Raw genomic sequence first — 121,896 nt, 5'->3', positions numbered from 1 at the left:
AGATTGCTAACAAATCATAACAAGAGTACAGTTTGATGTTCGGTACCCACCAACCAACAATTTGATGCTAGTATGCAATTTACCCATCGGACACCCAGTATATAAATTACCGTGTATGCGATTTATACTAACTCTTCCTCATCACCCGCTCATAATGCATCGAAAGTCTGAAGCGTATCCATAGATACGTACAAAACTTCTCACTCCTCTCCAGTGGTTGAAGAGTGAAGACTTATCTCTCAGCTCCTCCGAGGTTTTTTCAACTTTATTATGAGAGGCGGATCGTATCTGTAAGAAATTGGAGTCCTGTCAAGTGGTAGTGGCATTTTTGTTTTATGAATTTTAGTTCTCCGCTTGCTAGTTTTATTTTGCAAATAGTCCATTACGCGTGTATTTTAATTATTAAAAAGTTACTTGCATAGTCTACACGGTAGATTTCGTGAAAATACTCGGAGCAGATTCTGTGAGAGCCCAGCATACGGTGAGTGCCATCAGAACTTTTTGCAAGGATCTTTTGAGGTTAAAAGATACCAATTTTTCTTCTTTTTTTCGGAATATAAAATCACATGAGTGTAACGCATATGACTTAACGCATAACTATGTTGTAGCATACCGCACAATTGTTGACACTTTATCGGCACTATGAACACTTATTTTTCTGTTTAAATTTAACTTTTTTGAAAACCGATTATATATAGTTAGATGACTTACTTTCTTATTATTGTGCGTAAAGAATGATAAGAAAGTAAGTCATCTAACTATATAATCTGTTTCTAAAAGAGTTTAATTTAAACAGAAATAAGAGTTAACGCATAACGCCCCAAGCGCTAAGCGATTTAGGGTTTTGAACTGCGAAGAGTTTATGGGGCTCCTTATCGTTCGTAAAAAATTGAACTGTTAGAGTCGATTTTGCAACCATGTAACGGAGTTACGTTCCTTCGCCTCAAAGACGACCGAATGACACTGCTGCTTTTTTTCTTAGGTACCAATTTTCCCACGCTAAAATGGGCTCTAACACTGACATACTAAGGATTAACGTCGTATGCGCGTTCGGACGTTGCCAAATTTACTTTAGTAAAATATGAATTCGTAGGAGTATCTTTGAATATTTTTCTCCAAATTTTATGGAGTTTTTTTTCGCGATCAGATCTAAATTACGTGACAAATTCAAGAGAATATATTCATTGCTCTTTTTAAGAATAAGCGTGTAATCGGAGGAAATTAGGCAACTATCGAATGTTCTTACGGCGTTCTTCCTCAATAAGGCAGAAATGATGTGTTAAAGCGAATGATTCGTATGACCTAAAGAAATTTGTAAACTAATGGTGAAAATATCTGAGAATTTCAGCCTCCAAAGCATATACCATATTCAATAAGTCACATCACAATACACGTCCTGTCATCTGCAGTTGGCAGTACTATTTTTCCTCCATGTACTTACTTCCACTACAAAATATCGATTCCTAGGTATCAATACTTTTACATAGATTTAAATTAGAGAAAAACAGTGTGTTCAACGGACACTCATTAGCTTGTCCTTCTGGAATTGAATAGGAAGATATATGATGAAAATGTTTCGTGTACTCACTCACGGTAAAAGTAATTATGGGGACGCTTTTCGGAGTCAAGAGCTCCATCTTCAACCGGCAGGGAGAGGGAACGTAGAGCCGCGAGTACACTGTCGGCTGAGAATGAAGCTCTAGACTCCAAAACGCGTCTCCATAATTCATTCCCCCGGTAAAAATTGGCAATAGAATCTGAATTCTAAAATACCATAGACCTACAGCCGGCTGTAAGATTTCCAATAGCTTCTATAGCCGGCAACACAATTTCTTACAGCCGAAAGCGACTAAGCAACAGCCTGGCGATAATGTGTATGCTAAACGTTACTAATTACGGATGCTAGGACTTAGTGAGTTTTTGGACTACCGCTCTCTTTTTGGGCAGTAGTATCTTGATTTATTTTGCGAGGAAAGCTCCGTACTTTTGAGGGATGCCTGCCATTCCTAACATGTTGGAGCGCCTGCAATTTCGTATGATATTGTGCAATACCTCTGTTGTGAAATAGTTGCTTCAAGCGCCGTGGTACGCTGCGCCGCCGCGCGGCGGGCGGGCAGCCAGCGCGAAACGCGCATTGGCGCCTTCAAACCTAACAGGGATACTTCACGCATTGCGCAATGCGGGAAGTATCCCTGTTAGGTTTGTAGGCGCCAGTGCGTCGTCGTGCAATGCGTGAAGTATCCCTGTTAGGTTTGTAGGCGCCAGTGTGCCGCCGCTCCGCTTTGTGTTAGGCTCTAATATATGTATTTAACCTCGTGGAGTCAGCGTTTTTCAACTCATGACTTTGAAATGTTTGCACACTCTGTATGGATTATTCTCATTTTAATTGATGAAAAAAAATATGTAGTAAAGGAAAATATAATGTGCGCTTTGTAAATATTAAGGTGATTCCGTACAAACTTAAGGATTTACAAAGCACACGAATTTCTACACAATTTCCAATAGCCTTTTATAGCCGATGGCGAAAAAGCAACAGCCAGGCGATAAAGTGTGAAGCCCAGCGATAGGAACTATAGCCCGGCTGTATAATTTTTTATCGCTTCGTGTAGCCCGGCCGTATGATTTTTTCCACTTTCTACAGCCAGCTATATGATTTTCAATTATTTTCTATCGCCTTCTTCAGTCGGCTATAAGAGCTCCTATGGTATTTTGAAACGCAGCTCCTATCGCCAATTTTTACCAGGGTCTACCGTAAGTAAACACACGAACAATTTTTATCATATTTGACTCGTGATCCCCCACAGAGGTTCTAGGAGGATGCGAGTGTATCGACGGCGTAAGTCCACAACCATACGTTTATCGTTTGTGGTATTTAAAAACCTCCGCCTCTTCATTATTTCTTTAAAAGAGAACAAATTGGCATCATTCCTTGAAGTTTTTGCAGTGATTTTTTCAATCAGAGAAGAAAAATCACGGCAGTTTTACAAAAATTGCCGTTGAGTTGTTTTCCGTTTAAACAATAAAGAACGACAGGGAGTCTGCGACGTCGCAAACCGAGATATGTGGTTGCTTACACCGTCGATATGTACATGCAAATTAAAACTCGAGGGTCTTGCGAGGGTGCTACAGGTGCATTGCAGTGATATGGAAAGTTTCTGCTAATCTTTGAGTAGAGTCATTTGCATGGAGTCAAAAGTAAAGTACAATATGTCTATTTCACCACTCATCAGTGGTGTTATCTGACTGAATGCATTAAACTATTGAGAGGTGCTGATTCAGAGCTAGATTGATATTTGTCTCAATAAACGAAGACTCTGTTCTTCTAAAAGTCTGTTTTTTCAGTATGGATTAGAATTTTTTCTTATAAGAAACCGCCTTTATTTAATTTGAACGTATTTATGCTAAAAGGAACTATGTTTCACGCATATCCTATGCACATATTTCCTTTTAGCATAAATACGTCCATTTAACTTGTGATCATCCCCCGGAAAAGGGACCTAGGTACACAGCGAGAGAGAATTGTTTTGTCTGCTCGGGTTAAAAAAACGGAATTCGTGTTCTTGACGGTCAATTTTCTTCCGTGTCCCTAAAAATAAGCTACGAGTGGTTTAGATGATGTTCACATTAATGGAGGCGGAAGTTGTATTCCATCCGAAAATTTTCAGCCCCGATTGAAACAGATCAAATTATAAAAGGAGCTTTTTCTAGAATCTACTTTTCTTGAAATTTAAATTTTAGACCGTCATAAATCACAATGTCGGCGTTATAAGAGCAACAGTTCCTGTAATTTTTCAATGCAGTGATTTAAATGTCCAATTATTATTTTGAATTTTTGGACATCAAAAATAAATAAGTAACAAAAAAACGACAATATGTACGCGCAAACTATATCAACGTGATATTGGCCTTGAGACATTTGCCACTGACGTGTCTTTTTTAACATTGTTGCCAGATGATGTTGTACAATCAACAGCATTTTTCCGCAATTTAACCACGTATAAAATATCCACATTTTATCGCAAAATCCGGCAACCTTGTTCAAGTTTTCCAAGCTCTTTTGACTGGATTCAGTGCCTCCTAGCTTTCGTGCTGAACTATATCGTGTGAACGTAAAAAGTGATGACTTCGGATCGAACAGCGTAGTATACAGTGGAGCGAGCCATCAGTGAGACTTGAGAAGTAGTTGGACATGGTGTAGACATTTCAGAAGCTTACATCTTCAATACCGCGAATCATTTAAAATTTAAAAACTGCGAATTGATCTCCTCGTGAGACTACTGTGACGTAGGTTTCTTTCCTTCAACATGTAAATATAAAAAGACTTAAAGCTTTTCTTGACCTTACGGGCCGTCCCCTTGAGCGTCGCGTATTTTTTGAAAGGAGCATTAGCACCAACATTCGCAGTAATGTTGCTGTAGCTCGAAGGGCGATGACTTCAGCGCATTATATCTACAGAGGACAGATTTGGAGTGATTGCGTGCAATTGAACACTTGTGCAAGTGTTCGTGGAGTTCGGAATCAAATTCAGTGAGGCTAGAGAACATGCGACTCCTCAAAAAGTTCAACTGAAAATTCGTCTCCGTATTTTGCTATTCTTTCTATTTTTGTCCTCATGCTGAGGAAAAACGTCGCCTGCGCAATTGTAATTAAAAAATTATTTTAATATAAAAAAGAAAAAATCGGGGTTAATGGTGTACATTTGACTTACTTTTAAAAAGAGAAAGCTGAGCAAGTTTTCCTGAAAATTGTGATGAAAATTATTGATAACGTTTCTCAATAATAAACACTTTGTCAAAGTAAATTTGGCAACCTTCGGTGACTCATACGACCTTTTCCTGTAGCCTACGGTAGCATGCGTCAGAAATCATGTTACGTTGAGAAGTCCCCATCCATCAGCGACAATATTCCAGTCCTAGGCCCAGTTCTATTATACCGTTTTTCACGGAGTTAATCGCAGGATAAACTTAGACCACCACTGCGGGCTCCTGTTTTACAGCCGTAGGCTAAAATATCTAGTTCCAAATTGTGCACCGAAACTGAAAATGTCATCCGGATCTTAAATTTAATCTTACGAGCGCTGAAAGCTCCAAACGAAGCGTTTGACGTTTAGTTTTGACAAAATGATTAATTTGACTAGGGGCAATCAAATTGGCTGTTTTTAATGCATAAGTGGACTACATTTTGATGCAATGAGGTGCTGCAATTTCTGGCTTATCCGCGAAAACACCTTTGTGCATAGAAAAATCAATAGAACATACGTTGTATCTAAACTTAGCCGGAAATATCAGCTCGTAATTGGAAAATGTAATTCAAATATGAAATGCATGCGACTGAAGTTGACAGGTCCACCCTTCACCTCCAGATCTGTGCTCATAGGTCATGGCATACGCAGAACTTGTGAATGGTTGACACACGCTCACAAATCCAACCTGAAATGCATCGTTTTGCGTAGGAAACGAATGTGCATAAACATTCAACACAGTAACGTTATCAAGAACTCCGTAAAAACCTACATAAAAATTATCCGACCACCATCGTCCCGTCTTTTAAGTGTATATTTTTACGTTCCCTCGTAATGATGCCGATATTCTTCAAGACTGCAATAATCAGACGGTCATCCACCTCGAAGGATATTCCCACATGCAAGATCAGGCGCGCTGTGTAAATCAACAAAACGAGCTCAGTCAATAGGCAAATTTTCGCGAACGAATGTCATACGAAAAACGAATTGGTGACAGTTGACCGATGGCGGTGTTTGGTGATCGTAAGAGCCAATCAGACCCCCGAACTGATCGAATATCATGAAAATAAAATGCACAACCGTCGAATATGATACGAAAAACTATGACATTCGTTCGCGAAAATTTGCCAAATGAAAGCTCTCAGAAATAATGTTTGAAGATTTTGTGACTTCCCCGTAAGATAAAACTCAAGATATCGACGCGACGCGACGGTGAAATCCGAACCACGTGTCTCGGTTTGCTACGTTGCAGTCTTCTTGTCATAATTTATTTTTTACGGAGAAACTACCCGAGATCAATTTTTTGAAACGTTCGTGATTTTTCTTCTCTGGGCGAGGAAAATTTTGTAATATTTAAAGTGATGCTTTTACATGTTCTCCATGAAAATAATCTAATGATGGCTTAGATTTTAAAACACTTCGAACATGATACGTGGTTTGGCAGTTTCGCTGCCGAAATAAAGCATACTACGAGCCGACGATGAAAGTTAGCAACCACGTATCTCGGAAAACCCGATTTTTGAAAAAAAAAAAAAAAAAAAAAAAAAAAAAAAAAAAAAAAAAACTGTCAAACAAAACATGGAATTTTTCCCCCTTATTTTTTACTTGTTGTAGCGATGTATCGTAGTAATCCCTCGGAAGGTTCTATTTCCAAAATCATATTGGAGACACCTGACAAGAGATTTTCAATTTTTTTTTTTTTTTTTTTTTTTTTTTTTTTTTTTTTTTGCATAGTGCTTTATGAAAGAAAGCATACATATAGACTATATTGAAACAAAAAAATGACATTTTTCGTCATCCGAAAATTTAAAGCAGATTTTAAAGTGTTCATATTCGTTTATCCGCTCAAAGTAAGAAGTGAATAACTTGCAATGTCGCAAATTGAGGTACAAATGTTGCTTTTAACTCACCGTCAGCGATGGGAAAATGTGTAACTGTGCACGCGCTAGAGTGTAATATCAGCGTCAATCGTGTTATCCTACCATCAAGTCGAAACGACAATCTTGAAGGCGCTTCGAGCAACTATTCCACCACGGAGGTATTGCACAGTATCAGACGAAAATGAAGGCGCACCAACGCACTTGCATTGCAAGGTATCGTTTACCACTGTGTACAGCTCTAGTGATCGTGTGATAAAGTAATCGCTTCTGTTTGATTGGTTCTTGTGAAACTTGATAAAGATGACATTTCTTAACAAGGAACTTAAATTTCCACATAAATTCCCAAAATTTGAGAGTACGAAATGGTGGATGTGGCGTGAAATACTGTCCTGGCGCCTTCAAAATTATCCAACTTCATAGTCAAGACATCCACTCTTGTTGTGTTCAGTTTCGAAATCTATGTACTCTCAGCCGATTTGGCATTGGTGCGTTCCTCACTTTTTTGTATTGAAACTGCTTGAATTTTATTCGCAATTTACATTCCTTTTTTATTTTTAGAGCATTTCATGATCTTTATATTTTAGACGTAAAAACGAGCTGAAAATAAAATTGATTATCAGTTACATGTTTCGGCGCTTTGTCAACTCCTTCGGGTCCGTTTATTGCAATGACTTCATGATTTCTGATCCGTTTTTGTTCGTTCAAAAGATCCTACTCATATTTCTTTTCCCCTTTTTAAAGAGCATTAACCTTCCTTAACCAGGATGTAAGGCAAAATCAAGCCTCATGATTACGGCGCTAAGAGCCTCATAAAACCTAAAATGACTGAGTCAATCGTGAGTCGATCCTTCAGAGGCCAGACTTCATCTATGAAGGTACTTCAACTTTAACAATACAGTGGGTGGCACAATTTCATGAAAAATAAAATCTTGAAATTTCATGTAAAATATTTCGCGAAATTTCAGAAATTGATGAAAGATATCGAAAAATACCGGTTCCTCTTCATGTTTTGCAAAGTGTAAAAATCGTGATTTTCTTCTATTTTTGTGTGTTTGAGTGTGGGTTGCGTACCGACGATGAAACTAGCAGACAACGTATCTCGGTTTGCGACGTTGTAAACTTCCTGTCGTACTTTATTTTTCAAACGGAATACTTCTCAACGTCAATTCTTAAAAACCCCCGCGTCTTATTCTCTCTACGGGAAGAAAACTCTGTGACAATGTCAAGAAAAAGATTCGTTTTCCTTCGAAAAAGAGAATGGGAGCGAAGATTTTCAAACGCCGCAAACGAGAGACGTGGTCTGGTACTGGTAGTTTCAGTGTCGATATCCCCTGAAAAAGATGCAATTTTTCACCGCCCTCTGAAAAATATAAAATATTTCTCAGACTCGTGAAAAATATGAAATACTTCACAGCCTCGTGAAAAATATGAAATATTACACAGCCTCGTGAAAAATATGAAATATTTCGCAACCTCGTGAAAAATATGAAATGTTTCAGAGCCTCGTAAAATTTCATTAAATATTTCACTGAGATTTCCAATCTTTCATTCCTTTCTTACGTTCCATGGCATGGCACTCAGACAACACATCTTTCCAGTTTTCCTACATTTAATTTTACGTAGACCGAGGACGCAAACTTATCGCTCGGAATTTCTGGAGATGTTTTCCTCGTCGATCGGTATCGGTGTCTGGCGATATTTGCTGATACTACTTTTCTCCGCGCTCCAAAATGGAGATCGATCGCTGCACATGCACGGGTATGATGCGTAGGTAGCATCGGGTGAGAGATTAGTCCACTTCGGTACACGGTGCAGAGGACGTCTGTTGACGACCCACGTCTGTTTTAGCAAACTCCTCGATACACCTCGAGATCTCCTAACTACTACTTTCTTTCGGCCATCTCAATTTTGGTGAGTCTAGTAAACGTTAGTATGAATTCATATCTACGTTTCATACCCGTTCACTGTTCATTTCAGAAAATTCTTTAGTTTTTTGCCATACTCCACGATACACCTCGAGATCCCCTAACTATTACTTTCATTCAGCATTCTCAATTTTGATGAGTCAATTTAACGCTACTATGAATCCAGGCCTACGTTCCATCCCCTTTCACTGTTCAGTTCGGAAAACCCTGTTCATAAGAATATGAATCTTTAGTATTTTAGCATAATCCACGAGCCACCTCGAGATCTTATTATCCTGACTACTACTTTCATTCGGCAATCTCAAAGGAGGAGTAACGTTTTGGGCCTTTTCCGGCCCCACCTGGATTTTGCTAAATGTTTCATATTTTCAAAGTACTAGTCTTAGGTAGACTCTGCGCCAAATATTAGACCGAACGGAGCCCATGCAAGGGCGCAGCAGCGCCTCAAACCCAAAATCCTCGAATCGAAAAACAATTATTTTCGTCGACTTTTTCCACTGTTATCACTCTTCCAGCACATGATTCCTATGTATTTTTTTGCGTACTTTTCGTTTCTGGCCTTTTTAAAGGCCTCCGATAAATTTTAAGGGCCTTATGGCCCATTGTTGCCATTTTTGGCCCATTTTTAGGGGTTTTTTCCATTTAACACATTCAAAACTCAATTTAATCCAAAAACTGTGTACATTTTTGAAAAGTACGTAAAAAAATGAATAAAAAACGTTCAGTAAAATTTTTTCCTATGTTGCCAAATTTCCGAGAAAATTGGTCCCAAAGTGTCAAAAACGGCAAAAAATCGATAAATCGCCGCGTCTAAGGTTCAAGAAAGTGGAGTACATTTTTCATACTGTACCAGATAACAGCTCTTATCCATCCATACAACATACTAAAATATCATGGTTGTACCTGGATTCCCACGATGTGAAAATTGACCGAGATGTCGATTTTAGCGGCCTTTTTATACTTGAAGGCAGCTCTTTTGAATGTTTCTCGACCTTAGTCACCCTCTATGGGTGTGTACTATATGTATTTTTCTACGTACTTTTCATATCTGGCCATAAAAATGGCTTCCTGTGAATTTTAGAAGGCCTAACGGTCCACTGTTGCCAATTTTCACCAATTTTTAGGGGTTTTTTCAAGTTTACGTGTGTGAAACTTAATTTAATCTAGAAACCGTGTACAATTTCGGAAAGAACGTAAAAAAATACATAAAAATGTGATGTGTACCTTTTCCCTACGTTGCCAAATTTTCGAGAAAAATCGTCCTGAAGCGCCAAAAATGCCAAAAATTGGATTAATCATCACGTCGGAGGTTCCAGGAAGTGAATTTCAAGTTTGCTTTCACTATACAAATAACTTATCGAAAATGAAAAATTGCAATGCATCTCGAGGAACATGTAATGGCGCAGATGAACGTGACAAAACGAGCCCTCAAGGTGCTTTTAGTTTATCCTTCACTCCAAGTCACCTCTTTATTCCTGTAACTTCGAGATAATCCTTGGTTCTCAAGATGCTTGCTACGGGCCAAATATATCTAACAACAGAAAATGCGTGGAGAAAGTGTCCCATGAATGTCATAATTCACTTCCTGGAACCTCCGACGTGATGATTAATCCAATTTTTGGCATTTTTGGCGCTTCAGGACGATTTTTCTCGAAAATTTGGCAACGTAGGGAAAAGGTACACATCACATTTTTATGTATTTTTTTACGTTCTTTCCGAAATTGTACACGGTTTCTAGATTAAATTAAGTTTCACACACGTAAACTTGAAAAAACCCCTAAAAATTGGTGAAAATTGGCAACAATGGACCGTTAGGCCTTCTAAAATTCACAATTATTTGGCACAGAGTCTACCTAAGACTAGTACTTTGAAAATATGAAACATTTAGCAGGTGGGGCCGGAAAAGGCCCAAAACGTTACTCCTCCTTTGACGAGTCAAGTAAACGTTACTATGAATCCAGGTTTCTCTTTTATACCCGTTCATTGCTCGCAGTTCAGAAAATCCTCTTCATAAGAGTTTAAAACTGTAGTTAAGGGCCAGAGAACCACGGTTACATTTTCAAAATTTTGAGAAACCAGGAGAAAACCCCCATGCGACAGTTTATTGCCAGTGAGTTTTGAAGAAACCCCTGTATCTTGGGCTACGTGGTAGAAATTGTAAGAAATTGTTAACGCATATGGGCCCATTGCAAAGTGTGTTGAGTATGAAAATGACTCGATTGTTTTCAAAATTGATAATTCCATTTTTCTGGTTCCTAACTAGAGGTATATGTATAGTTTTCTATGTTGTTGAAGTCATGATTGGATGCTTGAGAGATTCAATCGAATCTACACAATTTTCCGCATCCTTTCCATATTGTTTTGCATGCTGGTATTTTTAACTATTGTTATTCAAGTTCTCAATTGAATTTTACATTATATTATCTCTCTAATGATATCCCAAATTCGATCGCATTTAGCAAAAATGAGCCAGCGCAAATACGGTGTTTTCAAAATTGTGCAACTTCTCATTTTCTTTTAAAAAATACTCAATATAGGTATGTACATTATTAAAATTCATACAATAATTTTCCTTTAAAATTAACATTTTTTGGTGGAAAGAAAAAACTGTTAGCCATTTTGGGAGATTTTTTAGATAATTATGAAGAGGCACCATATCTACAACACTGTAATAGCGCTGGTTCCGTTTTGCTAAATGGGATCCAATTATTTTGCGCGATTTTCACTAGAAGAACTAACCCCCTCCCCCCACCATCACCACCACCCATTCCCCGAAATTGACTTGACCCCACCCAAAAAATGCGAAGGATTTCTCCAAGTAAGTCCTTGACATATTTTTCATCTTTGAAATTTTGAATTGATCGATTTTTCGTCGAGGAAAGGTCAAAATAGCTCTTATGACGACTTGTATCTTTAATGGTCGGAGGGGTTTGTAAGTGTTTGATAAGAGGCCTTCAATTTTGACCGTTTTAAATGTAAAAATTGATGGAACTACGCATAGCTCTGCCCGTTTCTCATCTCATCCATCGATGCATAAACCATCCTCAATCATTCAATCGTAAGTTGTCGTGAGGAAACGTCTCACATTCGTAAGGAGTCCCAGTGGCAAAAAATTGACCAAGGTCGTTCAGAAAATGAAGGCTTTTCAGAGGGAATTGCTCAATTAAGGATGCGCGAAGCGTCAATAAAGTCGTATGTATTCCTTCACAGTTAAAAAGAAGTTGCATAATCTTACCTTCTTCCCTCCCCTATGGAGTTTGTATGAAATAATGTAAAATTTTTAGGTGAATATTCGCATCCAAGCGTTAGAAATCTTTGAAATATCCATCAAATGACATAAAACTTTACAAATACTTCTCGAATACGCATTCTAAGCAACTTTTTGTAAAAATCATCCGAATATCCCGAATTTCAATCTGATATAAAGTAATTTACCACTTGATTAAGTCTTCAATGAAACGTCAGATTTGAGTACCTTCAAAATGTAGGCATATTCCTTCGAAGGAGATTAAACGAATCAAAAGTAGAGATTTTTTTGGATGCGGACAAAAAACTACGTGGCTTTCACAAATGGGAATGTTGAGTAGATGAGAGATCAATTTTGTTGATCCCAGCACTGCCGTGCCGAGGAAGAACGCCGTATGAACATTCGAGAGTTGCCGAATTCCTCCAATAACAATTTTATTTTTGAGGAGAATTATATGAATATTTTTCCTTGATATTTTCAAATCATATAAGAACGAAAAAAATTCTCTGTAAAATTGAACGGAAAATATTCACAAATATTCCTGAAAATCCGTATTTAATCAAGAGAACTTTGACAACTGATGGAGTACATACGCCGTTCTCCCTTAACACAGCAGTGTAGGCTTACGTTTCCATACCGAGTAGGAGGTTTAGATAAATTGAACGGAAAACGCTGATTCTTCTCTATTTTAGTAAGACCATCGTGCTGCACATGTAATTTTGATAAGGAAAAAGGTGGTGCAGTACTTGATTACTGACCTTGTCTCATGGTTCATTTATATGATGTAGGAAAACGCTTGTTCAAAACAAAAACAAACAAAAACACAAGCAGCCGGTTTCCGATAGATTCATATTGAACGAATCGACTCTGTTTTTTTTTTAATTGATTGTCGATGAAATCGAGTCGATTGGTCCACGTTTTTACATTTCAATCGATTCAAGGCGATTAAATCAACACCGCTTTTTAAAAAAATTGTTGATCGACGCATATTTTCACGTCTTGATCGATTCATGTCGATCGAATCCATAGTTTCCATTGCGAGAAAACAACCTTAATGAAATCTCTCTAGAGCTTGATTCTTTTTTTCTTTTTTTTTTAGATATTCGAAAAATGAAACACCTTCTGTCTTTGACGTTCGCCGCAATGCTGTTGAGCACAGCCACGGCTGGGCCCATCGGGGCAGGAATATGTTACGCGGGTTGCGCCGGTGTGGTGGTCGCCTGTTTCAGTGCGGCAGGATTCACATTCGGCACCGTCCCTGGATCCCAAATCGCAGCCGTCCCTGCCTTGGCGGCTTGTAACAGCGCCTTCGGATCATGTATGGCAGCATGTAGTGCTGCTCTTGCGCTCCCAATACCCTAATTTCAAAGTAAGTTTCTTCATTTTACTAGAGTCCCTTTACACTGAGAGTTCAGAAAACCCCCCTCATGGAGTTACAAACAGGAATAAAGATTACACAAATTGAAAGTTTTTCGTAATCTTTGATCTCTTGATTCTCAAATTCCTTTCTCTGTTCCTTCTCTCATTTCGTTTGTTCCTTAACGAACCCGTGATTCCCCGGTCCATTCCAGAGAATAATATTTGCAATTGGTGAAAATGTAATCTTTATTCCCATTTGTGACACTGTGGAGGCCTAAAGTATGGGAACCAATCAGAAATTGATTCACATTGTCTTAACCCTCAGTATAAAGGGACTCTGCATTTTACAAGCAAATTTTCTCATTTTCTTCCCCAAAAAGCTGGTCTGTTTTCCGTAAAGTATGAGGATAGTAACATAATGCTGGGACCACACTATTTTACGGGGAGAGCAACGCCATAAAATTCCAAAAATTTCAATTTGAGTTAAACATTCGGACTCCAATGAGTATCAGTGCAGGGATGTCAGAGGAGAGTGCCCTGCGGGTCGATATTTGAATATTTCTTGAATGATCCTGATCGATAAATCCTATCCTAGCAATGTTTTTTTATCGATCATGGTCATTCAATATCGATAAATCCCTATCTTAGCAATGTTTTTTATCGATGAACAATCCATTGAACAATCGACCCGCAAGAGGTGGCGTGTGCACCAAGGCCTGAGCACCCCCGGTCTGGTACCGATACTCATTTGTTCTTAAATTGCATACTCTGCAGGGTCGGACTGGCTCGCATCTGAGGGCGTGGACCCTTAGCTGTTTAAAGGGGTGTAATGTAATATTTCCTGGTAGGGCATCTACCCCACGTGGAGAGGGGTTCAGAAAATTTTGGCAAAGCAGCACAAGTTTACGCTATTTTCAGACTCAAAGTTTTTTAATCGTACAGAGTAAAAATTGCAAAATTGAACGTATTGAAGTAACCGGCAGACTTATGAAATTAAGAAAACATGAAAAGTTAAAGCCACTAGACACATCCAAGCACCGTTATTTCTAAAAGAACCGAGCCAGTACTGCTGTGGTTTACACGAGCTTAAGACGTGGGTCTGCAAATCTATCCTAAAAAAGAATCAGACAAGAAACTGAAAAAAGATAACGAGTATCAACACAGCCGAAGACAGAACAGATGTATTCGGGCCTCTTTTTTAACTTTTCTTCCGAAACAGCTCATTGACAGTATATAGCAGAGCATTGAGAACTCATGCTTTGCGTCATCGTGCCTTCAATTTTTCAGGTGCAGCATGGACGTCCATCAAGTACGAATAGTTGTATCTCTGCGCCGTCGTAAACGCGCATCCTTTCCCTCCCTCTATTCACATATTGTGTTTGTTTCCGTTTGTCTTATTCATAATGGTGCTTCAAGTACTACTAAAGTAACACAGCCGAAGGTAGAAGAGATGTGTTCAGGCCTCTTTTTAAACTTTTCTCCCGAATCTGAGCGACACCTCATCAACAGCATATAGCTGAGTATTTAGAGCTTACTCTTCGCGTCATCGCGCCTTCAATTTTTCAGATGCAGCACGGACGTCCATCAAGTACGAATAGTTGTATCTCTGCGCCGTCGTTAACGTGCATCTTTTCTCTCGCTTTATTTCCACATTGTGTTTGTTTGCGTTTATCATATTCGTAATGATTCTTCAAACTAGAGCAGAGCATTGCGAGTTCACGACTCACGCCATCGCGTCTTACATTTTTCATATGAAATGAAGACATCCATCTTGCGTGAATAGTTGTATCGCGTTTACACTTTAGATGTCTCTTATTTTTTAATTTCGAGATAGAGTAAGGTTGAGTTTGCTCGAGATACGCTATGTATGATACGGTATGTCCATATCAATAGTCATTTTGAAAAGGAAGAAATAAGTATAAAGGTCTCTCATGAGGTCTATAAAGGATGCGTACGTCTGAAAATCGAACCGACCAACGCTTCTAAGGGAGTTACACATAGCGAGTGAAGGAGGGGCATAATAAAGCACCTGTATGTCAACAAAAAGGTAACCATTTCACAGACAGTAATATTTGCGCTTCAGAAATTAGTTCTTGGACCTCTGTTCACCACTATCATACGTAAAAGCACCTTTCTTTACTCCTTACTCTCTCTTTTTCCGTTCATTTTAGACATTTTCCGCATATATTCTCGGTCGTAATTTTGTTTTTCTCTTCTTATTTTGCTATCTGTCAGAGGGGCGCGTTTTCGGCGCATCAAGGGGGCGTATCTGCCAATGGCAAATTGGCCTTATGGTCAGTACGAGCCTGATACTCTGATTGAAATTGTTGGCCTTGCTTCCTACGAAAACTAGTGTTGACCCAGCACTATTTTTCTAGCACTATGTTGTTAGGCCTAACAGGATTTGTTTCTAAATTGAAGTCCAGTTAAGGTATGAATACACAGCGGGTATAATACACAACAAGGTATGAATACACAGGTATGGGACACAACGATACATGTTTTCCCCTCAAAAGTTCACGTGGAAAACGAATCAGACAACGAGAAGTTTGAAAATAAACTCTTGAAAAAGGTATAAGTGTTTTCAATTGACATAAGTTTAATGACAAACGCACGAACGACGGTACTTGTGTAATCCAATTTCTATTTGATCTGTGTCAAAAATATATGTTAATATCTCGTTCAAGAGATGACTTCCGAACTTCCCGTTGTAAGATTTTGAAGAGGAAACATGATGTTTACTTCGAGTTCAGACCTTGTCTGGTGTTCCATTGACTGTAGGTATACTTAATGTGACTAAAGTTAACGCACCGAGGGAAGAGTATGGTAAGCTCTACAGCAAGTATGGTGAATGGACCTCTTTAGGAATTTGCGATTTATTTTTAAGTATTTTTTCTAATGCATTTTGCGAGAAACAGGATGGTGCCACTGACTTTCTCCGAAAAGAACTCGTTAGCTCAAAAAAAGATCTCATGGTGCTCTTTTTTAAAATCGGAAGTGAAATATGCTTGCTTAGGCCTAGATAACAAGGGGATACAGAGCTCCCTCTCCCACTCAAAATGTGTTGCACACGAAAAAAAAATGGATAGCTGATTTAACAGTTGAATTGTGGAAAAATATGTCCGACATTTTTCAAATGTACATTTTACAGTGGTGGGAAGCTAATTTAACTCCTAGGGTGGATTAAATTATCATTGTTTTATTCTAAAATTTACATTGAAACACCTCGGACACTATTTTTAACTACAAAATTGTTAAATTTAGCAACCTCATTTTTTTCCGTGCACCTTGAAGAAGGTTTCCAGCCCAATAAACCAGGGATCCAGATATCAATCGCTGTGCGGGTGAGAGTCAGATCTCACGTCCAGAGTTTAGGCTCGGAGCCCTGACGATCGTCGAGCATGATTCATGGATCTCTGAGAAATGCAAAAAATGGCTAACGCTGCAGACGTTAACGCCGATGTTGCAAAAATGAGGTTTCACCCGCGTGCGTCACCGCCAGCTGTGCTCGCATTCGGCGACGAGTTTTTTTTTTTCGATTCCGCGACTAACTTTTTGCCATACGTCGGGAACAATCTTCTCAACCTATGCCTATTCTATGACGCTAGGCAACAGAAAGTGCAGCAACTTTTAAGCTCCCAGAGTTATCAGAATTTGTTCTGTTTCTGTTGATCTTTACGTTACTCAGTGTTGATATTTTCTTTAAACATATTTTATTTCTAGGACTTCAGTTAAAAATTTTGCATAAAAATAACTAATTTTGCGCCAGTGATTGAGAGAAAAATTTCTCTCTCGGTCATTCCCTGTTCTCTCAAAGAAATAGTAATCACGAAAAAATTTGAGCCCTTTGCATATTTTAAAGCTGTATTGTCTACCCCTGAAAAATTTTAGAGTTTGTTGTCAAACGGGTCTCGTTTTATAAAATTCTGAGCTTAATTCAACCTGATCAGTGGCGTGGCGTGCTTTGCGATATATTGATTGATCTGTCATATAAACCTGTGGAAAAAGATCGATTAACATGGTATTTGCAGCGAACACTGTAATAATCGATTCTTTACCATAGCTACAAATGGGGGAAATATCGATAATCGATCATTTACGCCACGCCACTGAACTTGATCGCAAGTAAGCATATTCCATGTACTAGGATCGTGCAAGTTTACGATAATAATGTTGCAATCTTATTATTTTCTCTCAAATTATTTTATTTCCATTGCATTCCGAGAATATTGGGGAGGAAATGTGTTAGAGAAAACGTTTGAATTGCTACAATATTGAAGTGAAGTGGCACAAGCCTACCAGCATATTGTATGCCAGAGGTCCTCGTATTGAATTTTTCTAGAATTCGTGTCCCGGCCATTTTCTTCCTTTTCCCATTTTGGAACTGACACACTTATAATAATCAATACCGGAATTTTTGTGTTCACAGGTTTTGGAGTTTGAATCAGTGACGACGACCTTGATTGCTGGGTCAGGACTTACATTTTGTAAAGGATATACTATTTAATGAAGGCGTCATCAGCTCTTCTACATTCTGGAATATTTCTTATAAAAGCTAGAGCTGTAAGCCAGTCTAATCCAATATTTTATTTAAAATAATTTAAAGTCATTTCCGTAAAATGAGGAACGATTCTCTCAGATCTAAAATGTTTTAACTCACTTCCGGTTGGTGATTACCTATTCACCATTTTTTGTGATATTATATGTATATGTGCAAATCCAATTTTGCAAGTAAATGTTTTCTGGTTAGTTTTTTTAAAAAAAAATTGTGTCCTCAAAAGTAATTAAATCTGTGTCTCTAAAGTTTTAGAAGCATTTATTCTACCTTAATTCCTGATACTATTGTGTTGAAGTAGCAGTGTTATTACTGAAAACACATAATATTTTCTCTTTTAAAGAAAACCTAGTACTCGAAGAAGCAATGCAATCCGGGTCATTTTCACAAGATTTAAATCGTAAAACTGGCAGCATCATTAGAAACTGTCAAACTAAGTATTTACCTGTCAAAAACTCTCAGATTGATCATTTATTTAAAACTGCAGGAGCTTCCACCCAATCGATACCAAGACCTTATCACCGAATCCGCTATTATGCAGCTCGCAATTTAAGAAATGCTGCCACACCACATGGTCAAAAAATTTTTACAGGTTTAAAATTTCCTGAAATTTTCACTGAATACCAGGGATGGACATACTAAAAATTTAGATTAGTCAAGGCAAGAACGAAGGAAGAGTGAGTTAAATTGATCATCCATAAACCGACATTTTTATATGTTACCCTTGAAAAACAACATAAACGCTTTTATTTTTCGAGGGACTCCAATATCCGATTTTAAAATTTGTCAAAAACCCGCCAAGGAGCATGGTACTACAATCTCAAACTTGCGTTAATGATGTGCAACCAAACTTCAGTGAAAGTTACTCCAGGCACACTGAGCAGAGGTATAGTAGTTGAGTTAACCGGCATTTCTGGCTAACCCAACCATATTTCTTGATGGTGCAACCTCCCTTCTGAATGACACCAAAATCAGTCAAGTATATGGTTGCATTATCAACGCAATTTTTTATACGCCATCAGCAAGCAGTAAGTTCTGTCGCACACAATTGATGAGCACGGATTTTATCTCTAGGGTGAACGATTTTTGAGTGTTCCGTTGAAAACAGGAGCAGATCATTAAATCTCATTCCAACGTAAAGGCGTACCTTAATTTCCACCTGAGCTCTGTCCTCTGTATAACTCTATTGTATATCGACGGTGAAACTTCCAAACCACGTATCGCGTTTGCGGTGTTTAAACATCTACGCTCGCATTTTCTTTTTTTGAAGAAGACCAAATCAATATCATTCCTTGAAATTTTCCCAGAATTTTCTCCGCACGAAGAGGAAAAATCACAGAAATTTTCAAGACTGGACGTTGAGTAGTTTTTCATGTAAAAAATAAAGTATGACAGGAAGTCTGCGACGTCGCAAACCGAGATACGTGGTTTGGTAGTTTCACCGTCGATATGGGGCTCTTAAGAAAATAGAGATAAACCCTAACGTCACACAGTAGATCGAGTCAATCAGAGAGGTCGGACATGGAATTTTCAACTAAAACTGCAAATTTTTATGTTTAATTCGTCACATTTTAAATTTTAAGGGGTGTTTCTTAGAGAAAATTCCACGAGGAAACCGATGTAGCCACTTTTAAAACCTTATAAAGTTTTGTATGAACGGAGTAATGAGCTTTCAAAGTTTCCAATTTTTATCCGACCTCTCCCATTGCCTCGATCCATTGTTCGTTGGAGTAGCGACGATTTGTTATGCGCTTTTTCCCGTGATACTAATGGAGAGATGATCTGATCATTCACCCAATGTTTCAATCAACAATGTACCAGTAGAAGATTAAGCATTCTGATATTTTTTTCCCAAGCGAAATTTCACGCAAAAAACGATTCGCAAAACGAAAATGACTGAAATCAACTCTTAACCAAGGGGTTAACGTCTCAGGTCTTAATTGGTCACATGACATTCAAATTCCCTGCTCAGAAGAAAATACATAGTCTACTTTAATCAAATCGCGCATTACAACGATTTTGGAGGGTTTCTTAACCAAACAATACTCTGCGTTCCCACCTTATATTGTTCATAGTGTTAACAACGAGCATCCATTGAGCCGAAGCACCGAGATTGAGGTTGTCATATTTTCATGCTGCAGAAACTATCATGGTGACGCTAAGTGCGCTGTTTGACTTTTGCAGATCATTGTTTTTTAATGAGCGGCTAGTTCGAAACTGTGCATCCAAAAATATGAAACAGTATCGTCAGGTGTTAGTTTCAGTATACTTTTCGTTTCGTAAATCGTATTTTGCGTGTAATTTTGGTCTGGGACATGTATCAGAATGCTTGAATTCGTAGCTTGTCTACTCTGACGTGATAGCGAAAAGAGCAGTAGGTGCAAAAATAAAGTTTTGAGAAAACGGATTCAGAGGCGCCTGACCGGAAAATTTTATTGAAAGGAACTCCCATTTTTTGTAAAACTGCCCCTAAACATCCGAACGACTCTTACAAATAGTTTGGAATATTATTAATCGACCAACTTATTACATTTCAATTACATGAAAGGGGTATTACTCATTTTCATGTTAGGCTAGTGCAAGGCAATACAGCCGTATGTGCTATCTTCAGCATGCTTTCGTTGTTGCGTTTCGGACACACCACAAACACATTTTCAAGTTAGAAATCGGCAGAAGAGGGCGGCACTTTACTCGAAAGCACTGATATCATTGGCTCTCTGGAGGATTAATGTCACTTACTGCTGTTTTGCCTGAAATCACGTAATTTTTTGCGCACTTGCGGCTTTATTCTGATATGTCTCGTTTTGATAAAATTAAGAAGAATTTTGCTGTTTTAGCTATTTCAGTGATTTCATCCAAAAGAGATTAGACACATTTCGAAGGAACCCCGATTTCGAAAATTTTACACTTACTGCTCTCTTCGCTATCACACGCAGCACTGGTCCATTACATGTTTTCATGTTTGATGAGAGCATCGGCGAATCCAACGTGGGGTACAAGGCGTGTTCGAAATGTTTACATTTATTATACGTTCGAGCAAAGGGACGTTGTGGACCGTCCCCATTAATAGTAGTTGTTGTGCGTGACGACCGGAGGGGGCGGGGGGGGAGTCGTCGTCGGAAAGAGTTGGCGCGTAGTCTCCGTGATTTCTAAAATTACCCATCCCTACAGAGTCACAACATCGACGAGTATTGAAAATGCTCCCACGGAACATCCGTGGAAATATTGTTTTTTGCTCCATGAGTTTGTAACGCAGGGCTGCATCATTAGCAGGGGCAGCGGTCGATCTCCGAAGAATCTCACCTCAGTAAACATAGTTGCATCGGAGTGCCGTGGTTTTGTTTTACCCAAGACGGGCGAGATACGAGTACCATCCTCGCTGGTTGTTTACAATCCTTGAGCTTAAGTTTATCTCCTGATTCTGTTTCAAGTGCTTTTGTGTTACGAGCCCAGCTTCAAGGACGCTATCAGCGAACGGTAAGTTCTGTTCCTTCCAATCGATGAACTGGGATTTTATCTCGAGGATGAATGATGTTTCGAGCAATTCTGTTGAAAGCGAAGCTGGACATTACGTCCTTTCGTCGAGCCTGAGATGGGATTTAATGTTTCTTATTCTTCTCTCTAAGTTAAAAGGGAATTTAACTATATATCAATGCGCCGGGATGAAATTATTTGAAAATATGTTTTTGTTTGACAAAATGCTTCCTCCTTGTAGCTTGTAACTTTCCTCACATATGATATGTTGGAACTAGACTTGATGTGAAGACAAAGAATCGACATGATTTCTAGGTTGCCACATTTTGCTCAATTTTTTCCAAATTTTAGTTTAATACAATGCCATTCTTACTTTTTATTTTAATTTCTTATTTTAAGATACATGACTTGATAATTTTTTCTCTTAAATATTTGCAGTATGTTTTATTATTAACTATTTCATATAAAAATTAAAAAATCAAAAAAATAAATAGTTGCAGTATATTCAATTTATTCAGACCTTTTGGCTATAAGGCACCTGAATTGAAGTAGAACATACAAATTTGGGAGGTCAAGAAAAAAAGGATGCAAAAATAAATTGAAATAAATAAATAGCAGTAGAAAATATAATTTATTCAGCTCCAAAGCATCTAATAAATACATAAATAAAACGATGGAGAGGCGAAGGGCACCGAAAAACCAATCTGAAGTTGTTCAAAATCATAGAGTAATACAAAAATAAAAAATAGAAGTATTGAAAACGCCAGGACATCAGAGGTCAGGATGAAAATCGGAATAAGTTGACTTTACCATCGATATCCGCACTTCAGGTCTGAAATCCATACTTACTTTGGCTTTTGCGGTTCAGAGGCCGTAGGTTGTGTATCTAAGAGCTGCGACCGCACAGTGAGCTGGTAACGGCACTGACGACTCCGGTTGCCAAAACCGTAACTTCCGACTTCGACCCCTGGAAACGGCAGTTAGTATCGTAAAAGGGCAGAGCCGACCAAAGGCTTTTTCTTTGGATTGCACCGAGTTCAAAAACCACCTCAGATTAAATTAAATACGTTACACCGAAAAAAGTGAAGTTGATTTAACATTCTGGATGTATAAAAAGTGTGCGAGAACTTATGAGATGCTGAATTACTCGCTACATCAGTTAATTTTACATCTATTGCCAAAGTATAACAGCTGTCGCGAGAGGTTCAACATTTTATAAGTTCTCGCGCATCTTTTTTACATCCAGAATGTTAAATCAACTTCACTTTTTTCGGTGTAAAAAGGTGAGGCAAGTGAAGCAAAGATCTTATGTTTGAAATTTCAAAGTAAAAGTGATTAGGACCATACGATTTGAGTCATAAAATCAAAGAAAGAGTTAATTTCGAAAAATAACCTACAGATTAACAATTTTAAAGGTTTAACACTAATACGACACGACTTCTCTTGAGGATGAAAAATTTCCAGAATTTTTCTATTGTTTAAAATTTTTACTTTAGGAGTAAGCAAAAAATTCTCTGGGAACAATATTTAAAGAAGTTTGAAAGGATCTGGATTTAGATATCTGGCATATTTAAAAGCCTGCCAGGAAGGGAATAAGAAAATTGGATTAATACTGTAAAGTTAGCAGCAGCTGGATTGCATTGTTGAGTTTTTATCAATATTATTCAAATAGAGCACATTTCAATGGAAACCTCAAACGCTTTGTTATTATTATACATTTAAAGAAGTCTAAGAACTACATGCAATCTGAACGTCATATTTGGGAGAGGAATCTTGCATTATCTTTTTGCCTTCATTAAAAAAAAATGCTAATATTTATGCATATTTCTGTATCTAACTAAAACGCAACCATAGTGCCCGATAAATTTCTCATACTATTAGTTCTCTGTCTCTGAAAATAGCGAAGGCACAAGAGGAATCAAGGTTGAACTCACATCAATTTAACTTTCAAGTGTGAATTTGTGCACTATATAAATACAAAGTTAATTTTGAACATGTATGCAAATCATCTTTCTATTCGACGAAATCCAAATCTCATTTCCACGTGATGCAAGTTTCTAAAATTCACAAAAACTGAGTCCCACAACGGATATGGGTAGTAAAATAAAACCAATCCAAGAGTAAATCTAGTTTGGCACAAATGTTGACCTAGGTCGGGAATCAACACATCGTCAATGTCAATGCGGATCAACAATCAGGTCTGGAATGCCTCATCCGCAAATGACTTATATTTATCAACCTGTATAAGTGCCAAATGCCTCGCTGAAATGGCAAAGATATTGAAAGTTACTCTTCTCTCTTGTAATTGAAAGTTACTTTGAAGGTTGAAACTTGGATTAAGATTTTAAACGTGGATATAAAATTCCCAGGCGAGTCAAAAATTTTGATTTAAGACTCCGAAGTAACCATCATAGTGATGGGTGCTTTGTAGTAGAGTGTAAAATTCCATTGTTGTCGACGAGACGGTCACGAATTTTTATGACAAATAGATCTCTTAAGCTGTCCAAGTGTCCAACTCTGCTGCCCTGGTAAAAATAACCTGTCAAACATTCACCTCAATTCGTCTAGTACCAGGTATTTTCAACTTGGTATTTGGCACAGATACAGATCGATAAATATAAGTCATTCAACGATGCATTCCATACCGAAGTGTTAAGTTGAACTGACATTGTTAGAGGAAAAATATGCCTACAATTCTCACACCCCGACGGAAGTGCTTCAAATTATTTTGATCATAACTCTATGGTTGGTCAACTAATTTTAACGTTTTGACAGTGACCCTCATAAAGGGATTAGAAACGGGTAAATAATTTTCGCGATGGAGAATCTTCGAATCTAAGTAAATTTGACGTATATATTTTTGAACATAAGCATAGTAAACCCAGTGGCATGGCGTGCTTTGCTATATATCGATTGTTTTGTCATTTAAACCTACGGAAAATAATCGATAAACGGGTGTTCGCAGCGAACACCTTGATAATCGATACTTTACCATAGGTTTTAAATGGTAAAACAATCGATATATCGCAATTCACGCCACGCCACTGAGTAAAACATCTGCGCTCACAATGAGGTAGAACACTGCCTGAGAAGGAATTATCGTATTTGCGGGACAGCATGTAGCGCCTGCGAACATGGTGGGAAACCACCCGCACACCTCGTAACATCTCCCGATGTGTCAACTACTTTCAGACGTCATATACTTCTCACCACGTCTTTGCCACGAGAAAATGTTTGTAAAATTTTACTGGGCTATTTTCTCGAACATTATTGACACGTAGTCCCGAATTTTCAAGAGAAATATTTTTTATTTATGACCTCAGCGGATAATTTTCAAAATATCAAAACGGAAAAATGAAGGTTGAAATCCAATTGCGTATGATTTGAACGATGTTGCAATAAGACTTTCTCTCAATTCAGTTCCATTGATTAATGCATCTGCGACCAAATGCACTAGCCCAGGCGCCAATGAGTTCTCAGCGCAGAATGTTAGAATATTCCAGTTCAATAACCGAGTCAATTGAATCTCCTTTTAATTGATCACATTTCCGATGAAATTGTTTGCTTTGCATTCCAAAAATAACGTCGGCAGTGCAATAGTTGCAGCATCTTCATGCAATTAGCTATTTTATCGTAAAAGCCATGGCATCTAATTTCTTTTCAGTTTCCATTTTTTTATTGGAGAACCAAGCAAATATGATGCCTTGATACTTTATGTGTATATTTTGGAGCCTGTTGAGCAATTTTGAGGTAAACTTTACGTAAAAATAACAACCCGAATAATTTAAAATTTGCGAAAGATGATGTAGAAAATTAATTACATTTTACATACCTGCATGCCACTGAGCCTTTTCCAAAAATGTTTACTTAAAGGGTTTTTTTTTTTAGGAAAAAGAAACCGAGCCACACATATTTTCTTTTATAAATAAAAAATATTTTTTACCTTGAAACTTAAAAAAAAAATCTGCGACCATGTTCTCAGTTCAGTGGCTTGAATTTCGTTTTGCGTGAAACTTGACATAGAAAAAGAAAAAAAAAGCGAAATCAATCCTATTATTTGTGTTCGGACTTGGGTCCTTTGATTTTCTTCCAAGAAAGAACCTACTCGAGTATATTTTCTCTAAGGATAAAAATTTTAATAAATTGTTTGAGGAAACAGCGACTAATAGACTATTAGTATGTTTTGCGACATCAAAAGGTACACGAAATGTCGTGGAATGGTGACGATTAGTCATCTTTCGGGGAAGCACACTGCGGCAGGAAATCTGCAACTGCAAGTGGGTTGCGTGGTTTTGCAGTTTTGTGTAAGCTCAGATGCGGGGAATAGTTGGTTTATTTTGCTGGGTACAGGTCGTCCCTAAGCGTGGCATGAAGTCGCAATAAAGTTTCATCTCGCCTTCAATTTTGATGATACTTCAAGCACATCCACAAAACACGAATAGTGGTATCAAAGAGCTGTGTAGTGAAAATCCTGGTCTTGTTGTCATCTCTTGATTTTTTGCATCTCATCACGGAAGTGTCTGTTACGATTAATTATCCAGCAAAATGCGACGAGAAATCTGATCACGTCACAAAGTGAGTTGCGTCGTTTTGCAGTTTTGCCGTTGATATGTCCGGCTGTTGGGAAAAGTTGTTTCGTTTTGATTGAAAAAACCGCGCTTCTTAAGCGCGGGTTGAAGTTGGAGTCAAGACCAGATGCCTCATTTCGCCTTCAATTTTGAAGATACTTCAAGCACATCCATAAAGCGCGAATTGTGGTATCAACGATCCTTGTGTATTCGGAGCCTCGTCCTGTTTTCATCTCTTGATTTTTCACATCTTAAAGGGATTACTTACACAAGTGCAAGGTTCGATGAAGTCGTGAAATCGAAGATAACTAAGATAAAAGTTTACTAGCGTTGTTGCAAGCTTTAGAAATAATTCATTTCATATTCTTTCAACACGCACGGGGCACGCATATTGTGAATTATGGTTTGATGTTATGACGCGTGACTTTATTCAGAGGATTAAACAACGCTTAGCACCGAAGACTGGATTTGTTCCTTTCAACCTCAAGGATCCTCTTTTAAGTGGGTTGTAACTTTTAAACGCCTCAAATAAACTCGATGGTAGAAATCAACACATGCAATTATCCATTCGAGCGTTTCAAAACCTCCAAGTACGTGTTTTTTTAAAACGTAAATAACATCTCCTGGTCGTTTTTTGTGAATATTTTTAAAAGAGTGAAGACAATGATCAGTGCACAGTATGCGACTTCAGCCATCGCTTTGTACTTTTATTCTGCTTCTTTCTCGTACCTCCTCTTACCCTCTAACTCTTTCTTCTAAACAAATTTTCGCTTGACATACTCGGATTTTTAATGCAAAAAAATTCAGGAAAAATTTGGTGGGTGGGGAGGGTTAGTAAAATCGAGAAGCGCGTATACTGCAGTGCTGAGAAAAAACGCCTTATGATCCCTCAGATGTTAACATAATCTCTTGAATAAAAACGAATGTATACTTACTGAGAAAATTGTTCTTTAACACTTTCAGACAATTTTGTGCGCAAGTTGATCTAAAATATCTGAACATTTTAAGGGAAAATGAACATCACTAGATTCCTTTCATACTGAGAGTAAAGACAACGCGAATCCATTGCTGATGGGCTCCAGAATTTTAGGCTTCTACAGTGTCACAAACGGGAATAAAGATAACATTTTCACCGATTGCAAAGATTATAAACTCGAATGGACCGGGGAGTTGGAGGCACGGCAAGGAGCAAACGGAATGAGAGAAGAAACGGACCCAGGAATTCGGGAATGAGTTGATCAAAGATCACGAAAAACATTTGATTTGTGTAATCTTTATTCCCGTTTGTGAAATCCATGAGCCGCGTTAACGCTCTCTGTAGAGGGACTCTTAAAGCCTGGATACACGCTCAAATTTTCCGTCTATTTGCGATCGTAGATTATGACAAAAATTGCAACAGGTACAAATCTTGCACGGCTGTCACAAAATTAGATGGTAGATGGTGCGCACACGAGTTCACCATGTTGATCGGAAGAATTGATGGAAATTTGAGCGTGTGTCCAGGCCTTCAACATTACTTTCCTCCAAAATACATGCTCTATCCGAAAAAATTTGAAAAGAAAAAATGTCCTTGAAAAGAGAATTTTGAAAATTTCCCGGAAGAAATTTGGCAATGCTCGAATGATTATACGGCGTTTTTCCACAGCGCGGAATTCCTCGATGACATCATGCGATAACCTTTTCATTGGGCAGCATTGGCCGGTGGCACACTCACATTGGGGAGTGCAGCGACTGTTTGATAGGTCAAATTGCCGGGTCACAATGAGGATTTTCAATTAAGGCGCTCCGCTCGCCCAGACGAGCACTCGATCGACGCGTCGCGTCACTCTTTCTCGATCGCGGTTTCAGTCAAGGTGTTCGCCGACTGTGCGTGCTTTCGACGCAAGGTTTACTTTCCACCAATCGCCGGAAAATGTGAGTAATTTTCCATCAAATTGGATTCAAGATGTGACAGGATTATTTTTTAGCCTAATTTCATTTGCTGTCCTTACTCAAAAGACTAATTTGGTGCATCAAATTGATTAAATTTTGCAATAAGGAGCCGATACCTCTAGCTCTCCCATGAAAGCACATATCTTCATAGGGGAACCAACGGCATGTATGTTGTTTCTAAAATGGGCCAGAAATAGTGGTTCCTTATTGCAAAATGTAATCCAAATAAGAAATACTCGAGTGTCTCTTATGCTGCCGTGCTAAGGAAGAACGTCGTATGAACATTCCAGAGTTGCCAAATTTCCCTGGATAAATATGTATATTTTAAAGGAGAGTCATTCACAATTTTCCTTAACATTTTCAGATATTTTTGATGAAATTGCGAATCCCGCGAATATTCCAAGAAATTGGAAGAACAATATTCGCAACTCTTCCAATAAATTCGTATTTTCTCAAAGGAAACGTAGCAACGCCTAAAGGCTTATGCGGTGTTTTTTCCTTAGCACGACAGTAAGGCAACTTCGTGATAGACGAAATCAATTGTTTTCTCGACAAAGGAACGTAACTCCATTCCAAGGTTGCAAAATTGACTCGAAAAATGTAAATGTTTTACGAGAATGTCTCAATGCAACTTTTTCCTAACATTTTTCTAATTTTTTCATACTATCATAGAAAACATCGGGAAAATTTTCAGTTACAAATGCCAAAGATTCTCCTAGGAAAAACGAAATTTCCGATGTGAAATTTGGCAATACTGAAATGTAGTTACGTTCGTTTGTGAGGGAATCGACAAATTCTGGGGGAAAATTAGGTGCATTTGATGAGTGGGTGTTTCGGGTCATTTGATGAAAGGAACTTTATTAACCGATCAAACGAGAAAAATTATCATGCGCTGTCGGTAATTTTGATTGCAGATTCCGAAAATGACTCTCGTCTGAACTTTTCTTGCGTCAATTATCCGAGTAATTGAAATTTCCTGGGAAGGTTATTTTTGGAGGATAATCTCGATTTTCTAGAAAGTCCTGATGAGATGGACATTTTTTGGTTATTATCGCGAGGGTAGGGCTGAAAAGGACACAGGAGCAACAAAGTAAACTGTTAGAACACAACATGATTTACGAAAAAATTATTTTTATAGTTTTTCAATTCGTTTTGCAATCAATACCTCGTTTTTTTCTTCTTTTCCTCACTTTTTGATTTTCCGGGATCTGAGCCTTTAGTCGGTTGCAAATGTGACTTTCATAATAATTACTGTGCAGGATTCTATCAAATTCGCGATTTTACCTCAAAGCAATCAACAAATGAAGAACAATCACTTAAGACTGAATGATTATTTTCAATATCGTAAAAGAGGAAACTCATAATTGTTGGCTTGAGGGAGAGGTTAGGTAAAATTCATCACTGTAGATGATTTTCAGGCCCAATAGTTTTGATCCTTCCGAAAACTCTCCGCATAATATGTTTTCCCCCTTCTTCAGTTGAGAATTAACCATATTTATCAATATTTTTGCGTTTTATCCATTGATCGAAAAAGTATGTATTTCATCAATCGTTTCATTATTTGTTCTTGAGTATCGTTTAAACGTTTCCTTGTGACTTGGAGGAAAGAAGGTTTATACTTTCTAATAATTATAATATAATAATATACTTCATAATACTAAAGTATTATTCCTGTATGAAATAAAAACCGACTTTCGGTATCTTGGCGCCTGACACTCTTTCATTTCAAGGAGGAAAAACAAGGTCTTTCAGAAAAGGCAGCTGAGATAATACTTCTTAGAGGCTCTCAAAACTAATTTAGGCAAAGTAATCGTGGTAGGTACTTGTTCGAAGATCAATATACCATTTCCGTCTGATAATGATTGATGGTCACCTTACTGAGAAATTTACTTGCGCACTGATGCTTGATGAATTTCGGCTGGCGCAGTTTGCACATCAAGTATTATAAGACGTTTTGCGAATACAATTTTTTCAATGAAATTCAGCTTAGTTACACCAACTTGGCAAACAGGACATCTGAAAAGAGTCATACATTGACTGGACTACATTTTATACACAATTTGGCTCAATTGAACTGGAATAATTGGCTCATCTACAAAAGCACTCATCTGCATAGGGAAACTAATAGCACATATCGACGGTGTAAGTCAGCAATCACATAACTCGGTTTGCGGCGTCGCAGACTTCCTGCCATACTTTATTTTTTAAACGAAAAACTACTCGACGGCAATTCTTTACAACTGCGGTGATTTTTCTTCTCTGTGCGAAGAAAATTCTGCCAAAACTTCAAGGAATGATGTCAATTTGTTCTCCTTTAAAAAAATAACATAGAGGCGGAGATTTTCAGATACCACAAACGAGTTATGTGATTGCCGACTTACACCGTCGATATGTTGTTTGTAAAGTAAAGCAGAAATAGTATCTCCTAATCACAAAATGTAGTCAACTGTTTGTCACTGTTTTTTGGTCAAACATTTGCAAAACTAAATTTTGAGCTCACCCCGGAAGGTCAATTTAAAAATCGGAAATAAGATATGAACTGTTCTCGTTTGGATATATCGCATCATATTCGGTCGTAGAAATTTGCCTCATGCAAGTATGGCCTCGTTTGTCAAACAGATTGATCAACACTTTGATCATCAGTCATCATCAGGAATCTGAGCGTCGAGCTCCGTTGACAACTATTACACGATTAGAGAGATAGTAGTTACATGCTCGTTCGCCCATTATTGGCTGTAATGATCAGTTGTGGGCGCGTTTTGCGATAAATCGATTAATCCGCCATTTAAATCTATGACAAAGGATCGATTATCAACGTATACTTCAACAATCGATTCTTCAGCATAGCTTCAAATGGGAATGTATAGATAGTCGATCATGCATGCATCGCCACTGATGGAGCTCGGAAGGACACGAGGTGTCTGAAGTGGCGAGTTCCTGGCGAACGTCACCCCATTTTTGAACGTCTCCCTCCCCTCCCCCTCCCCTCCCCCCCGGGCAATATCGCTCTTATTATTGAGGGGCGTCGCGTCACCTCACGCCGGGACGCCTCGCAGTGGACAATGTCAATAGGAGAGGTCGGACAAAATCTAGAAGCTTTGAAAGCTTATGTTTCCAAAAATATGGAACAAAAAAGTTCAAAAGTTGTATTGGGTTTTCCGTGAAATCTTCTTTCAGAAACACCCCTTGAAATAGAATGAGTCAGTTGCGCTGGTCACAGAATCGTGTTTTGATGCTTTATTATAGTAGATCAGCTTAAAAATAATATAAGATTTGTCCAAACCGCAACTTCCTACGTTGAATATTAACCGCGATACCGCCCTTTGAAAAGTCAAATTTTTGACGTCATCCACCACGGTAGTGACACCTTTGGTTTCTTCCGCCTTTCTTTCATCCAAGTTTCAAGTTCAGTAACCAGTGCGTCCCTGACTGATGAAAGCAAGGTGGAAGAAACAACAGGTGTCACTACCGCGGCGGATGACGTCGAAAACTTGACTTTTCAGAGGGCGGTATCTCGATTAAAGCGTCCAGCCCACCTTCAAACTGGGGCTCTCAAACTGGCATTAATTCTTCAATTTCTCGGCCATTTTTGAAAAAATTTCCTTGAAAATTTCAAGATCTGATCTGTGATGTGTCTCAAACACATTGCTCATCTTCATAGACCGTCGGGCCGACGATTTTTGAAAGGCAACAGTCAACAGTTCCATCGATGAGCCTCTTTGAAGCCCCTGGTTTGAAGGTGGGCTGGACGTTTAATATTGAACGTAGAAAGTTGCAATTTGGACGGATCTCATTACTTTTAGCTAATCTACGAGAGTCAAGTATCTGAACACGATTCTATGCCCAGCACAACTGACCCATTTTTGACAAAGTAAACATCAAAATTTGAGATTTCAGTCAATACTTTAACGGCCGACCTCTCTGACTGACTCGCTCCACCACCGTGCGCCGCCCGAGCCCTTGGCGTCGTCGATGGACGTCGAAGAAGGGCCGTCGGCAAAGAGGGGAGAAGGAACGTACATCAGTTCCAATCATACTGCATTAACCTCTGTCAACTACGTTGGCCAACATCAATCTGTCCAATTGTTCCTCGCGTTGTCATGTCTCGATCGGATGCTCGATTTCAACACTGAAAAAAAAATCTCGATGTTTTTACTAAGAAAAGGGTAAAATTACCAAGAATTCAGGGTTCTATTCGATCCCAGTTTTATCTGGGTAAAATTACCATTCATGGAATTGGTAATTTTACCGAGAAATCTCGGTAAAATTATTGAACTTTCTCCGTAATTTCACTAGACCTTGGTAAAAACGCCAATATTTTTTATCGACTGTGGTAGAATTACAGAGATAAAATAGCAAAGTTACCGGGAATTGATTACCAATAAAAGTGGTATTCTTACCTGAAAAAAACAGTAAAAATACCGGTTTTTCGGTAAGCTTACCAGTCTGTCTTGGTAAAATTACCAATAATTGGTAAAAAAAAGTGAGATGGTAAAGGTACCAACGGACCTTGGTAAAAACGCCGATAATTTTTTTTCAGTGAAGGGGAAACTATAGGGACTAAGAAGTATCATTCGGTTGCTATACATCTAGACTATCTTTGGCCACCTTGTGACATAAAAAGAGGGAGTAAAGGAGAAAAGAAACACGGTCATTACTGGAAATTTCACGGAAATCGCACCGAGAGAAAAGATTGGTAGATTTTACCATTTCTCCACGCTGTATTTTGCACAGCGTGTACTCAAAGTCGATTCTGCCAGAGGAATGGTTACCTGTACCAGTACCTATATAGTAACGTTTACCTTCACTGAAGAAAATGGTGTGCTGTTTTAGCACCCAGGATGTCAACAATATGTCTGGTGATCCTAAGATGCTACTTTGATTGCCCAAGCAGTTGAATTTGCATTCATACGATGTAAAGTTAACTGCCAAGGCAGTAAAGGCTGCATCTTGGGATCACCAGACATATTTTTGACATCCTATAGTGCTAAAAAAGCATATTATTTTTTTCAGTGTTTTCTTCTGGCAGAATTGACTCTGAATTGACGCTGTGGGAAAAACAGCGTGAAGAAATGGTAAAAACATACAAATTTATATTGTTTAAATGGAGGAAATCGCAATTTCATCACTCAATGTTAGGAAATCTGGGTCATATATCCAAAATTTAAATAAAGCGAGCTCATCTACGGCAATCACCTATCTATTCCCTAAAAGGCATGGAAATCGGCGCGGTAAAACGCTAGTACTAAACGTCACTAGAAATGAAAGTTTAGGAGGCTCGAGAGCTTATAAAAAAGAGAGGATGCTTTGTCTTGCAGGCCGAAAGAACAATCGGCGAATATGTGCATTCATGAGGAATATTGCCCTGATTGATCCTTTGAGACATTGTCTAACTGCGTAAGTGGCAGGAATTCAGTGCGCACGGCGAGCAATTTCCTCCGGGGCCATCGTGGGCGGTTCCTCATTCTTCGCTCATGAATGGAGCGTGACCTTGGCCCATCTTCCGCAATTAGATTCATAGTGAACTTTGGCCGTTAACCCGCAAACTCGGAAGCGAATTCCACAAATTATTGCGTCTTGCTCCAGCCATTCCTTCATGAAAAGGTCTTTGAGCTCCGTTCATTAACTCGAGTAGATTTTTTCGGAGAGAGGATGAGTATGTGTTGTTTCAATCTCCGCTGATAGGTAGCGCTGGCAGTCGCGCGCACCACGAGTGATCACCCAATTTTTCACAACCCAGTCGAACAGTGCAGACGGACATGGTCGGACTTCCTCTTATCTGAGGGCGTAGACCTGTGGCTGGTTAAAGGGGCGTAATCCGATTTTTCCGGGTAGGGCATCCCTTACGTGGAGAGGGGTTCAGAAAATCATGGCAAAGCAGCACAGGTTCACGCTATTTTCAGACAGAGTAAAAATTGCAAAATTGAACGTATTGAAGTAACCGACAGACTATTCTGAACTTAATGAAAACATAAAAAAATCAAAGCCACTGGACGCATCCAAGCACCATTTTTTCTAAGAGATCTGAGCCAGTGCTGCGGTTTACACGAGCTTAAGACGTGGGTCTGCAAATCCATCCCAAAAAAGAATCAGACAAGAACCTGGAAAAAGAAGAAAGAACGAGTATCAACACAGTCGAAGACAGGAAAGATGTATTCAGGCCTCTTTTTTAACTTTTCTCCCGAATCTGAGCGACACCTCATTGGCAGCATAGAGCAGAGCATTGAGAACTCACGCTTCGCGTCATCGCGCCTTCAATTTTTCAGATGCAGCACGGACGTCCACCGAGTACGAATAGTTGTATCTCTGCGCCGTCGTTAACGCGCATCCTTTCCCTCGCTTTATTTCCGTATTGTGTTTGTTTGAGCGAGTTCACGACTCTCGCCATCGCGACTTACATTTTTCATATGCAATGTGGACATCCATCTTGCGCGAATAGTTGTATCGCGTTTACACTTTAGACGTCTCTTATTTTTGAATTTCGAGATATATTAAGGTTAATTTTGCCCGAGATATGGCATGGTATGTCCAAATTAATAGTATCAAATCAAATGTACAATTTACAATAGTAGAAAGATAATTTAACCACGAGAGTGGTTACATTAGTATTTGTTTTTGTCAGATCTACGTTGAAACACGTCGGACACTTTCTTTAACTGTAAAATTGTTAAACTAGAAATTTCATTTTTCCGTGTACAATAAAATAGCGCTTGATAATGGAAGGACTGAAACTTTTGGTGCGCCACTGATACCAAATCCTACATGGACTCAAAAGTCTGAAGAGTAATTTTCGGTCCTCCCAGATGAGCGTTTTGGCGCCGGAGATCCGAGGCAAATATGCGTAGCGGCGACACCGAGAGGAAATCAAATAAAAACAAACCATTTGTTTCGTGGGTCTGTCTGAACGCATGAAGGGATATACACGTTTGGACGAGGGATGTATTAATAGCTGACTCGGGGAGCAACGTGATGCTGTGACGTCAGATTGTCCCATAATCCGACAACGACGTCTATTGTCAGTCAAAGATTAAGATAGAATCGCACAGCATAATTTGAATCCGAAAATCCCCTTTACAAGGCTGCCGTGCTAAGGAAAAACGCCGTATGAACATTCTGGAGCTGCCAAATTTCCTCGAATAAAATTTTCATTTTTTAAGAGTCGCAAATATTTCCTCTTGAAATTAGATTATTTAGATCCGATTGCGAATAAAGTATCCTGAAAAATTCAAACAAAAATATTCACGGATTTCCTTAAAAACTCATATTTTATTAAAGGAAATTTGGCAACGTCTGAAGGCTCATACAGCGTTCTTCCTTAGCGCGGTAGAATGAGAGCACTGAGCTTACAATTAGCCTCGCCGTGCAGAGTGGCTTTAAAAGTATTGAGTTCGAGGTTGTCCCTTTAGACTGTGGCAGTGGCGTGGCGTGAATTGCGATATATCGATTGTTATGCCATTTAAACCTATGAAAAAAGATCGATTATCAGGGTGTTCGCAGTGAACACCTTATTAATCGATTCTTTACCATATCTTCAAATGGCAAGATATCGATAATCGATTATTCACGCCACGCCACTGGACTGTGGTGCCACACATCATCTGTTTCAAGTCCGAAAATAATTTTTTTCTGTTGAAGTTCGCAGTACAATTTTGGGAAAAATTAACATCTCGTGAGTAGTTTCGCCACAAAAATGAGGAGCTAATGCTGATTTCTCTTACACATTTGTGAGGAAGATTAACAACTGAAACACTCTTAGAAATACCTCTCAGAAAGTCAGATATCTCCTCCCTCGCTTGACGCAACTTTAACGTCCGTCCCCATTCCGAGTTATTTGATAACACGACAGCTAACAAATTTTGAGGTGAGTATAACATCAGTTGGGTGAGGTCAACTTAGAGAGGGTAAGCTTAGGTAAAGTAGATTATTTGTAACCGTGCCCGGTGGTTCATTCACCTACCAGCCGTCGATGATGTGGATTGCATTTCGTAAAAAGAAACCAAAGAGCATTCCAATGTTGCTAAAATTGTGCAACTCAAATTCTTTGCAATGAACGTGCATTGGCGCCTACAAACCTAAACGGATACTTCACGAACTGTGCAATGCGTGAAGTATCCACTTAGGTTTGTAGGCACTAGTGCGTCGCCGCGCAATGCGTGAAGTATCCCTGTTAGGTTTGTAGGCGCCAGTACGTCGCCGCGCAATGCGTGAAGTATCCACTTAGGTTTGTAGGCGTCAGTGCGCACTGAAGTCATGCAAAAAATTAAATTTTGTAGGTAATTTTCGTCTTGAATTTATATTTTATTGGGAGCTAAGATAAAACTCTGCCAGATGATCAATTTATATTTGCAAGGTAAAAATAGTTCCACATTCTTGGAGACATTGGAATGCTCTTAGTTCCTTTTTGCAAAATGCAATCCACGTATATCTCGAGATACAACTAAACCAACTTCTTCGCTGTGCTTTTTGCATACGTGCAAAATGAAGGCGGATCACCTTGCACAAGCACAAGGAAGAATGGTACTCACAATTTTCCACTCACAGTCATAGGAGCAATACGCTGTAACTGCAGAAAACCTAGACCGGATAATGATGATATTCGGACACACGTGGCAACCGAGTATCAGTTTCACTCGACGAACAGTATATAGGTGGAGCACTTTCCCTCTCATGGTGCCATGCCGTGGCCAGCCGGGTTAATGACGCTGCAAGTATTTTGAATTTCCTCGCCAGCGCGACGCGACGCCACGGAAATGTGACGTCACACTTGTGTAAAAAAAAACCCTGAGCAGATGAATTTAATTCAAAAGAAAACTGATTTAGTGGTGCTTTCAACTTTCCATGTCATTTTTTTCGGTTCATAAGGTTTAGATAGTCTCTCTTTCGTCGTTCTTCTGGCGTAAGGGCGTATCTCGATTTTCACATGAGCCCTAGAAAGCATGGTTTTATATGCAAAACAGGACTAACTTGAAAATCGAGGTAAGTCCTTACGACAGAGGGTTGACGATCTCACTTTGGATTGATATAATGAGCCTAAAATCAAAGGTAGATTTTTAGGTTTGATTACCAAAAATCTATGACCAATGCGGACTATTTGGAGGGATTTTTGTTTTACTCCGTCGTGCTCTCTCAGCTGCACCTGGTGAATGGTGATTGACGTACAATTCAGATTCATAGACCAAAGCAGGGACGTAATGGGCGAGTCAACCAAAAATCATGAATTTTCACGTAATTAAGACCTGAAAACTGTCCTTCATATTTCTGGATATTTTTAAAAAACACAGCCAATGGAAAAAAAGAGAAGTAAAAAGTCGTGCTACAATTTTTTATTTGATTAAATTTGATTTCCTTCTTCTTAAATTTCAGTTGTTTTTGAAACAGATTTGGAGGGCTAATATAATGAGAGAGGGGATAAAAGCTATCATCATTACCCCATCACTTTTTCTCATCAATACTCCAAAACTCCCTTGCCAAGGGAAAACAGCGTATGAATAAGATTTAACCGTTGTCAAAATTCTTTTTAGAAATATTTATTCTTGAGGAAAGCTGTGATTCTTTTCCCTTCACAGTTTCAGACTGTATAGATCGAATTACGAACAAAATTCCCTGAAAAATTGAAACAAACATACTCACGCATTTTCCCAAAAATTCGTGATTTGTCAACGAAAATTTGGTAGACATCCAAAGGCTCATACGGCGTTCTTCCTTGGCACGGCAGAAAAATCTTCCTTATTTTTGACATGAAGTAATACTGCCGTGCTGAGGAAGAACGCCGTATAAGCCTTCCGATGTTGCCAAAATTCCTCTCAAAAACATTTATTTTTTAAGGGAGTAATATTTTATTTTTATATTTTTAATATTCATAATATATCATAATATTTTTCCTCAAAATTTTCAGAAATCTTGGGTCAAACTACGAACAAAATTCTCTGAATAATCGGGAGAAAAATGTTCCCACATTTTCACGAAAATTCCCAATTTGTCGAAGGGAATTTTGGCAACGTCTGAAGGCTCATACGGCGTTTTTTCTCGACACGGCAGAAAAATCGTCCACATTTTCGACATGCGGTAGTAGGAAGCCCCACACGAGAGGGTGGGTGACGCAATCCTGACAGGGGTGAGGAGGACGATGAAAGGGATGATTGTCGTAATCGCGAGTATAGGGGTAATTGACCAAGCATGCTCGGTTCTGTCGAAACGCGGGGTGGTAGGGGCTTGGCGCGAGAAATAGGGGTGGTTCGAGGGCCCGATTCGGGTATTGATTCCTGCGCGGGCTCGGGCACCCCGTTTCACAATGACGTCGGAGCCGGCAATGGCGCCCCTCAGCGCCGCGCCGGCTGGAGCGTCGGCGGGTGGCGTCGGCGTCGGCGTCGCGACGCACACTCGCGCCCGCCACGATCCACGAGCTAGTAAACATCCCGGTCCCTTCGGCTGCGCCCGTCGTCCCGGGAAAACTCCTCTCCGGGAAAGTGCCACCCAGGATTCATCCCCTCGTAACCTAGTTTCTCGCCTTTGCAAGGTATTAGTTTTGTCGCTTTATTTCAACCATTATTGTTGCACATAAAATAACTAGCTACTTCTTGTTTCATTGGAAATTAAAATCTGCATATAACGAAACCTACTACTACTACTAAGTACTATGGAACTACTATCAAGAAATCTTACTAAACTACTACTCCTACTACGAAATACTAAGAATACTAAGATATATACTACTACTACTACTTTTACTACTACTACTGCTGCTGCTACTACTCCTACTACTACTACTACTAATGCTACTACTATGAACTACTTAGAAATACTAAGAAAAGTGGAAATCCAGAAATTTTCAGCCCATAAACAAACATTATTTATTTTTTGTAGATACAAAGACTTGACTGAATTTTAGCTGACAAATATAAGATAAAACATTAGATTCTTTGAATAAACTGCATAACCATCAAAGTATATAAATGGACCAAGTTTATCAGAAAGGAACCAACGCGCATGAAGTCGAAACTGAGGAAAAGAGGTTTGAAGATTCATTCCTCTAGGACTCAATGTAGGAAATATACTTTAAGCTCTTTTCGCAAAATAATTTTTTCTCGACTTTGAGTTTTTGGCAGGAGAAAATATGAGACCAGAGGCATTCAACAACATCCTTGACTAAATTTTTTCGAAAATGTGGGTTAATTCCTTTCTGATAAACTGGGTTCAAATATAACCCGCTAATTTTACGATCTAGAGTGATGCTGCGTAATGAGATTGCGCGTATTTTGGGTAGAAGGACCCTTCCACGAATAAAGTAAATCGAAAGGAACTACGATACACAAGTTCCTTCACAAAGTTCATGCACAAAGTTACTTCTTTTTTATTTAATTTATTCGTAATTAGTTCGTTTAGAATAAAGTCATCTTTGGTCATATGGTCCCTTTTAATTCACTTTATGCGCACATAGTTCTTCTTTATTTATCTCATTTCTAAATCGTTTACTTTGATTTAATTCATGCGTGCGCATGTTGGTTGATCCTTTTAATTTAACTTATTTATACATCGTTTCTTATGATTATACACTACATACTCGTAGTTCCTCTCTACATAAATATACCTAAACAATACGTGGGTTATTTTGATCGAAATCAACAGTAAGATACAAAGTCACATCGAGATTACGTGAAGATTAAAATGTTGTGAAGTTGATCCTTTCTAATGCTCAATTCTGGGGATATATTACTACGTCCACTTTAAAATTTAAAATATTTTTCATATCTATTTTGAATTTTTTATTTGTGATATTAAGTGGATAAGTAAGCTCAGAGCTGAAGCTAATACTCACTTATTTTCCCACCTAGATGAAACTTGGTCCCTTTCCTGTTTTATTTGGAAGCTTTCTGTTTAATTTAGTTCATCTAACATGTGCCATTGCCCCTATTGGAGGCCCATACATTTTCCAAATAAACAAATGAATAAATTATCACTTATCCGAAAAACTAAATCTCATAAGAGATGATCGAATTACGTCAGTGATAGAGTCAGAATTTTAAGACGCATCTGCAAATTACCTCGGTTTAAATCCTGATTGAGTTAAATTAATTCAATTTCTTTAAATCTCCATTCCCTAGAAAAATTTTATGAAATTTGACGGCGCGCTTTAAAATGTGTGTGGAGCTCGATCTCTCGACACGTTTGAACAGGGATTTTGTGAACTCTAGTGGGAGGTTAATCCAGGATCAACACCTTTTCCTCAGGGTAGAATTCCTCTTCATGACCATTTTTTAACCTTTACACTATACTGCCGTGCTAAGGGAAACGGCCGTATGCACCTTCAGGCCTTGCCATATTTCCTTCGAGAAAATACGAATTTACTGGGAAAAGTGGTTTATCTTCTTCCAATTTTTCAGACAATTCTGTTCGCAATTTAATCTAAAACATCTGCAAATCTCAAGGAAAAATATGCACAATTTTCTTACAAAATACATATTTTAACTGAGGAAAGTTTGTATCTCCTGACATTCCTCACAAGCACGGCAGTGTTGTCATGTTTGTAAATTAATCCACGTATTTCTGACCTAGAAAGGCACTTTAGGCACGGGAGTAACATTTTTTTCTTCATTTTCTTCTTGAAGCGAAGTTTGATAGAAGTATTGGGATTTGAGCTTTTTGCAGATACTTTCTAGCATCCATGTGCATAAGCGAGGAGCGATGAAATTCGTTTAGAAATGAAAGGGGGGGGGGGGTAATCACAGCCTAAACACGGAGGCCACGAAGATTTCATGTTCTGCCAGTGAGTTGAGAACAGGTGTGACATGACTTAATCAGTGGCGAAGCGTGAATGATCGATATTTCCCCATTTGAGCTGTGTTAAAGAATCGATTATTAATAATCGATCATTTTCCATAGGTTTAAATGGTAGATCAATCTATATATGGCAAAGCACGCCACGCCACTCGACTTAATGCCCTATTCTCCGCAACTTAACGACTCGCAAGATCGGTCAATGACTTACCTCCTATCTGTCAACTTGATTTCCTCGTCGTTGAATCGTAAAAGAGGTAATGGCCCTTCTACATTAGCTGCTACTACAGAGGCGATTCCAGCAAGTTGGCAACACTGTAAATATTCCATTTAAATCCATCGAATATAGGTACTGATGATTCTAGGCGAGACAAACTGATTCACTCAGGATCGATTGTGTGACATATGGATCGCATTTAGCAAAAAAGAACCAGCGCAATTACGGTGTTTTCAAAATTGTGCAACTTCTTCATTCCTTTTAAAAATACTTAATATACGTACATAATTAAAATTCGTCCAATGATTATCCTTTAAAATTAACAATTTTTTCGTGAAAAAAACAAAAAATATTTGCTATTCTGGGAGTTTTTTTTTAGATAATTATCGAAATGCAACATTTTTAAGACACTATCACTGTGCTGGTTCCTTTTTGCTAAATACGATTCATATATTTAAATGATGAGAAGAATTGCAGGAATCACCACTATGCCTCTATGACTCTGTTGTCTCTTGCCCAATTCCTGTATCAGTGGCGTGGTATGATTTTCGATCTATCGATTTATCTGCCATTTAAACCTAAAGAATAGGATCGATAAGTAGGTGTTCGTAACAAACACCATAATAATCGATTCTTTATCATAGCTTCAAAGGGGGAAATGTTGATAATCGATCATTCTTGCCTCGCCACTGTCCTGTATTTCTTACAGGTTTATTTATTGGATACATCATTTTTGCGGTATTTGACGTATCAATTTGGGGTCCTTACAATATTTATCATGACTGATTTGCGATGGTGCGCAAGCCAAAAAAATAAAACATAATCTCATATACGAATTTTGTGCGAGTCATTTGTGTAGATTCATTGCAATTTTTTTCATTACCAATAGGATGTTATCATGTACAAGGAAGAGATGAGGTAATGTAGGGTCGCTCCAAAGTGGTGCTCCGTTACATAACGCAAAACCGCTGAAGTGCGGTCATTATTGGTTACCCATCTGGATCTTCATGCAAACATACCCATCCAGAGGAGAGGAGGAGGAGGAGGTTTTAAAGGGGAAATAATGATTTTTTTAACTTAGATTTATTTTTAGAAATTACAGGTTGTGATGCTCTCATTGTTTATTATTCGGACTATTTCTATCAATCGGAACTATGTGCATTATGACGTGAGCCCTGTTATGCACACATTTTTATGGGTCCCAGGGTTCATGTCTTAATGCACATAGTTCTGTTTGGCAGAAATACGTCCATTTCTGATGGAGTGGTTGATGTTTTGTAATCTACAGTAAATTAGGATGATCGAATCTTGATATGTAAGAAAATTACCTCAGAGTGCGCTTCCTCTAAATTTTGTCTTATCAATTCAGTATTACATTTACCCATATTTCAGAGGAAATGAAAATTACGTGGAAGTTTCTGAGAAAAAAAACTGGCTTACTCACTAAATTCCTTGGTTGACACCATAAGTAATCACTTTAACGAGTCAGTATCCGTTTCTTCTTTTTCGTATATAAGTTTGCGTTAAAGGCTTAAGACAAAAATGGATCCCGGTGACTCATATACATTTTATGTAAAGGTATGTTTTGTTTCAGTCCTGAATTTTTTTCGCGCAATTAATTATTTTTGTATTACTTTGGAATTGACGGAAAAATACTCGTTGCTCATGTTGTTTACTTTTTTATATGTTTCAGAGTTCTGTCTTAAGCAATAAAACTACATTACAATGCCTGGCGGCGAGCTAAAAATGCACAACATAAGCCAAAATTCTCCGTAAGCATTCATATTTTTCGTCATTTTTCTCGTAACTATGACTCGCATACTATAACACATATGGAAACAAGACATCTTGTTGAAATACAATTTTTGAGGAAAATGGTCACAAAGAACTGGTTACCTGTAAAAGAAACAAAAAATTGTGCGTCCCTAAAAATTGGAGATAGTAACGTGCAGACTTTCTAGTATTTTGATTTTGTAGTTAATTCGACAAAACATGGGGTACAGCGTTTTAAAATACATGTTTTTAACATATGAACGGCAACCAATCATTATTTTTGCACAATTTCTGAGACTCTTCCTTGATGTAGGTATGTAGGTAAAAGAGAGGAGATTGAGTTCAATAAAGCTCGCAATATGAATGAGAGCTAGAACTTTTTCTTAAGCATCCCTTTTTATATCGAGTTTTGATACGAATGATGTAAAACTGAATTATTGCTGAAATATTTGGTGCTCTGATCCTTCAGTTTCGTAAAGTATCTGCTCAATCTTTCGAGAGCTAAATAATAAAAATCATTCGCGTTCTCAGAAATGAAGGATGATTTGTTTCCTATGCTAAAAATGAAACACAACATGAGAGTTTCGCGGCCTCACACGTTACTCTAGTTTCATCATTGATTTGTCCCAGTTATAGCCACAAAGGATTGCATATATGCACGCGGATTTGTATCCTCTTCATTTTTCTGGTTGAATCAAACAGTACCGAAACACACCTGCGCATCTGCTTAATATATCCACTTTTGCAAAATATCATATAGATTCCTCTGTTTAATATTGCATATGTTTACTTTTACAATGAGAATTGTAAACTCTGAAAAAGCTTCAAGAATTTACACAGGAGAACACAAAATAATTTTTGAATGCGGAATTTTGACTTTAATAACTCCCGCGATGTAAATATGTCTCGAAAGTTAGATATGTAATTATTTATCGCCACGGTTAAATATGATATATATAAACGTGCTTATAAGTCAAGAAATTGCCTACCTGTCAATTTGAAGGCGCTCACTGAAACTTGATGCCATTCATCATTTTGAGCTTGGTTTCTTACGTTTATGTTCGATGAATCCGTACCGTATTTTATTTAAAATTTAAATTAAGGGACCGTTATTCTGGGGCTAAATTTTTATATTACAACCCTGAAATTCAAAATTGTTCCATATTTACGATCAATTTTTCTTTATACAGTAGTGGAAAATTTAGCTTATCCGTCATTCACATATCGTTTCCTAACTGAGCAGTTTGCACACGTTGCAGGCAAATAATCAAATTCTGTTATGGCATTTCGTCAAATGCCTAGGTAAAATGTCCAGCATTCTCACTCTGGTAAAATTCTGAATTCTCTGCTAGCTTTGGATAAATTCATTATTTGCGATAAAAAAGGCTGAGCTATTAGCCGACTAGCTAATATGCAATAATTGCTAATCAGGCCATGCTTAAATAATAAAAAAAAAAAAAACAATATACAATGTCCGCTTGCATTGTTTTTTCTTCATTAAAGTATGGTCTGAGTAGCAATTATTGCATATTATATTTGTTACGTCGGCTAATAGCTCAGCCTTCTTTATCGCATTATGAGTAGCCAAAAACATAAAAATCTTGTAATCATTATTTGTCTACATAGAGAAGAATTGAGCCCTCTTAAAAATTCGCATCGTTGGATGGTTGCTGCACATGACAGATGCCCAGTTGCCCAGATATGAACATTCATTTCAAAAGATTCAGCATTTTTTAGAATACTGAGTTTTTACAATTTTGACGGTGAAAAAGATATGGGAGACATTTTAAAAGGGCAAAAATAATAAAAGATCATAGTTCGATGGATTCTTACTTTCTAAATAATGAAAATGCAAAAGCTCTTTGTGAAAACTACAAAGCTCCGGAAACTTTCAAAATTTGATTATCTGCACAGGCATTTCATAAAATGCCTGATTTGACGATTTTCACCTTCGACACATTATACTCGAATTAGTTACTTTGATCCTTAATTTTTATGTGTAGTGAACTGTTAGTGAACCGAACTGTTTTTGCCTTTCAGGGAGGGAGGAAACGGCACAAAGTACAACGAATTTTCAATAAACGTTCCACCTCATGAGTCACCCCCGGACGGAGATTATGATCCGCACACACATCGAGTTTTAGACGCACCCACAACGTGAGTATGCCTACTTTCATACCTCTGTAGGTAATACAAATGAACGTATTTCTGTCCAACGGAAATATAAACGAGTAGGAAAGATGGAGTGTGCTCTAGAGAGCTGGATAATTAACATTGTTAAAGTGGGATTGATTTCCTTTGGAGGAATGGAAAAACGGGATGTTACATTCTGTCAAACAGGACAATGTGTCAACTGAATGCGGCACTCATGAGCCATGGGCATGTGACAAGAGCGATGCGGACAAGGCTCATGAGTTAAAGGCTCCGAAGGTCGATCCCAATACAGAATTTGTCATCGCCGACGTCACTGGAGCTATAGAGTTCCCATTCATTCTTACGGCCCTCGAATAACGAGCACAGACCTCCTTCTCACCTGGCTCTGGTTCCGTTTGGCAGAAATACGTCCAAATGTCATAACATTGCAGATTAAAAGGTTATACACCTTCAAGTTTGATCAGATTTTGCTGAGCAAAAGCTTGACTACACAGGGTGTCTCCAATCAAAACGGGTTCGTTGCAAAAAAGTTTATTGGGCAAGATACGTATTTTTGTTTGGAAAAATTGACCCACATATGTAGTAGCTATTCTTGAAATTTGTCAACATTGTTTTTCTCAATTTTAATATACGTAAAACGATCGACTCTGGGCGAGGCAGCTTGCCTCACCAAAAGCCGATATTTTTAATGGATTTAAATGGAGAAAAACAGTGTTACTGACTTTTAAGAATCGCACTGCCCATATAATATCCCAATCGGTCAGTTGCTCCAGTCAGTAGATACGTTACGAACGAAACGATACGTCAGAAGTACGTTTTGATAGCCTTAGCCTTGACAAATGGGTCGCGTTTAGCAGAAAGGAACCAAGCCACATCTGCTATCCCCAAATTTAACTGGGCGATTCAATTTTTTACAAGAGGACGTTTTTTCGGATTCCCTTGAAAATTTTAAGGAATTTGCTTCATCCTATGCAAAAAATTCACGGAAATTTTCACAAGATCCGCATAACTGTTTTCATGTAAAAATTAAATCACCCGATTAAATTTTGCAGTAGCTGATGTGGCTTGCTTAATGTGCTCCAAATAGATTGGCAATCAGGAAAAAGAACTGTCCAAACGTCCAAGTTCTATTCATATATTAATGAATTTCCGTTTGAAAGAAAGAGTGTTGTTTTAAAACACCGTCTATTAAGTGTACCACGTCATTCGCCGCGAAAGTACATATACCATGGTTACGGCTAGTGATTTAGCCCTTGATTTTCCCATCTCAAAATTCAGTTATCTAAGTCCACCCCGCCCAAAAGTATTACCAGAAGAAGAGAAAAACTTTGTATATTATTAGATCTCTTTTACTTACACTTAATTGTTATTTTCAGTAACAACGAGACGCTAATTCACTTGCTGAAAGGAAGTCTTGGAACGGGAATTCTTGCCATGCCAAAGGCGTTCTACCAAGCAGGCCTCCTCATCGGAACAATTGGCACAATCCTCATAGGATTTTTATGTACATACTGTCTTCATGTTCTCGTAAGATCCATATAAATAATTAATTTCTTTTAATTTATTGCGTTTTTGCATGATTGGATCTATTTTTAATTGACTTTTTACAATAACCCAAGTTGCAGTGATCGCGATAAATAGCGATTTTATCGGTTGATAATCGCGATTGTATCGGTGGCAATATATCGAGATATTATCGCATTAAAAATCGCAATTTTCGGTTCGATAAAATGGTGATCAATTTTTGTCGATAAAATCGAGATTAAATCGCCATTTATCGCGATTTTTATTTCGAAAATATCGCGATAAATTGTCGGTCGATAAAAGCGCGATTTTATCGCGATAAGATCACGGATAATCGCAATTTTATCGCCGATAAAATCGCAATATATAGCAGTTTTTTCGTTGAGAAATGCTACTTGGAGACTTAGCCTTGATGCTTCAAAAAAAAATGCTATACATACCTACAAAAAATGCATTGCCATGTTAAACTAATCATATTTTTTGAAGAATCTTGGCTAGTCATTGCAAAAAGTCAGCTTCATTTTACTTTATACCGCATAATAAATTTAGAGAAACCCAGAGAGAGTTAAGGCGGAATTATGTTTGCTGGAGAGAAACATGCAGGAGTAGATTGACATGATACTACAGATTGACTACATAAAATTAGTGATGAAGCTTGCAGCGGCGGGGCGTGAATAGTCAATTATCGATATTTCCCCATTTGAACCTACAGTAAAGAATCGATTTAAGGTGTTCGATCCTTTTCCACAGGTTTAATGACAGATCAATCGATATATCGCAAAGAACGCTACGCCGCACTGAGAGCATGTGTAGACTCTTGTTTGTTTTTCTCTTGCGAGAGTATTAATCACTTGCATAACAACGACCAGATCGCGGAACAAATTGTTAAACATTGTGGTTGCGGTTACCACACCGCTGAAAGTGCTGCGGTCTTCGATACTCGAGCAGCTCATCGGAGGAAAACCAATTGTGCCCTTGACTTGAACTTGGAAGATTTTATTCTCGTGCAAAACCCACAAGATGGACGGCACCTCTGAACCATCTTTCGATTAACATAAAAAGCTCTCGGAGCATGATTTGGCATAGTCATCTTCTAAAAAAGTTTTAACATTATAAAGAATGGACCATGAGGTAGATTATGAAATTGAGCATCATAAATTCGCTTTCTAATTGACACTTTACCACAAAATACGATTGACGCATTAAAAATTGATAAACTTCAATGAAAATTCGGAGCAAAACAGCGTCTGTCTACGTTGATTCTCACCTCCCGCTCAAAGAAAAGTGTCTGCTCGAGTCAACACGGAAGCCAAACTAATTTTGGGGCATTTTAAGATGGAATAATTTACCCTCTTGTAAAAACTTTTTCCACAAGATTTAAGGTAACCTTAAGATAGAGGAGGAAAATTTGTCGTATAAAATCAAGCTTTCACTTACTCGCTTAAATGTAGGCTGATTTCTGTACCTAATTTAGCCTTCACTATGGGTTTACTATGGGTTTTTTCACGAGCGGGATAGTTGAGTTTACTGTTGATAATGTAAACTACAACGTTTATGTTACACCTTTGAATCAATTTTGAAGATTTTGAAATGCGCTCAACGTGTATTATGTGAAATTTTGATGAGAAAACATATAATGAGAAGCTTCATCTCTGATAATGCCTAATGGTCTATTATGATATCTTACGGGCGTAAAATGAACAACCAATCTACGCGATCCTCGAATGTGACTCAGCGTGTGATTTTAGTGTAAAATATACATCATTATCTCTTTTGCAGGTTCGTTCCCAGTACATCCTGTGTAAACGGAAACGAGTTCCAATCCTTAGTTATCCTGACTCAATGAAAATTGCCTTGCAAGAGGGTCCTTCAGGATTGAGGATGTTTGCTGACGCTTCATAGTAAGTTAGAATCCGATAGTTTTAATCGATATTAGGATACCGTGGTCGTGAAGCAAAAAGTAAAAATAAATAAAATGCGACAAAAATCTACCCAAAAACGGTTTACAGTGAGTAAAAATCGGCCTATGGCTTAAAAGCTAACAAAAGCATTGTAAAGTATTACCAATAATACTCCCTCTAAATCATTAAAAATCCACGTCATGGTGAGGAAGCAAGGTTTAGAATTCATAGATGGAAATCGTTTTGGGATATTGATAAGAGGAAAGTTGTGAAAGTCTCCACAGTAAATTGTTAATGCACCGGCAACGCTACAACATACCATAGATTCACCCGTTGCAAACAGTTTTTGGGTACATTTTTTTTTGCTTCATGACTATTCTGGTCTTGGCGCTTTTTCAGTCTTGGCTAGAAGTTTAGACCAAACTTCCCGCCAAAACTGAAAAACTTGCAGGTCGGTATATTTTACTTTACATTTAAGCTTAGTTTATCCAGATAAGTTTTTTGATAATCGCCCTTAAAAAGACCATAAAATACAACTCTCTATCAGTAACAATATTAATTTTATCAAGAACCTAAAATAAGTTTTCAACGTCTTCTATGTGGTTGTTTTCAATCCGCCTTCAACTGCATCCGCAGCAAATGTTGTTGCGAATATGTTGTGCGTCCTGATTTTATCTCATTACATATTTGGATGTCTGAAGGCGTTTTTTTGTGCACAAGCAATTCGCCTGCTGCTGCGTCTGCAGCAATTGTTGTTACGAATATGTTGTGCGTGCTGATTTTTGCTCATTACATACTTGACCCTCTGAAGGCGTTTTGTGTACGAAAGTAGAACACCCTGTTGTAGAACAACAGAAGTGAGATTGAATGAATAGCTCAATCCCTCCTTCGTTCGTTCTTCAACAGATCGTGCAAATAAAACGCAATCAAACAGTCGAGTATGTAATGAGCTAAAATCAGCACGTACAAAATATTTGTAACATTGATGCAGAAGCAGCAGAAGGCGAATTATTTAGTAAAAAAAAAAAAATTATGTGGCAGCTCTGCATGCAACGAGAGGGTAAGTATTCAATTGACATGAACTGAACGGAAAATAAGAACGTGAATCGATCGATGTGAACCGATGGACGTCGATTAAATGGAATAATTAAAAAAAAAAAAAAAAAAAAAAAAAAAAAAACAGATCAAAATCAGTAAAAAAAACTTCCCAAAAAATAACTCAACCGGGTATTTTTTTTAAAATACTTTCAACCAAAATCATCATGATGAAAATGGATATTGTGAGTACTTCAATGGCTCTTTTTTGTTGAAGGAAAATTATCATCGGAGGTTTAACCCAGAATCTCCCGATAAAATATATACAAATTTATTTGCAAGAATTATACGGTAAATTTCAGCTAATCTGAATCTGCATTCTCTTAAAGCTAAGTAAAAATCTTCAAAAAAAGGAGATATCAAACGAATCAACTCTATCCGCTCACTTCGCAGAGTAAGATTCTCAGTTCCCACCCATAACGCTTGTGCTATAGCACGCACGCATACACGCACATATCAAAGAAGTCTATGCCACATGACGAAAAATTCGAGGCAGTAAATTCATTAATTTATATTAGTTTGATTTCAGTGTCATAGTCGATGGGTTCCTCATTGTATATCAACTTGGAATTTGCTGCGTTTACATCGTTTTCGTTGCAACTACCGTAAAGCAGGTAATTGAATGTACTCATTATCTACAAATATACGGAGGAAAATTTCTCGGCGTGAATTTTCTTATGAAAATGCCTAATCAATATTTCCCACCTCAAATTCTTTCTTATTAAAAACCTGGAATACATGCGATGTCTCAATAAGATTGCAACCGCTGTAACATCAATCATTTTGGGACAACGGGTCTTCCAGTATATCAAAGAGATATATGATGATGAAATTTTTAATAGATCCTACTGATGGTCTGAGATATTTTTCTCTATGTAAATTCGTACAAGCAACTAGGATATAAATGATTTTCAGGTCTTCAGAATGTGCAGGGCTCCGCGCTCAGTAAAAGAATATTTTTGAAAGAAGCCACGGTGAAAACGGCATTTTCTTATGTAAAAAATACGACACAAGAACTTATAATAAAATTGCATCACCCCAACAATATTATTTCTCGTCATTCTAATCAGAATTTGTGGTGACAGTGAAAAAATATCTCAAGCACTCATTTTCCCTTTAACGACCAAAAATTAAAATCAAGACGAAAAGAATTATTATTGAGGTAATGACATTTTACTATGAGTTTATGGAGTGATTCCACGAATCGATCTATTTCCATAGGTTTAAATGGAGAAAAGACATAGTTCTGGATCCACCAATGAATCAGCCTAACTGTGATTCAAATGAGTCTTCAAAAAATAAATCAGAGAATTGGCTTCCTCGAGTGACTGATAATAATGCGGAGGCTCTAGAATATAATAGTCTCTGATTAGACCCTCAAAAAATAATTTAGGTTAATTTTTTTTTCAATTTTCCCCCATAGGCTTATATACCGTTAGAAACCTACATCCATCTATTAAGGTTATATAGTGCCCGTTGAGAACCGAAGGACATTCCAGCTCCATCCATCCATGCTCTATACCTTTCATATGGACCAGTGGACAAAGAACCTTTTCTACAATTTGAATTCTTCACAATTCATCGACAAAAGCTCATTTTATCCGTGCGAAACTTAATGAAATTCAACTTACAAAATTAAAAACCGCATTTGAAAAAGTTGAGATTTTATAAACAGCGACTCTCTCAGTTTTGCATGAGAATACGATGACGTATGCAAGAAGTCTTAAAAACCCTATTCTGAGAAAAGCGTTCAGGCTCTTTCTTGAAAAAAAGACTTACAGAAAAAAAAATCATAAAACGCACGATACTGTGATGTGGGCAATTTTAAAAATTAGCGCTCGATTTAATCGATTTATGGTTACCCAACCTAACCTTCTACAGGGCCGAATACATAGGACACAAAAGAGCGCCTTCAACCCACTGCGTAATCTTTATGGGAAAATGTGATACCACTATTCGTACGTCAAGACAGACGTTTTGCATAGCCAGCTATTTGAAGGCTGATCATTGGCCCAGGCAACAGGGTACGACTTTCAGGTATGTGGTGCATGTTTTTTGGAGAGGATAACCACCCAACCCTCCTGGATTACTCAACTGGCAAGCAAGAAGCCCAAGACCGGGGGGCTGCTCCCCTGGCAACCAAGAAGTCCAGACCCGGGGGCTGCCCACCTGGCGACGAAGGAGCCGAAATTGGTTATCAGATCTAGGTTTAGACCAGTATTATATCCGAATTGAGACCGAAAATAACTAACGAATGTTGTGCTCTGTAAGATGTCGACCTTTCATCTGTTTTACCTTGGATGTATAAATTGATTGTCGATAGAAATTTTATCTGTTGCCGCTATCAACTATAAATCCAAGTCGAAAATTACCTTTGGATACCTAATTTTTTGCGTTCTTCCAGTAATCAATTGCGAAAAATGCAATTTGCACAATCCTAGCTACATTGGAATGCTCTGGGCCTTTTTTTTTCAAGTACAATTGAATTTTCCCTTCATTAAATGGATTGCATTTTACAAAAAGGAGCCAAGAGCATTCCAATATTGCTAGGATTGTGCAACTTAAATTATTTGCAAAAAATTACTGAAAACATAAATAGAATTATATTTACAAAGGTAATTTTTGTCTTGAATTCATACTTTATTGGGAGTTAAGATACAATTTGTTTAGATGAACTGTTTATATTCGCAAGGTGAAATAAGTTCCACAATCTTAGCAACATTGCATGCTCCTGGTTCCTTTTCGCAAACTGTAATCCAACTGATCCATTGAGAGCGCCTTCATTTTTTGCGCGCGCAACACGCGCAATCAAAAAGCAGTAGCAGTTGTATCCATCCAGGCGTAATCATTAATCATCTCTTGTTTCTAGGTAGCTGACGAGTTAGCGGACCCGATCGATCTACGCGTGCACATGCTCATCCTGCTCCTGCCTCTGATCCTCATCAATTATGTTCCTAATTTGAAAATGTTAGCGCCTTTCTCGCAAGTTGCCAACTTCATAACCTTTGCCGGGTTGGCGATAACGTTGTACTACATCCTCCAAGATCTGCCACCGGTGTCGTCGAGGCCGTTGGTCGGTGAGCCCCGAAACTACTCTCTTTTTGTCGGGACTACGCTTTTTGCTCTCGAAGCTGTTGGTGTGGTGAGTCTTATTTATCGACAAGTCTCGATTGAAATTTCTCGGAGTTAACGCCATCTGAGTTCACGCGCTTTTAGACTGTAACCGAAGACCGTCTGAGATTTTTTTTTCAGCATGGGAAGAAAATGCAAGAATCAACTGGCATATCTTCCGCCGCAGTCCAATCGTGCGAAAAACTCATTTGGCGTGAACTCTCGTAAAACGCAATCGGCAGTGTTAATTTTTCATATTCATCTCCTACCTCCTTTGACGACATTCAACGTCGGTGAAAGTGTTTGAAAAAAAACATTGCCTGGAGGAAAACATTCTGCCTTCAGATGATTCATAGGAATGAACGGTATTTATTTTTAAATGAGGGGCAACAAAGAGTCTATACATCTAAAAAATGAAAAAACACACACACACACACTAAGAAGTGGCCCGAACTGTATGTAACAAGGTGGAGAAATGGTGCTGGGTCCACACAATTTCACGTGGAAAACAAAGCCAAGAAGTTCCAAAAATTATAATTAGAGTCAAAATTAAATGTTTTTGAACTCTAATGCGTACCAGTACGAAACTGGGGGGGGGGGGGGGGAGAGATATGCAGTCTTGGATTTTGCGGCGTGTTAAGTTGGGTTTACTGCCGAGTGTGATCTGCTGATGAGGTCTAAAAAGACCCAAACCGGTATAGCTCTCTCGGCGTGACTCCAACTAAATATTCCAATGCAAACTGCCTGAGTTGAACACCCCCCCCCCCCCTCAGTCTCATACTGATATGCATTAGAATTCAAACAAATTTAATTTTGACTCTATTTATAATTTTTGGAACTTCTCAGCTTTGTGTTCCCCGCGAAATGGTGTGGACCCAGCACCATTTCTTCACATTGTTACATCTAAAATCCTTCCTTCGCAAAAGAGAGATTTTCGTTATGATGAGTTGTCGTTATAGCGAGAAAATACTGTATTAAAAAAAAAAAAAAAAAAAAAAAAAAAAAAAAAAAAATTAAACACTGCTAAAGCATCAAGGATGTCAAAATTTGTCTAATGATTCTTTACGACCCATAGGCTAAGTTTGTATTCCAAGGACGTAAAGTTCACTGCAAGGGAAGCTTAAAGCAGTATATATGGATTACCAAACACATTTTTGACATCCAGGATGCTATTCTAGCATTTAATTATGTCTACCGTTGTATACATTGCCTATCTAAATACTTGAAGGAGAATCATGCGGGCAACATATTGAAATATGACTTCATTTTATGATGTTTCTTAGATGCTAGCATTGGAAAACAACATGAAGACCCCTGCGTCTTTCGGTGGCTATGGAGGTGTCCTGAATAAAGGAATGGTCATCATCGTGTTCCTGTATGTGGCTATGGGTTTCCTTGGATACGTCAAGTATGGAGAACTCATTGCCGGAAGTGTCACCTTGAATCTGCCCCAAGGAATGTACGTCACTTCTGTTTCCTTTTGCTTGCACGGGAGGTTTTATCAAAGATAGAAACTGTAAAAATTGTTGCTTTGTGAATGTGAGGACGTAGTTAAATTATAAAATAACCTTGTGTTGCCAAGCTAATTAAACAAATGTCGCAGGGACATTTGGAGAGTGCCATATTTTCCCCGAAAAAATATGGCATTCTATGAAAAATTCAGAGAGATACATACGCTAATGGAGAGTTTGCGTGCAAATTTTTTATTGTTCCATCTGAAAGTGCTTAAAGAGCTGATTTTACAGTATTTTTCATAATTTTTTTCTGATATGGGAAAAAGTATAAAAATATATTTAAAAGTGAGAAAATGCACCGCCTAGTGACGTCATCTGGCGGCATTTCCCATTTAAACACATTTATTTGAGCAGATTAGATCGTTTTGTCATATCTTTTCCAATAATTGATCAATTTATGTACCAAGGGTATCCTCGTCTTCAGATCTTTCCGTAGTTTCCACTTAAACACGAAATTCATCAACTTTCAGACACCTGCGAATTCTCTATTATGATGCAAATTTAGGGTTTGTAATACTTCAAAGCCCTGAATGTTCAAACGATGTTTTTCCTTATATTAGCACATCAGTCTTATTCATGTGGACTAAATTTTGCAATAAGCGATTCATTTTTTCGGTTCGTTTTAGAAACAGCATTTTTGCCAGTAGATTCCCAATGCAGATGGGTGATTTTATGGATGACCCCGAAAAATTAGTTCCTCATTGCAGGATAAAGCCAAAATCCCTCCCTGTTTATCAAGCCTCACGTGAAATGGGGGCTCCGCTATCGCCTCGGCAAAGCCACCAGATACATACGATGAAATCAACGAAGGGCCCTTTATATAGATGTTCAAATAAGTGTCCTCTAACATTAAGATGCTTTTAAAGGGTCGATTTTCGAAACCCATTAAGAGCTTGTTTAGCCAAATGATGTGACATCGTTGGCATATTTACGCTCCTAATAAGAGAAACTAAAGCAATTAGAATTACCATGCTTCCCCCAGTGTTTTCTTATAGATGGCTAAGGAACAATACCGGATAACTGCAGACTGACAATTTTACAGGATATAGGAGAAACTTTGGCATTTTAGTAATTTTGTGCTTGGATTTGCATTTTTTTTCACACTAGCAGGAAACCCGTGCTACGCACAGGAAAACCCCACCATCAGCAATCACTGTGATTAGTGATCAGTTACTAATTGTGTTTCTGAATTATCGTCTACTATTTCAAAATTGGCGAGACACACTGGTTTGATAAAAAAGTAGAAATTAGTAGTATGCTGCTATTTTGGTCTGTTCTTCAGTAAGCTCATATGATAATTGTAATAATCAAAAATACCCAATCAAAAGTTGGTTATTTTCATAAAGATTTGATACTTTTGTCAGTTCAATGTTTAATTGAAGTTAGCTGGTGAGTTTCAGCCGCGAAAATTACGGGATTTAACCAGCGGTTTCGTTTAATTCTCAGCAATGGCGGGTTTGTCATCTACATCGCGGAGAAAACTTGATTTTTCCAGGGATTTTGTAAAACAAATTAGAAATTACACGATATCACGGCAAATACGTCGTGTTCCTAGCGAATTTCTAAGATCATTATAATTAATTGCGAGTTATTCACATCAATATCGTGGCATACACGCGAATTTCTGACTCAATTAAGACTACGTAAATGTGCGCATAAAACTCATAAACATCTGTTGCTTGGGATGGGCGAAAACGTATGATTTTCCTTCAATTTTGTATGATACCACATACCCACTCCGGAGTTCAAATAGTTTCTCGCTTCATTTCAAGCAGGTGAAGAATGTCGGAGCGATGTTCTGTTTGCTCCGCTGTCGCTGTCAGCACCGCGACTACAGGCGCAGTGTGACCGAGCCGTCAGCACAGTATAGAACGCCTTCAATCTAGCAAGCGGCAATGTGCGCAGAGGAGACCAATGCCATAGAATAAAAAGACTACGTCAGTCTCTTTATTCTATGCCAATGAACAGACAGATTTTCCAGATTTTCACATCTCTGAGAGGGTAGCCCGGCAACGGAGGCACGAGTCGGAGCTCGCAAAAATCATGGCGCGGCGTTTCCAACAGCGCGACGCAGAACTCGTTCCATCTTCCTCGCACTCGTTGGACGCCGAACTCCTTCCATCTTCCTCGCACCCGTTGCGCGCACCAGAAGAACACACGTAAAATTTATCAGCTGTCTTCGAGCGCGAGCCGCGGAAATCGCTCCATCTCGCTCGCACTCTCTCTCGCACCCGTTGTCCTTACGGGAAAATCGACCCGCGCGGACCGCGATATCCCGCGAACCGGCGGGCGGATCGCGAAATCCTCCCTTATCCGGCGCCTCGGGGTAGAGAGGGATCCCAGTGCGGAATCTCAGGGTCACACGGCCTCCCGTTCACGAGATCCGCTGATACGTGAGTCAGTCAGTCAGTCAGTCAGTGAGTGAGTCAATCAACGTGAAGTCTGCTTTATTAGTATAGACTAGCAGGAAACCCGTGCTACGCACAGGAAAACCCCACCATCAGCAATCACTGTGATTAGTGATCAGTTACTAATTGTGTTTCTGAATTATTATCTACTATTTCAAAATTGGCGAGACGCACTGGTTTGATTAAAAAGTTGATATTAGTAGTATGCTGCTATTTTGGTCTGTTCTGCAATAAGCTCACATGATAATTATAATAATCAAAAATTCCCAATCAAAAGTTGGTTATTTTCATAAAGATTTGTTACTTTTGTCAGTTCAATGTTTAATTGAAGTTAGCTGGTGAGTTTCAGCCGCGAAATAATTACGGGATTTAACCAGCGGTTTCGTTTAATTCACAGCAATGGCGGGTTTGTCATCTACATCGCGGAGAAAACTTGATTTTTCCTGGGATTTTGTAAAACAAATTAGAAATTACACGATAATCACCACGGTATCACGGCAAATACGTCGTGTTCCTAGCGAATTTTTAAGATCATTACAATTGCGCGTTATTCACATCAATATCGTGGCATACACGCGAATCTCTGACTCAATTAAGATTACGTAAATGTGCGCATGAAACTCATAAACATCTGTTACTTGAGATGGGCGAAAACGTATGATTTTCCTTCAATTTTGTATGATACCACATACCCACTCCGGAGTTCAAATAGTTGCTCGCTTCAATTCTGCTTGTTAAAAGTGACGAATTGGAAGAATCCAATCTTAATTTCACGAGAACCATATGGGATGTAACCATCGGTTTCCCTATATAAGATTTAATGTTTTGAAATAAAAAAAAAAAAAAAAAAAAAAAGAGCATTAGCGATGATTTAAAATTTTGCAAGTAAGACTCATGTGTTTTGGTTAAACTATGATAGAAACAGAAAGCAGGTGAAGAATGTCGAAGCGATGTTCTAGTTTTGCTCCGCTGTCAGCACCGCGTCTGCAGGCGCACTGCGCAGTGTGACCGAGCCGTCATCACAGTATAGAACGCCTTCAATCTAGCAAGCGGCAATTTGGACATCTTCCGTGGTGAAATAGTTGTATCAAGAGCGCCCTCCACGATCGGAGTCAAATATTGATGAAATGCGCGCGAAACCCCCGCTTCTCCTCCGATTGAAGCGTTGCACACCGTCTTTATGTTCCATTTTGATTTATTTATTTTATTTTTGAAGCCAAGCAACAGATTCTCTCAAAATTTCCCGAGAATTTGCCTTAATCATTTCAAAACAGAAGATAAAAGTAACAAAAAGTAACCCCAGGCGACGTGAAGACTAAATCACAACAATTTTTTTACTTTCGAACTTGAGCAGGTAAATTTTTTCAAAAAAAAAAAAAAAAAAAAAAAAAAACGAAACGAAAGGTTCCGCGGAGCACATTTTTCACTAATCTTGCAAAAAACGGAAGAAAACTCGAACCAATGCGCGAACCAATCGCGAAAATCGCGAGCCAATGTCATAGAATGAAGAGACTACGTCAGTCTCTTTATTCTATGCCGATGCATAGACAGATTTTCCAGATTTTCACATCCCTGAGAGAGTAGCCCGGCAACGGATGCACGAGTCGGAGCTCGCAAAAATCATGGCGCGGCGTTTCCAACAGCGCGACGCCGAACTCGTTCCATCCTCCTCGCACTCGTTGGACGCCGAACTCCTTCCATCTTCCTCGCACCCGTTGCGCGTACCAGAAGAACGTACGTAAAATTTATCAGCTGTCTTCCAGCGCGAGCCGCGGAAATCGCTCCATCTCGCTCGCACTCTCTCTCGCACCCGTTGTCCTTACGGGAAAATCGACACACGCGGACCGCGATATCCCGCGAACCGGCGGGCGGATCGCGAAATCCTCCCTTATCCGGCGCCTCGGGGTAGAGAGGGATCCCAGTGCGGAATCTCAGGGTCACACGGCCTCCCGTTCACGAGATCCGCTGATACGTGAGTGAGTGAGTCAGTCAGTGAGTGAGTCAATCAACGTGAAGTCTGCTTTATTAGTATAGATTATAGCGTCAATGTAGCGCTCTCGTGCGGAATTGGCAAAAACTAAAAACATCAACTTACGGCTAAGTTTATACAAGAGTTACCCGATCGCCTTCAATTCATTGTATATGCAACGCAGATAGCATCGAATCACGAATAGTGGCACAAAGGGTTGAAAGTGCTACCGCACCGATGAAACTCATTTAGCTTGTGTCCCTCAGAATGTAGCACAGTTCCTAACTCATTTTGCCAAAATTTTTAGCTAGGCGGTATTGTTCTTTAGCCCTCATTATGTTTTTTAGAAGTGTTTTTTAATTTAAAATTTCAGTTTCTGTAAACATCAATTTACTTATTGTATCGATTTTTGTCTTCACTTCAGGCTTGCACAATCTGTGAAATTGATTTTTGCAGTGGCCATATTTATAACATACGCCCTTCAAGCATATGTTCCGGTCGACATCATCTGGAGAACATACATGAAGCAGTATCATAGCCATAAAAATAAAATGTTGATCGAGTACATTCTCAGGACGGCAGTTGTACTCATAACATGTGAGTGAATCTTAACATCTCGCATCCAGCATTATTTTTCCAAATTGTGTTATATGATGCATAGACGTTTGCCATTGTGCGGATACTTAGAATATCACTGCTAAAAATATTAAGGTATCATTCATTCACCGTGATGCAGTCAAGTGACATTATCATAAAAAGACTCTTCATTGCAAAATCACAATTAACTGGCCTGATTTTACCATGATCAAATTGGAACGTCACTTAGTTTACTCTGGTGTTTTATTCTTGAGACAGAACAGTACAAGTAACATTGAAACTTGGAAGTATATCCATTTTTCACAATGCAGGGTGTTCAGCCCAGCTGACAATTTGAGAGTCTAAAAAGATAGACTAAGCGATAGACCCAGAAGACATAGGGGACAATCAGCAATCCTATTGGTTGAAATAGGTGGTTTTTACAGGCTAAGGGTGAAAATGATGGACTAACTAGAGGGCATGTCGCGGGTTGCCGTTAGTTTGTCTATTTTTTACCTTCTTTGTCCATTGCAACCACCCACTTCCACCAATAGGATCCCTTTTGTCTTCTTTGTCTATAGCTTTGTCTAGTAAAATTTCAACAATCAGCCCGCAGCCCAGTTTGTTAGACTTTAAAGAGCAAAAGAGAAGCTACTCATGAGAAACCATGTACACTGGAAAAAAAAAAGATTGGGAGAATTTACCATTCCTTCACGCTGTATTTCACACAACGTCAATTCAGAGTCATTCTGCCAGAATAAAGGTAAACGTTACTATATGCTAGTACAGTTAACCATTTCTCCAGCAGAATCGACTTAAAGATTGGTAGAATATACCATTCCTTCACACTGTATTTCACACAGTGTGAAGGAATGGTGAATTCTACCAATTTTTTTCAGTGTAAATTTTAATAGATTTTAAGCGTCATTAAGGTGATTTAATGGACGCCATATTTTGTGTCAGAACGACATGCGCTATATCGCAACGATTGGTTTCATTCTTTCAGCTACTTGTAATTTTTCTCAAACAATTTTGAGATCGCAATTCTGTTATCAAAAGATTAAAGATTCACTTATCGATTTTGAAAAAAACTAATTCAACGAAATAAAGGCGTGGTTTTTTTCAGAGGAAAACTATCGCATTTGAGTGTAGTTTCGATTTCAGTATCGAATGCGATAATTTTCCTCTGAAAAAACCACGTATGTAATACGTTGAATTTCTTTGACAAAATGGTAAGTGAATTCTTTAGTCTCCTGACAACGGCACAGGAAAGCCGAAAAACCGAGCGGGGACGCTACTTCAATATTAAGCTTCCATCGCCTTGCTAAGGCGCAGGGATACAACTATTTGAACTCTCCGGAACGCGTGAGGTATCACGCTTCAATTGAAGGCGTTTTCTAGTTTACTATCTTTACACAACGGAAATTTCTGGTCCCATAACGTTCAGAGCATGGAAGAAAGGGAATGACTGATCTTCCGAGCTACTTCCACGGTTAAGCGCGCAACCTCATGTTTTAAATTTTTGTATATTACTTCCTCGAATGTCTGTCAATTTCACAATCAACTCGAAAGTTGATTGTGAAATCGAAATTTTGCTCAGACATGATTTGGTTCTAATTTTAGCTTTTTAAACGTATTTTGTTACCAAATCGTTTTGCAATATATTGTTGATTTGAGTTCCTTTTATTATTTAGTTAAATTATTCCTGCTTCTTAATTTTTAATTATTCTGCAAAAATTATCCATTTGCACAATGCAATCCTGGCTTTAGCGCCCTTAAACTACGACCTTAACGGTCGAAACTGCAGTAGTGGCACAGGAAAACCGAAAAACCAAGCGGGAACGCTGCTTCAGTATTAAACTTCCATCGCCTTGCTAAGGTGCAGGGATACAACTATATGAAATCTCCGGAACGCGTGAGGTATCACGCCTCAATTGAAGGCGTTTTCGAAACTACTAACTTTCCATATCGGCAGTCTTGGGTCGCATAGAACTTGCGTCTTCAAAAACTGCCTTGAAAACATGAAGTACTTTTACAGTGCTTTTCCTGAAAATACCTTATCTGTAGCAGAAAAATTACAATCCTGGCTTTAGAGTTCTTAAACTCCGGCCTTAACGGTCTATACTGCAGTAGCGGCACAGGAAAGCCGAAAAACCAAACGGGGACGCTACTTCAATATTAAGCTTGCATCGCCTTATTAAGGCGCAGGGATACAACTATTTGAACTCTCCGGAACGCGTGAGGTATCACGCTTCAATTGAAGGCGTTTACGAATCTTCTGTATTTACATGAGGAGATTTTCCAAATGTTTTTGCATTATATGGTAGATTTGAGTTCCTTTTATTATTTAGTTAAATTACTCCTGCTCCTTAATTTTTAATTATTCTGCAAAAACTATCCATTTGCGAAATACCACCCTGGCTTTAGCGCCCTTAAACTACGGCCTGAACGGTTGAAACTGCAGTAGCGGCAAGTGACAACAGAATTGCGACCTCAAAATTCGAAAAAAATTACAAGTAGCTGAAAAAATGGAACCAATCGTTGCGCTATATCGCATGTCGTTCTGACACAAAATATGGCCTCCATCGAATCACCTTAAGCTATTAGTCTACACGGATAGAAAATAATAATTTCTCTGATCTATTTTTTTAGTCGTGCTAGCCGTGCTGATCCCGCGGCTGGAGCTGTTCATCTCCCTGTTTGGGGCGCTGTGCCTGTCGGCGCTGGGCATTGCATTCCCGGCCATCATCGAGCTGTGCGTCCTGTGGCCGGACCAGTTGGGCACTCTCAACTACGTCCTCTGGCGAGACGTCTTCCTCGTCGTCATCGGGATCCTGGCCCTCGTGATCGGCACATCCATCAGTGTCAACGATATCATCGTGTCCTTCCAGTGAGGCGTCCCCGGACGGCCCGACGCCCTATTAGGCCGCCTCCTCCGCACGCTTCTGCCTCGAGCCAATAACGTCGTTCCTCATCTCAATCGGGTGAATGTCCAAGAGAACGTCGAGGAGCCGGACGGCATTTTGCAATTAGGAACTACAATTCCAGGCTTATCCATGAAAGCGCCTATCTGCGTAAGGAGAATGACGGCACATGTGCTCTTTCTAAATTGAGTCAGAAATAGTAGTTCCTGATTGCAAAATTCAGTCCGTAGGAAGTAGTGGCCAGATCAGTATTTTCACCTCAAGACGTCAATTGGACTGCACTTTGCAATTTGGAACTATACATTCTGACTCTTCCAGAGAAACACTTATGTGCACAGGGAAACTAATGGCACATACGTTGTTTTTAAATCGGGCCAGAATTTATAGCTCCAAATTGCAAAATGTAGTCCAGTTGATGACAAAGCATTATCACTGGAGAAGATTTTTCAATTTAATAATTAATACTGACCGATGATTGGACTACATTTTGCAACATGGAACTATTATTTCCGGCTCACTTGAAGAACATCAGACGAGCCTCTTTAGCCGTTTTTCCTATGAAGATACGTGCTTTTATGGATGAACCAGAAATGAGGGACTTGGAAGAGATGCGCATAGGTGCAGTTTTTGCTATTTCAAGAAAAGCGTGTTTCAATTTTCAAAATTACGTGGAGCCTTGTGTCGCAAGAAAGCACAAATTCACTTTTTGATGCTTCAAAATCGGATTTTAGTAGTGTATTATTCACCGACTGTATAAGACTAGTTTTAGTTGAAATCGTTAATACCTTTTTTTCAAAACCTCCACTTATGCACCGTGTCCTCCATGCCCCCCGAATAATGATCCTACGTCGTTGAATGTGGTCAGTTTCTTGTTGAGTCAACCGGAAATCTCTTTGAAGTTAGTGACAGGACGTGTCTTTAAGATAACAGAAATATCGTATGATACGAAGAAATTTCCTGTTGATACAACGAGAATTCTCATCCCAAAGTTATTAATTGGAATTTCTATTGATCCAACAGAAAATTATTCTCCGTGTCGTTATGGAATCTGGTTGACAATCTGTGCTACCATTGTGCCAAACAAGTTACTATGCTAGTGCCAAATCTGGCCATTATACGCTGAAACTTCAGAATATTTTCTTACATTGTGCCCTGGAGAAAATAAAATGGTTTAATTGCACGATAGCAATATATTTTATAAAAAACTACATTAAAATGTCAAAATAAAGCTAAAAAATGACGTACGGAAAATGTGGCGTTGTGACTGAACGTACACAATCGTTTTCAATAAAAAGGAAACAAAAGATATATGAATAAGCCCGAATAAGACAAAATAAGAAATCAATCAGAGCCAAATTACTTCTTTGATCTATAACTGATGCAACTTTGAACTTGTTAATTGCCTTGTTACCTATTTGATAATGGACCACTAGACAAGGTACGAATTTAAGCAATCTGATACATGTTTCTTAACCAGAATTTCACGTTAAACACGATTCACACAACGAAAATTACTGAAACCAACTCCTAAGGAAGATATTAACGTTTTTATTTCACATTGGTTACGAGGAATTTGAACTGCCCGCTCACAAGAAACTCAAAGCTCTACGTGAGTCAAATCACGCACTTCAATGGTTTCAGCAAGCTTCTCAATCGAGCAATGTTCATTTCCCACCATGTGTTGTTCAAACTATTAGCAATTTGCTATGGCTGAGCCAAGCGTCAAGATCGAGATTGCCAGATTTTTATATCGTAGAGACTGTCATGATAATGTTTAGCGCGCGGTGTGAATCACGTAGAGAATTGAGTTTTCATGAGCGGGTGGTTTGAATTCACGCACCAAGAAACATTAAATATCTTCGTGAGGAGTTAATTTCGGTGATTTTCGTTGTGCGCATCGTGTTCTACGTGAAATTTTAGTTACGAAACATGTATCAGAATGCTGAAATTCGTACCTTGTCTAGTGGTCCATTCTCAAATAAATGGTTTCTGAATCAAACAGAGACTTTATCTTCATGCGGCACTTTGGCGCATGGTATCAAATTTGATAATCATTTTTGTGAAAATCTGTATTTTTTCACACTATGGTTTCTTGGTTTTTCCGGAAAAGTTTCCGTGCAACTCACTTGTTTGAGCCATTTTATTTTTTCAAAGGATATTGTTACCTTAAATATTGTGCCTCTGTTTTAACCAGTACCGTTACGCATGGTGATTGATTGATGTCTAACTTGATAAATGCTGACTGGCCATAACTTTCTGTAATATATTTATTAAAAGAGGGTTTGAGATCATTGTAAGGGGTGTCATCTTTGTCTAATCACAGCAAACTTGCGATGAGCTTTATTGCTAATCAGTAATACCCACTGTACCGATGGATCTGGATCATGCAATGCCAAACATGTCTGTTCGAAAAATTTTGGTTGTATACATTCTGAAAATAATTCAGGCTCATGTGATTTCAATATACTCGGAATATCTTTTTCGATTTGTTGGAAGCGCTCAGTGATAAAAAAAGCCTATACTTATTGTCTATACGGAAGATTATATCACAATAAAGTAGTTTGCACGGCTGATTTCTCTGATGAAAAAATCACTTGGTGAGCTCCCTGCAACTTGATGGTACCTTGAAAAATCTACAAGAAAAAAACGCACAGTTGTAAGAAACATGAAGTTTCTTCATTCCAACCATGACTTTTTTTTTGTTTTTTACAATCGTATTTATTGTATGATGTTTCATAAAAATGGCAATGAAAGTTTTCCTGAATTGTTTACTGATCATTCAGTTTAACATGAAAAAAGTTGATCACTTTCTTCACGTACGGTTTCACTCCCAACTGATTCGCATTAAGATTTTCGATTTTTTGTCTTTTTTTCTCATCGAGTACTTTTGATACTTTTTTCTTCTTTTGACATAGACGCTGTAATTAAGGAGTCCATTCAGTTTATCACAGAAGCAATCATTTTTGGTAAAAAACTTTCGATCAACCTTTTCAGAGGCCCTATGGTATTCAAAAAGCCAACAGACATTGAGGGAAATCATATTCTTTTATATATACGCGCAGTTCAACAAAAAAAAATGTATCTATAAAAAACATGAGTGTGCATTTTACGCTTTAAAAAGCGCTTCCGATATCACACAGTTTGCTGCGCAATTTAAGGCATTTGCAGGCAGGAATGTGCCTCGACTGATAACTTGATATTGAACATCCTTTGACTTAAAAATAGAGTATTTCTGGAAAGACGATGGACTAGTGACGAGGCGTAAATGATCGAATATTTATATTTTCCTACTTGAAGCTAAGGTAAAGAATCGACGAATGAGGTGCTCGTTGTCACACCATGTTTATCGATCTTTTTCCATAGGTTTAAAATGACAGATCAATCGATATATTGTAAAGCACGCCACTCCTCTGGGATGGACAGTGATTTATAGTGGTTAGACTGTGATGTACATTGTTTACGTCTCCGTAAAATGTTTAGAAGCCCCCTTTCAATTGTTTTTCCTTTTCGTTAAAGCTCTGCCAAAGGCATTTCGCTCACGTTTAAGTCTATGAAGGACTTTGAATACTCAATGTCAGCCACAGAAATATCTTCTGTGGCAATTGTTAATAATTATATGCCTTGGTGTAGAAAATTATCTCAGAAATTTACTTTTGCCATCTGTCTTAGCATAAGATAATGTATTTATTAAGTTTAACCTCCAGTATTGCGTCAATTGTATTAAAGTATCTTTAAAATCTTAGAAAATCATATTAGTTTGGTCGGCTTTGGCGCTAAATGACTCTTAAGAAAAATTACATGCTGCGGAAGAAGAGTCATATCCAGTCATAATATAGTCTATAGTTGATAGAATATACTCCGAAGTCATGTAAGATCCAATGTTTGAAACTTCGTTGAATCTAACTAATAATTTAAAGTGATCTTAGGTAATATGAGGAAAGAATATATTGTATGAAAAACTCAAAAAGAGGATTTTGAAATTATTCGATCTTGGAAGAAGACAGGACAGCTCAAATAGCTTGAGAGTCCTAATTAAAAGCCAAAAAAATAGATTGCTCTTTTTTCGTCTTGAAGGAGCTTTCTGCGACCATTCAAAGGAGTTGAAGTTTAAACATCAAATTTTTTATCACTACTCAAGCACACATAAGAAGCTTCCAAAATACTTATATATACCACTAACTGAAGGGTTAGGTTAGAGTTAAGTCACAAAGGAAGAAAACAAACTACATCTGCGAGTCGCTTTTAGATTGCTATCCATGAAATCCTGTGATCCTATAGTATTATTTTCCATCCTATTTTTGTCTTGTATTTTAATTTACATTCATTGCCGCTCAGGAAAGGATTGAGATTTTGGAGGAAAGAGTGACCAACCTCAAAGCTTTCAAATGAATTGTTATCCTATTTTCAATGAGATAAAAATCGTTGCACATGACATTTTGTTATTTTTATAAGAAGATTAAACAAGAATTTGTTAGTGACTTGTTAATTTTATTAAAATAAAAAAACCACGAAAAATAAAATGTACTTTTAGGAAATTTTGTATGTGACTCATTCAAATATTCCATCCTATCTTTTATCAGGGTGTACCAAATATTGATCTCTTTTTTGTTGGTGCGTCAAATCTATTGTAAGCGGACTGAGGAAACATTTTTTCTTAAAAAAAGCAATACAGATTTCCTCTACTGACAATGAGTGACATTCAATAAACCAAATCTCACGGTAAGAATTGGACGTCGAAAATGACGGTGTGCTCATCAAAATTTCACAAAAAACTTGTTGAAAATATCGAAGCTTTCAAACTTTACTCATAAGTACCTAAGATATTAATTCTACTTGTTTACATTATAAATAGAAAATCAAAACCTCTTCCTCGACGAAAATAGTTGAGATCAGTCGTTTGAAAGAACTTCTGCGTTGGGCAAATCATTTGCCGCAAATGAGTGGAATATTGCGTAACACTTATCCTCCTCCTCCTCCTCCTTCTCCTCCTCCTCCTCCTCCTCCTCCTCCTCCTCCTCCTCCTCCTCTTCCTCCTCCTCCTCCTCAGGTACCTCTATTCTGTTAGAAGCAAAAAAAAAAAAATCCGAATGTAGGAAAATTCTTCCATCAAACGTGGGTCCATCATAGGGTGCTTATTCCAACGTTGGGTCAGATATCAGTCATTAAAAAAAAAATTATGCGCTGGGCAAATGAGTAAACGAAACATCGTATCACACGCATTCTTTTCCTCTTTTGATATGATGCATCCCTAATCTTGCAAAAAAAAAAATGAAAAAAGAAAAAAATCCGAAAATAGGAAATTTCCTCCATCGAAAAGAATATGAAAATTAGTTTAGTGCTCGATATGGCTCGAATAGACTTCAGTTTTTTTCTGAGCGGGAAGTGTGAATCGTCGCACATACTACAAACTCTGACTTAAGGGAGTATCTTAATTTCCGCATGAGACCTAGAATGCATGGATTTATATGTGCAGCAGGGTTCACGTGGAAAGTAAAACCGAAAAGAAGGAAAAGATCAGAGAAGCGACGAATTTTGCGCCCTTTCTAGTGGTCCATTGTTGGTAATGCTGAATCCAGTCCATAAAAATGTATGTAACAAAATCGATGAACATGGTAGGGGTTCACATTAAGGTTCATCTAATATCCGTTTTTTAGAATGCAATTCAATGGAGGAAACAAAAAGTTACCAAATTTCAAGATTCAACTTTGTGCTCAATTGCAGCCTGAGACAACGATTGCTTACATCTCTACAACTGTTTGAAGGATATTTGGATTTCATTTTGCAAGACAGAACCAAGAGCATTCCATTGTTGCTAATTGTAAGATTTCGCGCCTCTTTTTTACCTTGCAAATATGAACTGATCATCTAAACAAGTTTTATCTTTACTCCCAATTAACTATAAATTCAAGACGAAAATTACCTTTATAATTTTTTTTCAGTAATTTTATTGCGAAAAATGTAAGTTGCACAATCATAGCAACATTGCAATGCTCTCGGCTCCTTTTTACAAAATTCAATCCATTTAGTTAATCAATAATCATAGTCTCTCTCTCATTTTGCGAGCTTTTAAGGAAATTTCAAAGTTAAGTTACAGTATTGGATGATAAAGCAACGGGCGATGGGATATTGGACTACATCTTGCAATTCGGAGGAACTACTACTTCTGGGTTTAGTCATAAAAGCACCTTCTCTGCACATGGAAAACTAATTGCACATTTCAAATGAGCCAGAGGTAGTGACTTCCTTATTGCAGAGCGTAGTCTAATTATAAAATCGTTCTTCTTGCAGATGATTGCATGTGGCAGTTTGATGTAAAAACAGAGCAGCGCTATCATGACAGATTCACATGAATACTGTCCTAACAGAGCGCCTGCAATTCTAATGGTTGCAACTCGCACGTCTCGTGCGATCCTCTATTGTCGTGGCGAAGCGAGTAATCAACAATTGATATTTTTCCATTTGATTCTACGAAAAAAAAATCGATTTTTAAGGTATACGCCGATGATCGATTCTTTTTTATAGGTTTAAAAGACCGATCGATCAATTTATCGCAAAGCACAACTCGCAGCATCATATCGCAAATCATCGACAAATCTCCGTTTGGATTTATGATAAAAATCGATTAATATGGTATATCCTGATATTCGAATCCTCTTAAAAACATCCTAACCTCTTAAAATTTATTCGACCATTTCAAGACATGACAAATTGACTATAAATTCGGGGGACATCAATATTCTCCTCGCACTATCCTCGCTCAACTTAAGCATGATACTAGGCTATTGATTAACGCTTAATTGCCAGGACGAACACATTGCAAATCAGAATTATTATCAGTCACTAGAATGATTGAAGATAGATTAAAAATAGCTATTTCAAGGGCATGGCAGTATAGTTTGCGCACACACGGAGCATCAAAAGAATAATTTCCTTACCTGCCTTTTCACTGTTTATAGCTTTATGTGGGTAAAACCTAACGCCCGAGGATGCGTGAAGCTATCCAACTTTTCTCTGAAATTATTACTGAACCCAGGTATTATATGAGAGGCTTGGAAGACAAGGCGCATACGTGCAGTTTTTGAACTAATTGAGATAATAATGATTTCAAGTAAAACTAGTCTTAATGCATATACTGAGAAGAATTCGCTTCCAAATTATAATTTTAAGCATCAGGAACTTTCTTTCCGCCATATTTATGCAATTTCGAAACTTCAGACGCGTAATTCTCGAAATAGTAAAACTGCACTTATGCATTTTGTCCTCCAAGCCCCAAATATGGATTGCATTTGCAAAAAGGAACCAAGAACATTCCAATGATGCTAGGAGTGTGCAACTTACATTCCATGTAGAAGAAAAAATTAAAGTGATTTGGAAATCATTAAATTTGACACGAAACCACCAATATTTAAGAAACACACATTACATTATTATTATCCTATGATAAATTGATACCTACTTTTTCCCATCAATTTAAATGAGAATAATCAATGCAGAGTGTGCTAACATTTCAAAATCATGAGTTAACAAACGCTGACTATGCGAGTATAAATATTAAAGCCCAATAGAGCGGAGCGGCGTGCTGCCAGCGCGTGAGGCTCACTGGCGCCTACAAACCTAAGTGGATACTTCACGCATTGCACAATGCTTGAAGTATCCTTTTAGGTTTGTAGGCGCCAATGCGCGTCTCGCGCTGGCCGCCCGCCCGCTTGCGGCGGCGCCTGAAGCAACTATTTCACAACAGAGGTGTTGCACAGTATTATACGAAATTGAACGTATTAAGAAAAACAGGCATCCTTTAAATGTACAGAGCTTTCCTCGCAAAATAAATCAAGATACACATCGTAAACAGGAAAACTCTAAGAGCCTTTAGCTGAGGCAAATATAGAGGTTTATCCGGTTCAGGTATAACAAGGTGGGAATTTCTTGAAAGATAATTAAGTTCTGTTACACCAAAGAGGTGTAGAGAGTTTTAGTGAATTTTGTCTCATGGAATTGACGCTCCCCCATTTTTACCAAAACTCTCAACCATATATTATTCTCCGTTGGACCAAACAGACAAAACAAAAAAACAAGCAAACCCTCATTCTTCCAAGACATTATATATTTTCATCCAAAAGTCGTGAGCAATTGTCGTTTGTATTTACATGTGGGACAATTAACTTTGGGTCTCAACTGGCACGTGGACCAAAACTCTCGTACCGAAAAAACGCGTGAACGCAGATTACGTAAATCACTTCTTGCCGAGGCATTTTATTAAATGATTGGTTTAACAAAATGCAGAGAGGCGATCAAGCAAATAGTCAGATGAATGAACCGGGGTAGATTGAGCACTGAGCAATCATTTGTCTGCCAAATAACCACCCCAGCCTCACCGTGTGCTTGTGTTACGGTGGTCTCCCGTCTGGGACTCCGTATGTACCGTGTTCGCCGTATCTTCGGTCTGCATCAAATTTTAAGGTCACGTTGCAGAATTAAATTCATAGTACCTTGTTCATAGTACACAGCTAGGGTGAACAAAAAAAAGTGTCCTCGCCATATGACCCGTATCCCTTCAATTTTGAGTTTAGTCCAAAGCTCTTTTAGGAACTTGAATTAGGCAACTAAACTAACATCCTGACAAAGCGTAGAGTATCACGAATAATGAAGGTGCTCCCAGTCAAGCTCATACTTTTGAAGACCATAACCCTTAAAAATTGCATCATACCGAAGCGCATTATTGTGTTATATTGAAACAACATGTGAACCGCTTGCGATTGCCGGCGATTGCTAATTGCCTGCGACATGGGAAACACCGTAATGAAAAGTGTTTTCAACTGAAGTTCCTACAAAGGAAAATAGTTCTCTTTCTCTAATACTACAGAACACCTAAGTTGCTCTCTCTTTCTCGTGGCACGTCCTTAAATCATGCAACAGTGAGTATCGCGGAGTTCGGGAACGCGGAATACTAATGAAAAGAGGTATTATCGCGTTTGCAGTGAGATTAATGGAAATCTCGGGCGATCTACCCGGAATATTGATGAGAAAAAAGGAACGGGCGGCTATGACGAAAATGAAAAATAAGTGCTCGAGAAATTTCTATCGATTTGAGTACTCGAATTTTTCACAGTTGACAGCGGAGTCGGCGCTTCCATTCCCCTGACATAGTACCGAATTTTGGAACTTTTGAGATTTTCCTGGAACTTTTGATATTCCGGATGTGTTCTGAATCTCGTGCATTTTCCGGAACTTTCTCGGAACTTATGAAAAATCCAATGGTCCAGTTACACGATCAAATTGAGCCATCAAATTGAAGCTCTGATTGGTGGTAAAAGACCTGAGGTGAGTATGCGATCAATGAGAGGCCCAATTTGATGGCTCAATTTGATCGTGTAACTGGACCTAAAAAAGAAACCCGAACCTTTTGACGGTCATAGATTGGGAAAAATTGGAACAAAAAATGTCCAAATCCCAGAACTTTTGACGGACATAGAATGTGAACACTACCGAGCGGAGTGTTAGGATGTAGGAGTTTGGTGGATTCTCCTGAGACTCAATTGAGCAATTTCATTTTTTTACACGAGTACGTTCGCATGGATTCCTTTGAAAATTTTAAGGGATTTGATTGGTGCTATGCAGAAAATTCACTGAAACTTCCTCAAATATCCGCACATCCATTTTCATGTAAAAAATGAAATTGCCCAAGTAAATTTGGCAATAGCTGATGGCTCGGTTCTTTGGTGCTTAACGCGGTCCAAATGAGTTTAAACAATTTAAGAGCGAGAAAGAAGAACTGTCGTCTTAGTTTAATCATTGCGACCAAATGCAAGAATGAATCTAGTGGATCTTATCTCAATCCGAAAAAGATTAACTTTTTTTGAAGCTGCCTTGGGTTAGTCATTCGAAAGTCTCTTTCCGTTATTTTTGAGTTTCTTTTTGGTTTGTTTTTATTCTTTATCCCCCGACTGTCTCGGAGACGCCAACAAACGCTACCAAACTGAACTCACCCCTACCAAACCTCTGTGCAGGTCATGCAAATTGTACAGCTCTCAGATTCAGGAGGGGAAAGGAAAGAAAGCTTGAAAATTGGAAGCGTATGGACGGAATTGCCGTGAAGAATGACGCCAAAAATCGTAGTCAGATCGTATTTTGTTACAATCTCACAAATTAATAAATACAATTTTAAAATTGATAAATGAGTGTCTTTCAAGTTGCCCAAGTGTCGATTCTTAAAGAGAATAGAGAGAGAGAAAGAAAAAAAGAAGGAAAAAGCAGCATTTTATATTGGCTTTACCAAAGTTTATGGAAGTAGATAAATGTATAACCAAAGTGCGAAACATATCTCCATTCCAATATTTCAAAATTTATGCTCATATTTGATTTCTTCGAAGAAAGGCAGGGCAACTTTAAATCTTGAAATTGAGAGAAAATATTCTGCTGACGGAAAAAAATAAGGACTTTTTAAAAATGTACGATGGCTATAGTTTTCCAAAATAAAAAATGAAACCTGACAGGAAATGTGCAGTATTGGAGATTAAGATACGTGGTTTTGCTGCTTGGCCATCAATATGAATGATCGAGTCGACGTTACTTTCGTTAACTCTGATTCATGTGTACAAAAAGTTCAAGTGTACAAAACGTTCTTTCCTTTACGTAAAGGAATACATTTCGTTTCTCTTCTTTTTTCAAACTTTAAAAATCATAAATGATCGGGTTTTCCGTAAAATCCATAATATTTATTAATCATGCAATGAGGAGATGATGTATAAATTTTTTGGCTTTGCGCCAGGACCGAGCGCCGATTAAATTTATTCCTCGCTGGCACTCAATTTCCGGTGCATTAAAATCCCGCGGTACGCCTGCCTCAAAGCGTCGCGAATTTCCATTCACAAAATGCGATTACGATGCAGCGCTCGGCGTACACAAAGTCTACTCACGATCATTCATTCTTGTTGGGAATTAAACTCATTAATGACAGTTGGTCACCTCCTAAATCAATGAGCCGGGATCATAAAATTCCCTGTCAATCACGAAACGCCTCTTGCATATGATTAATTTCATCTCTATTATCTCTCACTAGACCGTCCATCATTAATTCGGGAACTATTTGCTCTGTTGCGCAATGAGGTTACAATACTTATATTTGTTTTTAATCATCATTCCATTCTCTACAGGGAATGTTTTCTTCCTTACGGTGATTCGATGGACGCCATACTCAAAAAATCGATGGTGTTGACGATAGAACCTTCTGTTCACACGGCTTTTGCAGCTCTTTTGTTACACTTACAGAATTTTTCTGTTGTGAGAACAGAACTTCGGTCGTGGGAACAGAGTACTCTGTCCTCATAACGGAAGCTTCTGTGACCGTTACAAAATAAGTGGATTAGCCCTGTGAAGAGGACAATTTTTTTCAGTGTATTTTGTGTCAGAACGACTCGCAATGTATCACATCGATTGGTTCTATTTTTGAGGCTACTAGTCATTTTTCTCGAAGTTTAAGATCGCAATTCTGTTGCAAGGAGACTAAAAAATTCACACACCAATTTTGATAAACTAATTCAACGTACATTAATGAAGGATTGGTTTTTTTGGAGGAAAAATATCGCATTCAATATAGGTATCGAAACTGCACTTGAATACGATACTTTTCCTCTAAAAAAAAAAAAAAACCACACCTCTATTACGTTGAATTTGTTTGTCAAAATTGAAAAGTTAATTTTTAGTCTCCTGAAAACAGAATTGCGATCTCAAACTTCGACAAAAATGACAAGTAGCTGAAAAATTGACCTACTCGATGCGATATGTCGCACGTCGTTCTAACAATAATCCGGGTATCGGAACTTGGCTGATTTGAAAACGCCTTCAAATGCGGCGTGATACCTCACGCATTCCGGAGAGTTCAAATAGTTGTCTCATTGCGCCGTAAGAATGTGACGGAAGATTTAAATAGAAATAGCCTCCATGCACGCTGGGCTTGTCGATTTCCTCTGAAATTTTTGCAGTGGTGAATGCATAGCTGAAGTGCGCTCCAGCTAGAATTATATCTAGAGTCCAGACTGTTGAAAACATTGACAAGAAAAAACAATCTTTAATCAATCAGATTTTTTCTTAAATCAAGAGGAAATCAATTCAAAAGAGGCTTGGTTCTTGATTTAAGCTTAAATCTGATTGAATCAAGAGCATTTTTTCTTGTCGATGTTTTTAAGAGTCTGGACTCTAGATCCAATGTGTTTTTTTTCTCCAGTGCAGTTAATAGACAAAGTATGGACCATTCGTTTCCCTTTGCACGTACGTGTTTTTACAGAAGAGCCAGATATTGTATGTAGTTTCTAATTTCAAATGAAGTCCAATCCGTCCATCACCTTCAATAGCCCGCCCTTCGGCGGACCTCGAGAGGTAGCCCTGAAGTTGTACCACATGGGAACCAAAATCTGTTGTATTCCGGTCGCCAACTGCCTGTTCCTCGTCCCTGAGATGACACCCAATTAGCGTAATGATTCCAGGTGACGACATGACGTGGGTATGCCTGCGTAGGACGCATACTTTCTCCGTACTCGGCTATTCTAGTCGCGAGGCGCGAACAATCTATTATCGATATTCACCCATTTGAAGCTATGGTAAAGAATCGAATAATAAGGTGTTGGTCGCGAACACCCTTTATTTCGATCCTTTACCACGGGTGTAAACGGCAGATCAATCGATACATCGTAAAACACGCCGCGCCGCTGGTATTCCTGCCTTTTCGTTTCCGACGAATTTAATCTTTTAATTACTGGCGAGTGAGGGACCTTGGCTTTCCACCGAGCATCGATACGGTGTGTCCGATCTATTTCACGCGGGAATAAAGGCTACTCAACTTCCGTCGCGTCCCTTCCACGTCGTGTCAGAAGATATTGCTGTTTAGCATGCGACGCTCGTTGCCGTGACGCGAGGCTGGATTATTTTCGCCATTCATTTTTGCGAAGCGTTCCGTCATTTAAACCATTCGAATTCATGGATCATTCAGAGACCTAATGTAATAATAATACGTGCTGTTGCTTACATTTAACAACGATCAGAACCATTGAATAATTAAGGAATTAACTTTAGGATCACAAGGATGTAGCTTTATTTATGTCCGAAGAGGAAATTTCAAATACACGAATCAGACCGTGACACACAGACCGTTTAACACTAAAAAAATAATATGCTTTTTTAGCACCTAGGATGTCAAAAATGTGTCTGGTGATCCAAGGATGCTGCCTTGATTGCCCAAATGCCCACGCAGTTGACTTTGTATTCCCAGAATGTAAAGTTAACTGCGGGGGCAATAAATGCAGTACCTTAGGTTTACCAGACACATTTTTGACATCCTAGGTGCTAAAAAAGCATATAATTTTGTCAGTGAAATATATGATGTCTTCGTTGCCCCGATATTGAGGTGATAATTATGTAATTTCTCACTTTTCTAAAAATTACTAAAAAATCGAGTATTCATTCCCATGAAAATACAACATGCATTTTGCAATATAACGAATTCGTTAGAAAACAGCGCATTTCTAGCGATATCAAGGTGATAATATACATCGCGTATTTTCTCACTTTTTCTCGGAACCGCTGCATGAATGATGAATGCACAGCCATTATGCTCGCACATTTGAAAGAGCGAATCAAGCGCGCAACTATTCGAGTCAAACTCCGGAGTGAGTGTGTGCTATCTCGCAAAAATGAAGGAAAATCTTAACATTTCACTTGTGACGTATTACTGACGCTTGTTAGCATAATGCTCGCATCGTTTCGCACTAAAATCAAGGTAAGCAACCACTAGGACTCTGAAATGGGTATTTGATGTGGTAACACGTGATTATGAAGGAAGATAGCAGTTTTTCATTTATCCCAATTTACTGACGCTTATGTATGTAGGTATTTTACTTCCATCGTGTAATTTGGAAATTCAGCGCACAACTATTTGAATTGAGGATTAGGTATATGATGTGGTATCACTCAAATATGAAGGAAATTCATAGCTTTTCACTCGTTCACTCGTCTCATATCATTGGCGCTTATGATTGTGGGCATTATACTCACATCCTGAAATGTTGCAATGAAACACGCAACCATTCCGACTCTATATTAGGTATGTGATGTGGTATCACGCAAAAGTTATGGAAAATGTTCGCTCTTCACCTGTCTCATATTATTGACACTTACAAATTCAAGCTTTTTAAAGAAATCGGAGTGAAATGCGAAAATCAAGCGCGCAATTTTCCGACTCCAGAGTGGGTATGTGATGTGGTAGCACGCGAAAGGGAAGGAGATATTAGATTTTTGCTTATCTTAAATTACTAGGGTTGGTGAATGATATGCTCCCCTTGCCGTGCTATCAGAATAGCGTATTTTCCGCGAAATTAAGGTGAAAATTACGTGATGTTTTATGTTTCCACACAATCGCTAGAAAAATTGCGTTTATGCGATTTTGAGGTGCACTAGAAAAAAAGTCGCTTGGATCTAGAGTCCAGACTCTTAAATACATTGAAAAGGAAAAATACTCTTGATTCAATCGGACCTTTTGCTTGAATCAAAAAGAAATCAGTCTAAATCAAGAGGCTCGGCTCCTCGATTCAAAGAAAAATCAGATTAAATCAAGAGTATTTTTTTCTTGCCAACGTTATTAAGAGTCTGGACTCTAGATCCAAGCGACTTTTTTTCCAGTGTTATTAAATGCAACATTTTTTATGATATTAAAAAATCGCCGGAAAAACTGCGTCTCTGCTGTGATATTGAGGTGATCGTTGCATAATTTTTTAGCGTGCCTTACATATGATGATACATATTTTTCTTTAAATTAATCGTAAAAACCGGGCAAATAATGAGAAGCGCCTAACTGATTGCAAACAAAACAAAGAAAATTTCAACCAAATATTTTCGTTCATTCTATATCTTTTATTATTTTTATTAACAAAAAAAAAAAATTAAACATTGCCCGAATATCTGAATCCCTGCATTGTAAGATCAGAAGCGAACTGGCTCCTCAAAACGGCCGGGGAAACTTATAATTTCACCGGAAAACATACAGGATTGCAAAATCTCTCTAATCATGTGATCCTAGGATTGCAAGCTCGTGTTCTGTGCACCGGGCTAGGAAATTGTGTGGAAATTGTGAACACCGGGGTGACCCGGTGTACACAATTTCCACACATTACCGTAGGTTCGACACGAAGAAAATACGAATTTTCAAGGACTTGAGCGCGCTCTGTGGTATACGCGCAATGCTTGAAGTATCCTGCAGACTTGTAAGGCGCTATACTACGCGTCGCGCGCATCGTGCTGTACGCGCAATGCATGAAGTATCCTGCGGTCTTGTAAGGCGCTACTATGCGTGTTGCGCTGTGCGCGCCAGCCCCGCGGCGGCCGCACTGTGTTCGATGCGATTACGCAAACTTGTGGCGTCAGTATTTTTCGACTTATGATTTTGAAGTTTGTTGTAATTTCAAATGATAAAACATTACATAAAACCCAAATAATTTATTCCCCTTTATTTGAATATTTTTATAAATAATTTTAAATAAAAGCATGAAAGTAAATCGATTTTTACGGGTAGGTTCCCGCGTTGCTAACCAATGTAATGACGTGATCATTTGGACTACATTTTGTCATCCGTAACTACACTTTCTGGCTCATCTGTAAAAACTCTTTGGTGCATAAGAAAACTAACGGTGTCCACGCTGCTTCTAAACCAAGTTCATTTGATCAATGAACCCCTTTGAGGCGTAGGGTATGAATTCGACTATGCGGAGGGTATGGATTCGATTGAAATGAATCGATCGAAAAACTCGTGAATCGATAGAATCGACGCCGGTTTTCTAATAATTTGTCGGTTGAAATGGTGTTGATCGGTGCAAAGCCATTAGTACGGTGGTAATGATTTTAAAGATTCTTATTGTAACTTTTCCTGCCAGTTTTTTCCCCTCTCAAATCTATTGTCATCATTGTCATAAGAAGTATATATTATAATCTCATTTTTCAATTGTTTCCATAATTAATCATACACGTATGTGATCTGAAAGTGTTATTTCGTTCACAATCTTAAATTATTAAAAATTAAATAGGTAAAAGAACAATTTCACACAAAAAAACTTATCCCCTTAAAAACGCCGTATCTTCATTCAACACTTTTTCAATTTTTGTTACAAAATGCAGTTATACAAAAAACCTATCAAATCTTCATCCTTAATTTTTTCAATACAACTCCACCGCACCATTGGGAACTAAAAATGAAAAAATAAAGACTCGAGGCAATTGAATTTTCTTTCAATAGAGCAAAGCGTGCTGAAAAAAGGAAACAAGTGAGAGTGGAGTTACGGCGTTTTTGCTGTAGATGGCAGTAATGCATGTTGCAATTAATAACTTTTTTTCTTTTTATTTTCAAAATCGCTGATAAAATGACGTGGTTTCGGCGATACCGAGATGAAAATTGCGTAATTTTTCATAATTAAGTTTAATGCAGTAAAAAAATGGATAAATGTTTCTATCATTACATTCATCCTTCCCGAAATGTACTTAAACAATTGTGCAACGGCCCCATCGTGATAATTCGGTCGCTCCTTTTCTCCTGGCGAGAGCGTAATTCCGAACGCCAGGCGGGTTGCCTACTCGGCGAGGCTGAAGGCGCGAGGATGCGCGTGGAGCCGCGCCCGTTCCTATCGGAGGAGGATGCCCGTCGGATCGAGATCCAGTCGAACTGGTGATCTGTCGCTGCATCGACGCCGCGCCTCTGCCCGCGACATTCGCCCTGTCCGTAATCGTGTCCGTGTCCGTCTCGAAAACCGTGTCCGTGCTCGTGTTCGTGTCCGTAGTCCGGACGCTCGTCCGGTTTCTCGTCCGTTCAATGTGTACGCTCCGAATTTATCCATAAGTGGGGACTTCCTATATTCCCTCCGGATCTTGTAGCGCCGTTAGCATTCTTAAGAGGTGAGGGTCAAATCTTTCTGGGATCACAAAACGAGTCCTATCTGGACCGCGTTAAGCAGAAAGGAACCAAGCCACATCACTTATTGCCAAATTTAATTGAGCGATTTGATTTTTAACATTAAAACGAATATGCAGATTTTTCTGCATTTCAGTGAAGTTTCTGCATAGTGCGAAGCAAATTCTTTAAAATTGTCAAAGGAGTCCACACGAGCTTTTGCTCGTGAAAAATTAAATTGCCCGGTCAAATTTGGCAATAGCTGACATGCACTGGAAAAAGATTGGTAGAATTTACCATTCCTTCACGCTGTATTTCACACAGCATGAAGGAATGGTAAATTCTACCAATCTTAAGTCGATTCTGTCAGAGGGATGGTTACCTTTACCAGTATATAGTAACGTTTACCTTTCTTTCGGCAGAATTGACTCTGAATTGACGCTGTGTGGATTACAGAAGGAATGATACATTCTAACAATATTTTTTTTTCAGTGTATCTGGATCGCGTTAAGCAAAAAGGATCTCAGCCACATCAGTTATTGCCAATTTTAACTGAGCAGTTTGATTTTTAACACGAAAACGAATGTGCGGATATTTCGTGCAAATTTCAGTGGATTTTCTGTACAGCACGAAGCAAATTCCTTTAAATTTTCAAAGAAATCCGCACGAACTTTTGCTCTTGAAAAATTAAATTGCAAAGTCAAATTTGGCAATAGCTGATGTGGCTTGGTTCTTTTCTGCTATACGCGGTCTATTTGAATCAGTTGCAAATGCAAAGTTAACGCTGATTTTTAACATTCCTAAAATTAGTAAACCAATTTCTGATGAAATGAATCATCTATACATTGGTGAATCGATTTTTTTCTTTCCTCCTTCTTTTTTTTGTGGTCGTGGAAAATAATGAGTTTAATATGCTTTTAGTTAAACTAAATGCATGTTTAATTAGAATGATTTTTCGTTCAGAACTATCAACAACTTGCCGAATGTAGTTGAATTTTTTTTGAAGCTAAACGGAATGTACTAATCCAGGCTGTTTTAAAGGAAAACTTTGCTCTAATACAAAAGTGATTGTTACGTTTGCTTTTTGAAAATGATGTAGGTATTTTTTCCTCAAGTCAATGCTCCAAATAATGAGACGGATGATTTTTGGGACAATCCAGATCATAGCTTGTCAGGAATAAAATCAACACTAAAGAATACAAATCGAAATTAAACTGTTAAGTATGTTTTTAAGATCATGTAACTCACAAACAATTCTGACTCCTTGTAGCTGTCATCTTTACCTACGGATTAGCATTCAAGCTGTAAAAGATAGGCTAAAATTTCAAGACACTCCTTGAAATAGATATTTTTGACTTTCATAAAAAGTCCCTTCAAAAGATGGTTGTTTTCAAAAGGTTTTGAAGAAAAACCACACTGCAGGTAGATTGTTGAAATTTATACACAAAGTAGACAAAAAGGATGTGGACGGATCCTATTGGTGGAAGAGGGTGGTTGCAATGGACGCAGAAGGTTGATATTAGACTAAAACTAATGACAACCCTTGACGACCCTATAGTTACTTCATCACTTTCTTCTTGGTCTATGGGTACCAGCCATTTTAACCAATAGGGTCGCTCCATACTCCCCATGTATTCTTTGTCTATCGCTTTCTCTATCAATTTCAACAATCACTCCGCTGACAGTTTTATTCATGAGAAGATAGGCATCACATTAGATAGGTGCTGAGATGTTCTAATCGCTTGTTTCCTCCCGGATGTAAATCAAACACCCATAGTCATCGGGCGAGGAAAATGTAATGAACATCAGTTTTTTTGTCATTTTGTACGTTTGAATTAATTTCGTGAGAGGAGAAACAGGCGACACAGTGCCATTCTATAGAACACTGACCTACTATTTTTTGAATAACACAATGATTTAATCATATCACACCCCCAAAAACTGGTGAACTAACTGTAATGAAAAACAATCTTGAAATAGAAGAAATATAATATAATAAAATTAACGGAATTCATTTTATTAAAGTAGATAGAATATAAAACCTCATTCTCTCAAGTTTTCCACAAATAAAAATAAACCAGAAATGAAATGGAAACATACCTATTTTGACTAACGAGGTGGAAATATCTTGACTGCTAATCCAAAGATTAAAATATATGAAGGTCCACAGTGTCATTCACAGTATTATTCTGCATTTAAGGTAAGGACCACTGGTAGTAGCGCAGCAATGATAGCAGTAATTATTTCATGTAATCTTTGAGCGATTTCACATTTTTTGTTTTGAGATTCATATAGGTACTTATTATTGTAGGCTTTCCTTGAATTGAAACTGATCAGACAATGAGCACAAAGCCCTCAATTCTTTGATGACCAACAATAAGATCTCTAGGGCTTTAGAAAAAATAATAATGTTTTTACATAATGGGCCTGTTGCAAACTTTTGCTAGAGCAAAAATAAGAGTTGTTTCTTATAGATAATGCCTCAAAAATCACGATGAGCGCATCGGCAAAGTTTGAAATGCACTCATAACTTCACAGTCTGCGTAAGAAATTTGCGGTTTTTTGAGCTTCCCGCTTCAAAAACGATACTACGGCACAGGTGAACATTTTGTAAGAGGAGTCGTTCCGTCGTCGGCAATAATCATCATGGCCGACGCCAATCCGCCAAAACACGTTTGAAGGGACGAGATAACACCTGAACTGGATTAGACCAGATAACAATCGGTGTGTTAACGTTCATATTTTCCACGCCCGAATTGGTTGACCTTGAACTCTCCTCGAATTACGCGCGGAACTGCGCGCAAGTGTCGGCCATGATGAATATCGCCGACGATGGAGCGACTCCTCTAACAAAATGTTCACCTGTGCCGTAGTATCGTTTTTGAAGCGGGAAGCTTAAAAAAACGCAAATTTCTTTCGCAGATTGTGAAGTTATGGGTGCATTTCAGATTTTGCCGATGCGCTCATCGTGATTTTTGAGGCATTATCTACAAGAAACAACTCTTATTTTTGCTCTAGCAAAAGTTTGCAACAGGCCCATTCTAAATGTTCACGAATAGAACAAATTAGAACAAGTTGCGCAGAGAAGGAGCAATTTCGCAATAACGAACTGGTTTTCTTATAGCTTTAATCTTAGAGCTTTTAACAGTGAGCCCTCAAAACCGCAAAAAACCTTTTCCGTGAATAATTGAGTCTAAAGCGATTTAAAGAGGAACAAAATCATAGTGAATCGATAAATGCATATATGCACGAACGTCTACTCTACTTTTACTAAATAAGGGAGTTTAACCGTGTATTAGGTTCCGAGCTGAGACTTAATATCTTCTTAGAATTGTCCTAGTTATTATATATAAGGGAAGGAGTATGTTTTGGAAATTTCAGGTGAGTTCATACAGCGTACTAAACCTACCGCGTATCAGGACGTTTATCTCAAATTAGAAAGGTTTGTTGGAGCAAATGATTGCATCTAATTTTTTTCCATGATGTTACAGGACCTTGATCCAAGTAATTAAATGATGAGAGCCCGTTTAGGGAATTAGCAATGAGGGTGGCAAGGTGACAAAGAGGCAGATCAGGGTTTCATTATGTTACATCGTTACTTACGTAGTATTCCCCTGCTTCTTTCTCACTATCTACCGCGAGATATCGACCATCGACACCTTACAGTGCGAGTTTTAACCCGAGATGTTTGCGTAGGCATTTCAATAGGTACTTGCAACGCACTTGAGACAATATACACGTAGAAAAAGATATAATTCATTAAGCGTTCCCTCCGTAGGAATACCCTTTGTTGCTCCAGTTTCTTCAATGAAATTATTTTTTGCGAGTTCGCGACAAAGAATAATTACTTCGCCTTCATGAGCAACTTTCCTCGTTTTTCTTTCCTCGCGTTTCGCTTTATTTCAAAACGGGGGAAACTTTCGTCTTAAAGCCCCTCTCCTCTCCAAGACGGCTAGGGGATACTAAATAAAAACCAGGGAGCGTTGAAATTATTTTTTCTTCTCTTGAACGCTTCTAACCATAATAATTTCATTTACCGATTTTTCTCGTTCTTTCACGCCAAAACCTAATTTGTTAAAGAGCGTTTAACACAGGGAAAATGATGGTAAACGGACTGATTTTAAGTGCAGTTACATTATTTTTTTCTGCGAGCTCAATGAAAAAATCGGTATATTTGCGCATGCAGCTAAATTTTAATTTTGGCCTCATGTAAATTTGAAAAAAAAACAGCTTCACATACACAATTTAACCTGTAACTTTTACGGGAGATGTGATTAGATTACCGTAAAAACATAGATTAAGCTAAACAAGCTCCTCTAAGCTTCATTGCTATTCCTCTGCAAGCGTCATACTTTTTAGTCAGGTAATTTTTCACCGATGTTAAGTTACAATTATTAGCAGAGCAATGTGACTTTCAAATAATTAAAATAGTCTTTCATTTAATGTTATAAAATCTCCACAATTCATTATGAATCGCACTTTCTGCTCATGATTTTCTGGATCATGAACATACTACACAGACGGCATTTCAATATAAAACATGATGAACTTGGGGAGAAAACCTGCATTCTTCATTAGAATTTCGGAGGTTTTGAGTTTAATTGCAGTGCTATCCCTGAAAATGGATATAATTGGAAACTCGAAGAATTGAATAGATTTTATTCTCTTTGACTCTTTCTTTGTGGTTCATGTACGGTAGTTTCCCCCTCGCGGCTGATCCGAATACAGCACCTACAGAGCCTAGACTCAGTGCTCTCCATACTTTGAGTCTATAGCGAGCAGTTCAAGAGTGCAACATGAGATAGTAACTTTTAATTTTCTTAAATCAAAGCATCATGTGTTACATACATACAGGATAAATATCAAAACATCCCCTTTTCACCTTATTCTTTTCGTATATTTCTGTCAACCATCCAAAATTACGTTCTATATTGGTAATTATTTTATTTAATTTTTGTTAATTTACCCATCCAGAGAGAATTAGGCTTACGGCGCCGAAACAATTTTGAATCGTGATGAAATCACGACATAAAAATTTGTTCGTACGAAAATGCTCGAAGCAATGCAAATACAAATGCGAATAGCTTTATGCTCCACAGCCACATAGATTGGTATCCATTTTCGTGCCAGCAAGTTTCTTTGTCTTGATCTTATCACGATTCAATATTTACACGTAGTAAAATGCTAACTGCGAAGCCATTTTCCCTATTTAAACGAATTTGCCTTCAGTGCTTGGTGATCTGCAATGCTGAGGATAATGATTTATTATCAAAAAAATTAACGATATACTATTTTCCTTGAAATTGCCAAATAAACCCGATTTTACGAGTAAAGGCCTCAAATCAATTCAAAGAAAAAATCACGAGTACCACATAAAAGTCGTATTTAATCAGAACAATTTAGCAACGTCAAAATTATATCGCACCGTTTTCCTTTTTAATCGGTAGACTAAAGCTGAGATAGCTTTTCCTAAAATTCGTACCGGAAAATTTACAAAAAAAAGAGATGGTCTCAGAGCTTGATGATTCCTTAACGTTTCACTGTTCTGTCGTTCTAAGGAAGCACCCCGTATGAACGTTCAGGCGTTGCCAAATTAACTTTAATGTAACATGATTTCCTGATGGACTTATGAATTTTTTTTTCATTCCATATCTCAGATGATTTTTTCCCCGCACTTCTACCTAAAGTTCCTGAGAATCACTAGGAAAAATATTCATAACTTTCCTCCAAAATAAAACATTTTTGAGGAGGAAATTCGGTGACTATCAAATGTTCATACGGCGTTCTTCCTTGGAACGGCCGTGATGGTGCTGAGAGCTTCACACTCTAATCGAAATAGACCAAGCACATGAACTCTGGAGCGAAGATAACTCGGTGCTGATGATTATAAGAAATTTACAACCCATTTTCATGATCCAGTAGTTGTTAATGCTTCCGAAGCAAAGGGCCCGCCGTGCCGGCCGGGCACAAGGAACTTTGATAACGTGAGTTATGAGAATTTTCCTAATGGACACTGTTGCCAGCTCATAAAGCTGTAAGCACACGAGTAGCTCATATTGACAAATGCAACTTTCATGAAACTATCAAAGCACGATTCTATAAAAAATCAAGCTTGGAAATTTTCCTCACTTACGAAAAATAATGAGAAAGCAGCATTATTCACATTTAATCATCCGGAAGGATAGAAATTTTGACGACTTGAATTTGATTGCGTTAAGCAGAAAGGAACCAAGCCACAGGGCACAAGGAACTTTGTTATCGTGAGTTATGAGAATTTTCCTAATGGACACTGTTGCAGGTTCATAAAGCTGTAAGCACACGTGCATCTCATACTGACAAACGCAATTTTCATGGAACTATCAAAGCGTGATTCTAGAACATCAATCTTGGCAATTTTCCTCACTTACGACAAAGATGATCAACAAGAAAAATAATGAGAAAGCAGTATTATTTACATTTGGACCGCGTTAAACAGAAAGGAACCAAGCCACATCAGCTATTGCTAAACTTATAACGGGGAAATTTTATTTTTTACGAGAGAACTTCTGTGCGGATTCCATTGAAAATTTTAAGGAAGTTGCTTTGTTTTATGAAGAAAATTCACTGAAATTTGTACAAAAATCCGCACGACCTTTATCATGTAAAAAATTAAATTGCCTGATTTTGACAATAGCTGATGTGGCTTGGTTCCTTTCTGTTTAACGCGGTCCATTTAACCATCTGGAACGATAGAAATTTTGACGGTTTGAATGTAATTGCGTTAAGCAGAAAGGAAACAAACCATTAGCCGTTGCTAAATTTTACTGAGCAATTTAATTTTTTACGAGAGAACGTGTGTTTGAATCTCTTTGAAAATGATGAGGAATTTGCTTCGTATTATGCAAAAAAATTCACTGAAAATTGCACAAAATTCTGCGCAACAATATTCTTGTAAAAAATTACATTGCCCAATTCAATTAGGCAATGGCTGATGTGATTTGGTTCCTTTATGCTTAACGCGGTTCAATCATAACAAAATTTGGCTCCTTAATGCCTAACCACTATTTTCTGCAAAAATTAGAACTTCATTCAGCAAGGTGTCAAATTATATTTCAATGCTTCGTCTCCTTACTTTTTATACTTGATGGGGAAATATTCGCAACAATATCAATACTGTAATGGCTTTGTGCCCTCGCGTTTAATCTTACGATGCTTTCCTCATTTGTTCATTTGAATTAGCTATCCGGCCATTTCATCACGTACAAAAACTGAAGCAGCAACTTGCCACTTCAAAATAATTCAAGCTTCACAAATATTTCAACTCGTAGGAAGGGTGCCTAAACAGCTTAATGAGGGAAACTAAGATTAGCTCTGTCGAGTATAATCCACCTTCGTTTAACTTATTAGTCATAAAAACCAATGCAGATTTCAATCATTTAGATATCTTGGTAGATGAAGCACTCTGCCTATTATATCCGAAATTACCATTTACCGTTTTCGTAATGCAGACCGGAAATTCTGCTGTATATTCTCCGGAGAACGTTGAATAGCTACACTTTAATTTCATTCATAAGTCGATGCAATTTGAAAATATCAGGAGGCTTCACCTAGAATAATTGCTCATCTGATTATCAGAAAAAAATACATTTTACCACTCATTTCATTAATTTTGCAGACCCTTAAATTTTGTATTTGAGTTTGTCATGATTTTATCATGAAAGTGTCTAATATTGTTTTCAATTGGAAGGATTTGGGTCTTGACTGAATGACTCAGTTCATGAAAAAGACAATGCATTTCAGAATATCGACGGTGAAACTACCAAACCACGTATCTCGGTTTGCGACGTCGCAGACTTCCTGTCATACTTTATTTTTTAAATGAAAAACTACTTAACATCCAGTCTTGAAAATTTCTGTGATTTTTCTTCTTTGTGCAGAGAAAATTCCGTGAAAATTTCAAGGAATGATATTGATTTGGTTTACTTCAAAAAAATAAAATGTGATCGTAGATTTTTAAACACCGCAAACGAGATACGTGGTTTGGTAGTTTCACCGTCGATATGTATCGGTTGTGATATTGTCAACACTTTATTCGAAGAACACATGTCATTGTTTCCCAGTTAAAAGAGCGTTTTACGTCCGTCTCAAGCAATTAAAAATTGCCGGTTTTTTGCTAGTCACCAGTAAGCAATTAGAAAAGCATATATAATTCAGGAAAAAAGAACAGTATTAGACCACTGATTATTTATCATATAATATGAATAGAAACTCTTTCCTCTATATAAAAACCTGACTGTAACAGGCACACTCAGGGAAGCTTGCAGTATATTTAGAGACCTTAATTGAGTTTGCATCGGATAGGCAACTAAACTAACTCCGCCACAAAGCGTGAAGTATCCCAGAAAATGAAGGCGCTTAAGGGCCGAGCTCCTGATTTTCTGCTGAAAATTTTGCTGAATTTTTCGTGTAGCAAAAGTCAATTTGTGAGTGACATCTTCGTATTTTTGGAAAATTTGGTGCTTCCTTTCGTCTAGGAAACGCCGATTTGTAGATCACTTCGTCGAATAGACTGTTCTTTCTCTGAGTTTTAATAAAGTAAACTGAAAACGCCTAGTTGCTAAATGATAAAGAGCAACGTCGTGTCTTGCATCTAATGAATTTGTTCCTTTTTCCCGAATTAGCGATTCAATTTTAGCTGGTACGATGTAGTCAAAATGTCTCGGCTTTCTTTTAACTTGTAGTTTTTACCAATTAAATTCACATAATGAGCCCAAGTAGATTCCTTTAATTTGACATCTTTCCTATTTTTGAATTTCAGTCAATTTAACGTCCAGCCACTGAGGAACAGTCACACGTGATTATGCTGCTAATCATAGGATTTTCTTCCGTGAAAAACCTCCGTTAAAATCCTCTAAGAAAGATCGCAAGTGGAGTGAACTCATCGAAAATCGTCCTCAAAGTTCGCGTTATCCTGCGGGAAGGATATTCGGATTGGAACTTAAACCGGTGATTCGACAATCAAATTGAATTTCGACTTAGTAATCTTGTGAACTGTCATGAAAAGTGCGGAGTAAAATAAAGTGATGTGATTGTGTTTACCTTCGTCGCGGATCGAATATCACATGTTTGCCGTCTCTATTGGAATAACTCCCGATGATATTTCGTCAAAAGCGTCTACTGCTTTTAATAAGCTGACTGGGAGATCAGAACTGAGGTAAGGATACATATCCTCTTTCCTTCTTTGTTATCTTTGATCTTCTTACCATACACTTACACATATGACATTGGAATAACTCTACAATTTGGATCACCTTTTGCAATATGGACCTACTATTCGCAGCTCATTCATAAATTACTTATTTGCATAGGGAAACTTTTGATACATATATTGTTTCTACAATAAATTAATAATACAACAACGGTGCAGAAAGCTCTACAGTGTGCGAGTTCACCAGTAAAACACAAATTTTCCGTGCGCCCAATAATCCAGCGTGGTTGGAGTTAATTTGAACCGAAAAGTATCCGAGATCAAGAAACTTTTACAAAAAAAATAGCCCGGTCGAAGTATAACCTTAACAAAAAAAAGAAGAAAAAAATGCGCATTGGCTCACCATTTAGACCCGGCGAACCATTTTAGAGATGTCAGTAAAAAGGGAGAACTTTCCATTTGTTTAATTATCAGAAGCCGCGAATTCGAACCATCGCGGGCAAAAAGAAACACCCGCGCGTGTCCGACATAGCGCCTTCAACGTGACACCGTTACACGAACGCTCTGATGAGCAAATTACCTATACTACGCCTACCGAAGTCTACTCCGTATTTCACGGTGTACATTCTATAAACTTTCAATGATCTATGAAATTGGTGATTGAGTACATTTTGCATGACGTCTTACAATAAAGAACTATATTCTTCCCAGCTCATCCACAAAAACACATATGCATAGGAAGCCATTAGTTATTTAAAAACAATAATGAGCCAAAATTAATAGTTTCTGACTTTTTAACTACATTATCCGGCTTATTTTAAAAACATATCATAAGTGCCATTAGTGTCCCTATGCAAATATGTGCTTTCATGGGTGGTTGGAATCGTTAGTTCAATTTTGCAAAATGCAGCCAAACTCAGTTAATTTGAGTGTTGGAAACCACTTTACTAGTATTCGCGCTAAAAATTCAACGAGCCATCCCAAAACTGGGAAAGTATTGAATTATCGCTGAGGATCTTCCACATGCAGGTACAATAATATTGGTCGGGGATGCTCTCGTGTGGGAGTCTGTTTATTTAAGAGGGAGCAGGGACGCCTAGCAGCGAGTCTGAAAATAAATGCAAATGAGACGTATTCATCCGGAGTTATGATTTATGCGCTATTTATCCGAGCGATGGATTCGACGATCGAATCTCTGCCCGGCTTACGCCGCCGCCGCCTCGCCGTGGCCGAGGAGGATCTCCAGCGCATCGGCCCTCGGGTCTTCCCGCTAAAAATCCCTTCGTGAGGGCTTAGCCGACTGCGGCCCAGGGTCCACTCGCCCCCCCCCCCCCCGTCCTGGAGCTGTCACTTCCTCCCGAGCGAGTTCGAAAACCTCGAATTCGTTTTTTAGATCGAGTTTGCTCTCTTTGTGGCAAAATTAGTGATCAGCCTCCTAGTAATTTCCTTTGGAGTTATAGTTCCTCACCCAAAACCCCCTTCAATGAAGATGTTGCATGTGAGGGGAATTTGCGATTTGACTGTCGATTAATGTGTAAAAGTTCACGGGAAACACGATGGTGCCACTGGTTTTCTCTGAAATCAACTCCCAAGCTCAAAATAAGCTCTCAAGTTGAGGCCAAAATGGCCGGGGATATCCCACGCTGTCCTGAGAGTCCACCTCTACGACATAACGCAATACAGCCAATAATAGAAAATTTCGGGTAAAAAATGTTGAGGAACGATAAGCTCCCATCCTTCCCCCTACCATACACGTTTTCTGTATAAATAAAACTGTAACAGTCGAAACCTCGTGAGCCTTAATTTTGAGGAACCGCCAGGTCGATTTCCTTGATTTTTGTTACAAACGAAAGCTGTTCATGTCAAGATGATACAAAAATCCGAAACTTTTAATATCCGCTCTTGAAAGTTTTCCGTGCGTTGGCGAAGCAAGTCATAGGGGGTTACTAGGCGCAAAGGCAAACGAAGTGGGCTGAAGTAGCTAGTAATGTCTGAAAGTGTATTATACGTTTGAATATTACATATTCTCGTACCTTTATGCATGTATGTAATCTTTGTAGAGGTTTACAACTTCCAAGCGTCTTTGTTGTGTTTTATTCACGTAATCTTTCAAATCAGACAAATAAATACAGGAAAATGAACTCTTCATGCCACAGCTACGATCTCGTGCGAGCCATTATGGGAGGGCGTAATGGCGTTACACATCATTTTAACGAGTGTACAGGAACAGATAAACGCTTACGACAGAATCGGGTGTCACACTGAAACGATCAGACCTCTCTCGGAAAGACAATAAAAATTTCTTATAAACATTCGGTACGATCTGACAAATAAGTTTTTAAAGTAATAAATTCACTTTCCACAAGAGAATGGAGATGTTGCATGTGCGAGGAATTTGCGATTTGACTGTTGATTCTTATGTAAAAGTTCGTGAGAAACACGATGCTGCCACTGGTTTTCTCTGAAATCAACTCCCAAGCTCAAAAAAAGCTCTCAAGATGAAGCCAAAATGGAATGGATATCCCACGCTATCCTGAGTGTCCATTTCTACATCAAGGCAAACTCTCCATGCAATGATAGGGAGCAAATACATTAGCAGGGTTACTGTGTTTTCAGTTTTGGAGTCCCCAAAGAAAGTGGCAGCCCTGTTAAAGTATTTGCTCCCTATCTTTGCATGGAGAGTGTCTTGATGCAGACGTAGACTCTCAGGATAGCGTGGAATATCCCCTCCATTTTGGCCTCGACTTGAGAGCTTTTTTTGAGCTTGGGAGTTGATTTCAGAGAAAACCAGTGGCACCATCGTGTTTCTCGCGAATTTTTACATAAGAATCAACAGTCAAATCGCAAATTCCTCACACGTGCAACATCTCCATTGCTGAACGGGCGGTTTCAAAAGTTTTAAATCTTGTTTAAATTTGGCAATAGCTGATGTGGATTGGTTCCTTTCTGCTAAACCTGGCCGATTTTGACACTTAATATAGCGGCAAACAGTGTTTAATTTACTTTCAAAAAAGACTGAGAACAGTATGAGAGCCGTTGTTGTCGATTTTGCATAGCGCATAGCTGCCTAGCGCAGTCCAATTGTATTAAAGTCAAGTTCTGCTTGGTCATTTTTACTAGAGTTCTCCACCAAATATTGCGGTGAAAGCACTTAATGAGAAGTATTCACCTAAAATTGATGAGATAAATTTGGACTCCTTACCGGTATAATCGACTGCCGCTGAAATTCAGGCTAGTTTTATCAGAACCCCCCTGTTAACAACACAACTGAAACTATCGGCTACATGTTCGCCCGCATCGCCCCGTGAGGACAGCATGATGTTAGTCTCATCGAGCTCTCTAGGAGAGGAAAACAAGGCCAAAACAAGTCTACATTGAAACAGATGTGATTCCAATTGTTCATTTGTACGTTAGATTCAACTAGGGGCTTATGGGGCTGCTTCGCAGCCCCTTATTTTTCCTGTACACTTTTCACTTTCACATGTTTTTTTTTTTTTTTTTTTTTTTTTTTTTTTATTTATTTTCATTTAATTTTCTGTTTTGTCTTTGAATCGGGTCTAATTATTTTTTTGAGAGTATAAATATAACACATGTTTTCAAAAATTGTAATTTTATTTATAGTAACCCACCTTAAACCCACCTTTTTTCGGCACTGGAAGTCCTAATTTTTCGCAACTGAAACCATTAGACATTAAAATATTTTCTATTTCTGCTAAAGCGTCGTTTTCATCTTTTTGTGGACATTTTCCTTTTTTATCTTCAGTTAAGCTCGTTTTGAAAGTATTCCAGAGATCAAATGGAGAGGTGGGCTCGCAAAAGCAACAGATGTACGCAAACATTTCTCTAAGTTGTTTCGGCATGTGGTAGTTTTCCATTTCATGCAAACAGTGAAACCATTCCGTGTCGTCCTGGAGGAGACCGCGTGCTATAACTACTTCTTTAAATGTTTTATACGTAGTTCCGTTGAATTGTAGCAAGTCTGAGAATGATTTAGCTCCTTTAACATGCAACAATAACATTCTTAAATAAAATCGATCAGTATCATTGGGAGAAACTCCGTACATTCTTCCTATGACTTTCTTGCATTTGTTCTTACGTTTCACCCACTTGTTATTATCAAAAATATATTTTTCTGGAATCTCGTAGTAAAGGAAGTTATATGAGCGTAAGTGTCTTTTTCGTTTAATTCAAACAAAGCTGTTAGGGTGGTTTTCTTACTTTCGCTGCATTTTAATGCACGTTCTTCTTTGCCTTCCTTGAAGTAAACGTTTTGATGACCTGGACCATGCACAGCTAATCTAATACTAGTATGAGATTGCTCATGGAGCTCATTCGAGTGTATTCTCCAAATGCATTCGTGAGAACTTACGTACCTCATATTCGTGAAGGCGATTGTTTCATCATAATCTATTTTGTTTTCATCGTTATTTTTCTCCACGAACTCTACACATGCTGCATCATAACCCTTATAAATGTATTTGAAAAGATATTTTACTGATCTAATACTCGAACAAATTTCGACATTTATATGTGCATCGTATTTTAACAGTAAATAACCATTAAAAGGCACTATGTCTCTGTTGTCGACTTGGTATGCACTTTTACACGCTGTTACTCCATTATTTCGTCTACGATATACAGGATAACCATTTTGATTTTGTATGGTTGTCTCTGAGAAAGATTTCGGATAATTTTTTGAGCATTTTCCGAGTTTCATGAAAGGTGATGAAGGATTTCGTTCGCAACATGGTCCGTGAACCATATGAGATAAAACTCTGTTGTATAAAATGGGTGATTTTTCATGATCTGGCAACTCTGCACTAACACAACTATCAATACTTGCAGAATCCCTAAATTTATGATTTTTGTCTAAAATTAAAAGAAGGTGACAGTGCGGAAGGCCTCTTTTTTGGAACTCAATGACGTAGACGTGAGCGGTGACTACGCCGAGTACGTGTTTCTTAAGAATATCATTTTTTAATTCATCCAATTTGCATCGAAAAACACGTGAAACGATATCGGGACGAGCACATGGTTTTTCGCCGTTTTTAAGTTCGTTTTTGATTTCCGGCCAGTTGGGATTACATGTAAATGTCAAAAATATATCTGGTTTTCCTTCTTTTCGAACCATTGCCATCGCATCCTGATAGCGTTGAGCAAGGTTGCGTGGGCTCCCTTGAAATGTAGACGGTAAGATTACAACTTTTCCTGTAGTAGAATTAGAAAGACGTGATTTATTGACGACAAAATCCTGTAAACATTTATAGTGTTCTACACGCAATTTTGATTGATTTTGACGGACGTAGTCCAGGCGGTCACTTTCAATTCTAACATAAGTATCAACTAAATATTGCTGAAAGAGTTTCTTTGCTTGGTGTACATGAGAAAATTCTTCTCTGACAGCAAGCCTATGGCAGGCAAATTGACGCATTGTAAGTTTATTGCGTTCCTTTTGCTTCCGAGGACCATTATGAATCAAAGATGGATCCAAAGATGGATCAAAGAGATGAGTAATAAAATAATAACAACACTATTAAACAGAATTTTAAGTCTTATTATTTTCTCTGAACTGTGTATTTTTAAAATGTTTAAAAACAAAACGGAATAACCGGAAATGCATCCGCATCCGGAATGCAGCTGCATTCCGGATGCGTTAAGGGGTGGGAAGGAGGGAGGGACGGACTGAGAAACTGAAAAAAGTACGTTACGTAACGGTAAATATTAAATAAACTTACCTATATATGGATCCTTGAACTTTAAAGCAATAAGGTCCATCACCCGGAATATCAATTCGATTTGCAGAGAAAGAGGCAAAAGCAACAGCACTATTATAATTTCTGATATGCTTTATGAAATTTGGAGAATATAAAAATAATGATTTCAAATCGGTATTTGTCCGAATACTCAGTAAAGAAATTAAGCCATTTTGGCAGCAGTTATTAAAATGACCATTGGACATTTCACCCTGAAAATGGCGAGCATCACAATGATGACAAATTATATTCATTGAACCGACTGAAAATTTGGTAACAAAATTTTCATCAAAGTTCTGATCATCAATTTTATACTTCCGAAATGAAGAAATGAAACTTTGATTTTCTATACTAATAACAGAGTTAAGTTCTTGCTTCACTAAACGAACATGGGAAGAATTCTGAAAAACGCGACCACGTTTTGGAGGACGACCGCCTCGGTCATTGAAAATTTCACTCATAACAACTGTTAAATTTAAAATTAAAATTAGTAAAAATTATTATTATTTTAACAAAATCATAACTGAAAAGTTCAATTTTTAAATTAAAAAAAATAAATCAGAAGAAAAAGGATGAAATGAAAATGGAAATTAATAATAAACATATTTATACACATTGAAAAGAAACAGCGTAAAAGTTCTGATCGGAAATGAGAAAAAAAACTTGGAGGTTATTGACTTAATGAGGAAAAATTGGCAATAGGAAAAAGATGGAACCAATCATGAAAAACCGTTAAAAAAAACGCGGGAAAAGGAAAATGTAAGTTGATGGCAGTTGAGTGTTGGAGGTAACCTCACTTAATGATGATTGTTGAATGAAAACAGCTGATAAAAAGACAGCAAACAGTAAAGTAAGATGCGTAGCAACAAAACTTTTCCGAAAAACAAAAAACAAAAAACCCCCACTTCCCCTCATCCAATTTATGAGTTTTTAGGGATTTAAAAATCGGGGACGAACTCCAGAAAATAATTTATAGTTTTCCCGAAGCATTGAGAACAACACCTTTCAAATGAACCAACGCCCCTCGCAATTAGTACAGTGGTTGATTCACAATTCCATTCTATTTTTCAAATTAGATATTAAGATGTCAAGCATTGGCGGATCCAGCAAATCGGCAACATTGCCTTTTCTCCATTTAAATCTATGGAAATGTATCGATTCTTGGAGGAGCGAGGGGCCAGTGCTTCGACAAGAATCGATTATTTAGTAATAAAGGTTTATTTGGAGAAAAGACAATATTGCCATGTTGCTGGATCTGCCTCTTATGTCAAGTATAAACTCTTTTATCAGAAACTAATTTTATTTGAAATAAATGTTTTTTCGTAACCGAAAAACACAATAAAGCTAGAAACCAAGGCTATGAAACTAACATGAAACCTGGGACGATTCAGGGTGGTTTCAACTCCCTCTTTGAACAGAAAACAAAAAATACATCAAATTATAAAAGTCAAGACCCTCAGACCTCTCTTCCTTTTGTTATCAAGCAGTTCTGGTTCGCTCTCCCATTCTTTTGTTTCCCTTCGTTTTTAGTAGAATTGTTTGGGCTATTTTTGTGCATTACATATTTTTTTCGTAAAGTATGTTTAAAAGGAGAAAACCAGTAGCGTGGCGTGATTTGCGATTTATCGATTGATTTGCCATGTAACCCTATTGAAAAGGATCGATTAACACGTGTTCGCAACGAACACCGTAAACTTCGAGTGTTTACCATAGCTTCAAATGGGGGAATATTGATATCGATCATTCACGCCTCGCGGACGACTAATAGAACTGAGTCCATCAGGAAGGAACCAACACACATTAACAATAAGTTGAAACTGAGAAACAGAGTTTTAAAGTTTCATTCCTCCATAAGACTCATGAAAATAAACTTGAATCCCTCTTTTCACAAACGATGTTTCTTTTTTCAACTGTGAGTTTTGTCCGGAGAAAATTCAAGACTCAAAAATATTCTCAACTCAATTTTTTTCAAAAACGTAGGTTGGTTCTTTTCTGATAAACTCGGAACAATAATTGAACGTAAAATTACCATCGACTCATTTTTTTTTTTTTGCAAAATAGGGTTTGGTTCCTTTTTTGCTTTGACGAATAGGGAAGTCATACTCAAGAATACAATATGCAACCTCATCAAAATTTACGTAGAGTGCAGTAAACGTAAAATTCAAGTATCAAAACCCGATCCATGTGGTGGAGGACAGCGTTTTCCTTGCGAATCCGTTCCTATCTCCCGCTCTTCAAATAACTGAAGTTTACTTGAAGTTACCGGTAGTTTGCCGAACGTGCCGTGAGAACTCGTGTAAACCTAACTGCACTCTTCTCTTCCGCTACGTCTCGCACACAAGCCGCGCGTGTAAAAATTCATACCCCACTAAATCGTAATTATTCGCAGGAATGGCTTGGATCCTCCTGCTGTTTGAATAAGGGGAATCTCCGTAAAAAAAGGGAGAAAAAAATGTTCCGACTCTTCATCACAATTCCATCGCTTAACAGTAGGAAATGCGATAAAGTGTCAAGCATAGATTTAAAACATGAAAAACAACGCGTGCTCTGGGCAGAAATGTGGAAAGGATAAAAACGCACAAGAAATATGCCTGTTTTTGGCCAAGGTGGAAAAATTTGGACCGCGCTGAGCAGAAAGGAACGAGGCCACATCAGCTATCACCAAAAATTGGGCAATTTTATTTTTAACATGAAAACGATTGTGCGGATTTCTTTGCAAATTTCAGTAAATCCCTGGTAAAAATTGGCTGGAGAATGTGTGTTTCAAAATACTATAGATCGAAAGCCGGCTGTAAGATTTCCAGTAGCTTCTGTAGCCGGCTGTACAATTTCTTATAGCCTTTTATAGCCGATGGCGATTAAGCAACAGCCAGACGATAATGTTTATGCTAAAAGTAACTAATTACGGATACTAAGACTTAGTTAGTTTTTGGACTACCGCTCTCTTTTTGTGTCGTAGTATCTTGATTTATTTTGCGAGGAAAGCTCCGTACTTTTGAAGGATGCCTGTCATTCTTAAAATGTTGGAGCGCCTTCAATTCCTTATGATACTGTGCAATACCTGAGCGCGGAACGCGCATTAGCGCCTTCAAACCTAACAGGGATACTTCACGCATTGCACAATGCGTGAAGTATCCCTGTTAGGTTTGTAGGCGCCAGTGCGTCGCCGCTCCGCTTTGAGTTACGCTCTAATATTTAATCTCGCGGAGTCAGCGTTTTTCAACTCATGATTATGAAATTTTTGCACACTTTGAATGGATTATTCTTATTTTAATTGATGAAAAAAATATGTTTTAAAGGAAAATGTAATGTGTGTTTTGTAAATATTAAGGTATTTCCGTATCAAACTTAATGATTTCCAAAGCACACGAATTTCTACACAATTTCTTATAGCCTTTTATAGCCAATGGCGATAAAGTATAAAGCCGATAAGTGTAAGTGGTAAGTGTAGGTGTAAGTGTAAAGTGAAAACACGGCAACCCTGCTAATGCATTTGCTCCCTATCTCTGCATGGAGAGTTTGTCTTGATGTAGAGGTGGACTCTCAGGGTAGGGTAGGATATCCCTTCCATTTTGGCATCAACTTGAGAGTTTTTTTTGAGCTTGGGAGTTGATTTCAAAGAAAACCAGAGGCACCATCGTGTTTCTCGCGAACTTTTACATAAGAATCAACAGTCAAAGCGCAAATTCCTCACACGTGCAACATCTCCATTATATTCTAGAGGGAGACATTTGACAACACATAATTGGTTATAAGAGGATTTTGCTTAGGACTACAGTATAGTTCTACCATGCTAAGGAAAAATGCCGTATGAACCTTCCGGCGTTGCCAAATTTCCTTTGAATAAATACACATTTTCGAGAAAACCTCCGATTATTTTCCTTCTAGTTTTTCAGATTATTTTGTTCGCAATTTTACCTGAAGCTCCTGAAAATTTTAAGGAAAAATATTCATAACTTTCCTCAAAAATAAACGTTTTATTGAAGGAAATTTTGCGACTTTCGAATGTTCATACGGCGTTTTTCCTTAGCATGGCGGAGTTCGTTGATCGCTCCCAGTGTCAACTCTGCCCTGCTAAGGAAGAACGGAGTATGAACCCTCAGGCCTTGCCAAAATTCTCCTGGCAAATCACTAACTTTCAGGAAAATTTTTGAATATTTTCCTACCAATTGCTCAGATAATTTTGTTTGTAATTTGATTTAAAACTTTTGAAAATTTCAAGGAAAAATATTCATAAATTTCCTCAAAAATAAACATTATATCGCAGGAAATTTAGCAACTCTCGAATGTTCATACGGCGTTCTTCCTTAGCACGGCAGAACCGTCCCTACTCTATCCATAAAATAACTCAAATGATTATTAGTAGGACGACCTTGAGAATGGATTAGACATCTGATTAAAGAATTCTCCTGTGCCCCTAAGAAAATATAATATTTCGGGGTGGCGAGAACCGTGCTGGAAATTAATTTCCCTCGAGTCTTTTATTTTCTTTGGCAGAAGTAGGATCGTTGACTCGGCCGCCCGGCGCCGCCGCGCCGGTGCGACAGCGGCCAAGCGGACAGGGCATTCGAGCGAAAAACAATTTACTCTCACACGAATGACCGCGCTCGGATACGTCGTTTCTGCTCCTATTCCTCAAATATTATGTTTAAGCGATTGGTATTTTAGGGTCGCGGACGGTAGCGCATGTACCCCGTGGTGTCGCCCCGTGCCTCAGCGGCAGAGATGCCAAATTCGTGTAATTATTTTGATCGCATCGTTTCGTTCGGAAACGACTCAATTCTGAGGAGAAGGAATGTGCGAGTACTGGGAAAAAAAACACAGTGTATCTAGAGTCCAGACTCTTAAAAACATCGACAAGAAAAAATACTCTTGATTCAATCAGATTTAAGTTTAAATCAAAAACCAAACCTCTTAATTTGGGAGGATTTCCTTTCGATTTAAGCTTAAATCTAATTGTTCAACAGTCCTTTTTCTTGTCAACGTTTTCAAGAATCTGGACTCTAGATCCAATGTGGTTTTTTTTCCAGTGAGCTACAGAGGGAAACTGATTTAAGCTGATAGCTTTTAATTATTTTAAAATGGTTCTGATGAATGCTGCTGATATATCGGAGGAAGATCAAAAGGTTTCGTTTTTGCTGTATTCGAAATAAGCGCTATCGAAAGCTCACTGAGTTTTCAAACTTTAGTTATGCTTGTCGGGTTGACTCATCAGTTTCACAAAATGATCGATATACGCCAATCATAACCTTCAAGGCGGTCAAAAAAATGTATTTGAAATAAAAACATATAAAAAGTGCGTTCGACCCCAGTCTTTTCTACCCTAGAACGATTTTTGAATCGTTCAGAGTTGAGTAATTTTTAACGGAGACATTTAATTTAAATTCTGTAAAATTTTTAATAATATTTCTTGACACTTTCATAATGTCAGGAGGCCATAAAATGTCTAAGAATAGTAAAAACAATTATTTCAGCAAGAAGAAATTTAACTCTGTAAGATTTTTTTTCGATTTACATATTTTTCGATTTTACAAATTATCAGCCGAACAATTTCGTCCACGGTTTGTGGTGACGCTCCGATGTATCCTAATATATAATTTGATATCGTTCAAATTCAATAATAAAAAATCAAACAGCGGGTAACAAGGCCAATTTTCACATCATATCACCAAAATGTTTCGACTGAAAACTCAACCTTCCTTTGTAAAAATCTAAAAAACGTTGTACTTGGCTGTACCCTTCAAAGCGAGAAAAATAATGTTATCATCAAAGCAAACATGTTGGTGGTATTTATTTGGAAATTAACCTTGTTACTCGCTATTTAATTTGTTACTATCGTATATCTGTCACGGGCAGCGGAGCATCAAACATATCTCATATCGTTCAAATTGGCGCCACTGCCAAAAAATACGACGTTTAGTTATAATATTTACACTCCATTTGACTGCGAACGATGGGGTGGCGATTCCAACCCTAATTTTTCGTTCTGTTTCTCACGTGAGCCTGATCCCCTCGGTTATCCGAAAGTGCATGAGAATACCAGCTTATTCTGGGCTTATCTACAAAATGGGCATTCAATAGTGATTCTCAAAAATTGATAGTTTCGATTGCCCCCTATTTAAACCCATTACAAATAATCGAATGCAGATCGGGCACCTCGTCTCGAAAGATATTGATTGTTTTACATACCTATTTTTAATGGACAATACTCACGCCGAGGAAAATCGAATTCATCACAATTAATAAGAATATTTCCCCGGCAGGTATTTTTTTCTGCGCGGTGACATGCCCTCCTTGAACGACGTCGGAGAAAACGTTCCGACACCTCCCCCCCCCCCCCCCCACCATATTTTCTCTGTGTCATGCACTTTTTGGTAATTTTTCGCAATTGCCAGGTGCCCCAAAGAGGAAACAGGGGCTGTAATTGGAATTGAAGGTAACGTTGCTTCCCCTCATTTGCAGGCCAGGAGGCCATATTGTCTCTTATTGGCTGACGGTTCCCGCCAAATTTACATTTTGGCCGATGCCAAAATGTTGAGAAACTAAAATAATGCAGATTTCCTCCAAGAAAGGTGACAAATGTTATTTTCACCTGGTATGAAAGGGGCTATTTTTATTTAATGTCTATCAACTTTGCGTGGTTACGTCTTGGACTTGAGACGACCAATTGTGACGGTAGAAATTGGCAGAAAAGGGCTCCGTTTTACTCTACGCAGCAGTAAGTACAGCTCTCTCGCGGAATAACGGGGACTTACTGCTATTTCGTTTGAAATGAAGTATACTTTTGTTCTCTTACTGCTTTCCTCTTGGTCTTGTTTCGCAGGCAATGAGCAATCGCTGGCAGTTAGGAAGCCTCCAATGAGCAAATACAAATGTATTGAATTCAGAAATAAGAGAGCAAGATTTTAGTGTACTGTTTATTTTGCCTCTAATATGAATAAACTCCACTCTTTCCTTCGTAAAAACATGATAGAAACGGGCACTCAGTAGAGCGTGTCGTGAAATCCGTGACCCTAGTTGTGTTTGGATCGGACAAGCAACTAAACTAACTCCGGGGCAATGCGTAAAGTATCACAAAAACCGAAGGCGCTTCAAACCGTTATGGTGCTTTTGAAATCCATTACCCATCAAAGCTTTATTGTACCAATCTCATTATTGCGGTGTATCGACGCAATATGTAAGTCCTCGCGAATTGTCGACGATTGCCAATTGCCTGCAACATATTTTTAAAAAAAAAATGAAATAAAATTTTAAAAAAATTAATGTCACTGTTTTAGTTGAATGGATAAGTTCATTTAAATTAGATTCGAAGAATTTTGAAGGACATATACACAGAAAACAGCTAAGCGCTTCTTTAACACGAACGTATTAGAGCCTCCTCGCTTGCTATTTTTATTTATTTAAACGTTCTCTTCGTAAAAATTAAATTGCTTAGTTAAACCTAGCAATAACTGATGTGGATTCTACGGGGAAAAGTGGATCGCTAATTTAACAATTAAATTGTTAAAAAGTATGTCAAACATGTTTTAAATGTACATTTTACAATACTTGAAATCTCCTTCAACTGCGGAGATGGTTAAAGTAGCATTTTTCTATTGTAAAATCCACATTGTAACATGTCGGACACTTTTTTTAACTACAAAGTTTTTAAATCAGCAATTTCATTTTTTCCGTGTGGTTCCTTGCCGCTAAACACGGTCCAAATATTAACCACGATATGAGGCAACGCCTGGCGCCTTAAGAGAATTTACTAGCATTTGCTTTTGCATACCCGTTTGAATAGGTTGACGACACGCTCGCTCATGCTCCGCGTGATGAGCATAACCCTTACTCCACAGGTTGCTGAGGTATAACCTTTGAAACGCCTCTCAACCTCACCCTCTCCCTCGCCCACACAGCGCCAGCGCACGGAGGGCCAGCAGCCAAGTTTAGCCGGACAAAAGTCCTCAGAGGCGCCTGAACTTACTAATAGGAGAGAATATGTGTTTTTAGGGGTATTTAGGTCGCTGAATCCATATTTTGGGTTTCTTTTAAGAAATTTTGAAGTTTTTGATGAGAATTATTAAAAAAAATTGCTTTATCAACGGGTAATTAATGCAATTTTTCACTCAAATCTTCGGAGGTACCTGAGTTTGTTTTGTGTGAAGAAATTGGTTTCTGAGGTTATTTTGGTGAGTAAATTACAGTTTTGCTTTCTTTGTTCAACATTTTTCAGTTTAAAATTCAAAAAATTTGAAAAATGATGATTTATCTCTGGGTAATATATCGACGGTGAAACTACCAAACCACGTATCTCGTTTGCGGTGTTTAAAAATCTACGCTCACATTTTATTTTTTCGAAGTAGACCAAATCAATATCATTCCTTGAAATTTTCACGGAATTTTCTCCGCACAAAGAGGAAAAAATCACAGAAATTTTCAAGACTAGATGTTAAGTAGTTTTTCATTTAAAAAATAAAGTATGACAGGAAGTCTGCGACGTCGCAAACCGAGATACGTGGTTTGGTAGTTTCACCGTCGATATGGGAAATATATGTCGCGTATTTTTCAGCAGAATTAGCGTTGCATCTCATCTCGCCCAACGAAAATATTCATAGCCCAGAAAACTGCCGAAAACTGCTAGTGAACCAAAGAAATTCCAAAATTTCAGAGTGTGTTCTTACACAAAATTGACCATTTGAACCCTCCAGACATGTCCAGAAAATTCAGGAGTCTTCTGCTTGTCGCGTATTTTTTGGCGGAACCAATGAAAATATTGTTTTGAAGAATGCACTTCTTTTGCCAGAAATTAGAAGATATAAAGGCAAAGCCGGAATAAAACCTTGAATTAGAAAATTTTATTCAGAATCAGGCATAATTTAACCCCAGAAGTCGGGCCGCAGTTGTATGGACATCTATAATAACAATATAAGAAGATTAGCGTAGGATAGCGCCATTATACGGCATGCTTGCAATTTGGCAACACTGCCTTTCATCCATATGAACACATCTACGATAGAATCGATATATATCGAAAATCCTAACCTAAAATCGATTTTCGTTAGTGTATTTACAATGAGAAAAAGCATTGATGCTAACAGGCAAGAATCGCCAATACCTGGCACGTGAGTGATCCAATATAAGAAATTAGCATAAAATCCTCGATCTTGCGTCACAAAAAAATGCATAACTCACGGTAAGGCAAGAAAAGGCAAATGAACCAATGAAAATTTAGATGTTTAGGATGTATTGAACCACATGGTAGCGGTCCGTAACCTTACAGATCTTTACAGAAAATTGCAGACCTATTTAAACCTAAAAATTAGGACATTTTCGTGCCCAGTTTTTAATTGTGTGTACCAGACTATACAATGCACAAAATTGATAAAAATACCTTAAAGTAAAATGAAAACATGTTAATCTAACTTGGTAAAACACTCGTTATGTTGGGAAACACTCGAAGGTTTGTGGAACATGACCTTTTGGATGAGCGTTGAACCAAGCCAGCATACAGGATAAATAAACACACCGCACGCGCTCGGGAAAATCTTGGCATCGCAGTCTTATTAGTGATAAGACCCCCAAACCCAGTGATGTACAGATACTCCATGATATACCTTATCGCTCAGTGGTGTCTATTTTCGAATTTTCCGGACAAGCCAAAATGGACTTTTGTCCAGCTAAATTCGATTCCTGGCCCTCTGTGCAGCGTCTTCTACTATTGCCTCCTGTTGCTCCATTCTCATTTCCTTCAATCTTTGACTTATCGGGCGCCTCCGAGTAGGCAGACCCGCTTTATTCAGCCTTTTCATTTCACCCAGCAATACTGTCAAGTTTAAATGGAAGGATTTAGCCTAACTACATTCAGAGTTGCCAAATTTCCTTTCATTTTCTTATTTTTCTACAGGAAACTGGACCGCCTTTAGCAGAAAAGAACGAAACCACATTAGCTATTTCAAAATTTTACGGGTCAATTTAATTTTTTACAAGATTTTGTGCGGATTCCTCTGCAAATTTTAAGATATTTGCTTCGTGCTATGTAGGAATTCACTGACATTTACAAGCATGCAGCGGGATGATTGTACTCTCGAATATCTCGCTAGTCTCGAGTATCTCGTTAGTCGCTATTTGTGCTGTCTAGTAGCTTCGATACTTATCATTCATTACTCTTCGTTACTTTTTATTTGTTTCTCTCATTTTATTCTTCGTTTTTTTCATCCCTCCTAATTCAATGCCCTTGTTGTGATGGCGCTTGGTGCAGCCAGTCCTCACGAGTCACTATTACTGTATATCTCGTATCAGTGGCGTGGCTTGATTCGCAGTATATAGGTTGACCTGCTATTTAGACCAATGGATAAGGATCGATAAAAAGGGTGTTCACAACGAACACCTCAATAATCGATACTTCGCCATAGCTTCAAATGAGGGAATATTGAAAATCGATCATTCACGCCTTGCCACTGTCTCATATTGGTAGATTCATAAGTGAAAAGTTTCCGCGCGACCGGATTTTGGCGTCAGAATAGCTTGAAAATGCATATCTTTTCAACAGCTCTAGGTTTACTTTTTGTTGTTTGCTGATACAGGTACCGTACGCAACAACCGGAAAACCAGGAAAATATCAGGAAATTCGATGTTATCACCAAAAAATCAGGAAAATTGATCATGGATCAGGATTCGGAATGCTTCAAACATATAATAAACATTCGAATCGATTCATTATAGGTGTTTATCTTTTAAATCAAACGAATGTCATTTGGATTGCATTTTGCAAAAAGGAATACCAGAAGAATTGCAATAATGCTGAGAATTTTCATCATTTGCAATGAAATTACTGAGACTATGAAAAAATATGAAATTTACATGGTAATTTTCGTCCTAAATTTACAGTTTTTAGCGAGTAAAATAGAAACTGTTTAGGGATAATCAGGTTTTTCTTCCAAGACAAAAGAGGCTGCACACCCTTAGCAACATTGCAATGCATCTGGTTTCTTTTTGCAAAGTGCAATCCATTATATTTGCGCGAAATATCAGCAGTCAGCGTCTAAAATATCAGGAAAATCAAAATTAAATTTTACTTAGTATAGACACCCTGTAGATAATACATCTTTCACAATATCATAGTATCCGTTGTTATCGGAATTCGATCCGCCGGGCGGATCGGTGGTTTTCCCCGAAACCGACGCTGAAGAATCACCCCAACCGAGTCTGTTTAAAAGAGTCGTCATAAATCATGACTCCATTCGCAGTGTGAACCCTGATTGTCACGTGACGACCAAGGGAACGGTCCGAAACCGCAAATCGGACCGGGTATGCGACCGGTGCTTGGCGCTTTCCACCCGAGCGTTTCCACCCCGGAAAAGCGGGAGGCGTTAGAGTCGGTGTTCCTCTCTCTTTTTTTTCTCGACGGTGAAGTCTCTCTGTCAGGCCGGCATGCTGCGAATGGAGCGCGGCGGCTAACCGTAATCCAGGATTAGTCGAGATAAATTTCACATTGATACCCGATCGGGCGAAAAACCGCTCCCGCGATCGGGTGATGATATTCGCGCGGCGGGGCCAACGTACAACGCTGCGCCGCGTCCTCCAGATGAACTATGGGAGCCCTGTTGTCGGACTCTCACCCGCCGGAGTGGTCTGATTTAGATCAAATTGATGCAGCCGGGAGGAAGAAGAAATAAACACACCTGCGCACCTATCGGGAAGGAATCATTTTTGGCTCTGGAAGAGATAATTTGCACGAAAAAACGCTGGAAAAAAGATTGGTAGAATTTACCATTCCTTCACTCTGTATTTCACACGCAGCGTTAATCTAGAGCCAATTCTCCCAGAAAAAAGGTAAACGTTACTTTATACTGGTACAGGTAACCATTCCTCTGGCAGAATGGACCACTAGACAAGGTACGAATTTAAGCAATCTGATACATGTTTCTTAACCAGAATTTCACGTAAAACACGATCAGTGCAACAAATATTACTGAAACTAACTCCTAACGAAGATATCAACGTCTTTATTTCACATTGGTTACGATGAATTTGAACTGCCCGCTCACAAGAAACTCAAAGCTCTACGTGAGTCAAATCGCGCACTACAACGGTTTCAGCAAGCTTCTCAATCGAGCAGTGTTCATTTCCCACCATGTGTTGTTCAAACTATAAGCAATTTTCTATAGCTGAGCCAAAGCGTCAAAATTAAGGTTGCCAGATTTTTAAATCGCAGATACTGTCATGATACGTTTGGCGCGCGATGTGAATCACGTAGAGCATTGAGTTTTCATGAGCGGGTGGTTTGAATTTACGCATCAAGAATCATTAAATATCTTCGTAAGGAGTTAATTTCGGTAATTTTCGGTGTGCGCATCGTGTTTTACGTGAAATTTTGGCCAAGAAACATGTATCAGAATGCTGAAATTCGTACCTTGTCTAGTGGTCCATTGACTTGAAGATTGGTAGAATTTACCATTCCTTAATGCTTTGTGAAATACAGCCTGAAGTAATGGTAAATTCTACCAATTTTTTTCAGTGTAAATTTTAATAGGTTTTAAGCGTTATTAAGCTATTAGTCTACACGCATTGGAAAAAAAACACATTGGATCTAGAGTCCAGACTCTTAAAAACATTGACAAGAAAAAATACTCTTGATTCAATCAGATTTAAGCTTAAATCAAGAACCAAGCCTCTTGATTTGAGCGGATTTCCTTTTGATTTACGCTTAAATCTGCTTGAATCAAGAATCCTTTTTCTTGTCCTCCTCCGCGGGGAGCGTGAAGGAATGGTAAATTCTACCAACTCTATTTTCCAGTAAAATTTATTGCTGCATGTGAGAGAGTGTTTTAAGAGCTGCGTCCGCAGTATTTCTCGTGATTTTTTTCTGATAAATGAAAAAATATAGAACAGTAGGTTTAGATGTGATAAAACCTATGCCATTTTGTGACTTTTTGCGGGATGGTAAATTGAGCACCGGCGAGTGTGATCTACTGATGAAGTCTAAAAAGACCCAAAACGTTATAGATCTCTCGGCATGACCTCAACTTAATACACAATGCGTGAGTGCGGCCGACGATGAACCTAAATTAGCGCCTACAAGTCTGCATGAATACTTCTCGCATTACGCTAAACGCAGTGCAGGCGGTGAATTGGCGTGAAACGCAAGCTGTCAGAGTTGAACACTATCCCCCTAGGTCTTGTACTGGTACTCATTAGAGGTCAAACATTTTTGAATTTGTTCAAATTGTTTGGAACTTTTCGGTTTTGTTTTCCCCGCAAAATAGTGTGAACCCAGCACCATTTCACCATCATATGTTACATGCTTTTCGGGCAATTTCTTATAGCGTTTTTCTCTTTTGTGACTTCCAATCAGTATCCCTGTTACTTTTATGTTTTTACGGAGGAATAAGTGCATGTTCACGTTGAAAGTAAAATAAGTAGTACTCTAATCTTCTATTTACTTCTGAATTTTTTGTTCTCCACTTGATTTACCGATGGTTTCAAAATTGCCTGTGTTTGCTAATTGCCTGAGACATAAATACACTAACAAAAGTTCTCATTTTGGATCCAGAGAAAACCTCCCGTAAATGATACTTACAAGGAAATATACCTATAAGACATAGAGATTCTGCGGGCTGATTACTGAAATCGATAGACAAAGAAGACATAGGGAGCACGGAGCGATCCTATTGGTTGAAATGAGTGAATCATTTAGATAAAGGGAGAAAATGATGGACAAACTATAGGGTTTGTCTTCTTTGTGTATGGCTGTGGCTGCATCTATTAATTTCAATAATCGGCCAGCTGGATTCTCTAAATCGAATCTAGGTTGTCTTGGGTATAATCCCGGTTGCCCAGTTGAATTTTCGGCAATCATATTTAGTGAGCTCCGTTGCGAAAAACATTCGTCAGAGGTTTCCAATCGATCGAAAAGAAAACAAGTTTCCGTGTCAGTGAAATGCTTGCACGCATCCTCCGCGATTTTGGACCACATTATGCAATTAGGAACTACAATTTCTGGGTCAGTTCAGAAAGTATGCGTGAACCCTTAGTTTTCCTATGAACACAAGTGTTTTTATATGTGCGTCAGAAATTTTAGTTCCTAGTTCCAAAATGTAGTCCAATTAATCTTTCAACACGAGTTGACAACAATGGGAAGCATTGAGTGGCGAATGAATAATTGGAACTTCACAAGCACCGTACATTTTGATTTCCACCCCTATCATTCGGATAAGTAAAATTGATAGGAAACTATTAGAAAGAATAATGGTTTATATTTGTTTTTCAAGCTGTATTTTTGCCGCAATTCATCGGCTAATTTGGAAAAAAAGAAGAGTTCTGTTTTAATTTGAACTGTGAGAAAGAATTTTTTGCAGCCCGACTGAAAATTGCGAGGCAATCATAAGGTATTCATATGTTGGGTATATCTCCACGTTGTTAAAAACCCCGGCGTGAAATTCACGCTTGCCTAGTTGCTATTTTGATCACCTTCACTGCCGCGCTATAGGAAACGCCGTGTGAGCCTCTGGACGTTGCCAAATCTCCCTCAATAAAATATTTATTTGTGAAGAAATATGCAGATTCTTCGTAGTTATTTCAGATGTTTCACATGATCGAGAACAAAATCGTCTGAAAAATGTCAAGAAGAACATTCACATTTTCCCGGTGAATTAATTTCTTATTGGAGGAAATTTAGCAACGTCTGAGAACTCATACGACGTTTTTCTTTAGCACGGCAATGTAACTCTGAGCGCATAGATTTGGGTGCGCAATAAACTGTGAGCGATTAGTGTACCCTCCTGTATGTGAAAACTACGTGTGGTATCGCAAAAGTATGCATCCTTGTTCGATCGGTGTAATAATGCGACGGCGTAGCGTACTTTGCGATGCATCGATTGATCTATCATTTAAGCCTACCGAAAAGGCTCGATAAACCGATTTTTTGCCACGAATTCTTAATAATCGATTCTTCACCAAAGCTTCAAATGGGGAAATATCGATAATCGATCATACACGCCTCGCCACCGTAATACTTACATCGAAAGCCCTTTCTTCGTTCCATGCAGTACCCCGCGCATGCAAAACGTGTAACGGGTCTGAATTTTATTGATTAAAAATCAAGAGGCTGTAAGAGTAAAGTCTCCGACATCCGTTCAATCACATCAAATTATAAAGGGGATGACGCGAGGTGAGGTGCTCTACTCGAGTCTATCTTGATTTTCGCATGAGCTCCAGAAAGCATATATTCATATATAAATCAAGGCTCACAGTGGAATTGAGATACGCCCTCATGAGAGAGGAACGACGGAGTCAGAGACATTTCTCGCAGGTCGATGCAAAAGATAGAGCCCGCAGCGAGGCGTGAATGATCGATTAACGATATTTCCCCATTCGAAGCTATGGTAAAAAATCGATTACTAAGGAGTTCGCTGCGAACACCCTTTTCATCGATCCTTTTCTATAACTTTAAATGACAATCAATCGTTATATCGCAAAGCACGCCACGGCACTGAGCCTAAGAGGCATTTAGTCACTGAATCGCGATTGCAGGCTTACTGACAAGAGTCAACTGCCAATCAAACCCCAAGCTTGTCGCATTTATGATAGTTTCCACTTTTTTGGATGAGGATTATTACGGATATGAAAAACAACATTACGATTCTCAAGTAGAGGAGAACTTTGGGTTGAATAAAAACTTAGGTTAATACATACACGACAATTTTCGGTCCAGAGAACCAGAGCTTTGTAATTCTTGTACTTTGAAAGTACGCGAGACTTTCCGCTTACCGGTTGCTGCGCATTCCGATTATCGCTCGCATAAACGGAAAAAAATGAAATTGCTGAATTCACAAATTTGTAGTTTAAAAAAGTGTCCGACATGTTACAATGTAGATTTTACAATACCAAAATGCTACTTTAATCACCTCCGTAGTTAAAGCAGCTTTCAACTATTGTAAAATTTGTATTTGAAACATTATGGACATACTTTTTAACAATTAATGCTAAAAAAAAGCTATTTTAACCACTTCCGTAGTTAAAGTAGCTCTCGACTATTGTAAAATTTACATTTGAAACATGTCGGACGTACTTTTTAACAATTAATGCTAAAAAAAAATGCCACTTTAACCGCTTCCGTAGTGAAAGTAGCTTTCAACTATTGTAAAACTTGTATTTGAAACATGTCGGATATACTTTTTAACAATTAAATTGTTAAATCAGTAATCCATTTTTTCCCGCGTAAGTTCAAGGTTTTCGGGCAAACTTGTCAACCCTCTCATCGCTCTCCTGGGCAACCGTCCGTCCTCTTTACACACCATTAATTTTATGCCGCGCGATTTGCAGAACAACGAATGGAGGAAAATAAGAAAAAAAGGGAAAGAAGTACACCAGGGAAAGGGGAGGGAGGGTCGAGGCTCATGAAGACAACGAGTTGCTTATGCAAATGCAGGTTTTCCGAGCTAAACGAGTGTTTTAACGCGAAATGACACTGTAAACGTTCGATGTGTCTTTTTGAGCGGAGGACGGCTCGCACAGTCCTGTGCACCGCGCCGCTTCAGAATGAAGCCTCACCGGACGTTAATACCAAATCGTGCTTGAATTTTCCACTTTCTCGCCGCACAGTGGATCGAGTCAATGGAGATGTTGCATGTATGAGGAATTTGCGATTTGACTGTTGATTCTTATGAAAAAGTTCGCGAGAAACACGACGGTGCCACTGGTTTTCTCTGAAATCAACTCCCAAGCTCAAAAAAAGCTCTCAAGTTGAGGCCAAAATGAAAGGGATATCCCACCCTACCCTGAGAGTCCACCTCTACATCAAGACAAACTCTCCATGCAAAGATAGGGAGCAAATACATTGACAGGGCTGCCACTTCATTTGGGGACTCTGAAACTGAAAACACGGCAACCCTGCTGATGTATTTGCTCCCTATCTGCATGGAGAGTTTGTCTTGATGTAGAGGTGGACTCCCAGGGTAGGGTGGGATATCCCCTCCATTTTGGCCTCAACTTGAGAGCTTTTTTTGAGCTTGGGAGTTGATTTCAGAGAAAACCAGGGGCACCATCGTGTTTCTCGCGAACTTTTACATAAAAATCAATAGTCAAATCGCAAATTCCTCACACATGCAACATCTCCATTAGAGCGGTCGGATATGACATTTTTTACTAAAACTGCGAATTTTGATGTTTTTTCGGTCAAATTTTAAATTTCAACGGATTCTTTTAGTAGACAATTTTACGAGGAAACCAATGGAACCACTTTAGAACCTCAAATTTTGGATAAACGGAGATGTAAGCGTTTAAAGTTTCAAAATTATGCCCGATTTCTCCTATTGACTCGATCCACTGTGCGCCGCCTCACTGACGACGCCGAGATAAATATGTTGACCTTAGTTTTCATTGATTTGGGTCCTTCGGATCCGAAGTTTTGCAATGACTCGATGCTGTCAGCAGACTGATTATTGAAATTGATAGACAAACAGGAGAAAGGTAAAATGGAGCGGTCCTACTGGTTGAAACTGGTAGTTGATACAGACTAAGGGCAGGATTGCCAGGCAGGGAATATCGGGAAACCAGGGAAATGCCAGGTAATTTCAAAAAGTCAGAGAAAACCTGGTAATGTCAGGGAATTTTAAAAAGTCAGAGAGAACCTGGAAATGTCAGGGAATTTTAAAAAGGCAGAGAAGTCCTGGAAATTTCAGAAGAAATGACGAAAATGTCCAGGAAAAATTGTCCAGTCGCCTTATTCATTTGCTTTCTAGAATGGGTTTGAAGTTTGACGTTTCGAACAACAAGACATGAAAACTATTTTAAATCATGTATTTTTAAGCATATCCTCAATTTTTAGGGAATTTCACCACAACGTTACAGAGAAATCAGGAAAATGTGAGGGACTTTCATTATCCGAATTCTATGGCAATCCTGAAAGTGGGTGAATCATCGAGTAACAATGAGGCCTTTCGTTGGCTTTATTAATAAAATTAGTATATTTGCCTCCGTTTTCCATTGCAACCACCCGTTTTCATCAATAGGATCACGCCATTTTCCCTTTGTAATCGTTGTCTATAACTAAATTTTAATGCCAAATTCAATAATTTTACAATGTCTATTTTTTCTTTACAAAAGTCTAATGCAGGTTTTGTTTGAAGAAAAGAGTTCTCATGCTAAGTTCATTGAAAAGGCGTGGACATCTCTCCATTCGACAAACCGTAAAAGATGAAAACTCATTCCAATAGCATCGTGACCGCTTTAAACAACGTCAGGCACTTTGATACAACTATTCGTGCTGGAAGGATGCGCGTATTGCGTTCCAATTCATGAAGGCGCTCTGACTGTTCTTGTCATTGAAAATATGTGAGGCGCACGCGAGAAACGTTAGCCTAACAACCCTTCTAATTTATTGCAACACAGCAGGCCCCGACGGCGAGCTGATTAGGTATTGAAATTTATAGAGAGAGCGATGGACCAAGATGACAAAGGGAAAATGGAGCAATCCTGTTGGTTGAAACGGATAGTCGTTACCAGACTAAGGAGGAAAATGGTGGACCAACTAAGTGATGTCTCGTGGGTTGAAGTTAGGCAATATATTACTCACCCCTTCCGTCCATTGCAACCACCCGCTTTCCGGAATAGGATCACTCCATTTTGCCTTTGTCTCCTGGATCTATAGCTTTGTCCGTTCATTTTAATTGTCAGTCCCGCAGGTTTGTGGCTGTTTTTTTTTTGTCGCTTATTGTCGCTGGTTGTCGCAGGTTTCTCGCTCACTGTGACAAGTTGTACCAGGGTTGTTCCTCATGGACCGGACTCATTTGTAACTGTAAAGAGGGATTTTACTTTCGGGGGGATTATTTTTCTTAGTTTTTTGCAAACACTTGAACTATGTATTTTTGTAACTCATGACTTGGCGAACTTGGTCTTACCACCATTTTGTCGTCAGTGAAGTCGATTTTTGCGCATCTATCTGACGGAGAATTCTTGGCTTTACAAATAAAACGAATTCTGCTGTTTTAGAGAAAAAAGGTATTCCATTTCGGTGGAATTTCGAAGGAAACCCGATTCTAAAAATTTGTTGGTATTAATCTCAGTGGTAATACGACAGGATTGAGGACAAAATCCGTGCCCAATGCAGGAATTAAGTTCTCCGCCTTATAAAGTTATCGGGCACATTGCCCACTAGTCAAGAAGAGGAGTAAGTTGAGGGCCTTAAAAACATTTTGGATCCCGTAAGTAAAAGTTTCCACCTTCTCCGGAACACTTCCTGAAGGCCTCTATTTGTTTCTGTCTGTCAACCTTGATGCCGATATCCGTCCGTTTCTCAGGAACCACGGCTAAGTTCGAAGAAACTTTTAGTCCCTTCCTTTGCTCATCCTGCGCTTTCAAACTATCCGAAGTCATTTATCGGTTTGCTGTCTCCTTTGCTTCAGAATATTCAAATTAGTTACATTGTTCCTTAGAACAGTTGCAGCTGTTTTTGGCATGGTCTCTCTAATGAAAGCGTCATGGATAGGAGACATGTTCCTATCCACGTAAAAAATGACGTTAGTTCCTACCAGATTTTTATTTTTTTTAATTTGTTTTTTATTTTATTTTTTTAGATCATTTTTTGTTGCATTTATTCGTCGAAAAATAGGATTTTCAGTTTTAGATAGGCGGTATCCGAAACATAAGATCATGACTGGAATTTATATTTCTTTCTCTCTTTATTTTTAGTAAGCATTTTTAATGATACTGTACTTTTTTATTTGATTTTAATTCGTAAGTATAATAGATGTGCCCAAAAATCTAGATTTTACGAAAATGAATTGGAGCACTTTTAAATGCTCATACGACGCTTTTCCTCAGCACTGCAGCTCTTGAGAAAAGTGACACATGTGTCTCAAACAGTGTAATGGGGAAGCGGCACCAACATCCAACAACATTGCGAAATTTCCCATGATAAAGAACAAATTGTTTTGGAAAACGTATGGATTTTTCCCCCAAATTTTCCTGATAAATTTTAATTTAAAGATTTACACTCATCAGATTTTCTTAAAAATAACCAGCTGTCAAAATTAGATTACTCCATTACTTCCACATGACGTTACTGTCATGCTAAGGAAAAACGCCATTTGGGCCTTCAGATGTTGTCAGATTTCCGTTAACAAATCACGAATTTTCGAGCGAATTTTTTCAAAACTTTCCCCCAAATTTTTAGATAATTTTGTTCGTAATCTGATCTACAGTGTCTGAAAATTTCAATGAAAAATATTCATAACTTTCCTAAAAATGAGTATTCTCTGGAAGTAAATTTGGCAGCGTTCGAATGTTCATTCGAGGTTTTTCCATAGCATAGCAGAGTAATGGAGAGAAGTGGAATCCCGGACTGGGCGCCGAGCGGCGCTGTCCTGGTTTGGGAAATTAATTTTTCCTCATTTGGGTGCGGGACGAGGCGGCGCACAATGGATCAAGTCAATTAGAGAGGTTGGACATGATATTTTTGACGAAAACTGCGAATTTTGATGTTTAGTTCTTCACACTTTATATTTCAAGGGGTGCTTTTAAAAAAAAATCTCACTAAGAAACTTAAAAAACCACTTTTAGGACCTCAAAAGTTTGTGTAAACGGAGTAATAAGCTTTTAAAGTTTCCAAATTTGGTCCAACCACTCTTATTGATTAGATTCACTGTGCGGTGCACAGTAGATAAAGCCCTCAAGAGAGGTTGTACCTGATTTTTTTCATTAAAACTCTAAATTCGGATGTTTATTCCGTCATATTATAAATTTAGGGATGTTTCTTGAAGGAAACGAGGGGTATCGATATGGGCCGTTTTGGAGCCTACCTTATTCAGCTGAATTCCCTCAACTCTACAATTGGACCTCATTTTGCAATAAGGAACCACTATTTCTGGCTCATTTTAGATACAACATATGAGCCATTGGTTTCCCTATACAGGAAGTTGCTTTTGTGGAAGAGCTGGAGATAGTGGTTCCTTATTGCAAAATGTAATCCAATTGATTGCTCATTGAAGCTGTACAATTCGACGTATTTGAATCAAAAGAAACTTTATCCATTCTGACATGAGCCCTGCCAAGCGTGTATTCTTATGGATCTCAGGGCCAAAGTCAAAATGGATATAGTTCCCTCTGATTCCATACGTAATATTAGTCCAGGATTGCCGTCGGTATGGGGAACCGGGAAAGTCGGGGACTCTGAAGCGACCGGGAAAAATCAGGGAGAATCAGGGAATCCAGACGGAATAACGTTGGGGTTTTGAAATTAATTTCATTGGTTTTCTTTTAAAATATTCTTTGAGGAATATCTATCACACTTTAAAATTTGACAAAAAAAATATCAAAATTTAAAGCTTTGGTCCAAACATTCATTTTTGACCTGTCTCATTGACTCGATTCCACTGTGCGGCGTCTCATCTCGGAGGGACGAAATTGAAAAACCCAGAGCTCGGTCCGGATGGAAGATCCCGACCCCGGTCAAAAGTTCCAAGTACGTCGACCCCCGATTGAGCCCCGTATTACTTTCAGGGTTCTCATTTTCTTTCCGCCGCACACTGGACCGAGACAATAAGAAAAGTTAGACAAGATCTGGAAACTTTTAAAGCTTACATTTTCGAAAATATGCAACAAAAACGTTTAAGAGTGGTTCCACTGGTTTTTTCGTAGAATTTTCTTTCAGAAATACCCCTACAAATTGAATTTGTGACAAAATAAACATCAAAATTTGACATTTTAGCCAAAAATTTCGTGTCCGACCTCTTCTATTAGCTCGTTCAACTGTGTCGGGTCGATTCGAGGAAAACACGACAGCGATCGATTGTTGAATCGTTATCGAATGGCTATATGATCGACGTATACAGCACTGTGAAGATAGGGAGTCATCGATCAAACGCATTCGATTGTTGAATCGTTATCGAATGACCTCGATCGATATATAGCATTGTAAAGATAGAAAGTTATCTATCGAGTTCATTCGATAACGATTCAAGAATCGACTCGCAGTTCGCCAATCGAGTGGGTCGCAAAACAGAGATGCGGGCACGACACGGCCCCGGTCATCGTAGTCGCGCGTTACTCACCTTGATAATGCCCCTACGTTAAGTCTTGGATATGCCTCGTGATTATTGAATGTTGGCAACACTGTTGTTCCTCCATTTAAATGCATGTAAAACAATCGATTCTTGCCGAGACAGCTTGCCTTACCTAGAATCGATATTTTCAATGGATTTAAATGGAGAAAAAACAGTGTTGCCGAGTAGAAAAATTGCCACTGATGAGCCTCGAAACACGTAAAAGCACTTGCTAAGCATGGTTCATACCAAAATACACTTACTGCTTTCTTCCGCAACACAACTGAATGCTGCCATGCTGGGGGAAAATGCCGCCCAATGACGTCACAAAATGGTACAATTTCTCAAATTTAAATCGATTTTTGTACGTACAGTTTGAATAACACAGTGTAGAAAACAAACGCTTTTTATTAAGAAGGAAGCGGAACCCGCATTAAACTGCGCAATTTGAATCGAGGAGACTCTGGTTTTTTATGAGTGGACAATCAAATTTTTCTGAAAAATTGCTGAATGAAAAAGTTAATAGCTTATTTGGGAGCCCATTTCAGTAATCTTCCTTGTATAAATATGGAGTGCGTCAAATTTTGAAGCAAAAGTACATCAGAATGTTGAAATTCGCACATTTTCTGGTGATCGTGATCCATCATACTGAGTTTACACCTCTTTTGTTTAAATTGGCATCACTGGCTAGCATTTTTTCGCCTTAAAGCCCTGGACATTGTAAAATAATCCCTTAAGACTTTTTTTATACTCTCACGCGATTCTCGTCCTATTCGAGAGGTGCAATAAATGAAATTATGGCGATGCGTGAAAGATCCGCAAACATTTTATGACGCCTCGAGTAACATCATGTGACACATTGCTGAAAGGAGGTCTTCATGTTGTGAAGTACTTACCAAGTCTCAACCTGTTTATCGGCAAGATATAGGTAGCAAATAAGTGGAGTTTAATTTTATGAAAATTATGCCCTCCTCTTTTGATAAACTCAGTACTTTTCAAGTTGTCACGTAAGATGTTGTTGTAGCTTAATTAGAACATTGTTATGATCTCTTAGAACACTGGAATTAGTTTAGGGTCATATTTGACCCCAAATAACGATAGGAAAATACGATACGGATGTTTTCGAAAATTTTCGGTTGGATCGAGAGACAGGAAAATGCTGTTTATACATTCAAAAGTTGACAAATTTCCTCTGATAAAATACCAATTAGGAGAAAAGCGAAGCATATTTTTCCTTGGCATTTTTAGGTTTTTTAGATTGAATTGCAAAAAAAGTTTTCCCAAAAATTAAAGGGAAATTATTTCGAAGTGAGTTATCCGCAGAAATTGATACTTCTGCTAAGTGGTATCCTTAGGTGTTTCGTTATTTTCACCGAAAAGTATTTAATAGTGCTAAAAGTTTCCATAAAGGTTTTTCCGACTAAATGCGAGACACTATGCTTTGTGAATGGTCGAAAAACGGCCGATTTTGCACGTCAATTATTGATACAAATATTTCAACTCTGGTGCGAGCGGAGAAGTATCGCGCAAAACTGAAGGCGTTTTCGACTGGTGACGTCGGTTTAACTTATCTGCGTAACACGTGCCACTTAAGTGGTTAAAAAAACCCATATCCCCCGTGATTTTTTTGAAGATAAATCAGGATCCACTAAGTTACAATACATTTGAAAGAAAACTTGATTTGGTCATTTTCTACAGGATTTAAGCGCAAAACAGTTTTCATAATTTCTCTCGTCTAAGTCTTGCTGAGAATGACCGATTCTTTTTCCCGCAATGTTTTAAGGTTTCATAGATTGAATTGAACTTATTTCTATTTGATTGAACCAGAGACGGGTGGAAAAGAAGGGTTGTGCTTGTTAGTTGAGGGCCGTAAAAATGAATGGAAATTATAAAACGCCAGTGACGTCAGCGACGACGACAAGAGAGACGACGACAAGAGAGACGACGACCGGCAACCTGGTCTTTATAACCAATGAGCCCTGTCCACAACGCTCTTGTCACGAGTGTATGGCTCATGAGGTAGCATATTTTGGTGCTTCGTTCCTTGTGATTTAATGTCAAATCCCACTTTTTCATTTTGTCATAAGGAATCACGTCCACATTCATATTGTTTGCCATGCAACTCAAACGAGCACACCTTATCTTTCCCATACGTCTCTAGTTCCGTCTGGCAAAAAAACGTCAAAATGCAAGTATAGCTACCGCAACAAATTGAAAGGAAAATGTTGCCCGGTGAATTCTCCCGAGAAACCGTCACATCTGTGTAGTATGTATCTTTCAGGGTCGCGTTACTTTCTCCAAAAAGTATGTTTCTGTGTCAAAAATGAAGTAAACTTTCTTCGGAGAATGTCACTTTTGTTTTTTTCTAATAATGCCGCATCTTTTAAACTTGTGTACAGAGTGGTGCAAACAAACAAAAAAAAAAAAAAAAAAAAAAAAAAAAAAAAAAAAAAAAAAAAAAAAAAAAAAAAATGCGACAACCCAAATACGGTTTGGGAGGTCAGTGCATGGTAGACGTGGACTTAAAATCGCAAAAAGTCAAAATCTTGACTGGTTCTAATTTTGACTTATCACAATTCAAAATTGTCAAAGTAAATGCAAGTTTTCTACTGATTTTGATCTTTTGATTTTTTATTTATTTGACCATTGACTCGGTGTTGATAGGTTTACGTGTTTACTTTCCGTTCGATTTATGTCGATCGAATGCATACCATCTCGTTACATGCAGACTTATGTTATCATACTCTTTTTTTTTAAACTTATCAATTTATCCTAAACAATTCGCCTTCTACTGCGTCTGCAGCAATTGTTGTTACGAATATGTTGTGCGTGCTGATTTCAGTTCATTACATACTCGACACTATGAAGGCGTTTTATGTGCGCAATTAGCGCACCCTATCGGAGAACGAAAGAAGCAGGAATTAAGCGATTCATTCCATCTCACTTCTGTTGTTGTCCAACAGGGTGCGCTATTTGCGCACATAACGCCTTCAGGGAGTCAAGTATGTAATGAAATGAAATCAGCACGCACAACATATTCGTAACAACAATTGCTGCACTCGCAGTAGAAGGCGCATTGTTCAGTTTAAAAAAAAGGAGTATGATAGGAAGTCTGCATGTAACCAGAGGGTATGAAATCGATCTACATGAATCCAACGAAAAGTAAAAACGTGAACCGATCAACACCGATTCAGTGGACAAATAAATAAAAAAGCTGATCAAAATCAGTCGAAAACTTGCGTTAACTATGGAAATTTCAGATTGCGATATTTCCAACATAGGATCAGCCAAGATTTTGATTTTTTTGCGATTTTAAGTCTACACCAACCACAGACTCACCCCCTGCAAACCGTTTTTGGGTTGTTGCATTTTTTTTTGCTTACACTGAAAAAAAAGTAGTTAGCGTTGAGAACTAATTTGGTAAGTTCTCGCCAAGTAGAATCAAAATTAGGCTTCATAACTAATTTATTGTACTGAAGCACCAATCAATTCGCTTCATACGCTGACTTGACTTTACTAGAGCGCGAACCAGAATTGGAAAACAGCACTAGCTGTAAAATTAGCGCTGTGGTAAGACAAATTCACCTTCGGGTCAAACTAATTCGCCCTCAACACTAACTGCCACATTGTCCGTTACATTTATTTAGTTTCGAAAAAGTGGCGTCGGTACAACAGCCTCAATCGCGTCAGCTCGTGAAAATCAATTAAAATGTGAAATTTCGGGCTCGTTTGACAATGTAAATACTCCCGGTATGATTTATAGTGTCCTCTCTTTCTTGAAAACGTTCGAAAGCAACATAAATAAACCTGTTAAGGTTAGAAATCGTCTGTTCGATTCAAAACGTAAACAAGCATGATATTCGTTGGAGTCGTCAATCTTCTGTATTAAATTGCGATTAAAGCGTTCCGCGTTCAGTTTATATTTTACGAAAATCTGTGAACTTACTGCTTACTTCTATAGTTCGTGTTCTCCCGTAATTTCAAAAGAATATCTCAAGTGTTCGGACGAGATATGTTTATTCAGTGTGAACATTCGCTACCGTTTCATGTGTGAGTGTGTGTCTCTCTAAAAGATAATTCTGTCTACTTGCACATACCTATGGGATATTCCTTTCTTCTGTCGTTCATTTGGAACCGGTCAGTTTATTTTAACCTCTCATCTTTTAAGAAATCTTCTTTTCCTGAAAGCATTGTCCAGTTATCATTCGCTATGCAGTTTTCTCCTCTCTCAGTTTTGAGGTTAGGTTGACCCGACCCTACCGAATTCGAATTAGAGTAGTGGAATTAGTCCCCAGCACTAATAGTGGTTAGTGTACAGAAACCAAAAATCATGTGTGTCCAAATCACACAATTTGAGTTAGTGTATAGAAACCATTTTTAGTCATCTGACGCTAACTCATTTTTTTCAGTGTATTCAATACCACTGTGTGTAGCGTCTGAGGAATCCCTCAGACGCTACACACTGCATTATTGAGAAGCGGACGGGGAGAAATCAATTTTTTTTTATTATTATTTTTTTTTTTTTAATGTTGGGGACATATTCTTTAAAGTCTAGTGTTTGAGATATTCCCTGCATTATTTTACTCTATGAAAAGCGTGAGGGGGGGAGGAAGGGGAGGAAAATCCGAACGGAGGGGAAAGAACAAGTGGTCGCGATCAGTTAATTATCCGGTTCGGAAGAATGCGTCCCTTGTCCCACTTGTTGTTATGACGATCGCTAGAAATCCGAAGCGCCTGGAACCGACAACGCCCCGGAAGCGAATGCAGAAAGGGGGGTGGGGGGTGGCGGCGGCGAGGGTGACAGGGAAGCAAGAGCGCGGAACGAGGGGGGGCTGGTACACTGGTGGTGTAATATCAACAAAGGAGAGAAGCGAGTCGATTCGCAAAGGAAAGTAATTAATTGGAAATTAAAGCTCTTAACGTAAACGGCTCTCAAGTATCGTGCACTCTAACAGCCGGCAGGCCTTTAAGTTCTACGCGCGCGGGCTATTTCAAAGTGGATAAAACAAGGCGTTATTTCTTCGCTAAGTCCTGCCGAGCCGGTAAGCGCCGTTTTAATGCTCGTCCTAACTTACCCAACTCGGGGATTTCAAGTTTCCCAACTTCGCCGTGCGCCCCGCAAGAATCTTGCCGAATCGGCGCCGGCTTTTGTCAGCGGCTGAGTTTCTTGAAAAATTCAAATGAGCGTCGGTGGTTTCCTCGAACGGAGTGAGTTCAGCAGAAAGGAAGCATAAACTTTTTGGCAAGCAAAAGGTGTGCATGGTTGGTTGGTAGATACGTTTATTTGGTGCTTTTAAAGTCTGAGCCATTAACACCTTAGAGGAGAGATAAAAAAAGTGCAGTACAGAATTTCAAAAATTTAAAGAGTCGGGGTCACAAAAGGGTAGTACACAAAATTAAAAGATAGGACAAGGAAAGAGCACATTGAATTTTTGACTGGTTGGAAGAACTGTACATATGAGTATCACTGAAATATTATTATAATATATTAAAAATTCAATAGTCAGAGGGGAATTTGGTCAAAATCCAACGCGTTTCGATAACCCTGGTCATCCTCCGGGATGCGACTCCAAGGCCATGTCCCGGAAGATTGCCGAAGTTGTCGAAACGCGTAGGATTTTAACACAATTCCCCTCTTACTAGTAAATTTTCATTACATTTTAGTAATATTTCAGTGTTTGACTGTAGTCTGAAATTTTTTTACCGAGTTTTTCCAAATTGATATGAGTATCACCATGCGCAGTCGGTAATTTCTTCTGAAGTGATTTTCCGGAAAAGAATTGTAAGAGGGATTTAACTCAGTGGCGCTGCGTGCTTTTCGATATACATATAGATTGATCTGCCATTTGAATCTAAGGGATTGGGTGAATAAACGCAGAGTGTTTGCAATGTAACCCATTTTCTCTCGTAAGCAGCTGTATACCGGCGCGAAAAAATCGGGGCTCCTTCAATTTCGTGCGTATGCAACATACACAACTTCGGAGTACGAATAGTCGCATGAGCACGCCTTCAACATCAACGCCGTATCACTCCGCGTCATCGTGCTCCGGCCCAGCTCCAGTGCACGGTGGCATTGAAAGCAAAAACGCTTTCTTTAATCGTGGTATTTCAAAATCTTCAATATCAATTTAGTTTTTATAAAGTAAAATTAATGCAAGTGCATTTACTATTTATTTTTCTTCGGACCGCCAATGCTTTGCAATATATTGATTGACATGCCATTTAATCCTACGGCAAAGGATCAATAAAACGGGTGATTACGACGAGTAACTCGATTGAATGATCGAACTCGAAGTTTTAACGATTCTTCAGGGGCTGCGTAGGTAAACCGATACGATTATCCGAGAATTCGATAAAAAAAACCTCAAAATTCGACTCATGATATTTTATTT

The 121,896-nt window shown here is 38.4% G+C and overlaps 2 protein-coding genes across 5 annotated transcripts in view; both read left to right on the top strand.

Moving 5' to 3' along the window:
* Positions 1-20,862: 20,862 nt before the first annotated feature.
* On the top strand, positions 20,863-66,156 carry LOC109031373 (proton-coupled amino acid transporter-like protein acs). 4 transcript variants are annotated; one of them, XM_019042854.2, is made up of 10 exons: positions 20,863-21,184; positions 42,366-42,444; positions 44,486-44,602; positions 45,976-46,126; positions 47,903-48,024; positions 49,649-49,733; positions 51,989-52,261; positions 53,514-53,689; positions 58,546-58,718; positions 61,350-66,156. In XM_019042854.2, the coding sequence occupies exons 2-10, from the start codon at positions 42,398-42,400 to the stop codon at positions 61,589-61,591; spliced, it is 1,386 nt and encodes a 461-aa protein (XP_018898399.1). In that variant the 5' UTR covers positions 20,863-21,184; positions 42,366-42,397; the 3' UTR covers positions 61,592-66,156. The 4 variants fall into 4 exon arrangements, with proteins under 4 accessions (XP_018898399.1, XP_018898397.1, XP_018898400.1 ...); XM_019042852.2 differs by lacking the exon at positions 20,863-21,184 and adding an exon at positions 27,498-27,663; XM_019042855.2 differs by lacking the exon at positions 20,863-21,184 and adding an exon at positions 38,053-38,197.
* A 12,160-nt stretch (positions 66,157-78,316) lies between these two features.
* CngA (Cyclic nucleotide-gated ion channel subunit A) overlaps positions 78,317-121,896 on the top strand; it is a 349,197-nt gene continuing 305,617 nt past the window's right edge. Inside the window, exons 1-2 of the mRNA XM_072301734.1 lie at positions 78,317-78,547; positions 87,340-87,735. The gene's annotated coding sequence lies outside the window, so the exon portion shown is untranslated. The remainder of the gene's footprint in view (positions 78,548-87,339; positions 87,736-121,896) is intronic.

Source organism: Bemisia tabaci, chromosome 6 (assembly GCF_918797505.1).
Source record: "Bemisia tabaci chromosome 6, PGI_BMITA_v3".
NCBI lineage: Eukaryota > Metazoa > Arthropoda > Insecta > Hemiptera > Aleyrodidae > Bemisia > Bemisia tabaci.
This window is presented reverse-complemented; position numbering and strand designations above follow the sequence as displayed.

What these genes read in the sequence shown, in the direction of transcription:
- LOC109031373 (XM_019042854.2), top strand. Translation starts at nt 42,398, where the DNA reads ATGCCTGGCGGCGAGCTAAAAATGCACAACATAAGCCAAAATTCTCC. An exon ending in AACATAAGCCAAAATTCTCC is followed by an intron (nt 42,445 to 44,485) that starts GTAAGCATTCAT and finishes TTTGCCTTTCAG; the next exon opens with GGAGGGAGGAAACGGCACAA. An exon ending in GTTTTAGACGCACCCACAAC is followed by an intron (nt 44,603 to 45,975) that starts GTGAGTATGCCT and finishes TGTTATTTTCAG; the next exon opens with TAACAACGAGACGCTAATTC.